The sequence below is a fragment of the Leptodactylus fuscus genome, chromosome 5 (assembly GCF_031893055.1).
Source record: "Leptodactylus fuscus isolate aLepFus1 chromosome 5, aLepFus1.hap2, whole genome shotgun sequence".
NCBI classification, from domain to species: Eukaryota; Metazoa; Chordata; class Amphibia; order Anura; family Leptodactylidae; genus Leptodactylus; species Leptodactylus fuscus.
Genome location: NC_134269.1, coordinates 94,932,443 through 95,053,253, shown reverse-complemented (window position 1 = coordinate 95,053,253; position 120,811 = coordinate 94,932,443). Strand labels below are relative to the sequence as shown.

Sequence of the window (120,811 nt, the reverse complement as noted above, 5' to 3'; positions counted from 1 at the left end):
AGGTTTTTCACTGATATCCAAAATGAGATACACATAATCACATGACGCTTATGGACATACACACAAACCACATACAAAATACATCAGTGCAAAATTGGACATTTCTTATGGGGCCACTACACAAACATAAAATGTAATATACCCGTGCGAAGCCGGGTCCTCCCTCTAGTGTATATATATACAGTATAGTGGTTCTGATGCATTGGAGCTGCCAGCCCTGTAAATAACAGCAAAAGAAGCTGGAGAACTTTTGTATATTATACATCTGCAAACGACCTAAAGCTACGGTCACACTTGCCTTGCGTAACCGTTTGGGGACTCTGTATAATGAGGCTATAATGAGCTGTGTGCCTGTGTGTACATCACATGACCATGGACTACTTTTTATCCACAGGGAGAAAACAGAATGAATGACAGCAAGCGGAGATCTAAAAAAATGTGAGGAATTGATATAAAAAGTATATTCGAAAATTGTGCAACTTTTTATTATACAAACAATAAAATTTGTCTCTCAATATTGGTCTGAAAGTGGCCAACCCATTGTTAAATGGGAAGCCGCAGAGAAAGATATTGGAAAATTCTAGACGGGAGATGATTCAATAAATGTATTTGGGTTGGAGGAGATACGAAGTGTTTTGGGCTGGAATAGGTGAAGAACAAGGAAGAATCAACGATTATTCAAATGCAATGGGTTTGTAAGACTGATGTAAATGTAGAGCCATTAACTTTGATAGGTAAGTCAAGTAGGGAGGTTGAGTAAGATGGTGAAAAGATGAGTTCTAAGGCTGAGGCCACATGGGACAGGCATGCTACTGAATTCTCAGTCATTCCCCTGGAAGCCAACACAGCAAAATCCACATGAAATATGCAGAAACCAATGCAAGCTTCCTGCAATGTTCAACCTTTGCATTGCAGTACTTGAAATCGATAGCTGAAAGCCACAGCAATAATTTTCATAGCATGGGTTTCAAAACCATGGCACAGGTCACTTTGCACCTCAAGGTTTTAGTTGCAGCATATGGATAAGATCTTTAGAAATGGTATTTATGTACATTACTGTGTCTTATCTACTGGCAGGTTCATGGCAGCTAACTCATTCTAAGTACTTCTCATGGTTGATGTATAAGAAAATGTTGGCTAATAACTCCTTCTTTTTAGCTATAAAATTCTGTCTATATTTTATTATATGTACAATCAATAGAATGTACTTATAACATTTTTACTTTGTTATATACTTTACTTTTCCGTTTGTTTTTTTGTCCATTGCTGGAGATCATGGGCCCTGTGGCTTGTTCTTAAATAGATTCGTTATCCGTGGGGCTGAACTAACTAATTCTGGAGATATTCAAGTTGATTTATAGATGAATACTATATTTTAAGAGGACTGAGGAATAAAACACTCTACCTGACACAGCAAGATTCTGCCTGACATAGTAAGACATAGTTAGGGGGATATCGTCACTCCTTGGGGAGAGACCACCATTTAGGTGTGTGGAGACTTATTAAGTCTTTAGCACTCCACTGTGCAAGGGACCATGGGAAGAATATGCAAATCTGTCTTCCATGATGTAATTAGGAAGTCAGCTGCTGCCTCAGTGTTGCAAACCAATAGAGGGTGCTCACTGGAATGTGCAAGCCTGTCTTCCCTGATGTAATTAGGAAGACAGAATCTCAGTGATATAGCCCAATAGAGGCTGCTCCCTTTAACATCATGCTCGACCTTCCAAGAGGCCTTTGTTTTGAAACGATGCTGGGATTATTACCAGGTATAGTCTCTCAACCGAGGATGGCCGTTTCGATGTTATTGCATCTCGTCTATATCACTGAGATTCTGTCTTCCTAATTACATCAGGGAAGACAGACTTGCACATTCCAGTGAGTGCCCTCTATTGGTTTGCAACACTGAGGCACCTGACTTCCTAATTACATCATGGAAGACAGATTTGCATATTCTTCTCATAGTAAGACTCTTACATTGCACAAGAAATAGAAATACTGCATAAATCTAAACTAAAGAGCTTTAGGTTTCCTAATACTCTTTACAGAATGGGTATGTTCACACAGCAGAATTTGCCACAGATTTGGGGGTAGATTTTGCCCCCGAATCCATGGCAGATTCTGCCCAGAATCCGCCTCTCGTCGCAGCAAAGATCGTAGCAGGGCACGGAAAAAAGAAGTGTTCTGCTTGATCTTGCTGTGGATTCCAAGGCTTGAGACTCATTGCTGATTAGAGCCATTCTTCTGGGCCCATTTGGCAGCAGGAAGATACGATAGAATGCCGATGCCCTGCACCAGCATCTTGTCACAACTGACCATGGTCAAAAATGTTGGTGGCGGAAAATAAAGAGGAATTCCTCTTCATTGCTAGCACTGTGAACATACCCTAAATGATAAAGGTTACTTATCATGATCACATCTCTAGTGGAAATAAAAATTTCTACAGAGGTGTTCACATCACAAAAGCTTCTCCTTGTGAGACGAAAGTAACAAAACGTGATACAATATTTCTCTTTCTACTGTAAAAAAAATTAAATTAAAAATCACACCCATGGCAGTACTCCTCTTTTAATAGTCACAGTTGCTGGTTGAGAACTATTGGCTGCTTTTCAGGGAAGGGCATTGGGGAAAGATTGTAAGCCCCAAAGTCTCACAAAGATCTGCTTGTTCAGCGCTCTAAATCTCATCCTAATTCCACTGTGTCTCTTTTATCCTTCCACACAATGACTTATAGAGAGGCACTGATTTCCACAACTTGGAAAATATCACTGATTGGCCAATGTGCACAGAAAGGTCGGATTTGCATGTAAAAGAGCTTAATTCTCATTGAAATTCCTCACATGTCCAAAACAGGGAGAGAGCAAGAACTTTGAAGGAATCAAAACGTATGCCAGACAAGTTCAACAAACTTCCCATGGGAGAAGCGCACTTGGCATCTAATCCAGGGTCTTGCATCTTATGGGATAAAATATAAGTATCAATGTGTTTATAGTTTGCCCACTGAGGATCATCTTACAAGTTCTAAAGTTCAATTGTCTTACAGGTAAATATTGCATTTTATGTCCATTGCTGTATGTATAGGAATTGATGTGAAGTATTATGTATCAAGCATTATACAGTGTATGTACGCTATACAGGCTTTGAATTCCATATAACAGTACACATATATATAAAGGCTATATTAAGCCGATCAATGTCCTTGGATTTGTGAATTCACATCCAAAGGAAAATCTGCACTAGAATGGGAAGAAACGTAAAAAAAATTAAAATAGGGACTTGTTCCTTTTTAGGTCCATACAGTATATATACCATAATAACACCATACTTGTTATGATTTAGCATATCAGTTAGTATTAGAAACTGAGATATGTTATAATATTGCATACTTTATAAAAGTCTTTGTTAAACCAGGCATGTAATGATTCATCACTTTTGTTTTCTGACTATAAGAGGAACATAATGACTTAGTCTGTATATGTCATTTTGTCATCTATGGGGTGTTGCAGTGATGTACAGTATGTTGGCATTATATTTGGACTCATATCTCACAAGTACTCCTCTCCTTTCTGGGGCCTCTTTATCAGCACAGCCAGATTAATTGCCAAAACTCACAGTTGTATGCAAATGACCTGAATATTTCATCAGTCACCAATGTCTGATCTTTAGAGAATGGTTTCTAATACAGTATACGTAAAATTTGCTGCAGAGAAAGTGACTAAGGAATGTAACAAGAGGTATAGAATACCTGTACAAAAAAGTGACACAGGCAAAAATGAATGCACTGTATGGAAGTTGTAGTTTTCTTATAGATAGATAGATAGATAGATAGATAGATAGATAGATAGATAGATAGATAGATAGATAGATAGATAGATAGATATGTGTACTGCATAATGTAAAGAAATAATAGTATATCACCTGCCATATACATTAGTATTTTATTCAATATAATGGGACACCTGCCATACAGTTTATGTATTGTATAAAGAAATAATAGTCCATGCCATTCTATTCTGTATAGTAAGTGTGTAATGTAATCGGATGATAAAGTAGCACCCTCCATATTATAGGTGTTTAATGTAACATGATAGTACTATATCAAATACGTTAGAGTATTACAGTATACAGTATGAATTAAGATAGTAATGTAGTACCTGCCAAATTTTTGTTAATATTATGGAATACTAATTAAAAAAAACCTGCCATAGAGTCAATAAATAGTAACGAATCACCTGCCATACAGTACAGCATGTGCATAGTGTAATGGGATTCCATTGTAGCATCTGTTATATAGGTGTATTATGTAATATGATAATGTATTACTGTGTCACTAATGTGCCATATAATATTGCTATATTTTTCATAATGTGGCACCTGCCATATTAAATGCATATAATGAAATAGGTTACTAATGTATACTAGTGATATAGTTTGTGTGTAATATATGGGGATAGTAATAGCACATACCAAATGTGCAACCTAGGCATTATAGCTTTCTACTATTTATTACATAACCTGTATGCATTTGTGATCATTTATTGTGTATTTCATTGCCTACATTATTACAGGTGGTTTGTAAGAGAGATATAAAGTAATAACAAGTAATGAACTACTTGGGCTTGAAGTGACCCAGAAGAGCGCAGGTAAATGCCCTGCTGGGTCTTTAAGCTACGAGTCGACCCCTAGCCAGTCAGCCACCTTATAAGAGCCAAATAGCACAGTATACTCACTGCTTTACATATACTGTAGATAGGCTGCATAGAACATCTCAGGCAGCCTAGGCACCCATATAATACATTGAGTAAGAAGCCTGGTGGCGCACACCTCAAGGAACAAACTTGGACGTGGAACAGGAAGAAGCTTTATTCGATGAGATTCCGGCCGTGTGCGCTTCCTTTTGGTATCAGCTGCATGCCATCCTAGAGATCTGACGAATGGGTGCGCTCTCTGCTCTCTCTGCGCGAAACCCCGAAATGTGTTATCTCATCAAATAAAGCTTCTTCCTGTTCCACGTCCAAGTTTGTTCCTTGAGGTGTGCGCCACCAGGCTTCTTGCTCACTGTCATCAGTGTATACGTACCAGTTTCGATACCGACTCCTGCCGGGTAGCCAGAGTGATTGCGATTCTCACATGACCATTGTGTTGCTATATCCTACAACTCATCCAGGAACTTGGGAGTGGTCTGTTTTTTCAGCTCAGATTGGAGGTTCGAGTTGGTTTACCGCATTGTTCATCAAGGATCCTCAAGGAGAGCGCAGTTATCTGTGTTTTTTCCTCCCACCTGTTCATTTAATACATTGGATAGTTTATTTACTAAACAACCCAGGTTTTTATTATATAGATACATAGGCTAGCACAGTAGCAGGCCATCCAGTATCCCCACAATATTAAAAGTGGCAGTGGCTTCATAGGTTGACTACCCAAGGTTAGTATATCAAAAACTACCAACCTTGTGGGGTATTATCAGGAAACTATCATGTGGAGAGCGTAGAGAGGATGGTGTGATTGAAGAAAAACATCCAGAGAAAGGGCATCCTGTGGATGTACACAACAAACAGGTGGTACACAGTGACGCAAACATACAGCCAGTTATAACACTGGTCCTCTGACTATTGTGCCCAAATGCATGTTGTTCCTTATCACAGATGGGTTATATCAGCACATGACTGGTTGGAGTGCCATTCCTACTATGGTAAACAAAAAGACAAGTCTGCAGTGGACAAAAGAGCGCAAAAAATCAATGGATAGTGGAAAACTTGGCTAGATGAATCCAGATTTCTGTTGCACGTACATTTGAGGGGTCACAATTTGGCACAAGCAGCATCAATCAATGAACTCCTCTGTCAAGTGTCAACAGTTTTGGTAGAGGTTTAAGGCTAGTTGCAGACAACCGTGATTTAAAAGCACGGGCGGGACATGGTGGACACAAGAATGTGTATGAGTTGCATAGTATCAATGTAGTTTTATATGTATTCTAGGGAAAGGCGGATAATTGGAATTTTTAATTTTTTTATTTATTTATTTTTTTTATTTCACTTATTAGAACTCCTAATGGTCTTGGACCCCAGGGGGTCTGATCATTAATGCAGTATATTACAATGCTACACATTCTGTTGCGTCTGCATCGGCATCCTGCTGTGGCATTCCGCAATGGATTAGGCCCAAATGAATGGGCCAGAGCCTCGCACTGCGGCTGATTCAGCAGCAGAATCCACGGCAAGATAGGGCAGCTCACATCTTTTTTCCTCTACTGGCTAGCGGAAAAAAGAAGCGAGTGGCTCCCTTTGAAGTCAATGGGAACCAGCGGATTTTGAGGCAGATTCCTCGTCAAAATCCGCTGCCAACTTGCCCAGTGTGAACTAGCCCTTATGCATTACAAAATATCGGTACTTGTATTGCAGGCTGCATAGAGCAGCCTGCAATACAAAGTAAGGACAGACAGGCCTGGGAGTCTTCATATGGCTCCCAGTTGTCATGGTAAGGGAACGCCGGCCCTGGAGCTTGTTTCTACTGCTCTGAAGCCAAGATGGGGTGATTGGTAAAGCAGAGAGTAAACAGTGGGCAGCCTGGACCCACTGCCTGGAACAGCGGGACAAAAATGCAGGACTGTTCCGCTGTCCCAAGGGGCCCCAGCTACCATAGGGTCTGATGCAAGTACACCATTGGCCCTATGGTTAAAGCATTGTCCCTGCATATAATGGAACATCTCTTCTCCTGCAACATATACTGCTTCCATAAGAGGACATAATTTCCTGATGTTTTAGTGGACAGGCTCAGCATTGATGGCAGCCTTGATGAAATGTGATATTACAGGACTCATTGTGGCGAATCTTTACGTTGCCAGGCACTCACGGAAAATATGCAAGGAAGTACATAATGATGAGCTGAGAAGCCATTTCTTTCTATAAGATGATTATAGCTGTGACAATTTCCTCTATCAAATCTTTCTGGGAACATTTTAATTGTATCAATGGATGAACAATCAGAAATGCAATACACCTACATACCTCCTGCTGGTTCACACAGGGCATTTATATAGCATGACTGACAAATACTACATAAGTATTGCTCATGCAATGGGATTTCTTTTACAGTATGATGCTACAAGGTATGTATTTGACCACTGTCATGCTTTATCCCTGATGTTTTTCTGGTTCTATTCCTCTCTCGGATTGTCCAGAAACCAAAATTATCTTTTATTATCAATCTCTTCCTGAATATTTTTTTCCATTCCTATAGTAGCTTGATGGCTTTTTCATGTGAAACAAGTTGTATTTCTATTGGCACTATTTAAAGGGATTGTCCTTTCACAAGTTCCTAACAAGTTAACCCCCTATACACAGTATCGCACCCAGCTCCCAACAGCAGTTCCACTGAAATAAATGGAGAAATAGCACCCATCTCCGACTAGTCACTCCATTCAAATTGGGTGCAAAGCAATGCATTTTTTGTGATTACATGGACCCCCAGCAATTACCAAGTTATCTTCTATCCTGTGAATGGGAAGTAACATGTTGTGACTAGACAATTCTATACTGTGTACTGGGAATCTGTAAAATCATTATTTGTGGGGTGAAATGGAAAGAAAACACAATTCCATCATTGTTTTTTGGATCTCATTTACAGCATACAGAGTTGACTGTCTGGTAAAAATGATCTGGTTTTATGCTACAGTGCAGTAGAGTTACAGTAATACCAAATTCTAGAGGTTTTAGTATGTTTTACTACTTGTAAAAAAAAATTAAAAACCAAACACTTTCTGCTAGTTATCACCATTTTGTGTGTATTTCATTTACATTTACAAAGGGAAAGGTGTAGGTATTCCAATACTTTTGTCCGTATTGTGTGTGTGAATATATCCTGCTTTGTCTGCACGCCTGGCACTTGAGTGACTGAGTACAAGACTGCCCATGCACTTTTAAGGTAACGTACAATAGGATATATAAAAATATTTAATATAATATCCAGGTACAAAAACTGCAGCCGCTCTCTGCACAGCACCAGGGCATATGGAAATAAAAATCCAAAAGGCATGACTGCTATTGTTTAAATCAATTAATCTGATCTATAAACCACTCTTAGAAATTAGAGGTTTTTCATTATACATATTTGATCAAACAGTACAAAGCCCACCTACCACAAAAAGATGGGATCCTACACTAAATAAACATACCACTGTTGGATTTCTATTTCCATAAGCCCTGGTGCTGTGTGCATGATACTGCTGCAGTTTTTGTACCTGTATATTGCCATAGTTGTTGCACCTGTTCACACTGGAGTACGCTGTATAAATTCTCTTTTGTATATTATAAAGAGGGGGGTGGTTCCATCGATAGTTAGACTGGCACTCCCTTTCAATTGCACAGGTTTATTCAATTGGAATAGAGTGCATATACTTCACTCCCCCATCAGCTTTAGGCTGTTTAAAATAGAGTTTGTTCTGGATCCAACTTGCCTTTTGTTCACACTGTAGACCATTCCTAGGTTCAAGAGAGGTATGTTTATTTTATGTAGGGTCCCATCTGAATGAGGTTGCCTTGTTGTGGCAGGTGGGCTTTGTACTGTTTGATCAAATATGTATAATGAAGAACCTCTATTTTTTTAAGAGTAGTAGGCCCTGCAAAACATCTCCTCACAACCGGCAGCCATGTCCCATCTGTACATTTTAGCAGCATTTGTATTTCGCTTTTTTTTTTTTTTTTTCTCTGTCTGGGCCTAGACCACCTTGAAGACTTGTTTACAACACAAGCTTGCTATAATTTCCATCTCCCATATTTTGTTGCCCCCCAAATAATAATCAGACCCTTCTTTGTCCAACAGACTCCCCTCCCGGGAAATTAGAAAGGAGATCAAAAAAAATTTGAGACCTATGGGGCCATCAGGCTTCTGGGCCCAGTCACAGCTGCAACCACTTCAACCCCTAGAGTTCTGCCAGTGTGCCTCATGTTAGCACTTCTTCTTTACAAATATTTCTTGATTAGAATTTTATAGTTATTACTTGTATACTATTAAAAAAAGAAGAAAAAATCTGTGGTATAAGCACATTTTGTGGCTAATCACACTTGACTACAACTCTTATTGGTCATAGTTCAGCCATAGTTGGGTATGGTTTTGGATGTGTCAGGTTAACAACGTGTTTTTGTATCTTTATCATATTTAATGAAGCTAATATGTTAATGAATGTATTTATACCACTTATGGACACTTTTTTTTTTTTTTCTTGAATTTTTGTATCTCCTATCAGGGTTTTCCATGAGAACTTTTAGGTACAGGGTACAACTCTCTACTGTATAATTAAAATCTGTTAAACTCATGGTTATAAGATGATTTATAATATATATATATATATATATATATATATATATATATATATATATATGTGTATATGTATGTGTGTGAATGACTTGCTGCCATGTAAAGGAATGTGTCCCTGGAAAATGAAAGTTGTACTTGTTTTTGTGTTATCTGCAGATTGGATTGTAAAGTCCATGGACTCTTCTACTGTTGAACCGATTCTGGAAGTTCCCAGTACTCATCCTAAAGGTAAACTATTAATAAAAGTAGTAATGAGAGATATGACATCTATATGTTAAAAAAGGACTTTTCATCACCTCCAACAAGTCTAGGTCTTTCCATCATTGATAGGAACTGCTCCATTGATTCTGGCACAGTTGGAATTTTGTTCTCTCTGCTCCAGTATTCCTGACCAATTAATGCATTTAAATTTGGTGTCTGATTTGGTGGAGTTATGTAAAAGCCGGCAATTCCGGTGATTCTGAGCTTTGATAATTGCTCCCTCTGATTAGAGCTGTGGTTCATGCCCCCTGCCTGACACTGCCCTTCTGACATTACAGAACATATATGGCGCATCAGACTCCAAAATTACCGTAACTGCACTTGTTGCTCAGAACAATGGAGGCTAGAGTGAAAATTCCAACTGTACTAGAATCAGTGGAGTGGCAGCTATTAACAGATGCTAAGAACTTGAATCAGTGAAGGTAGTGAAATTCGGTCTTTGTCTTTCATATCTCTGTATTTAAAATTACACAGATACATTGTAATGTAACTTTCACTGATAGAATCAGCAGAACATGCAAATTATGCTAAGTTCACATTGCATTGGTTGTCTATTAAAGGACCAGAACAACAGACAGGTTGACTGCTAAAGTAGCTGTGACCTATAAAGCATTGTCGACCATGTCAGATCACGGAATCGCCCCCTTTGTCGGATCCTGCCTCCCACCACCCAACTCGAGCCGTATGATTATGTCTGAAATCTGCCTCTGGTCAGCGATGTATTTTTAACAAAGGCAAATTTTTCAGTGCACTGGGAGTGTGGGAAATCTGTGCTGGCTGAGGCTCAACTTATTAACAGTATTGCAGCACAGTTCCAAGTATAAATTGCTAAATGGCAAAGCTCATATGATGATGATTAAGAATAAAATAAAAATAAAAAAACTCTAAAATAGTAAATATAATTCTAGAATAAAATAACTAATTGTACAAATATTATTTTGTTTTTTTGTTTGTTTTTGGTTTTTTTTTTGGGGGGGGAGAGTTGTGTTAAATCCATCAACTCATTGAAAATATGTGGTATCTGCTATGAGGTGACCTGAGATGACAGCCTCAGGTGGCATCTCCTGGCTTCTTTTTTTTTTTTTTTCAAATGGCCACTATCTTTTGGATTGTTTTAATAGCTAATGCTAGGTTCACACCTGTGTTCGGCACTCTGTTGTGTGGTTTCCATCTTCTGCATGCAAGAAGACAGAAACCACAGACCGGGTCTGGCCGTGAGCGGCGGTGAGCATTTTATGCTCTCTGCCGCAAAACAGTTTTTTTTTTTTTTTAAACCGGACACAGAGTACTGCATGTACGACTCTGTGTCCGGATTAAAAAACCCGGTTTTGCGGCGGAGAGCATAAAACGCTCATCGCCGCTCACGGCCGGACAGCTTTCTCACCCATTGAAATGAACGGGTATGAAAGACTTGCAGGTTTCCGTCTCCTGCCTTTGTTTTGTGCAGGAAACGGAAACCTGCAGAATGGAGACCGGGCGCAGATGTGAACGAGCCCTAACACTGTATTTTACATACCAATCCTGCTCCTGTCCAGTCTAGCCACTGCTTTTTCCTCCAGGGAGCTGTGCAGCATTCTTCAGTGTTTCTGCCTCTAGGGCAGAAGCAAATGCTGGATAGGACAGGAACTGGGATCAGTGGCTAAAACTTAACCAGCTACCTGGTTGACTAATTCAATAGGTAGCGGCCAAACATGTGCGGGACCAGGGGAGGTGTATGTAGAAACAACAGTTATACTCTACTAAGCATCCAGTGCTCCTTGGGCATCTTCTGCAGGTCTCTTCCAGACTCTAGCTGACCTCACCTGTGATTGGCATTCAGCGGTCATGTGGGGGTCTCCGCTGTAATGACACTAGGTTAAAGAGTCATGACATTGACACCCCCCACTTGACTGCTGAGGTTCTATCACAGGCCTTAGGTATTTGATGTTAACCAGAGGCCAAAAGAGGTCTGAATCGGATGCCTGCAGACCGCTGTACACAACGAGGATGCCTAAGGGAGGTGAGGCAATGTGAGTATAACTGTTTATTGTTTTTACTCGCCTACACCAGCCCTCCCCTTTTTATACTCTTTGGTAAAATCTGATTCAATACTTGTGCATGCTGAGTCAACTGTCTTACCCAATACAATCTTGATGCCAAGTACCCAGGCAACATCCAAACCTAAGACATTATCAACGTTTAGGTACAATGATCGTTACCCAACTTCACTCTATACACTGCCCCACTGTAAGTCAGGGAGTGTCACCTAAAGTGGTGCATACTTTGTGCCAGAGTGGGTATCCTGATGCCACAGGCATGACCCAAAGTCAAACCCCCCCCCCCCACCCCCATATCTGATCAGGGACTTGTTCTTTGAAGCAGAGAATCCAATCAGCCATTAGTAACGCTCATGGGATACTATCCCCTAGGCACTATCTATCCAACTCTGCAGCTTTCTCCAGTCTGTGGCTGGCAAGTAATGTCCTCACTCATAGCCATCTCCTTGTGTGCCAGTCACATAGTCAGATTTTGCAATCATTTTGAGCTGTTATTTCCTGGGTGTAAAAATTACATCTTTGGCTAGGCCAGCTCATTCCAGATACAACATGGCATTCACCTATATAGCTGGACAGGGTTACAAGCAAATAAGTTTTATAACTATACATTCACTGTACAAAACTGTTGCTTCTATTATATATGTGTGAGCATATTTTGTGTTTATACAATGTATCTTATTTTTCACTTTTAACCATGCCTATATAATGGTGGCTCCCTCAATGTAATATGGGGTTTCATTTTGCAGAAGAGAAATTATGGACCACACTTGCCGATGGGTTAGTTCAACTACGGATTGACTCTTCCTGTCCTCAGAGACCGATGACTGTGCATGAAATGTTCTTGGAATGTGTGGATAAATATGGCTCTCTAAATGCACTCTCAAGTAAAAAGGATGGTCAGTGGGAACATATTACATTCAAGGAGTATTATCAACTGTGTCGTCAATCTGCCAAGGCCTTCTTGAAGGTAAAGTAATTCTTAAATATATTCTTTAACATATATATATCAGTATCGGACTGGGCTGCCTAGGGGGTCACTGAAAAAATTAATTCATACAGCTACATGCAAATATTATCTGACAAATTCCTAAAATGTTGACAACTCAATATTCTCAGTATTAGCTTGCTGCTTTTCCTTTGAATCTAACGGTTTCTGTACTAAGGGCCTGTCGGTAGTGAGCTGCCTGGCTCTTGCTTTGAACTACTGCCATCTTGGCTCTAGTCAGATACTGTATGTGCCCAAATCGCAGCAGACCTCAGGCAGTAGCACAATGCTGTAGGAAAATTCAGTGATCCTGTAGTGATACTGGGAAGATGGTGCCCAAGGAAGAAAGATGCTGGTAGTCTGCTGTGCACTTAGATGTCATATAAGCCACCCAGTGTGTTCACAGTATATAAAATATAGTGGGTAGCTTCTCAAAAAGATCTGCCCAGTATATTATACTGAGGCATAGCATGGTTGGGATGCTGTATGATCAGCATCTGTATGAAGCGCAATAAGTGTACAGTCATACCAGGGTGAGCTAGTGGCCCTTCAGGGGATTCACTTGTTCACCTATGGGCCAGTCTGTTTCCTGTTTCTCCATCCAGCACCTCCCTAAGGGAGATGCCTCCCTAAGTACTGTACAATTAGAAGAGACCAGTTAATAAACAGTAATTAAGAACAATAAATCAACTGTGGATTGCCTAAAAGACTGGAGAGACTACTCTTGTGGGGGTTGTTTTGTTTTGATATGTATAAGAGTACAGGTTGAACTCCCATGAGTTCTTAATTTCCTTTTCCATTTTGTTTAAAAACGATTTCTGTATTCGTGTCTGTAAAGTTTCAATCCCTTGTCCGAACGACCCTACACATGAGCTCTTAGGCTGTATTCACACAGAGTAACGCCAGGCGTTTTTTGTGTGCTTTTTGCACATAGCGCCGCGTTAACGCGGCACGATGTGCAAAAAACACACAAAAAACACCTGGCGTTACTGTGTGAATACAGCCTTATGGTGTTTATAGGTTAGTGTATGGCTATGTACCATTATTTGGTGTTCCCTGTGCTTGCTGAGACTGTGGGCATCTCCAAGCCATTCCGTGAGCATCTGGGAACGTGGTGTGTCATGGCATCTCCCGGACTAGTATTCTATACTATTATTGGTTAACATTCACACCACTAAAACAGTCAGGGTTCAGGTGTCTTCCTGCGTGCTGCTCAATTGCCTTCTCACTCCTCATTCTTGGAAGGGTGTTTAAATGTTTGAAGTGTCACAGCAATGCATTTAAAGCAGACCATTTATTGGCACTTCTGGGGCAACACGGTGGCTCAGTGGTTAGCACTGCAGCCTTGCATCGCTGGAGTCCTGGGTTTGAATCCTGCTAGGAACAACATCTGCAAGGAGTTTATATGTTCTTCCTGTGTTTGTGTGGATTTTCCTCCCATACTACAAAGACATACTGATAGGAAAAAAAAAAGTACATTGTGAGCCCTTATGGGGCTCACAATCTACATTTAAAAAATAAATGTAATTAATTGGCACTTCTTCCAGTTAAGGTAAGCTGCCTTATGTCCATACTTACCTGCTGCATAATACTTTCTCTGCTCTCAAATTTTGCAGCAGTATATTTAAACAGGACCTTTCACCACCTCCAGCAACTCCAATTCTTTGCATCCCTCAGTAGGTGCAGCTCCACTTATTCCGAAGTAATTGGAATATTTTCTCTATCCCACATGGTTCGCAAGAAATTATTCCTGTTATTTTTTGCACAATCATGCTCACTGTCAGGAGAGTGGTCTCTGTCTGTGCCAGCCCAGAACCACCCACCTGACAGTAAACATAATGAGCATATTGGAAACTCAAAATAACTGCACTGTTTGCCCAGGAATGGTGGGGGTTAGAGAAAATATTCCAACTGCTTCAGAATCTGTGTAGTGGCACCTATTGAAATAAATAGTGTGTTGGATGAAAGGCCCTTTTAATAAGCACCTTTGCCAGATAAGGTAACCTGTCTAATAGTCATATTTACCTTCTGGATGCTGCGTATACTTTTGCTCAGATTGTGTTTTTGCTTGCCTTTTGTGTAATCCTACAGCATGGCCTATGCTGTGCTAGTGTTAGCTGCTTTGCTCTTTGGTGTTGGGTATTATAGAGCACGTAATCTGGTTCATATATTATGTCATGTATCTTTGTGATGATGCCTGCTGTTCCCTGATAGCCGGTTACCGCCACTCTCAGGTGACAGTTCATTGCTAATGGTCTTCTCAGATCTTTCCCAAATTCAGTGCTTTGCCACTCACATTGGTGTGCTGTCAACAGACAAGCAGGAAAAACACTATTTGTTTACCAACATTTTAACTTCCGTGAGTGTACAGGCAGCACAACTTCCCATCTATAACTATATATTCATTGCAACACGTGTGGTATGGTTTTTATGGGCAATCCAGTTAATCAATTTATTGTTCTTAATTACTGCTTATTAATCGGTCTTCTAATTGTACTCAGGGAGATATTAACCCATTGATGTGTTACCTCCACACTTAAAGATTTCAGTAAGCAAATTTTATCTAGTCCTCTTAGAAATTAGGGGAAAAATATATGTGTAAAAAGAGAGATTAATTTTCCGCCATCTTGGTCTACGTACTCCATTTTGTTTTTGTATATTCTTCATTATATAACAAGCTGTCTCTCATGTAGCTTGCTTAAACCTTCAGATTTGCAATTCTGCTCTTCTTATTTTGGTTAGAAAAGGTTAAAATGTCCATAAGTATATCATGTTCCATAACAAGATGGAGAATGTTCACAAGTTATGAAACCAGTTCTAATCTGTGTAGCATCGTCTAACTATGAAGGTCACGGCATCCATTTTAGCAGTCTATGCAAATACTTACATAGGACTAAAATGGTGGACACTGACAATCATGTGTTAACTCATGAATTGCTCATGCACGTATTTATCAGTTGTAAACGCCCACTCTGTAATCTGATCAATGATGATTCATATTTCTATGTGATGTGGTTTGTTACACTCAAATTGGCATGAAGCCGTTATTCCTCTATATAAGCTAATGACATGTAATAAATTTTAGAACATTTTGATATACAGCATCTGAGTGTGTATCTTTGTGTTCCCCGAGCTTGGCAGCCATTTTGTTTTAAAAAAAACTTTTAATTTGGAACCGATGACATCCACTCCCTGGAGTGTTCCCCCAACAGTAAAGTATAAACGCAATGAAAACTGAGATTTACCAATTTCCTTAACAGAGTTAGACTGTGTAGGGACACAACTAGAGATGAGCGAACACTAAAATGTTCGAGGTTCGAAATTCGATTCGAACAGCCGCTCACTGTTCGTGTGTTCGAATGGGTTTCGAACCCCATTATAGTCTATGGGGAACATAAACTCGTTAAGGGGGAAACCCAAATTCGTGTCTGGAGGGTCACCAAGTCCACTATGACACCCCAGGAAATGATACCAACACCCTGGAATGACACTGGGACAGCAGGGGAAGCATGTCTGGGGGCATAAAAGTCTCACTTTATTTAATGGAAATCCCTGTCAGTTTGCGATTTTCGCAAGCTAACTTTTCCCCATAGAAATGCATTGGCCAGTGCTGATTGGCCAGAGTACGGAACTCGACCAATCAGCGCTGGCTCTGCTGGAGGAGGCGGAGTCTAAGATCGCTCCACACCAGTCTCCATTCAGGTCCGACCTTAGACTCCGCCTCCTCCGGCAGAGCCAGCGCTGATTGGCCGAAGGCTGGCCAATGCATTCCTATGCGAATGCAGAGACTTAGCAGTGCTGAGTCAGTTTTGCTCAACTACACATCTGATGCACACTCGGCACTGCTACATCAGATGTAGCAATCTGATGTAGCAGAGCCGAGGGTGCACTAGAACCCCTGTGCAAACTCAGTTCACGCTAATAGAATGCATTGGCCAGCGCTGATTGGCCAATGCATTCTATTAGCCCGATGAAGTAGAGCTGAATGTGTGTGCTAAGCACACACATTCAGCACTGCTTCATCACGCCAATACAATGCATTAGCCAGTGCTGATTGGCCAGAGTACGGAATTCGGCCAATCAGCGCTGGCTCTGCTGGAGGAGGCGGAGTCTAAGATCGCTCCACACCAGTCTCCATTCAGGTCCGACCTTAGACTCCGCCTCCTCCAGCAGAGCCAGCGCTGATTGGCCGAATTCCGTACTCTGGCTAATGCATTGTATTGGCGTGATGAAGCAGTGCTGAATGTGTGTGCTTAGCACACACATTCAGCTCTACTTCATCGGGCTAATAGAATGCATTGGGCAATCAGCGCTGGCCAATGCATTCTATTAGCTTGATGAAGCAGAGTGTGCACAAGGGTTCAAGCGCACCCTCGGCTCTGATGTAGCAGAGCCGAGGGTGCGCTTGAACCCTTGTGCACACTCTGCTTCATCAAGCTAATAGAATGCATTGGCCAGCACTGATTGGCCAGAGTACGGAATTCGGCCAATCAGCGCTGGCCAATGCATCCCTATGGGAAAAAGTTTATCTCACAAAAATCACAATTACACACCCGATAGAGCCCCAAAAAGTTATTTTTAATAACATTCCCCCCTAAATAAAGGTTATCCCTAGCTATCCCTGCCTGTACAGCTATCCCTGTCTCATAGTCACAAAGTTCACATTCTCATATGACCCGGATTTGAAATCCACTATTCGTCTAAAATGGAGGTCACCTGATTTCGGCAGCCAATGACTTTTTCCAATTTTTTTCAATGCCCCCGGTGTCGTAGTTCCTGTCCCACCTCCCCTGCGCTGTTATTGGTGCAAAAAAGGCGCCAGGGAAGGTGGGAGGGGAATCGAATTTTGGCGCACTTTACCACGCGGTGTTCGATTCGATTCGAACATGGCGAACACCCTGATATCCGATCGAACATGTGTTCGATAGAACACTGTTCGCTCATCTCTAGACACAACCCGACTGGCAACACCCAGCTGTCAATATATCAAGAAATGGCTGGAGGGAATAATAGAGGAATTGGAAGAGTGCTAAGAAAAGATGGTGCAGAAAGACTTTGCACAAAACTCATAATTTTGCATTTCTGAGCTGTGGAAGGATGGTTGACAATAAATTTGTGCAAAATATTTAATCACTAAAATACTGTAACATGACATACAGCTGATAAATTCCATAACGTTTGAAAATAAGCTAGGAATATATATCCTTCCATGAGATCCCATGCCATACAGTATTTTGTCTTACAAATGAGTTTGATCTTTGTTTCTTATTTTTTTGCAGTTGGGATTGCAGCGATTTTATAGTGTTGGCATTCTTGGTTTTAATTCACCAGAATGGTTTGTTTCAGCTGTGGGAACTGTGTTTGCGGGGTAAGTACAATTCTTGACTTTCATTGTGTTTTGGCACAGGCATACTGTTGGTGCCGATGATGTGGTGTCATGTTGCATAACAATGAGGGCAGTAGGCTCAAAATGTAATGGCAGTAATAAATCTATTGAGGGTAGCAACAGGTGCTGTATTCAGGCATGCAGCAGGGGCAGTAATTAGGGTTGGGTTGTGCTGCAAATGCAATTAGACAGATCTGGTTGGCAAACCCTGCAAAGGTAAGCACTGCTGGAAGGAGATGTGACCTGAAAGAAATGGTGGAGAGTTTTCAATACCCATTTGATGGTGCTGCTTGATCTTAAAGGGGCTCTATCAGCAAAATCATGCTGATGGAGCCCCACATATGCATGAATAGCCTTTAAAAAGGCTATTCAGGCACCGCTAAAGTTATATTAAACTACCCCCCCCCCCCCCCCCCCCCCCGGTTTTAAAATAAAACCCTTAAACAGAATATGATCAACTTACTCATCGTGCATGGTGGGTGGGCGTTCAGGGTCCGCTGTCTTCTTCAGCCATGCCTCCTCTTCCAGCGATGTCCTTGGGTCCCATCTAACCAGATAACTGACATTGTTAAAAAATGGCCCGGGTGCATGTGCAGTAGCCGTAGTAGAAGCAGCATGCTACTGCGCATGCACCCGCGCCATTTTTTATCAATGTCAGTTAACTAGTTAGACGGGACCTGAGGACATCGCTGGAAGAGTAGGCGTGGCTGAAGAAGACGGCGGACACTAAATGCCCGCCCACCGTGCACGATGGGTAAGTTGATCATATTCTGTTTTAGGGTTTTACTTTAAAACGTCGGGGGTGGGGGGGTTGTTTAATATAACTTTAGCGGTGCCTGAATAGCCTTTTTAAAGGCTATTCACACATATGTGGGGCTCTATCGGCATGATTTTGCTGATAGAGCCCCTTTAAAATAAAAGAATTACTTTCCTGTGAAAGTATAAATGTGACTTGTTGTGTACAGTGTCCCTGTGATATAGAATAAATAAGCAGAACATCTAGATCAGAGGTACTCCATACTTAGTGAAGGTGACCACTGACCAGTATGTCATCTGGTGTAGGTCTGAGCTGAACAGTAGCCAGACACATCCAGTATTTACAGTAGTTTTATTTTGGATCATAAGATGTTGGACGATAAGATTAGGAAATTAATTTAACATACTCTGGTGGCCAAATGGAGTAGGGGTGCAAATCTCACTAACTAGTGGGCACTAAGGAGCTTTAAACTGCGTGGGAGTACTACTGTAGCAATATGCAGTGTGGGGGCACTAATGGGGCATTATACTGTGTGGGGGGCACTATGAGTTAAATGGTCCTTAATTACTTACACACACGCACGCACGCACTCTCTATATTGCTAAGTTAGTGCCCCTCACACAGTCATATTCTTTCCTCCCATATTTAAATGCTCCTTAATCCCCCCCCCCTTCCCCCAACACAGTATATTGCTGTTGGAGGAAGGAATATGACATTAAACTGTGTGAGGGTGCAGTAAAGAGCATTATACTTGGGGGGGGGGGGGGGGGGGCAATAACTTGGTATTACATTGTGGAGAAACACTAAAGAGCATTATACTGTGTGTGTGTGTGGGGCATTAAGGAGCTTTATACTGTGGGAGGATTAAGCGGTATTAAACTGTGGTTGGGGGCACTGACATAACATTGACAATCCCACTAAAACTTGCAGTGAACCAACCAGACATGACTGGGCTATCAGATTATTTCTGCTTTTAACATCTTGAATATTTTGGTGTTTTAGTGTAGCTGCTCTCAAGATTTTAGACTTCTGGTTGTTAGAAATTGCTATTTAGTCTATCTATAGCACTTCCTTGTCAGATGTGACCTTAGACATTATTTTCCTCCTTGCCTTGCAAACCAGGAAGATCAGGTTGATAAACTAATTTGTAATCTTCTAGGGTCCCAGGCAAAAACTCCCACATTAGTAGACATTTATTTTTATTCACTTAAAGGGATCCTATCATTCAAACGCCTTTTTTTTTTTTTTTTTCCTCAGTAACACATCGGAATAGCCTTAAAAACTATTCTTCTCTCACCTTTCGTTGTCTTCTGCGCGCCGCTGTTTGTTTGAAATCCCGTTTTTTGTCAGTATGCAAATGAGTTCTCTTGCAGCACTGAAGGCGGTCCTCAGCGTTCAAACAGCACCAGGGGCATCCCCAATACTGCCAGAGAGCTCTCTCCAGTGCCACCTCAATCTTCGTCAATAACGACCTCTTCACCCGTTGTCTTCCGGCGCGCAGGAAGTCAAAATTCAACGCATGTGCAAGTCGGCTCTGCCAGCGGGCCTCGGGCAGAGCCGACTTCACATGCGGGTGGCCATTTTTTTGTGGTCGCTTATACGAGCATGCGCAGTACGCTCATGTAGTTCTATGGCTGCCCACATGTGAAGTCTGCTCTGCCCGAGGCCTGCTGGCAGAGCAGACTTGTGCAGGCGTTGAATTTAGGATCCCTTTAACATGGACAAAGTGGGGTTGCCATATTTTTGAGAACAAGTGGGAGGGTTGTACCAGAAGTTGCTCAAATAGACCTGAAAGTTAGCATTACAGACATATCACAATAGTGCTAAAGGGGAATTCTTGGGACAATGTATTTTTGAGAACGCTACTTTCCTTCTTGACATGCAAATCAGGGAGACTAGGTTGGTAAAGTAAAGTAGTCATGTCTACTCCTCTTGTCCTCTTTTCTCTTTTTGGTAGAGTTGGAAGGGACCTCAAGGGCCATCGGGTCCAACCCCCTGCGAGTGCAGGTTTTCCTAAATCATCCCAGCTATATGTTTATCCAGATTCCGCTTGAAGATTTCCATTGATGGAGCGCCCACCACCTCCCGTGGCAGCCTATTCCACTCTCTCACTCCTCTCACTGTCAGAAAGTTTTTCCTAATGTCTAATCTGTATCTCTTTCCCTTTAGTTTCATCCCATTGCTTCTTGTACTTCCTTGTGCTAATGAGAATAGGGTAGATCCCTCTGCACTGTGACTACCTTTCAGATATTTGTAGACTGCTATTAAATCTCCCCTCAGCCTTCTCTTCTGCAAACTAAACAATCCCAGTTCTTTTAGCTGCTCCTCATAGGACATGGTTTGCAGACCTTCCACCATTTTGGTTGCTCTTCTCTGGACTTGCTCCAATATATCGATGTCTTTCTTGAATTGAGGTGCCCAGAACTGTACACAGTATTCCAGGTGTGGTCTGACCAGGGAAGAGTACAGCGGAATAATGACTTCTCTTGATCTAGATTCAATGCTTGTCTTAATACATCCCAGAATTTTATTAGCCTTTTTTGCAGCAGCACCGCACTGTTGGCTCATGTTGAATTTGTGATCTACTATTATGCCCAAGTCCTTTTCCCCTATGCTATCACTTAGTTCTATTCCTCCCATACTATATATGTTTTTTACATTTCTGTTACCCAGATGTAGAACTTTGCATTTGTCCCTGTTAAATACCATTTTGTTCGCCTCAGCCCATTGTTCCAGTGTGTCTAAGTCCTTTTGAATACACTCTCTCTCCTCTCTAGTGTTGGCTATTCCTCCTATCTTCGTATCATCTGCAAATTTTATGAGTTCCCCAATAATTCCATCGTCCAGATCATTTATAAAGATATTAAAAAGTACTGGGCCCAGAACAGAGCCCTGCGGCACCCCGCTTTTGACTTTCTTCCAGTTTGATGTGTAGCTATTTAGTATTACTCGTTGTGCCCGATCATTAAGCCAGTTGTGAATCCACCTAACTGATTTTTTTGTCAAAGCCATACTTAATCATTTTTTCAATAAGAAGGTTATGTGATACTTTATCAAATGCCTTACTGAAGTCAAGATATACTATGTCCACGGCATTCCCTTGGTCCAACCATTCAGTGATTTTGTTGTAGAAGGAAATCAGGTTAGTCTGACAAGATTTATTGGTCATAAAGCCGTGCTGGCTCTGGTTAATTAATGCCTTCCCATCCAGGTACCGAAGTAAATGTTCCTTGACAATTTGCTCAAAGATTTTTTTTCCTGCTATCGAGGTCAGACTTACCGGCCTGTAATTTCCTGGATCGTCCCTTTTCCCCTTTTTGTAGATGGGAACAACATTTGCCCTTTTCCAATCTAAAGGGACCACTCCTGTTTCCCATGACTTACCGAAGATTATAGCAAGGGGTTCTGTTATTTCCTCTGCTATCTCTTTCAGGACTCTAGGGTGTAAATCATCTGGTCCTGGGGACTTGGTTTCCTGTAACTTGGCCAAGTGCTCTCTTACCAGACCTTCGCTTATAGTCAGCTTGGAGTCCTCCTTCCCCTCATCTCCATCACCATTAATGTCGATATTTCCATTAGTTTCTTGGGAGAAGACGGATACAAAATATGAATTTAGTAGCTCCACCTGCTGTTCCACCATGTTAACTGTTTCTCCTTTGTCATTCTTCAGAACTCCTAAGTAAAACGTACACCTCAGGGCTCGTTCACATTAGCGTTCATCTGTCCTTATTGCAGGTTTCCGTTTCCTGCATAAAACAGATGCAGGAGACGGAAGCCTGCAGGAGACTTTCTCACCCATTCATTTGAATGGGTGAGAAAGCTGTCCGGCCGTGAGCGTTTTGCGCTCTCCGCAACCGAAACCGGGTTTTATAATCCGGACACAGTCTCACATGCACTACTCTGTGTCCGGATTAAAAAATCCGGTTTCGCGGCGGAGAGCCTAAAACGCTCACCGCCGCTCACTGCCGGACCCGGTCTATGGTTTCCATCTTCTGACATGCAGAAGACGGAAACCATAGAACGGAGACATGAACGCAGGTGTGAACCTAGCGTCAGTAGGCATTTATTCTTCACAAAGTGGGGGTGCCATGTTTCATGGAACTGGGAGGATAGTAATAGAAGTTACTCAAATCTACCCAAATGTTAACATTACCAACATATTACAATAGTGCGAAAGGGCAGGGGTTTTTTTTACCTAGTTTTAATTAAAGAATTACGGAAATTGCAGGTCAGCTATATTTTCATAGTTGCGAAACAGATTTTCATATACACATCTAGATCTTGGATAACTTGTGAACTAAATTTTTAAACAAACTCTTTGCATGTCCATGGCACATATTACTTAGAAACACATCTCAGCGCACATTATATACAAGCATATGCTCTACATAAACAATAGTGTCATTTCCATAATTATTTTGGGTTACATATGACTCTTAGGGTGCATTCACACTGAGTAAACGCTAGCTTATTTTGTAGAGTAAAATTACATTTGTAAATTTTGCTATCCCATTGACTTCAATGATATTTTTTTACAAGTGTAAAAATACGCCTGTAAAATATCATTGAAGTCAATGGGATAGCAAAATTTACAAGTGTAATTTTACTCTACAAAATAAGCTAGCGTTTACTCAGTGTGAATGCACCCTTACTAGCCCAGATTTCATGGAATTGTGCTCAGTGAATGACGTTTATTAGGTTGTGCAATAAACCTCTTGAATACCTTGACTATCAATGATTTTCTATATTTGCCTTTTAAATATATAGAGTAGGAGGGGGGGGTTCACTTTATTTTCTGGTTGTCCTTCATACGATTGCTGGTTGACTAATGATGAATAAGTTATGACATGGAATGCTGCATGTCTGGTTATTTGATGCTTTTACAACAACAGGTATAACTACTTTGCACAACATACCTAACCATGCATGTGACATTAGTATGATAAATATGAAGTTTTTCCAGTGCTTTGACTTTATACTAGAGAAAAATGTCACAAATCAAAATCAACAGATGCTTAGGAAGAATACAGTGATTAGTAATAAGAGGAATAGGGAGGTACAGTAGGACCCCACAGTAGTTCTTTTATTAGTATGTAGGGGCACAGCCGGTGAGGTTGTCCTAATGTGTTATGTAGGCCTGAGCAAGAGGATCTGCTGGAGCTGTCAAGGCTGTGTGATCAATGAAAGACTGACACTAATGTGAACAGAGCCTAAGGTAGTCTCAAAACTATAAGAGGCATTTAAGACTCATGCACACAGCAAAGCTCTATATACAACACAAAGGATCTAACATATGTCTCTGTAGGTGAGGTCCTAATCATTTCAGAAAAGCAATAAGCAGGTCACTACATCTTGAAGTGGTCCTGTATAGTTGGCAGCTGACCAGTGGCGTAACTACTGGGGTAGCAGCTGCCACAGGGCCCTACCACTGCGTAAAGAGCCCTATTTACTTACCAATCCTGGCAGGGGCCATCCTGCCCAGCTCATGTGACATCCTGACATCATTGAAGATTAGAAATGAGCGAACACTGTTCGGATCAGCCGATCCGAACAGCACGCTCCCATAGAAATGAATGGAAGCACCTGTGACGCTGACTTGGCCGGCGTCACAGGTGCTTCCATTCATTTCTATGGGAGCGTGCTGTTCGGAGCGGCTGATCCGAACAGTGTGCGCTCATCTCTATTGAACATGGCTGACACCACCAAGGACTGCAGCTGAGCTGGGGATAGGTAAGGGACTTGTTTTTTTTGTTTGTTTGTATCCCCCCAAAAGTATAATAATTGTTCATTATGGGGCATAATACCGTGTGCAGGGACCACTATGGAGCATAATAGAGTGTGCAGGAATGCGGGGGGGGGGGGGGGAGGTCGGTTGAAGCCGTCGGTGTTGGGAAAGGGGGGCCCCCGCCATTCCTAGTTACGCTTCTAAAGCTGAGCATAGGCCAGAAAAATGCTGATGCGAAGCACCAGAGCCTTAGGCGAATGAATGAAATAATTGAATAAAAGTTTTTTTTGATGGGAAAAGGTCAGAAACAGGCAGAGATAGTACACAGACAGTCAGCAAACAGGAGTAAAGTCAGAATACAGACCAAGGTAATCAGAGAATCAGACAAGAATGCACATGAAGACTCCCTCCCAGGAAGCAGATCAGGAATAGTCCTGAGGGCTGAGAAAATATAGATGGGCTAGGGCTGCTTACACAATGGGCTAAGAAGTGCTTACAGGTGGACATATTAGCCCTACAAGTTGCAGGAAGGATGGCTGCTCCCACCTTAGAGGCAAGCCCAGTTGTATTAACAGCAGAGTTACATACTAATGATGTGCACTGTTGTTTGGGTCTTCTGGTGGATCCGAACAATGGAAAACTGTTTGTGATTATACATGGAGACTGGTGGACCCCACAGACTATGGGGTGCAGATGTGAACCCAGCCTTACACAGAAGGATGGAGACACGGGAACCACAGTGTCAAGCAGTGGTAAGATAGTAGCTGTGTGTGATTCTGTAATAAAGACTTGTGCAGAGCATATGATTTCTCAGCAAACTGGTATAAATTAACATGCATATTTATTTATTTATTTTCTCTCCACTGTATGCCTTAGGGGAATTGCAACTGGAATATATGCAACCAACTCCCCTGAAGCATGCCATTATGTTGCAAGTGACTGCAGAGCAAACATTATTGTAGTTGAAAATCACAAACAGTTGGAGAAGATTTTAAAGGTAAATATTTTTTCCCCATTTCTTCCTCTGATCTAGATCAGCAGATTCAGTCAGAACCATCTCGTGTACACCAATAGTTTTCAGAAAGGTAAGAGCCTTAAAGGAGCTTTTCCACAAAAAAACGCCTAGGGCTCGTTCACATCTGCGCCCCGGTCTCCGTTATGCAGGTTTCCGCTTCCTGCCCGAAACTGGACAGGAGACAGAAAACTGCAGTCATTTTTCAAACGACTGTGAGCACCGGTGAGCGTTTTGTGCTCTCTGTGACAAAACTTTTTTTTTTTTATCTGGACAGAGAGTCAGACATGCAGGACTGTGTCTGGTTAGAAAAAAAAACAAACAAAAAAAAACAAACAGTTTTGCCGCAGAGAGCACAAAACGCTCACTGGCCATACATGGTCTGACAGGTTTCCGTCTTCTGTTTGCAGAAGACGGAAACCTGAAAATGGAAATTGAGCGCTGGTGTGAACTCAGCGCATCTCTTATGCATAGATGCTAAGCATCCAATTCCTGACACCCCCAGGAATCAGGATAACTTGGGACCATTCATATTGAACATACAAGGGAACTTTTGGTACCCTATTCTCTTGATCGCTGGGGGTCGATTACTGCACACCCCTAATGATCTGATACTCGTCCCATATCCTGTGGAGATTTCATTCAGCCCAGTGACGCAATGTAAAATCTATTTTTTTCCCAAAAGTGGCAACCATTACTGGCAGTTATTGCCCTGTGATAAGTTTTTCACTACTTCTCTAGCTAGTTCTGGCTTAAGGCCGGGGCCCTGCATGGGGGTGTTTTATAGTCCCTATAAAGCAGATGGGATTCTAGAGAATCCCATCCACACATTGCAGAAAAAGCACAAAGCAGAAATGCTGTGACTTCTAAAAAAAAAATCGCATTTTTGGAGATTGCAGCATGCCAGCTATAACTATGGAAACGTCTGTGGTGTCCCCATAAGTATAATTGAAGCAGAAAAAGTGGTCTTTGGTTAGATAAGGGGGTGGTCTGCTTAGGCAACTTCTATAGAGTATGAGGGGAAAATCTGTCTTCTGGGAAGTGTCACTGTATATGTATGAATCTTGTTCATGGTTAGGTCAGATGTTTCAGTCTATTATTTGGCTGGTTAGATTGAGTTTGTGAGTACATATTTAATATCATTCATTTGACATAAAATTTTGAATATATTTTGACTCTTTCGTTTTGGCCAGTTAATAAAATATATTAAATTTTTTTTATTTGCAGATATGGGAAAATTTGCCGCATCTCAAAGCTGTTGTACAATATAAAGGCGATTTACAAGTCAATCGTTCAGATCTATACACGGTAGGTGGCTAATGTATGTTCTGAGGGCACTGAGATCATATAGTTGGCAGAAAACAATGACATACAAGCACAACCCTCTCCTATCTCTCGCCAATTTTTCTCATTTCTTGTCGGACAGTGAAATACGAACATTAGACTGTGTATAGACACATCCAATTCAAGTAAGGCTGGATTCACACCAGTGCTCACTCTAAGTTCGGGGATTCTGTCTCCGAATTCGCTTGAAAGATTGCAAGCAGGACTTCTCTCCACATTTTTTGGGGTTGGAAACCTGGCTGACTCAAACCCCCCCCCCCCCGCACCCCATTCCCCCCCCATTATAGCCTGAGGTCCATGGGTAACCACTCTTTGAGCAGATTGGGTTTGTTATTCGGGTCCCCAAAGTGGACCTGAAAAACGGAAACCCCAGCACAAGTGTGAACCATGGTAAGACATAATGGATTGTAATGTATGTGCAAGATTGTTCATATGCAAATATATAATTCTTGCAATATTTTGGGCTTTCTACATGTAAGCAATACCACAGAGTAGAAGAGTGCAGGGTCACCACGCTTCTCCAAGTTTTTAGATCTGTTTGGGTATAGATGTTAGGTGATCGTCACATATGCACGTAGTGTGCCTTTTGGGTGACTGTGGATGGCAGCGTATAACCAATATGCGACACAAGATTGAATTAATAGATAGCAGGTAAGTAATGGGTTATACCTAGAGATGAGCGAGTACTGTTCAGATCAGCCGATCCGAACAGCACGCTCGCATAGAAATGAATGGACGTAGCCGGCATGCGGGGGGTTAAGCGGCCGGCCGACGTCAAAGCGGAAGTACCAGGTGCATCCATTCATTTCTATGGAGCGTGCTGTTCGGATCGGCTGATCCGAACAGTACTCGCTCATCTCTATACCCAATTAACTATATCAGTTCCACACTCACTCAGAAGGGAATGAAATAGAAAATTGATTCAAACAGTGAGTATTTTATTTGATAACGCATTTCAGGGCAGATGTTTTAGTGCAATTTCTCTTTTTAGATCTGATGAAGGGGTTAAGCCACTTGTGTGACTTTATTGCCCCGAAATATGTTATCAAATAAAATACTCAGAAGAGAATGAAACAATAAGTTGATTCAAACTGAGTGAACACTGAACTGATATAGTTAATTGGGTATAACCCATTACTTACCTGCTAACATAAGAAATAAGACTAGTATTTATGGGAAATACAATAGATGGGCAATTGGTTAAACTGTTATATTTTTCAATGGCTTTTCATTGGTTTTTGTTATCTTCTGTAATAAGATATCACACTATAGCAATTTAACTAACTTCAGAAGTTCAGGTTAACTCTGCTACATCTGTATATGTAGCACAATATGATACGTAAAATGGTGTATAGTCTGTAGATTCACATACAACTAACAGTAATTCCGCTTTTTGTTTTATAACTTTCTAGTGGAAAGCGTTCATGGAACTAGGAAATGACCTCAGCGATGAGCACCTGGATGACATCATACAATCTCAGAAACCAAACCAATGCTGTGTCCTTATCTATACCTCTGGGACCACTGGAAACCCAAAAGGGGTGATGCTAAGTCATGATAATGTATGTAGAAGATAAACGTATCCCTGACATCAGAACCTAACTTGCTGTACTGTTTGACTAAGCTCTAGAATGTACTTAGGAAGATATCAGGCCCTTCTTCAGAATTACTTCATTCTACATAATGAGGATTCTACTAAAGTCTCATTGATAGAAAAAGGAAAGAACTGGGTTTTTACAAACTGTGCTGTTGGTTCTACAGAGAGGAAAGGAGTACGATTATATAGGTGTCAGAGATGTTATATTGTTTAAGTCTGATTAAGATTTGGTATCTCCTCATATTTTAATGAATGATCTCTCTCTTTAAGAGCTTAATACATACCTCCCAACCGTCCCGATTTCCACGGGACATTCACGATTTCGGTGTCCTGTCCCGGTCGGCGGGAGGTTTGTCCCGATCTGAGTTGAATACATACGCAACTAAAGTAAGGCGCTGTCACAGCTCAGGTCCTTGCTTTGTCGCAGCAGGGATGTGTAAGCGTGATGTGATGACATCACATCGCGCCAACAACTCTGTTAGTTAAACTGCAGAGAGAGCGGCGGGGGAGTTTGAGGGGTTTTTGTGTTAAACATTGATGTGGAACATAATGAAGGGGGTCCATGAAACTGGGGGCAGAGATGGGGACCTTAAACTGGGGGCAGAGATGGAGGGTGGACATGAAACTGGGGACAGAGATGGGGGAGGGGGGGTCATATAATTTACAGGTGACTGTAGGAGGATTATACTGTGTGGTGGCACATGAAAATGAGAATGGGCGGAGTCAACATAAGTGGGTGGAGCTAAATTTGCTATACACGCTGCACGCTTTGTCCCTCTTTCAGCTCTTCAAAAGTTGTGAGGTATGTTAATATGGAATGCTAGCTAGCCTCTCAACTGTTCTTCATCCATAGACCTAATACTGTATATACATTTCAGGGGGCTCAACATGCTTATTCAGGGGATCTACAGGAAGATTACACACATATTTATCAGAAAATCGCACATGTAGGTTTTATCCTTTCACTTGTATAAACAGACAACCCCCCCACGCACGCACGCACGCACGGACGGCATTAACACATCACACATGCTACAAATGTCATTCCATCTAGTACTGTATCTCTTTGTGAACGGGGTTCTGCAATGTACCCGATCCCACAGCACCTATGAAAGTGCACAGAAGCTGTATGATTCCTTAGAGCAGCTACCTCACTGCACTGCTGTTACAGGTTCTATTGGACACAATGCATATGGAGAAATTCTCTCCCAGAGGCAATGTTTGGAGGTGAAGTAGAATCCATTGTATTCTATACCAGAGCAGAGTGATGCAAAAGCACAGTCACTTGAGTATTCAAGTTGTCTCGAGTAGTGGTTCCCAACCTGCAGCACATGTGAATATGTACCAGTAATGAAAACCACTGTAACCAAGGATTAGGCCATGATACTACATATGGAGGCACTGTGTGGGAGGCCACGATATTACACATAGGGGGGCATTACAGTTGAACAAAGCTTCAAACAAAGCCTTATGTTATCATTTATAAGTGATTGCTAACTTGGTTACTCGGTTGGGACTTTTGTTAGTAGGGAGTAGTTGAAAATGTTGAGAAATAGACTGAGAAATAACTAATTCTATAACTATTGCTCTAGAATTGAGTCAAGACCCCAACTGATCATTAAAACAAAAGGCCTCTGGTTAATACCATATCCTTCCAGCTCATACCACTCTTGCTCAGCTATTTCTTGAATCGAGCTGAAAGGGCACTACAGTTCAGTTTTGTCTTAGTGGACATCAATACCAATGCATTTACACTCCAGAGGATTAAATAATCAAATTGCTATATTACTTTAATGTGTCATTGCTCTTGCACACAGATCACCTGGACAGCTGCTCATGCCAGCCGCGCTGGAGACATGCAGCCTGCAGAAATCCAGCAAGAGTCTATTGTCAGTTACTTACCACTTAGTCATATCGCTGCTCAAATATATGACCTGTGGACAGGAATCAAGTGGGGAGAACATGTCTACTTTGCAAATCCAGATGCTCTAAAGGTATTCTCTATATGTATTACCAACTGTTTCAGTAGTCATTTCTAGGCATTGGACAATTGTTGTTAGGCTTTCCTTCACCAATCACCTACATCAGGGGTCAGCAACCTTCAGCACTCCAGCTGCTGTAAAACTACAACTCCCAACATGCTCCATTCACTTCCATGGGAGCTCCAAGAACAGCAGAGCAAGTGCGTATGCTGGGAGTTGTAGTTTTACAACAGCTGGAGTGTCGAAGGTTGACCGCCCTGACCTTGAATTTTGTTTAGAAAGTTGAGGTATCAGTGCTAACTGCCATCTTGTGATAACAGGGGACCCTGATAGATACGCTAAAGGAGGCACTACCCACATCTCACATGGGAGTCCCAAGAGTCTGGGAGAAGATCATGGAACGTATTAAAGAGGTGTCAACACAAGCTGGAGTATTCAGGAGAAAGATGCTGTCCTGGGCAATGTCTGTCAGCCTGGAAAGAAATTTAAGTCCATCAAGGAAGTATGATATCTTTGAAAAAAAAAAAAAAAAATATATATATATTTTAAAAAATAAATATATATATATATATATATATATATATATATATATATATATATATATATATATATATATTTTATAAAAAGTTTTGCCTGAAGTTTATGTGGCTTTTTGTTTTGTGTGTTTTTTTTCGTTTTTTTTTTTTTTTTCTTCTTCCTCCCCTACATTGCTTTTCACAGGAAGTCCAGAGTTTTCCTCTGCAGACTGCCTGCTTCGATTGTATACCTATAGGGCAGTGGTTCTTAACCAGGGTTCGGTCGAACCCTAGGACCTATGCACGGTTCATTTTGTGTACCAGTAAAAAAAAAACCCAAAACAAAACATATACCCATGTCTTGAATTTGGAAATTAATATTAATCTCCAGAATATGATCCTACATTCCGTGAATGATAGTAAATGGATAATATGAGTTTCACCTCTACAAATCTTTGACACCGCCCATATTATATCTAGCGATAAATACAGCAGTCGTTTCATAGTTTTCCTTTGTCGGCTTCAGTGGCCTCTACACTAGACTAGAAATCCCATTCATCATCCTGAATTTATTTGTATATTACTGTATCTACAAGGAAATATACAAGGTTTTAACTGCTGGGTTGTCATGTGTTCTTAGTGGTGAATTGAAGCCGTTTCTCCCAGCTATGGCTGATTTCTTGGTCTTGTCCAAAATTCGCAAGATGTTGGGTTTTTCCCACTGCCAGAAACATTTCTCAGGTGCAGCTCCAATCTCTGCAGAAACACTGGAATTTTTCCTGGGACTCAATATAACGTTATATGAAGCTTACGGCATGAGTGAGACTTCAGGACCCCATGTAATGTCTAGCCCTCACACCCATCGCTTCCAGTGGTAAGTGTTTTCTACAATTCTGCAACTTCTCTTCTAAGAGCTTTTATTGTTAACATAACCTGATATTGAAGGCTGACCTTTAGTCCTTTAGATATGTTGTAATTATAACATTTTGCTACAGTACTTTCCAAGCAATAAAAAGTGCTGCTAAGCAATCTTATCCATATGCCAACCCTTCAGAGGGGCAAACTGCTATTGCTTAACTGTATTGTATAAACAGATTAAAGAGTAACTACATCGTCCTATACAAGAAAGGTTCCATATTTAAGATCTGCCTGTATAGATGTCAGATATATTCTTGTGGATAGATAATTTAGTTACCTGAATGAAAGATTGTTGTTTTGTTTTTTTTGTTGTTTTTGTTTTTTCCCCCTTGTGAATTGGTGCATCCATTGATATTCTGTGGATTAAAAGTTTGCCTAATGACAAAAATAAGACTTGAATTACATATCTGGACAAGCTTTAGTGCTCACTTGCCATATTTGTAATGGCAACCATAGTGAGTGTTGTAAGTACTCGAATGGAAGAACTTCTGCAGAACTCGCAACTGCCATTATTAAATGTAAGCTGAGTGAAGACTGGATCAGACATTTTTCCAGCACACCCAACAGATGCTTGATCAGACTGAGATCTGAGGAATTTGGAGGCCAAGCCAAGAGTCTTTGTAGTGTGGTAGATCACATTATCCCACTGCCTTACGTAACGCCAGCGTGTATCACAGCCGTACACGCCGGCGCTACAGCAGGGCTGCCGAACACTTCCCATTCATTTCTATGGGAGCCGGCATGCGAGCGCTCCCCATAGAAATGAATGGACTGCTTTTTTCCATTCATTTCTATGGGGAGCGCTCGCATGCCGGCTCCCATAGAAATGAATGGGAAGTGTCCGGCAGCCCTGCTGTAGCGCCGGCGTGTACAGCTGTGATACACGCTGGCGTTACGTAGTGTGAATAAGGAGAGTCCCACAGGAAAAAATCACTGTGGGAACACCAGAGGTGACAACTCATCATTGTTTTTCCGTAGAACTTTTAACAGAAAGTCCGCCGAGGTTTCCACTGTGGACGCTTTCCTTCCATTATACCTATTGGGAAACCGCCGTTGTTTCCATAGGTATAATTGACCTGCTGCGGTTTCCAAATCGGACTGTTTTGGAAATCGCAGCAAATCTGCTGTGTGTATTTTTCTGCAAAGTTTATGCTACGTGGGGTCCCAGCCAAAGAGTGTACTTCTGCAAAACCTTTTAAGTGGAGATAGGAGTCTAACATTCACATGAATGCCCAATATTGACTAGAAAAGGTTTTCTATCAGAACATTGGCACAAAAAGTTAGAAAAGAAAAAAAAAAAAAGATTCAGATCAGACCAGGTTCATCCAATGAACAAACTGTGGGGAATTTGTCACTTCCTCTATACCAGAAAACTGGTGTACAGGAATGATATTTAGGTACACATCTGCCACAAGGACCTTTTGTGCACTTTCGATGCTGATTTAATGAAACTTGCACCACTTTACTAGTGTTAGAATGGAATCTGGTGTAAATTTCCATTCTGGTGCTGGGATCTGCAATAGATTTAGAAGATGCAGCTTCATAAATCTCAGTCTCTGAACCAGTCAGGATGTTTATGAAGACTGGCATACAAAATACTAGGCTTAATAAATTTGCCCCACTAACTTGGTGCATAAGTTAGCTTTGTAGCCTGTGTTCTCACACCTTGTTATCTTGGCATCAACTTTCTTAGCTGTTTGCCTTACAGTAACCGAAACGGTGTACAGTTTCCTTCCTTTTCACTGCTAGAATGTCATGCAAATAAACATTCCACACCCTTGGCTGCTGTTATCACAGGCAGAGAATCTCAGATTTAGAGAGAAAGATTCCAGATGAAATCTAAAAGTTCTTAGAATTGTCCTAAGAGCAGAGGGGTGGTGCATAACAGAGGTTCACATGAGGTGGTACATAAGTTTCCTCTGGGTGTTACTTTATCAAGTATGTAGAGGAATTAATGGGTTTTAAGTGTCATGTACAGCCAGCATTATTCCTATGTCTATTTCACCCAAGAAACTCGGTCCTTCTAGTAGCCAGATTTACCGGCTTGAACTACATGCTGGGTGCAGGACTCCTAGCATTCTAGTTATCTTTAATGGTAGGGGTCCCTACTTCCCAGCAACATACTGTCCCATACCAATTACAGTACTGTACATTGCTGGGAGACAAGGACTTCTTGCCTGCTTTAACTGCCCCTTCTGACAGTGCATAAACCTCAAGAACAGTCAAGATGCCTCGCAGGCTGATGTGGAACTACTTCAAACTGAGTTGTTTCTGCACACCAAGATGGTCCTCACTCCCTGTGCTGGTGGTAACCCCTTGTGAAGTGCTGTGTCCTTCTACCAGTGAAAGTGAGTGACCTTGCAGGTCACAGAAAATGACTGAGTCATATTTAGCCCACAGGTCTTGAGTTTGATACAGTTAAAAGAAAAAATAAAATTGCTAACAAACGTTTTTCTGGCCAATTTAAGACTGAGCACTTGTCTTTATAGACTACCAGTGATTCTTCCACCTCCCAACATCTCTTAAATCTGCAAATAAACTTACAAGTACCTACAGCAATACTTAGCTAACAGATTAGATAGTTGATTTCTTCCATGTTTTAATTTTGCTTGTACAATGCTATCATTACAGCTGTGGCAAGGCTGTCCCTGGCTGCCAAATGAAGCTGGTAAACAAGGACTCAAATGGAAATGGAGAAATCTGTTTCTGGGGGCGGACAGTCTTCATGGGCTACTTAAATATGGAGGATAAAACTAGAGAAGTTTTTGATGAGGATGGCTGGTTACACTCAGGAGACCTTGGGAAGATAGATTCTGAAGGCTTTCTGCAAGTGACGGGCAGAATTAAAGGTACCATGTAAATGCACAGTATGAGGAAATCCAAGTAATGAAGTGTGTGGAGTTTTATATATGCAAAATACTGTATACTAGGGTAAATTCTTACTCGTTGATCCATAAGGTATTATTGGGTTATGAAAAATATGGAAATTAAAATATTCATGGAAAAATAGATGCAGAAAAACCTTCCAGAATAATCAAATATCAGTCAATGTTTTATTGGCTTACATCATGGGAGAAGCTCATAGTTAGGTTTAAGCTGGATCTCTTGCAGTTCCATCTTAGCTAAGTGTGGTTCATCTGTGCGTTGGCCTCTGAGGGATGGCCCTGACATCTCTTCAGGTGTCTAAGAAATAGTCCGACCCAGACTTGTCTGACAATCCTTTATATTCATGAGAAGGGGTGTTCCCCAACATCCTTAAACCCTTTCTAGCTGTATTTGAAAAACGCTAAAATAAGTGTACCCTTACCACACCCATGTATTCTAGGATAGTGTTGTCAGCAGCCCATAATTACCCTTGAATGCCATGAATATTGTAATCTAATATTTAACCGTATAAAATCTTTAACCATTCTTACCTCTTGCTATTAGTCTTTCATTATAAGTGATGAGGTTTGTTTGGTGCTCGCTTTGAAAACGCTAAACAAATCCTGTACCTATAAAAGTAAAATTTACACAGGCATTGACTTTTTTTTTTAAATTCTAGAATATAAAATACTGTTTGTTTTTTTTCTGTATAAACAGAGCTGATCATTACTGCTGGTGGTGAGAACATTCCTCCCATCCCAATTGAAGATGCTGTAAAACGATATTTACCAATTGTTAGTAATGCAGTGCTTATAGGTGATCGAAGAAAGTTTCTGTCCATACTTCTCACCCTCAAGGTAGTGTACACACAGATAGCAGCTAGATACTGATATGGACAGCATATAATACAAATGATTGTATTTCTCACCAGAGCTCTGTGGACTCAGATACTTTGGAACCACTGGATAAGCTTACCCCAGAAGCAATACATTTTTGTCATGAGGTTGGCAGTAAGGCAACAACAGTGTCTGAGATTGTGGAACAGAAAGATAAGGCTGTGTACAAAGCTATTCAAGAAGGCATAGACAAGGTCAATTGTGAAGCTGTGTCAAATGCTCAGCGTATCCAGAAATGGATTCTTCTCTCCAGGGACTTCTCAATAGCTGGTGGTGAAATGGGTAAGACGCCAGTATCCTATTTATTACATTATCCTGCAATGCTCTGAACTAGGCTTATGATTGGTCTTCGTCATATTATACACAGGCTGGCACTGGACTAAAAGGATTGCCTATGAAAAAAAAAAAACTTATCACCTATCCACAAGATAAGTGATACATGTATGATCGAGGGGGAATCCACTCAATAATAGACTGCATGAGGTCAGAAATGCACTGTGCATCCTCAATGCAAGATCACAGTGACTGAAATGGTGCATATGCATGCACCCTATTGCTCCATTCAGTTTCAAGAGTACGGTTCTTGCATGTCTCCATTTGCCCTTTACACAGTGAACATGCATGACCACCACTCTATACAAATCTACTCACTGCAGAGACGTGAGACTGGAGGAATCCCACTGTTCTAGTGGCCTCAATGCCTCTCTCTAGGCTAGGTATTGAATATATGTTAAGTGTATAATCATGAATTAACACTTTCATTTAATCTTTATGGCCACATTTCATTTTATACTATTATGTTTCCCAATGCTTTAGGACCAACAATGAAGATAAAGCGCCATGCCATCTTAGACAAGTACAGTAAAGAGGTAGACTCTTTCTATTCAGCAGAACATTAGAAATGTTGTATCAAAACAAAGCCAAAATGCTGTCATATCACTGAATCTTCCCAAGGAGGACATAATGAAACTACTCCATTAATAACAATTAACCTTCTTCAGATCTATGAAACAGTAGTATTCTTTGTGGGACTTGTCCAAGGATAGGATAACACGTTTTCTATAAATGGTAAATGTTACAAACTGTACACTATTGTAAAATGTAGCTGTAATAATGTAAAGTAGATGTCTGTTAAATATTATAAATTTAAGTCTGCCCTATGTGCTCAGTTACCTTGGATAGAAAAAAATACATTCCTTCTATGAATAAATATTTACTTGGTTATAACTTTATTTTATTTTCTTAGTTATGGAAAGTAGTGGACAAGAAGTACTTGACATTTCCAGTAAGTGTAGAATGATCTGGGTCAAAGTCATACATGCATCAACCATACCTGGGTCAAAACCCTATCTAAACATCTGTGCTTTTGTCTTGGTCCTCATGTAAAACAAAAAAACTCACCTAGTCAGAAATGACTATAAAATGATTTTTTGAAACGTTTTGCACATTTAATGAAATTGCATAAAAAAAAAAGTTCAATACAAACACAGAGCAGCATACAGTTCACAAATACAGGGTGAGCTCCCCCAAAACATAATAAATACAGCTTTAATAAAAGAAAAGTTTAAGGCAAGACCAGACATTCATAAAGGTGGGCTCTGATTTGGACTGTGCTTTATCCCACAACTGAACAATGTGCTGCAGCACCCTCTAGTGGTTGATTGAACCATTGTTCCTGAATAAAGAATGTAATTTGAGATGGGCGATTCTTACAAAATAGAATCACCTCTTAGGGTCCATTTACACTACGGAAAATGGTGAGGAATTTTCTGCTAGCAGAAAAAGGAACCCATTGAAGTCAATGGGAGGCTTTTTTTTTTTTTTTTTTTCTTCACCATTTTCCTCCGTGTGAATGGATCCTTAAAGAGCTATGCAGACTAAAACAATCCAGTTGCTTGCTTCCAGATGTAGACAAACACTAATATGCCCTTCCTCATTCTACCTTTTTTTTTTTTTTTTTTTTTTTTTTTTTTTTTTTTTTTTTTGGTGCTGGTCAGAAGGAAAGATTAAAATATTTGGTGTGCATAATGCAATGTTATACAACTTTGGAGTGATCTTTTAAAATAAGTTAAATCTATATGATGGATCAATGCCTGATATGCAGTGTAGGAGTTTTGAGATATTGCAGCAGAAATGAACTGTTGGCCTCACCCAACAAGTTACATATGTATTTTATACCAGGCAAAGGGTGAAGATATTTAGACCACCACAGTGTCAAAAACAAGTATAGACTCTTCTTGCCATAGATGTAACTAACTCTTACAGCATTTCATGCCAATTGGGAGGAGGAGGAGGAGAGGATTTTGCCCTTCACTATCAGAGATTTCCAGCACATTGAATGACCCACATCTTTGTATTTTCTGTTGCTCATTCTCAATGAAGGTAAAAGGAGTTGATGACAGAAATAGAGATCAGCAGAACATGTGCGTGACGTCATAAGGACAAGCTGCGTACAGCAGCCTGCAGAGACTTATTCGCTATCTCGTATTCTGCGACAGATATCGTCTGTAAAATCTGAGCACTTAGCGTTTCCACCCAAGTCTTTAGTTAGGGCCTAGGAAAACAAGAAATGCATCAATTAAAATAAAAAAAAAAAACTATTAAAAGTTTAAGCAGAAGAAGCTGAAAACATCCCCCTACTCAAATCAAACTCATGGTATGTAGCCCCTTGATGCCTTTACTCAACCCCTTCCTGCCAGTAACATCTTATGACTTTCCCCAAATTCCAAACACCATAGTCTTTGTGATGCTACTATTCTGTACAATGTCCTGGGAGGGGGGGGGGGGATTCAGAATGGAGAATCTTAGTACATTTGTGTGATTTTTCTTACAGGCTTCATTTTTGCAGCCTTCACTCTGCAGCCAAAATAAGTCATCTGTATTTGCTTTGGTACAATTCTGGGGATACCAAATGTATATGGTTTCTTTTACTTTTTAACCCTATAAGGGATGGGGGGGAATTATTTGGGGTTAAAAGCTGCCATGTTCTGACACCTGTAACTTTTTAATATTTCCATGTCACTTTTGGGTTTATGTATACCAGCAGCCATCATTTTCTCTTACCTTGCCAGATTTTATGGTCTCAAAGCAGGCATTCTCTATCTTGCGTGCATGTTCCTGCAGCCCCATGTGCCGGAGCATCATGACTGCACTTAGTAGCAGAGCAGTAGGGTTGGCCAAATCTTTACCTGCAATATCTGGGGCAGTACCATGGACCTGCATAAAAAGAATAGTCATAAATCAAGGCCAGTGAGTTATGTATATAGCTGTGACAATTTGTATTTTACAGACGCATATATATATATATATATATATATATATGATGGTAAAGCCAATAACACTAAATCATACAAAGAACCCTATAGCACTTAGGTTATACTATATTCCTTGTGGGCAGAGGTTGTATGGAAATATCATTTATTCTTAACTGGAGCCTATCAATACTGCTACTATCAACTCATTAACCACACAGATACAGAAAATAAAGTTATTGATATGAAGAAACTTTATACAATAACCCCAGATGCGTAAGAGAAAATATATTAAAATATTTTTGATTTATTTACCGACTCAAATATTGCCACTCCATTAGCACCAATGTTTCCACTTGGTGTAACTCCAAGACCACCGATCAGTCCGGCACATAAATCACTGCACGGGAAAAGAGACTTAAATTTAAAAAAAAACAAAAACTGCTGACAAGTCAAAGCTAATACAGTGTATATGTCCAAAGAGTCTGGAGTACCTGAAATATCACACACAATCCCATCCCTACAAGCAAGTTACAGAAAACAGGACCTAGCATAACACCAGATCAGCAGGTCTGAACAAGTGAATACTTGTGCTGTGTTCTACATGAAATGGAATATATGTATAGTGTGCCATCATGTAAAAGATTTTCTTTATAGAAAGTCGGCCACTACCAAAATTTCTTTTAACCCTATAGAGACACAGCTCAAAAGTGACTTGAGGACCAGGCCTCTTTTTTCAAAACTGACATGTGTCACTTTAAATGGCAATAACTTTGAGACGCTTTAACTTACACAAGTGATTCTGAGATTGTTTTTTCGTAACACATTGTACTTCATGTCAGTAGTAAATTTGTCAATATGTTTTGTCTTTTATTATGAAAAAATAGGAAATTTGGTGAAAATTTTGAAAAAAATGCAGTTTTCAAACTTTGAAATTGCAAGCCTTTCAAATAGAAATCCATACTACCCAAATTTTTTCATAAATATAATTAACCATGTCTCTGATTTATGTAGCAATCAAATTTTAATCACCCTTTCATTTTTTTCAGATATTATAAGGCTTACAAGTCAAGCAGTAATTTTCCAAATTTTCAAGAAAATTTCCAAAACACATTTTTCAAGGGACCAGTTCAGTTCTGAAGGGTACTTGAAAGGCCTCTCTAATAAAACCCCCCGAAAATCACTCCATTCTAAAAACTGCACTCTTGAAAGAATCCAAAACAGCAGTTAGAAAGTTTCTTAACCCTTTCAGCATTTCACAACAATTACAACAAAATGGAGGTCAAATTTACATTTTTCAATTTCTGTCACTAATATATTCATTTAGCCCTAGAATTTACACATTTACTAAGGGTTAAAGGAGAAACTGCACCCCACATTTTGTTACACAATTTCTCCCGAACACGATAATACCCCATATGTGCTGGTACCCTAATGTACGGGCACACGATCGCTCTCAGAACGGATGGAGCGCTAATTGGATTTTGTAGGCCAGATTTTGCTACAATACTTTTCAGGCGCCATGTCCCGTTTGCAAAGCCCGCAAGGTGCCAAAACAGTGGAAACCCCCAAAATGTCACCCCATTTTGGAAACTAGACCCCTCAAGGAATTTATCAAGGGGTATAGTGAGCCCTTGGACCCTAACAGGTGTTTCACAGATTTTTTTACCATTGAGATGTGAAAATGAAAAATTACTTTTTTTTATAATAAAATGTCACTGTAGCCCCAAATTTTTCATCTTCACAAGGGGTTAAAGGAAAAATTGCACCCACATTTTGTTACAAAATTTCTCCCGAACACGACAATACCCAATATGTGCTGGTACCCTAATGTACGGGCACACGGTCGCTCTCAGAGCGGATGGAGCGCTAATTGGATTTCGTAGGCCAGATTTTGGAACAATACTTTTCAGGCACCATGTCCCGTTTGCAGAGCTCCCAAGGTGCCAAAACAGTGGAAACCCCCAAATGTGACCCCATTTTGGAAACTATACCCCTCAAAGAATTTACTAAGGGGTATAGTGAGCACTTTGACCCTACAGGAGTGTAACAGAATTGGCCCAACAAAAGGAAAAGTGACATTTTTTGCTATAAAATGTTGCTTTAACCCCAAATTTTGCATTTCCACAAGGGGTTAAAAGAGAAAATGCACCCCAAAAATTGTCAAGCATTTTCTCCCAACTACAGAAATGCCCCTTATGTGGATGTAAAGTGATGTATGGGCACACTGTAAGGTCCAGAGCTGAAGGATCGCTATTGGGATTTTAGAGGGCAAATTTAGCTGAAATCTGTTTCAGGCACCATGTTGCATTTGGAGAGCCCCTGAAGTGCTAGAACAGTGGAACCCCCCTCCCCAAATGACCCCATTTTGAAAACTAGACCCCTCAAGGAATTTATCAAGGGGTTTAGTGAGCACTTGGACCCTACAGGTGTTTCACAGATTTTTTTTTACCATTGAGATGTGAAAATGAAAAATTACTTTTTTCCAATAAATCGTCCATTTAGCGCCATATTTTTAATTTTTACAAGTAGTTAGAGAATTAAAAGCCCCCCAGTTTGTCACACAATGTCTCCTGAACACGGCAATACCCCATATGTGGCCATAATCTGCTGTATGGGAACATGGCGGGGCTCAGAATGGAAAGAGGGCTATTTGGCTTTTGAGGGCAGTTTTCTGGTGCCATGTCGCATTTGCAGAGCCCCTAAAGTACCAATACAATGGAAACCCCTCAAAAGTGACCCCATTTTAGAAACTACACCTGTCAAGGAATGAATAAAGGGGTATTATCATTTTGAGCCTAAAAATGCTTCCCAAAAATTAATGTACAAAATGAAAATTTTAATTTTTAAAGAAATCTGCCATTTCGGTGCCCAATACGTTGCACCCACTTCGTGTTGTCAGAGACCTGCACTCCTAAAACTATTAAGTGGGCCATCCTGAGGGGCAAAAAATTATATATGTAGGTATAAACTGCTGCTTGGGCACATAGCAGGGCTCAGAAGGGAAGGAGCACTGCGCTTTTTAGCTTTTGGGGTACAGATTTAGAGGGACTTTCTGGGTGCCATGATGTTTTTGCAGAGCCCTGGAGGTGCCAGTGAACTGGAATTCCCCAAGAAGTGACCCCATTCTGTAAGGGCAATTTTAGGGTCTCTGCAAAAGTGTCATGGCATCAAAAAAAAAACAAACAAACCGTCTAAGTCTGTGCTACAAAAACCCAATAACCCTTCTTCCCTTCTGTGTCTGGCTGTGCCCTAATATCAATTTATACCCACATATGACATTACGTGCATTATCCGGGGTACACCAGTATCATACATGTGTCATAAAATGCAGTTTGGGCACACAGCAGGGCGCAGAAGGGAAGGAGCGCGATGCGGCTTTTGGAGCGCAGATTCAGATGTTTGGTATCTGGATGCCATGTCATGTTTGTAGAGCCTGTAGGGTACCAGAAAAGTGGATTCCCCAAAGGTGTGACCCCAGTTTGAAAACTGCACCCCTCAAAGAATTTATCAGGGGGTGTAGTGAGTATTAGTATCCCAGACGTGACTGCACAGCGGATGGCGAAGAGTGAATATATAAGCTGTGCGGAGGACATTGCAAACACCGAATTTCCTACTAGGTCCCAGTAGCTCCTATAATTGGGGGAGTCACTCTGGGGGTCACTTCTGGTATATTTTCCCTCGTAAGCTCTAAATCTGGGGTGTCCCCTGATATTCGCTCGCACAGCTTATATATTCCCTTCCTGACGCCGCCAGTTGTATTCTAATGATTTGGCGATTTTTGCGGGTTTTTATTCTTGCATTACTAGATGCTATATTTTCTTTACTTTTCTGGTGACGCAGCCATATAAGGGCTTGTTGTTTGCGGGATGAGATGTATTTTGTAATGACACCATTTTTGGGTGCCTACAACTTACTGAATACATTTTATTAACTCTTTTTTTGCTGGATTTAAATAAAAAAAATCAATTCCGGTATTGCGTTTTACCTTGTAAATTTTTCGCCATGCAGCGTACAGTATAAGTAACATATTATCTTTATTCTGTGGGTCGGTACGGTTACGGCGATACCTCATTTATATTTTTTTATGCGTAACTAATTCTGCAGAACAAAAACACATTTGGAGACATAAATCAATGTTTTTTGCATCGCCATCTTCTGAGAGGCGTAACATTTTTATTTTTTGGTTGACAGTGTTGGTTGGGGGCTTATTTTTTGCGGGACAATGTGTGCTTTTTATTGGTACTGTTGTGAGGTGCATTTGACTTTTTGATCACTTTTTATAGCACATTCTGTAAGGTGAGATGGCGAAAAATCACTACTTCCGGCGGGTTTTTTCCGGTTTTTTTTTCCGTCATTCACCGTGTACATTAAATATTGTTTCAGTTTTATTGTACAGATTGTTACGGACACGGCGATACCAAATATGTATTGTTTTTATTAATTTTTAGTTGTTTTTTTTTATAATTCATTTTCTATAGAAAAAAAGGGTTTTTGGGGCTTGATAACTTTATTAATTGTTTCAAAACACTTTTTTTTTTTCCCCACTTTTTTTTTTCCCACTTTTTTTTTTTTTTTTAACTTTTTCATGTGTTTTTCATGAGTGAAGCTTGCATCACTGATCCTGTTTACAGAGTGAGTCACAGGCTTCAGTAAGAGCCTGCACGTTATCACTCTGTAAACAGGAAGTGAAGCTCGGCTCGTGCAGACGGACGGGACAGCTTATCTTCAGGAGATCCCGCACAGGATAAGAAAGGTAAGTGGGACTCAGGACTGCCAGGGGTGACTAATCAGACCCCTGGCTACATGGTAGGGATACCAGCACCCCCCGATCTCGCAGCGGGGGGTGCCGGGGATCCCTACAAGATCGGGCAACCCGTTGTTTGCCGTGATCATGTTTGATCACGGCAATCAACGGGTTAAAACCCAAAATCAGCACTCATGTCTGATGGAGGGGGATGGAGCAGGATGTTAGGTGTCAGATACAACTAACACCTGCTCCAAGAACACCAGCACTGCGCTGCGGGGATTGTTTACATCCATGTGGTACTATTACCACATCGGTCGTGAAGCACTAGACATCCATGTGGTAATAGTACCACATGGGTCGGGAAGGGGTTAAACCGCTTATATGCTATTACAGAGCTAGTCAATAGCACAGTGAATTTTTTTTTTTGTTTAATTTCTTAGCAATATTGCACTTTGGCACAAGTAAGGTTTGTGCAGTATGCGAGTAACCACCCATACAACAGAATATAAGTGGCTTAGGATAATGTTCACATCTATGCCAGAGTCTCTGCTGGGCACTCAGTTACAAAGAAAAGGTCCTGAAAGACTTTTGCCTACACCTATTTTTAAAATGACAGACCATATTACAGTCAAAGGAGTCCACTTGCCTTTGTGTGTAACTGCTGTTTTAGCAGTCTGTCTCTCAGTTGTTTGGGTCCCTGACAGACCTGAACAGAGAGCCAATGCTAGTGTGAACTTAGTATAACAAGCAGTTGTCTGACCTATGGTGTGAGAAAAGGTCTGATACACTCACAGTACTGTATTTATTTTTATTCGCCAAAACTGGAAATGGATACAAGTTTGTAGTTTACTATTTTGGCTGAAGAGAACATAAACCTAGATTTTATTTACACAGTGCTGTTTATGTTCACACACCTGAATTTGCAGCAATGGACACTTATTTTTGAGGATGCTGGAAAGGAGTCCTGCTTGATCTTGTGGCTGATTCCATACCACAAACCTACAAGTGATTAGCCCCATTGCCTATGAGGATAATCATCAAGTAAACCGGCACGAGAAACCGAAGCTGTGCTTCAGTGCTCCTTTGTAAGATACACAGGGCAGGAAAGTGCCTCATATACTTCTTCACGTTCTAAGGGTACAATGAAATTTGGAAACAAGCCACATCTGAGCTTTACTGTAACTGCAGTTTTATAAAACAGCAAAACTGTGTTTACACGCCTTCTACATTATTACTGCTATATGTCAATGTACCCAGACTATACCATTATGAGGTAATGGGGTCAGCAGTTTTCAAACTCTATGCAGGACTTTTTTTTTTTTTTCCCCTCCAACAACTTTCAGCAGTTTCTACGACAGGGACTCTAGTGTAGACGTGAACTCAGAATTAGCTAAGTCTTAAGATGTACATGGGCAGAGATATTGATAATCTAAGTACATGCAATAACATGTATCATGCCATATTTAGAAGCATTACACATTAAAAGACAAACCTCAAGATGTCTCCATATAAGTTTGGCATTACAAGAACATCAAACTGTGTAGGATCCTGGACCATCTGAAGAGTAAGACGAGAAATGGAGAGAACAGTTACAACTGCAATACATACTGTGATTTACAACTCATCACTGAATAAGAAGATATATGGGTATAGCAATAACCAAAAGTAAGTGTCAGCTCACTTGACTACAGGTGCTGGATAATTGCTAAGGATGAAATATGTAGCTGCCTAGGCTGATATTGCTGTTTGGTCATTTTATCATTCTCAAATAAAGCCGAAATGTTTTATTGATCCTTGGCTTGGTGGTTAACAATGACTTATAATATGGTACAGCTTGAGAACTTACATTGAGACACACTGTATCCAAGTACATTTCATTAAACTTAATGTCTTTGTAGTTTTCAGCAACTTCTCTGCATTTCTTCAAGAAAAGGCCATCAGACATCCTCCTAAGAAGAATAACAGAAAATATACCAAACACTGCAAAGGCAAATATAACAAAAGATCCAAATAAACTTCCAAGATGAATATACTACAAGTTGTGTAAACAAGAACAGATTCCTGACAGACCACTTAAAGGGGTTATGTCACCAAACATGTTTAACCATAGAATAGAGGATAAATTGGTGATGAGTCTGACCACTGAGACCCCATTGATTCTGTAAATGCAGCTGCAGAAAAGTGGTTGAACCCCCTGGTGGACAAAGAGACATCACCATTCCCAATTCAATAAGAGCGCTACAAATAGCCCAATTACAGCAACTGGCACTCCCAGTGTAGTGAATGGGAGCTGGGACACGTATCTGTCCACCAGAGGGTTCGGGCCACTATTTCCCCTTGTTGCATTCACAGGATCAGTAGGGGTCTCAGTGGTTAGAGCCCCAACAATCAGTATATTTATCCTATGAACAGAGGATAAATATGTTTGGCGGTATAGCTCCTTTTTAAATGAATTGGAAGCCATGACACCAGAGCATGTGAACAGAATATAAACAATAATTGACCATTATCACCTCTTATTTACATGAACAAGAAAAAACCTCATCATTATAGACATATGCACGTAGCCAAACAAGGCAAGGGTTCATTAAAGAAATGTTCCTGCTTTATGTAAATAAAGCTTAAAGGTAACCCATCAGCCATGAAGTACAGTAGTGACAAGTGACAATTTCAGTAGTGGTGCTGATAAGTGGCTCTATAATGTAATATATTTACAAGTTGTGGCCTGCCACTTATTTTTAAATGTACAGATCACAAAATGTAAATCCAGCCTAAGGCCAGGGACCCACGGGTCAGAAATGTGGCGATTTGCCTGCGATGAGAAAAAACACTGCGTTTTACAGTAACAGCAAAGTGGATGGGAGTTATGCGAATCCCATGCCCACTTTGTGGTAAAATCCGCAGCGCAGACATGCTGTGATTTCCAAAACCGGCGCGGTTTAAAAAAAAAAAAAAAGGCACACAAGTCAAACTCCAGACTAAAGAGTACATCTATTGTCAGAGCACAAATCAAGAAATCGCTGTTATGTCAAACAGATATATAAAGAAATATAGCACTTTTCTACCCCTTTGCATAACCAGAAACTCACATGATATTGGCTTTGTGCACAGCCGTCACTGTGCTTCTTTGGTTGTTCCTCGCATATTCAAAGGCAAACTCTGCAATTCTGTGGCTGGCTTCCTCTGTGATCAGCTTAATACTCTGAACTACTCCATCCACAATCTAAAAGAAACCAAAAAGCATTAGGTAAAAAAATAAATAAATTACTTAATAGGTGTAGAAAGAAATGCACATGCTACACCAGTTACTGAAAAATATAATTTGCACATACTTAGGGTATGCTGGCTGATGATTGGGTGGTTGCTAGAAACACCAAAATACCCCATAAAGAGAAATAGGCCATGGTAATTCTTACAGGCGCCAAAACAGCAGATAAACAGGACTCTGAAGGACAGTATTATATACTTAACTCAGTAAAGCTACTAGACTAATACAGAGATAATTAGTGCTAACTTTGGCGCTCCAAATAGAGTACAGTACTGTCACATACCACATGCTCAATTCCACTGTATTCTCCTTCAGTGTTCTCCCGGATAGTAACCAAGTCCACATCAGTGTAAGGAGTTTTGTAACCCTCAATGGAGACACATGGACGCACATTAGCGTAAAGATCAAATGTTTTCCGAAGTAAAAGGTTCATGGATGGATGTCCAGCAGCAATTGGTGTCTTCAAAGGTCCTGATGAACAGGTGATGAGAGTCATTAAATCATAGTGTTATTTAATGCAGAGATTTGTCACTACAATTATTAGATAAGAACCAGAAGCTACCTTTAAGTCCCATCTTATTCTTATCCATGGACTCTTTGGCTTCAGGAGGGATCATCCACTTGCCACCAGGTCCCTTAATAGCGGTAACATTCCTTTCTTCCCACTGGATAGGTGCCTGGAATAAAAGCAATACAGTTAAAATATTCCTACGCAAAAGTATAATGCATGTCCAACAAGCTACAAGTATACACAAAAGCAAAAATGTTTACGTGGCACTGTAAAAATAGAGATAAAAAGAAGCTTAGCCCTAAATCAGTAATTGTGTTATAAAAATAAAGAAAAATGCTGGAATACCAGTAAAGAGGAAAAAGCATATTTAATGGGGTGTTCACACTACTAAACCACAACAAAGATTGAGGAACACAAAAAAATAAAAAATATATCTATTGAAAAATAGTAATAAAACACATACAAAACATATAACATACAATGGAGGGCAACACAGAGGGGTCCAACAGTATAAAAACAGTCCGACAGAACCGTACCCCTCTCACTACTGATGAACTGGCGAAAATATCCCCATATATGGCATCTAATCCTTATTAGTCCAATCCTCATAAAAAGAGGTAAGTATATACACTGCATTAACAAAGTACACACTTGTGAAATAATCAAGGTGCGAAGTATTGACCCCCCAAAAGATTTTATCACATGTAACAAGGTCCCTAAATCTAAGGTATGATAAACCTATAATGAAGAGTATCCTGATTAGAAATAGATAGGAAGTACAACAATAAATGTCATAGATCTAATATCAATACATACGCATAGACATGTTGGCAGTGTAAATAGACCATAAGGAGTTAACCCCGGAACATCAACAGTGGGGGAACCAAAACACCCCGATGTGCGTTTCGCCTTAGCGTGGGTTCACACTACTGTTGGGTGTCTGTTCTGATAAGGTCCGTTAAAAACACTAACTGATGTTAATGTGTCCTGATCTATTAAAGGATCCATTAAAAAAACAGACACTAACATCAGTTAGTGTTCATTTTTTTGTTCAGCTTTCTGAGCATGTTTAGAAATAAACAGACAGCAATAATGGTGATTATAATGGATGACAATCCAATAGCCATAGAGAATAATGTTAAAAATATAGTACTGTATATTCATCATAAGGCCACATAATCCCTTTAAAATCAGCTTGGCGACTTATCAAGTTTCTAATACTGATGGCCTATCTTGCTGGGGTCTAGAGTGCCGGACCCCCACAGGTTTAATATTGATGGCCTATCCCAAGAATAGCCCAGCAATACTAGAAACCAGATAATTCATTTAGTAAAAATAGTCACTAGCTTGATAAAGTGAATTAAAAGTTGAACAAGAATGGACATATACATATTACACCATCGTTTTTTTTACAATGCCATTTCTAGCATTAAACTCACCTTGGCTGCCTCAAAAATCTTCATTACTGCAGAGGAAATCTCAGGTCCTATTCCATCACCTGGTATGAGTGTGACAGTCTGCATCTGTGAAGAAGATACACACTTTCAAGTATATCCTTTCATCTGCTACAATGCTAACAGATTACATTTGAAGTCAGAACCTAAACTTCAAGGCTTCCATCTTGGAAAACAAAATCCCTTTCCATATTTAAATTAAATCTGTCTGCAGTTTTAACCCCTCAAAACTGTTGACAGCTCTAGATTGGCGATGTCTAATGGAGTTTAAGCATACCTAGGAGACTGATCATTGCTAAAAAAAAATCCTCTCTGCTCAAGGGGCAGCCATAGCAGTCTCTTGAACGGAGACATGGAGGTTAGACATCAGAAGTCAGGACACTGACAAGTAAGGGACCAACCAGGGCATTTATCACTGCACACACTGAGAGAACAAGAGTGTGCACAAACTAGTCCAAACTAATAAGATTTAAAAATTATAATCAAATAAAATAAAGTATAGTAATATCTAAAAAGGTCCATACTAAGGCCTGGTTCACATCTGCGTTCAGTATTCTGCTTGGGGACCCCCGAATGCATTAAAAAGCGGTGAGCAATGAAAGCACACGGACGCCATAAACTATAATTAGGTCCATGTGTTTTCCGCACGAGAGAAAAGTACTTCAAGAACTATTTTTCGCTCCATATGATTCGTACGGACACCGCATGGAAAACACACAGACCCCATTATACTCTATGGGGTCCATGTGCTTTCACTGCTTATCGCTTTTTAATGCGTTCAGTATTCTGTTCAGGGGGCCCCCAAGTGGATTCCCCAAACTGGATACCAAACGAAGATGTGAACCAGGACTAATAAGATAAAAATGTTTGCTCCTATCTATTCAACCCTTAGCCTGTCCAAAACATTTAACAAAAAGATCAAAACATCACACATTGTGCAAAAAGGCATAATTAAAAACTAGAACATGTCCATACTCTGTATGGATTATTTGTGAATTTACAAGGTATAATTAAATCACTTCTTCAAGATTCATCTTTGGAGTGCTTAAATTCTTTGATACTACTTGTCCAACAAATATAAATCTATCTATCTATCTATCTATCTATCTATCTATCTATCTATCTATCTATCAGAATACCGTGATGCAGATTTTTTTTTTAACAAAAATGTAATAAAAACTATATAAATTAGATGAATCAAAAGAAAATGAAGCAACTGTTTTTTTTTTTCTAATTTCACCCCATTCATTGTATTTTCCATAATATACAGTTATGGAGGAAATTTTATCATATCCCTGTGTACTGAAGTACCTCTGTTATAGCTGTAAGAAGTTTAAAGGCATTGTTCTCCAGATGGGCCAATATAGGTGAATTGGGATTCTATACCCAGGACCCTCAATGATGACTTTTAAGAAAGGGCCGCTGTAATTACAGCCTCTTCCTATAGAGGTAAATTGGACTAAACTGTAATGACATCACACAGCTACTATAAATCAGATGGCTTGTGGTGTAAGCATTGGAAAGGTCATGGCACTTAAACAGAACCGCTCCAGTTTTGGAAATCGCGAGATGTTTGAAGTGTGGTTTTTAAAACAAAGTAGGCATGGGATTCGCTTTGACTGTAAAATGGTGCAATTTTTTTTCTGCAGCGTTTCCGCCACGTTAGGCCCCAACCTAATAATGTGAAACTTTGGGTATCTGACCATAGTTTACAGTATAAAATTATAGGTCAAAATGATGTAGACACCTCACCATTTTACTCATATGTCGTTGCTTTCCATAAACAAACATCTGAAGGCATTAAATAAAATAGGATTTCCTTGCTAGAATGCCATTTGTATACTCACATGACTAGAGAATGGCCTGGCTCCATGCTGGGGAGTACTGATGGCTCCTGCCAAGCGACTGATCTATAAGAATAAACAAACAATCCAAAGAGTTAGCAATTAGTTCTTTTTATTGAAAAATATTTCCTGGGCAAAGCCATTTTGGAGGAACAAACCTTCATGGCTCTGCGCATGCTCACCCAGTCTACATAGCAAAGTGACAAGTGAGCTACAGAAAACAAGAAACATCAGTGTGCAGCAAAGGCACCAGTAAAGAACAGTACCAGAAAATTGTATAAGGTTGTATTGTCTATATATTTATGTAAAGACAAAATTATATCCCACTAGATTTCCAATAATTTCCACTTTAAGATTAGTGAATGGATGTTTACTATGCTACAGACTTTACAAGCCCAACTAGGATCCATGGACATCAATGCTGTTCTCTCTGAGTGTCAGCAGCTGCTAATGTGGTAAGCCACTAAGTAATATGTTATTTGTAAATACAGGGCTGGCTGTAGCCTTTAGTAGCTGGACTGGCATTCGTTTTCGGAAGCTGCTGTCACAACAAGAGAAACTCCTTCAAAGAAGCCCTCGGGTATTTATTTATTTTTTTCAATATGTACTGCATATATATATATATATATATATATATATATATATATATTTCAGCTAGTATTACCTCATTTACTTATCACTTTCTATCTGAGATTTCATGTGATATCACGGTGACCCCTTCACAATAACATGCAAGGGCTTCACTGCGCTATCTGTAGTAATAAAAGGCAACAACATAGCACTCAAAGGAGGATAGTAGCTCATATATACCAATTAGGAGATCCCCCATATATTCATTATATGCCCCTCTTAGTTTCGTGCTTTATTTAACCTCTGATATAATCCACAGCAGAAAGGGCCCGAACAGGGCAGGTGATTTATGCTCATGATGACGTGTAGAACCTGTTAATTCTGCCCAAATTTAGATGTAGGATCATCTATATTATATAAAACAAACTCTTTTGTAACCAGCTAGAATAGCTTAGCAAAAATATTTGCAGTAAAATTGGTCAGTTGACAAGTAATTTTCTAAACTAAAGCATTTTTGCTGTGTTACTATGTACCTCTCAATGTAATTTGGCTAATAGTAGCCGCTCCATACAACAACCCTCTTGATTTTTCCAGTCGTTGCAAACCATACCCATGTATGTTCAATACTATTTCACCAATTGGGGTTCTGCAACCAACTGCAGTGCTGACCTCTATTGGGAAATTCCCTGTATTTGTTTTTTTTTTTTGTCTATCCTTGTTTGTATGTATATGATTATTAATAAACATTGTTTGTATTTTTCCTCATGCTGAGTCTTTTTTAGGGGGCGTTCACACTACCGTCGGTGTCCGACATGTAGTGTCCGCTCCTAGTGTCAGCTCAAAATCTGTCACGGACACTAGGAGCGGACACTAGATGTGTCCGTGACACCTGTCATTCAAATGAATGGGCATCGGGTGCGTTCTTTTGCACTCCGTGCCCGTCCTTCCCTGTCCGCGAGAGAAGATGTCCGACTTCTCAAGCGGACAGAAAAGCCCTGCATGCAGGGTTCCTCTGTCCGCTTGAGAAGTCGGACATCTTCTCTTGCGGACAGGGAAGGACGGGCACGGAGTGCAAAAGAACGCACCCGATGCCCATTCATTTGAATGACAGGTGTCACGGACACATCTAGTGTCCGCTCCTAGTGTCCGTGACAGATTTTGAGCGGACACTAGGAGCGGACACTACATGTCGGACACCGACGGTAGTGTGAACGCTCCCTAACCTCATGTTTTGTTCTTTATCTGTAGTAATACCCTGGATAATATGCTGTATTTCTTTTAAAATCCATCCACCGATTCACAAGATGAGGCCTCTGGAAGATTATATGTAAACTAGCTCTGATTCTCTATGTGGACGGGAACATTTTACATTCTCTGAGAAAGACAAGGTTCCCACCCACTTGGAGAATCAGAGACAGTTTACATGTAATCTTACAGGAGTCATGTCTTTGGAATGTGCGGCCAGATTTTAAAAAGAAAAACACCAAACTTATCAAGGGCGCAGCAAGAATCAAAAAAATTATTTTTATTTAGCATGTTCTATTTGGTGACAGGCCCTCTTTAAAAAGCTGTCTGACTAGAATGGTGAGCAACATGAATGAGAGAAATATATAGAAGAAAGAAGCTACTTTATTAGAAAGCAAGGTAGGAAGTAGATTAAAGGGGCTGTCCCTTTCACAACAAAAAAAAAATAATCCTACAAACAAAAACCCCATACTCACCTGTCTCCAGTGCTCTGGTGTCTCCCAGTCTACTATTGCAGTATTTTCTTCCAGCAGAAGTACCTGCTGCACCGTGGCGAGCGGTGTCCCTTTCCTCAGTGCTCTCAGCAAAGGACATGGGACGTCCCATATCTTTTCTTTAGACACGGGGCATCACTGTGCGACAAGGACTGACACCGCAAGAAAATATCAGAGCAGCAGGACCAAACTGCACTAGGACTGGGGACTAGCGAGTATGGGTTTTTGGTCTTTTTCACCTACACCAGCCTAATCAAAAAAAATAAAAAATCTGGACAACCTCAAAGTCATATCCATGAAAAGTCACTAAAAAGAAGCAGCCCAAATTGAAAATTAGCATGTCAAGGTCACATTGCAGTCCTCATTACTCACTGCCCATAGCATAAACTGCTTTCACAATACACACAGTGGCTCACACCCGAGTGGTATGGACTAATGCCAACTACACAGCCTTCATCAGTAGAACAGTGTTGTCTCAGAGTTCGTTCACACATTATACTGGGGCAAATTCATCGTTCCCTCTATGCCAGAAAACGGACGTAGAGGGATGATGTTGAGGCCACAACCTCTTCGTGTATCGTAGTCCCTGCGCTAGTTGTTCCTTTTATTTACACTGGCATACAATTTTTCCCCAGTGTGGTATTTGCAACAGCTCCAAAACTGCAGCAACAAAATGAGAAAAATAAAAAAAACTAAGAAAAAAACTGACATTTCTGCTGAAGATACTTAAAAAAAAAGTGATATACAGTAATAATTTAAAGTGAAAATGGGGCTTTAATAGATCATTTTTACTTAAGACTCTTTATAGAACAAGGATCTTTCACTTCTGGATTTCCCCCATAATTACAGATTTGTTGTACTGTAGACATTTTGGCAAGGCTAAGGCTTCATGTTGAGAAAACACAGCTTTTTTTGTTGTAGATTGTGCTGCAAAAAAAAAAAAAAAAAAAGAGCCTGAGCCCAAATCTGCTTATCATAGCGGATGACCCGAATCCGTCTGTTTAAAAAAAAAAAACAACGAATGTCTGAATACATCCATAAGCTGTCATTGTTTTTAAACACAATCGGGTGACCACCATTTTTCGCTTTTGTGAGTAAACCCTTATTCTTGTGAAACAGTCTTTTAGAAATCCATGCAACTGTTGCAGAGACCATCCCATAAATATGCGTAAAAATAATTTCCAGCCACATGAATGTCCAGCATTTCGACATACCTTTTAGGACCCTTTCACAGGAACACGATCAGGCCAAAAAATATGTTCTGTTGTCAGCAGCACCATGGCTCATGATTCACTATGATGATGTGAGCTTCCAAATTACCACGGTATTGACAGCCATGATCAGGCCAGAAAATACAGGAGTCAAGTGAACCAGTATTCCTTGGCCCGATTACATTTGTGCGATATTTCTCTTAGTGAGTTCACCAGGCTAGGGCTACATGGTAAATTTGGCTTTACTCCTTTAGTACAACCAAACAATGGTGCATCGCTCTAACTACTTCATTATTTTAAGTTATTGTGATCCCATAGGTGCTGTGTCTTTGACTTCTAGCCAAGAAACTATTGAGCAGTGCTGTTTCTTTTTGCAACTAGAATTCACAATATACAGTATCTATCTGGTTGCAATGAAAATCCATTCACTTAAATTAGTTAAGGAGTTGCAGAGCAATAGTGATCTTTGGTTGCACAACCTGAGTCATAGCCAAAGTCTGCATCTTGCCCTACCATAAAGGAGCATTACACCATAGTCCACAGATTACAAAGGTGCATCTTATAGCTTATATATACAGTCATGTTATACCTCTGTATGGAACTAATTTCATATGAAGGAATTTTCTGCCAAAGCTCATACAGTACATTTTAAAAGAAATAATCCACAGAAATCAAACAAACATTGGGATCTATGAGGCAATGAGTTTGGGTGAGAACACTTGTCTGTAATATGTAAATAAGAAAAAATCCAACACTTGTGGGATCTTCTGAGCTTTTAAGAGTGCATCTACAGTACACTGGCTGCAATGTGTCAGGTGGCTATGTACTACTGGTTTTATAATGCTCAGTTTTATGAAGAACCCATTTATTTGTCAGCAGTGTCCCGGGAACTTACATGTAACAGGTGGATCACACCAGGTCTTACAAGTTACTGCCTGTGGTGAGCTGGATGTGGCTTCATCCAAGGATGGGCTGTTTCTCTGTGGCTATTTACACTATATATCGGCTGGAGTGAGTTCTGTAGGAGTTGCCCATCAGGCTTGAATGGATTTGTTGCAGCACTCACTATGGCTAATATTACAAACTAGCTGGTACCCGCGACTTCGTCTGCGGTGATTGTAGAAGTGGATATATACAGGCGGGGGTAAGGTTTTCGTACTGTGTATATGGTATGGGATATGAAATGTAAGTTTGTATCTTGTTTTTGCTGTAATTCTGAGAATACGTGAGACTTTTGTGTTGAAGCTAATTTGTATTTGAGCTGCTATATATACGGTGTTGTGAGAAACTTTACATAGTGACTTTGGGACAGAAGTATTTGAAGTGAACCCTTTCCCGCCGATGGCATTTTTTGATTTTCGTTTTTGACTCCCCTCCTTCTAAACCCCATAACTTTTTTATTTCTCCGCTCCCAGAGCCATATGAGGTCTTAATTTTTCCTGGGACAAATTTTTCTTCATGATGCCACCATTATTTATTCTATATAATGTACTGGGAAGCAGGGAAAAAATTCAGAATGGGGTGGATTTGAAGAAAAAATGCATTTCTGCGACTTTCTTACGGGCTTTGGTTTTACGGCGTTCACTGTGCAGCCAAAATGACATGTCCCCTGTATTCTGTGTTTCCTTAGGATTCTGGGGATACCAAATTTATATGGTTTTATTTACATTTTGACCCCTTAAAAAAAATCCAAAACTGTGTTAAAAAATTATTTTTTGAAAAGTCGCCATATTCCGACAGCCGTAACTTTTTTATACGTGCATGTACGGGAGATGTATAGGGCGTCTTTTTTTGCGGGGCTGGGTGTACTTTTTGGTTCTACCATTTTCGGGAAATGTTATTGCTTTGATCACTTTTTATTCAAATTTTTAGCAGAATCAAAACAGTGAAAAAATGTCAGTTTGGCACTTTTGACCATTTTTCCCGCTACGGCGTTTACCGAACAGGAAAAATATTTGTATAACTTTGTAGAGCGGGCGATTTAGGACGCGCGGATACCTAACGTATGTATTTCACAGTTTTTAACTACTTTTATGTGTTCTAGGGAAAGGGGGGTGATTTGAATTTTTAATCCTTTTTATTTATTTTTTTTATATTTTTTTTTACTTTTTTTAAACTTTTTTTTTTTGCATTTATTAGACCGCCTAGGGGTATTGACATGGGTGGGCGGTGTCGCGGATTGTCAGAGTGGTGGGGGCAAACATGGCTGCTCCGGAGCGTTAAAGAGTGCCTCCTAGAGAATCGTTAAGGTGAGGGGCAAAGTGGTAAAGTATATGTATATGAGATTGTGTGGGGTTAGGGGCGAGGCTGTAGAGGGCAATAGGAATTTTGTGGCTTGCTATGGTCCAAAGTGTGTGAGAGTGCAGAGATGGTGGTGTGAGTTTGGGTTTTGTGGGGGTCCTGGCAGAAACGTATGTGTGCTATTGTGACGAAAAGTAGCCTATTGTTTAATCGAGTGTAATAACTATGTTTGTGGAAAATTTCAGCCAAATCGGTGGAGCGGTTTTTGCGTGATTGACCGCCAAACATCCGAACATCCAAAGGGTCCTGGGAAAAACGTATGTGCGCTATTGTGACGAAAAGTAGCCTATTGCGCAATCGATTGTAGGGACTATGTTTGTGGAAAATTTCAGACAAATCGGTGGAGCGGTTTTTGCGTGATTGACCGCCAAACATCCGAAAATCCAAAGGGTCCTGGGAAAAATGTATGTGAGCTATTGTGACGAAAAGTAGCCTATTGCGCCATCGAGTGTAGGGACTATGTTTGTGGAAAATTTCAGCCAAATCGGGGTCCAAAGTGTGTGAGATTGCAGAGATAGTGGTGTGAGTTTGGGTTTTGTGGGGGTCCTGGGAAAAACGTATGTGCGCTATTGTGACAAAAAGTAGCCTATTGTTTAATCGGGTGTATTAACTATGTTTGTGGAAAATTTCAGCCAAATCGGTGGAGCGGTTTTTCCATGATTGAGGAACAAACATCCGAACATGCAAACATCCAAACACACAAACCCACAAACTTTCACATTTATAATATTAATAGGATACAATAGGTGAGCACTGCAGCTCCCGCGGTCACAAGGCAACAGCTAATCTAAAAGAGTCCCATCAGTCGGACCCCTACCCATCTAAAACCAAATGTGAATCCTATGAATAAGATATCAATTTTAAAAATGGATAACCCCCTCTTTAAGCTGATGACGAAGTTCTGCCAATTTGGAAAGGTTCAACCAAACATGCACCATGTCCTCCAGACACTCCTCAACAGCAGTGATGGGAGAGATAAGGCTGTCTCTCCTATTCAATACACAGGTACAGCCAGGCATGCATGTGGAAAGGAGAGTTGGGCAACATAGTCATTGGCCATATACCAGCTAACTGATGAGAATGGTGGTTTAATGTGTAAGGGCAGGAAGCATCATTACTAGCATCCATAGGTTATGTACAGGGGGTAGGGCTGGTTATCTCTCTCTGACAAGGCTACAGAGACATGAAGAGCTGCCACTGCCCCCCTCACCATCTGTAGTACTGGAGCTCCCAGAGGGGGCAGTAGTACTGTGACATTCCTCCAGGGCATACACACTGCAATGTGCAAGTAGTAGGAGCTGGAGTCTCGTCACTACTGGCCGCCCACACGTGTACTGTACACAGCCTGCCCACACTGTGCCCTCAGAGCATGCCTAGATGGGTACTATACACAGCCTGCCCACACTGTGCCCTTAGAGCATGCCTAGATGGGTACTATACACAGCCTGCCCACACTGTGCCCTCAGAGCATGCCTAGATGGGTACTATACACAGCCTGCCCACACTGTGCCCTCAGAGCATGCCTAGATGGGTACTATACACAGCCTGCCCACACTGTGCCCTCAGAGCATGCCTAGATGGGTACTATACACAGCCTGCCCACACTGTGCCCTCAGAGCATGCCTACATGGGTACTATACACAGCCTGCCCACACTGTGCCCTCAGAGCATGCCTACATGGGTACTATACACAGCCTGCCCACACTGTGCCCTCAGAGCATGCCTACATGGGTACTATACACAGCCTGCCCACACTGTGCCCTCAGAGCATGCCTACATGGGTACTATACACAGCCTGCCCACACTGTGCCCTCAGAGCATGCCTACATGGGTACTATACACAGCCTGCCCACACTGTGCCCTCAGAGCATGCTTAATTGGGTACTATACACAGCCTGCCCACACTGTGCCCTCAGAGCATGCTTACATGGGTACTATACACAGCCTGCCCACACTGTGCCCTCAGAGCATGCCTACATGGGTACTATACACAGCCTGCCCACACTGTGCCCTCAGAGCATGCCTAGATGGGTACTATACACAGCCTGCCCACACTGTGCCCTCAGAGCATGCCTAGATGGGTACTATACACAGCCTGCCCACACTGTGCCCTCAGAGCATGCCTACATGGGTACTATACACAGCCTGCCCACACTGTGCCCTCAGAGCATGCCTAGATGGGTACTATACACAGCCTGCCCACACTGTGCCCTCAGAGCATGCCTAGATGGGTACTATACACAGCCTGCCCACACTGTGCCCTCAGAGCATGCCTAGATGGGTACTATACACAGCCTGCCCACACTGTGCCCTCAGAGCATGCCTAGATGGGTACTATACACAGCCTGCCCACACTGTGCCCTCAGAGCATGCCTAGATGGGTACTATACACAGCCTGCCCACACTGTGCCCTCAGAGCATGCCTAGATGGGTACTATACACAGCCTGCCCACACTGTGCCCTCAGAGCATGCCTACATGGGTACTATACACAGCCTGCCCACACTGTGCCCTCAGAGCATGCCTACATGGGTACTATACACAGCCTGCCCACACTGTGCCCTCAGAGCATGCCTACATGGGTACTATACACAGCCTGCCCACACTGTGCCCTCAGAGCATGCTTAATTGGGTACTATACACAGCCTGCCCACACTGTGCCCTCAGAGCATGCTTACATGGGTACTATACACAGCCTGCCCACACTGTGCCCTCAGAGCATGCCTACATGGGTACTATACACAGCCTGCCCACACTGTGCCCTCAGAGCATGCCTAGATGGGTACTATACACAGCCTGCCCACACTGTGCCCTCAGAGCATGCCTAGATGGGTACTATACACAGCCTGCCCACACTGTGCCCTCAGAGCATGCCTACATGGGTACTATACACAGCCTGCCCACACTGTGCCCTCAGAGCATGCCTAGATGGGTACTATACACAGCCTGCCCACACTGTGCCCTCAGAGCATGCCTACATGGGTACTATACACAGCCTGCCCACACTGTGCCCTCAGAGCATGCCTACATGGGTACTATACACAGCCTGCCCACACTGTGCCCTCAGAGCATGCCTACATGGGTACTATACACAGCCTGCCCACACTGTGCCCTCAGAGCATGCCTACATGGGTACTATACACAGCCTGCCCACACTGTGCCCTCAGAGCATGCTTAATTGGGTACTATACACAGCCTGCCCACACTGTGCCCTCAGAGCATGCTTACATGGGTACTATACACAGCCTGCCCACACTGTGCCCTCAGAGCATGCCTACATGGGTACTATACACAGCCTGCCCACACTGTGCCCTCAGAGCATGCCTAGATGGGTACTATACACAGCCTGCCCACACTGTGCCCTCAGAGCATGCCTAGATGGGTACTATACACAGCCTGCCCACACTGTGCCCTCAGAGCATGCCTACATGGGTACTATACACAGCCTGCCCACACTGTGCCCTCAGAGCATGCCTAGATGGGTACTATACACAGCCTGCCCACACTGTGCCCTCAGAGCATGCCTAGATGGGTACTATACACAGCCTGCCCACACTGTGCCCTCAGAGCATGCCTAGATGGGTACTATACACAGCCTGCACACACTGTGCCCTCAGAGCATGCCTAGATGGGTACTATACACAGCCTGCCCACACTGTGCCCTCAGAGCATGCCTAGATGGGTACTATACACAGCCTGCCCACACTGTGCCCTCAGAGCATGCCTACATGGGTACTATACACAGCCTGCCCACACTGTGCCCTCAGAGCATGCCTACATGGGTACTATACACAGCCTGCCCACACTGTGCCCTCAGAGCATGCCTACATGGGTACTATACACAGCCTGCCCACACTGTGCCCTCAGAGCATGCCTACATGGGTACTATACACAGCCTGCCCACACTGTGCCCTCAGAGCATGCCTTCATGGGTACTATACACAGCCTGCCCACACTGTGCCCTCAGAGCATGCCTTCATGGGTACTATACACAGCCTGCCCACACTGTGCCCTCAGAGCATGCCTACATGGGTACTATACACAGCCTGCCCACACTGTGCCCTCAGAGCATGCCTACATGGGTACTATACACAGCCTGCCCACACTGTGCCCTCAGAGCATGCCTAGATGGGTACTATACACAGCCTGCCCACACTGTGCCCTCAGAGCATGCCTACATGGGTACTATACACAGCCTGCCCACACTGTGCCCTCAGAGCATGCCTACATGGGTACTATACACAGCCTGCCCACACTGTGCCCTCAGAGCATGCCTACATGGGTACTATACACAGCCTGCCCACACTGTGCCCTCAGAGCATGCCTACATGGGTACTATACACAGCCTGCCCTCAGAGCCTGGCAATAACCTTGTACCCCGCGCTCTAGACTCCCCCGGCCGTGCACATCCCTTCTAGTGTCCTCCCGCGGGCACACGTCACCTTCATCAGACCTATTGTCACTCATAAGAGCTAGAAGAATCCCAGCCTGCCCGCACACCTGTGTCCATGCCCACTGCCTTCTTCCATTACCACTGGGTCTTCTGAAAACTATTGCTTACCAGTGACCTCCAGGCGCTACCAGCCATGTTCATGCGAGACCGTGTGGGGAGGAGGAAAACAGTGACGTCTCTAAGACACGCCCATGCATTACCGGAAGATGCTTCAACGGGCCGGACGTAGATGTTGCCTAGTTACTGAGGTGGAGACAAGAGCGCGCTGGTGGCTGCTGGCAGTGCTTTCCTAGTCTCCTATGGTCGGACGATGAGGAGGCCCATCATATGCAGTGATACACTCAATGCAATGCTAAACATGGTCGCACAAATTTCGCCGTGCACTAGCAGTCTCATTGCCCTTGGAGCAGTCACTTACATTAGTGAAGGAGTGGCATGGCAGTCTTCGGATGTGCCACAGATGCTGCACCCATGTGGGACAGGGGCTAAATAAATGGAGCTTTAATAGTGGATAGGTCATCGTTATGTGATGTGTCGGGCTCCGAATGTGCCGGAAGCTGGTGCAGGGAGGCTGCTCTTATTCTAGTATGCTGCGATTCCCTAGTACCACCACTATGCAGTGGACGGCGCTGCTGCACTACTATCATTAGAATGGAGGCTGTAGGTGCAGCTGGTCTGTGCGGGATTGGTCCTGTCACCAGCATGAATTCCTCTTTATCAGCACCATTACTGTGCTATGTTGGTGATCTGGCCCAATGCTTTGGATAGGTTGAAAACCAACAGTATAAACTGGAAGGCTGCAGTTTAAAATTCCTGGAGATTTAGTTAGGCTGTGATCTGTGTCAATCAGAAAATAGCGATGTATGATAGGATAGTTCTGGTCAGCTGATCTGGGAAATGTAACCAAAAAACTGGCAAAAATGACTCCATATTGCACTTTTCTTTAAATAAAAAAAATTAGGAATTTCCCTGTAATCTCTTTTTAATGCTCCTCACCACTTGCTCCTCTAGGGATGGACAGAAAGAGGAACACAGATATTCCCAAATTAGTACTAACATTGAGCCATGTCCAAAACGGGAAACAACAGTCCTAGTGAATGAATGATTATCCTTGGATCTGGGAAGGAAAACAAGCTCTGGCATACTGTGACGATTGGCACACATATTATGTAGCTATGGAATTACACAGAACTTAGTGATAAGGACGGTGTCAAAGTCCGATCACATGATGATGACCTGTGGTATGACATATCTGTGGTTACATCATACCTGGCATATGTAACAGTATCTGATGCAGAAGAGTACAGGTATACACATGTAATGTAAGCATCTGTCTGCAGGTAACATTTCATGTACAGATGATATAGTTTCATACAATATCTGCAGATTTATTCACAGATCAGGTTTTTTTTATTGTGCATACAACTTTTAATTGATCACCATTGTGAATAAAATAATGTACTGTTGCACAGACTTTTTTAAGTGGTGCAGAGCAGTAGGACTCTTATTTTGGTATCTATGTCCCTAAAGGAGTTGCCCAGGCAAAAAATTTATATTTTAAATTGGCCGGCGGAGGTGAAAACCCCCCAACATACCTGTTCCCAATGCCGCCTGGCCCAGCCCTGCTGGTCTATTGTTGTCTTCCAATGCAAGTCCCCACCAGACGTGACCACTGAGGTCAATCAACAGAAGGGACCCGGGATGTCACAGCCCGTGTCTAGAAGACGCTGGGGCACCAGGGCAGGACCGCGATGGAAGGACCTCAGAGCATTGGGGACAAGTGAGTATGATTTTTTTTTTTTTTTAACCTACCTCAGCCTATTTTAAAAATAATTTTTTGTCTGAACAACCTCCTTAAGGCTGAGTTCACACGGAGTTTTTTGATCAGGAATCAGCCTCCAAAAAAAGCCTCCCCAATATTATTTAAAGGAGTTGTCCAGGACAATTTACTTTTTATTTTAATCTGGGAAAGGTGAGAAAAAACCAAACATACAAAAAAAAATACATACTCGCCTGTCCCCAGTGCCTCCCAGTGTGGTCCTGCCACGCCACCGTTTCTTCCGGCAGAAGTCTCATGCCGCACAAGACTGATGAGGCCAAGCAGCAGCCTCAGAGAAGGACATGGGACGTCTACCTATGATGTTACTACCTGGGATGTTTCATGTCCTTTCTCATCAGTCAGCTAACTCTAGTATATTGCTCCCCTTTGCCTGATACCAACAAATTGCCAGGGTCCAGCTAGCACCACCATTTTGTGTGTGTGTGTGTGTGTGTGTTGTTTTTTTTTCTGTGAACTTCCGCTAAGTTCACACCTGCGAGTTCACACCTGCGTTCGGGTTTCTGTTCAGTGGGTCCACTTGGGGACCCCCCAGTGGAAACCTAATCTGTTTAAAAAACAGTTACCTTGTAAATCCGTGGACCCCATAGACTATAATGGGGTCCGCCATGTTTCCGCCCAAAAAGAGTGGAAAATTCTGCTTGCAGGACTTTACTCTCCACATTTCAAAGCAGAATGTGGAAAGGAATCCCCAGGCAGAGTGCGGGTGCAGGTATGAACCTAGCCTAACTTGCATCACTGCATCTGTTGAGGTGCTCCACCATTTTACAGATTGTCAGAGTCACCTATGAAGTGATCTGGCAGCGATTGAGACCAACAATGATTTCAGTGCTCATGAAAGAAGAATGGTTTTGGATTGCTAAGGGATTGTGCATAGTTTCCTAACTGTGTAGGTGTGTTTGATGGAAGCAATGTCGGGTTGGAGCTGACCAGTAGAATTTGTTCTGGGGGCCCACGATACAGCCAAATGCAAATTTTAGCTGGCTCATATTTGTTAGGCTTGCTACTTACCGTTTGCCTTAGATTACTACCCTTTTACCTCTATGAGTAAGATGATTGGTGATGAGGGTTGCACAGTGACATTAACACCTTCACACAAAATCATGTACATGATTAGAAATGAGGGGCTGTATGGAGAGGGCTCAGGAGCTGTCCGCTCCATACTCTGGGAAGTTGGCTTTATAATACAGCCAGCAGCCACCGCTAACAGCCACGATCGATGCTGGAACTTATCACAGCTGCTAACACTAGATCCACAGCATCAAAAATATTAGTTAAATTGTAATAATAAAATAACATTGCTGGGACCCCCCAGTGGAAACCTAATCTGTTTAAAAAGCAGTTACCTTGTAAATCCGTGGACCCCATAGACTATAATGGGGTCCGCCATGTTTCCGCCCAAAAAGAGTGGAAAATTCTGCTTGCAGGACTGGAAAGGGATCAGAGGACTATGGTATCTATTGTAAAGGGACTTAGGCGAGTAAGCTACCAAGCTTGGTCTGCTGTGCAGTCTTACTTCACTCACACTTACCAGGACGCATCTCCTGGGCCAGCTCATCTCATGCCCAGTCCTTGCAGAAGCAGTTGTAGTACACTCCATAGACAGCACATGGTTAATAGCCTTTTATCATTCATTATTTAGACTTCTGTGGACTACATCATGTTGTAAAATTCGACAGGAAAGTTTACAGGCCATGCCCCCTTTAACACAAAGCCACATCCCCCTTTTAGAAACCCCACACCTCCTGTCACCCAGAGTGTTTCCTGTGCCCCTTAGGATAGGACATTAATATTACATCTGCAGGGTTGGACAGCTAGGACTCCTGCAGATCAGCTATTCAGTAACAGAATGGCTACTTGTTAACATGCTTGAAGCTTTGCTTCTCACCTACTGTACAATGTACCATGCTGCAATAGATAAACCAACCTAACGGGTGTAACTACTGTGGTAGCTGCAGTAGCGGCAGCCACAGGGCCTGGGATGTTAGGGGGCCCAGTGGCAGCTGCTACCGCTGCAGAATTTTTATTTATTTTTTTTTTATAAATAAGCCGCTACCAGCTGGAGTAACCCCAGCCGTTAATGGGCCCTATTTACTTACCGATCCAGGCTCCTGATCACGGCCGCCGGTGCTTCTCCATCTGCGTAGGCTGTGAGCAAGAGTCAGGATCAGTAAGTGAGGCCATAGGCTTGCGAACCCCACAAACACTGCTATCATTATACTCGGGGGGTGGGGGGGTCTTTTCAGACCCCTCCGAGTATAATTATCAGAGGGCTAGGAGAGGTGAGGGAAAATAAAAAACACTATTACTTACCTCTCCTGGACACCAGAAGGCTTCAGGCCTACTTGGTGATGTCACGTAGGCCGGACTTGCGTCCTTATTAGTGTTGAGTGAGTAGTATTGGATTGAATACCTCGCCGCCATAGGAATGCGTATAAGCGGCCAAACATCAAGGGGTTAAACGCCCATCACTGTCCCCAAACAGTAAAATAGTCCCACACAATGTTGAATATTAGTACGGTACTAAGGATTGTGAGGGACTGGAGAATAGAGATATAAGTACTGCACTCACACTTACCTCTCACTGCCTGAAACTTACCACCTGCAACAAGAAAGAGGTTGTGCAGTTTTAAAACCGGGTCAGAGCTCCTGAGAGCTGGGGAGACCCGGCTGCATTTGTGCCTGTTCTGTGTACATTAGGTTCCTCTCCTGGTTTTGGCTTACAAACGCTGATGTAGATTGACCAAATACTGACCTGTGCCTAATCCTACATGCATGCAAATGTGATAACGGCACTCATAGCTCATGGATGATATCAACAGACAAAAATAAAAGATCAGGAATATCATAGTGTTTGGTTGTGGTAATTTCTTGATTCATGAAGTACATCATGCATTGTCAACCAGCAATATGTGTGAAAGCCCGCTTCAGGACCACTGCAGTATACTATTTCCAGATACTATGCTGCTGGCTTACAATAGATATAGGATTTTATTGCATTGAAAACCCTGGAAAGTTAGCTCTACTGTTTCACTTCCAGGTATTGTACTTTAGGGGTATCATTTATTCATGAGTCCTGCCCCTTGTGATCACCCCTATGCTTGTGTGATATAAGAGACCTGTTTACATAGAATATATTGTAGAAGAATCGAGTTACATGGCAGATGACACACCACAAATACACAATTCTATTGTAGTTAATGTTATGTAACACAGGCATGACATAACATACTACTCCTGAGCCTTTTGTCATGAATGTTGCATATATGAACAGACCGTGCACCAAGCATATGTGCCTTATCAAATATTTCTAGAACGTGTCAAAATGAATGTGGCAGGAGTCTATGTGTTTATGGCAAGACTGTTAGGGCCCCTTCACACGGCGTAAGCGCGCCGTTCATTTAGACACGTATACACGTGTCAGAGTGAGCGCTGTAAAACAGAATCCCATTGATTTCAATGGGTGCCGTCTTATGCGCACTACACATTGAAATCAATGGGATTCTGTTTTACAGCGCTCCGTTTACGTGCAGAATGAGCGGGGCATTACTCAGTGAGAACGGAGCCTAAAGGCTCGTTCACATCTGCGCCCGGTCTCCGTTCTGCAAGTTTCCGTTTCCTGCACAAAACAAAGGCAGGAGACGGAAACCTGCAGAACTCTTTCAGACCCATTCATTTGAATGGGTTTGAAAGATGTCCAGCCGTGAGCGGCGGTGAGCGTTTTATGCTCTCCGCCACAAAACCGTTTTTTTTTAAATCGGACACAGAGTCGGACATGCAGTACTCTGTGTCTGGTTTAAAAAAACCGGTTTCGCGGCGGAGAGCGTAAAACGCTCACCACCGCTCACGGCTGGACTCGGCATGACAGATTTCCGTCCTCTGCATGCAGAAGACGGAAACCACAGAACGGACTGCCGAACGCTAGTGTGAACCTAGCGTCAAGTAGGTTTTGTTTTGAGGGTTTTAGTCACAGCATGTAGATGAGATCTGTTTAAAGGCTGCAGTGAAAAAGCGCTGCAGGAAAAACTGCGGCAGAAACGCATTGCAGTTTTTCCCGCAGAGCTTTTCACAGAAAGTCTGCACAGGTTTTCTCTGTGGACTTTTTGCTTCAATTATACCTACAGGGAAACTGCCGGCGTTTCCGTAGGTATAATTGATATGCTGCGATTTCCCAAAAAAGTGTGTATGGGATTCGCTAGACTGTAAAACTTGCAGTTTTTGCCGTGACATTCACGCCACATGGGGCGCCGGCCTAAATCTCTTCCAGGCCGAGGCCCCATGTTGCAGAAAAGTTGCTTTTTTTTGCTGCAGATTTTTCTGCTTTTTTTGAGGAATGGCCACATAAAGAATGGGATACACATATAGGAAGCTCTTATACTTTTTCCTACTGCTCATCCCACTCCTGACTTTGGTACAAAAAACTGCAGCAAAATCTGAAGCAAAAAAAGTTGCAGATACCTGGTACAGTTGTGAATATACAATCAGTTTATTGTTGAGGGCTGTGGCATAACTAGGAATGGCGGAGCCCTGTGGCAAACTTTTCACATGGAGCCTCCCCTACCAATGCCGAAGACACCGACCGACCCCCCATCCTTCCCGCATTTCTGCACACAGTATGATGCCCCATAGCAGCCCCTGCCCACAGTATTATGACCCATTGTGGACACTATGAACAATTATTATACTCTGGGTTGTTTTCTGAAACCCAGGGGGGGATACAAACATAAAAAACACTGTTATTTACCTCTCCCTGGCTCCGGTGCAGTCCCTGCTGATGTCAGCCATCTTCAATGATGTATGGGACGTCACGTGACCCGGGGCCTGCGTCGCAACGCATAAGAACACAGGTCCCGATCATGTGACATCATGGACATCACACCTACAGGGAAACTGCCGGCGTTTCCGTAGGTATAATTGATATGCTGCGATTTCCCAAAACTATTGGCCATACACAGTAATAAGGTGTATGGCCAATAGTTGTCCTTATCTTCCCCCCTCTAAGGAATGCCTAGTACATTCCTATACATTTGTATAATTTCACTGGGGAACTGCATTGATCTAATAATAGCAATGTATAATAAGTAATTTTACCTTAATTTTTCCAAGGGGAGGGGTATCTGGGACCCATAGGCATAGTGCTGGATAGAATAACTCTCATCCTGTTACAATCCACAGCCAGTCTCCTTTTTCCATCTCTGTATTGTAATGGTGGAGACCATACTGCTGTGTACATAACAAAGGTCCCTCTCTGTAATATTATTGATTCTGGAGTCAAGGGACCTGATGAATGAAGTCATTCCTAAAATGCATTGCTTGAGAAAGCAGTACTAGTGTGGATTACCTCTATTCATTCCTTTATAGACTGCAACAAAATATTTACCACACACCTACAATACCACTTATGTAATACCACATATAGCTTTTCTTTATATTTTTATAGCTATATTGATGTTGTCTATTACATTTATAGACAAGCTTGAGATGAAATTGCAACTCTGCATGTACAGTAGGATCTGCTTTCCTAGCGCCCCTTGTGGCTGCTTGTAGATTTGCTGATAAGTGTCAATTCAGAGGGAGTGTCTTGTTCTTATTGATGCACAGGGAGGCACATAAACCATGCACAGATGATCTGAAGGCAAGGAGCTGCGAGCATTCAATGTAACCCGCTTTAACCCTTGAGCACCTGAGCCAGGACGTCTTCTATAGCTGATGGATGTTTCCTAAGGTTTTGCATTGCTGAAGAAGCTTATGCAGCTGATGCCCCTTATTACCCTTGCTGCCTCCGTTAATGCCAATGCCTGCACTAGGTAGCCCTCCTACTCCTCCCTGTGTGATGCATTTCAGGAGACTAAGGATCCCTCATCTATCATGGGAAATAAGCAAACTATATTTACTGATGAACAGTTAGATGCCTACCAGGTAAGATTCACCAAACTGTATAGAACATGGGTGTATGGTATGGAAAGATCTAGCTGTGCTCATAAAACATCCTTTCAGAAATTTCATGAACAGTAATTTACTATGTGTGAAAATATATATATATATTTTTTTTTTTTTTATTTTAATTTTTTTTTTTCTGTATGTTTGTTGCAGATATATAGCATGCATTTTATGTAATGTTCATATGCTTATTGAACTTTAGTATATAGCAAAGTGTAGTGGGGTGTGTTCTATTTCTTGTATATTTTATATCCATTAATAAATCTTTATTGGCAACATGTATTACCATATTGTGTATGAACTATGTCCAAACTTCATTAACTTGTTGTGATGCGCAACCATACAGTTTAGACAGGAAATGATATGTTACTGTAGTGTGAGTCACATAGAAGAATCACTAAGGAGATGGCCGGATAACATCAGAGAAAGGCAGTGTCCAGCGAAATTGTGTGAAGGCCATGGTGAGTGGATCACATTGTGTCAGCTGCAGAGGTGGAGTACAGAGATTGTATAGCATAAAGGAAGACTTGGGGATTGGCTTAGGGTAGCAGTTTGGATAAAGTTGTACGTGCAAGATTTATGTTGATTTGAGACAATTTGCTGGGAAGGATATTTTATATAATATAATGTTTAGTTAATATCTATGTCATTGTGCACTTAAGCTAACTGGCCTTGTCCTCAATGAGGATATAATATGATCAGGATTGCCCTCCACCATCCAGAGTAGAAACTGCTCTTGGAGGACTGCTAGCATCTACCAAAATCTATGGATACTTACTGATTTCAATGGGCACAGCATGCAAAGCTTTAAGATATTGCAGCTTTATTGGCCTCTAATCTTATATAGAGGATCGACACATCACCTGCTATCAGTTTATGAGAGGAGGAGCTCAATTCAACACTTTTATTATACTTAGCATGTAGCAAAACTCTTCTAGGCATCGCAAAGCCGACAAGGCCATACAACATGTATTTTAACCTAGCACAGGACTGCAGTCCTTGAAAAATAGGAAATAGATTACATAGCCTGCCTTTTATTATGTGTTTTCATTTTTCCTATTACCGGCATATTATATTACATGAATAATTCCCACACATGTAAAGGTTATAAAATAAAATTTATAAAACTTTGTATTGGAATACAAAAATAAAATTATTGACATAGACCATAAATGGAAAGGGGAAACATAGTAGCCACATAAAGTATTAGCAAGTCATGGCAATAGTTAAATGTTTCAATCATGAATAAAGGTACAGAGGTTTGAAATGTGCAAATATATTAGAGTACAAAGACATGTCAGATAGGGAAGAAAAATGACCAAACACTTAAACTGATACCCAAAGGTCTGGGAAGAACAGTATAAAAATGTCAAAGAAATTGTAACCTACCAATCATTGCACTAACCATACGACATAAGAAACCTCATGTACTGAAATAACATCCCACAAAGTAACCTACATAACACAACGCAAATGTACCCGGATGTGTGATTCTCCCTAAACAGGCTTTGTCAGGGGCTTTAATTTTAGGAAACTGTTTATGACTAGTAGAAGGTTGATTGACATCTGTTACCAGACTTGGCTAAATATCAGAAGATGGATAACATTACAACATCCAATCTGAGTTAGTCAAAATTATTTAATTGATGCTTTTATTGTAATGTTTGTTATTGAGTTGTCTAATTTATTGGCGATTATCTCAAGTAGTTTATATTATATAACCTGTTCTTTTCTATATTTTTACTATATGTGTATCTTAGCTTACACCAAGACAGTATGATTCGGTGAGGTGACATTAAATGATAGCTTTCTTTGTGAAGGGAAAGGATGCCTGATAACAGATAAGAGAATGTAATATATTTAGAGAGCCACAATGCTTTGCCATATATGCACAGTGCCATCTTATCCTTAGTACAGGCCTGAATTATTCATCCCAGAGACTCTAGAGAACAAACCTGGAACTCTAGACAATGATAACATATCCTCCAGAACATTCTGACAGCTTCTGTCCCCATCCCCCTCCAGTCATTAACCCAGTGACTGCTAGTGATGTACGTTAAATTACAATATACATAGCACAGTATTATCTGTCGTAGTAATGATACCATTTAGACATGCGCTGCTGCAAAGGAGTGTTAGGCCGCTATCAGCCGAGTTCCAGGCATGTGAATGTGGCCTTGCTCAGATCCTAGGAAGCACTTTGTATCTTGCGGTTATGATGTGATGCACTGTACTACGTGGAATTATTTTAACCCCAGTCTATTTCATGCACTGCTGTACACAGAGTGCACGTGTATTTGTCCCTATTAATTTACCCCACATAAACAGTCTAGGACCAGTTTTATAGGAAACCAATTAACCTTTGAGGTACAGCCGTGTCCAGCACTCTGAGATAATATCTTGTGATGTTATCTTGTACTTGACTCTTTCATTTTTTCAACTGTTCCTGTAAGTGTTTGATGAAGTGGAGGTTGGGCAGCTGTGGAAGAATGTCCATGACAGCAAATCCAGCTCTTCTCTGGTCTTCAAGTAAATCATGTCATTCTTTGCTGTAGGTTTTGAGTCACTGCAGTGACTCAAACCTACTGTAGTGTTAACCCTTCTCCATAAAAAGTAGACAAACACCCCCAGACTTGAACATTCCCAGCACCAGATGTTAGTATAGTTGGCCAGTTTTGATCTGTTTGCATTACAGTGTATGGAGGGAAGGAGCCCAAAAGGTGGAAGGTCATCCTTGTCCTAGCTGTCAATTCCAGCATATCCAATAGGTAAACCCTAATTTAGTGTAATTTAGTGTTTTTTGAATTTTTAGCTATCTCTATAGCAATTATCTCATTATGTCCATGTAAAGCACCATTCATTATATGTGCGAACAAGGCCTTCGCTGAATAAAATACAGTACTTAGTTAGATACACTGACAAAACATAATGCACCAAGAAGGAGTTGTTGGAATTAAATGAAGCTTTATATGTGTGAATGTATTGATCATTGTTGGACAGAAGGGCCTAGCGCCCACCAGAAGAACTTGTTCTGCAGGCCCATCCCACAGCTTTCTGCTAATATCCTACACCATGGCCGCTTCACTGAAATGTTGCATATGTGCTGACAATCTGGCATCCAGCAATGTGCATTACTAAGTATTGTATTGTCATTCCCTGTAGTACTGTGCATATCCCAATAACTCCATGGCCAGTTCATGCACAATACTTTATGCCTAATGACACAGTCATGGAGCACCCCGCGCATGCACAAGATTTTATTGAGAAAGCTGTGATGCATGCACAGCACACAGGGCCGCCATCAAGAATTTTGGGCCGATACTGGCAAAATTTGTGGTTCCCCTCCTCTCCGATGTATCTTATGGTTTCCTGTCCTGTGGCCCACATACAGTAAATATAATGCTCCCTACACAGTATAATGCTCTCCAGTTTACCCCACAGTATAGTCCTCCACATGGTATATAATGCTCCACAATGCCCCACACAGTATAAAGTGTTCTCTTGAGCCCCTCACAGTGGCCCTAAATGGGACAATGGTCCCACACAATATAATATGCTCACCAGAGGCCCACACAGTATAATATACTCTCCAGAGCCCCCAGAGTATAATGCTCCACAGTGGCCACACATAGTGTAATATACTCCCCAGAACTCCCATAGTATAATGCTCTACAGTGGTCCCACACAGTATAATATGCTCCCAAGAAAGCCCCACCTGCAATTCAATGCTCCCCAGAGCCCCCAACAATATGAAGCTCCATAGTGGCCACACACACTATAATATGCTCCCTAGAGCTCCCACACAGTATAATGCACCACAATGGTCTAACACAGTATAATATGCTCCTCACAGTGCCACCCAGTGTAATTCTCCACAGTAGCGCCACCCAGTAAAATATGCCCCCCAGAGTCTGCCCTCCACCACAGTATAATACTCCACAGTGTCCCCACACAGTATAATATACTCCCCAGAATCCCCACTGTATAATGCTCCTCAGTGGCCACAAATGGTAATACACTACCCAAAGCCCCCAGTATAATGCTCCACAGTGGGCCTACACAATCTAATATGCTTCCCAGAGCCCTCACACAGTATGATGCTCCAATAGCCTTACACAGTATAATACAGTCATGGCCAAAAGTTTTGAGAATGATACAAATATTATTTTTTACAAAGTCTACTGCTTCAGTTTTTCTAATGGCAATTTGCATATATTCCAGAATGTTATAAAGAGTGATCAGCTTAACAGCAATTACTTGCAAAGTCAATATTTGCCTAGACAATGAGCTTTATCTCCCAAAACACATTTCAACATCATTGCAGCCCTGCCTTAAAAGGACCAGCTAACATCGTTTCAGTGATTGCTCCATTAACACAGGTGTGGGTATTGATGAGGACAGGGCTGGAGATCAATCTGTCATGATTAAGTAAGAATGACACCACTGGACACTTTAAAAGGAGGCTGATGCTTGGCATCATTGTTTCTCTTCTGTTAACCATGGTTATCTCTAAAGAAACACGTGCAGTCATCATTGCACTGCACAAAAATGGCTTAACAGGGAAGAGTATCGCAGCTAGAAAGATTGCACCTCAGTCAACAATCTATCGCATCATCAAGAACTTCAAGGAGAGAAGTTCCATTGTTGGCAAAAAGGCTCCACGGCGCTCAAGAAAGACCAGCAAGCACCAGGACCGTCTCTTAAAAGTGTTTCAGCTGCGGGATCGGGCTACCAGCAGTGCAGAGCTTGCTCAGGAATGGCAGCAGGCAGGAGTGAGTGCATCTGCACACACTGTGAGGCGGAGACTCTTGGAGCAAGGCCTGGTCTCAAGGAGGGCAGCGAAGAAGCCACTTCTCTCCAGAAAAAAACATCAGGGACAGACTGATATTCTGCAAAAGGTACAGGGATTGGACTGCTGAGGACTGGGGTAAAGTCATTTTCTCTGATGAATCCCCTTTTTGATTGTTTGGGACATCTGGAAAACAGCTTATTTGGAGAAGACGAGGTGAGCACTACCACCAGTCTTGTCTCATGCCAACTGTAAAGCATCCTGAAACCATTCATGTGTGGGGTTGCTTCTCAGCCAAGGGAATCGGCTCTCTAACAGTCTTGCCTAAAAACACAGCCATGAATAAAGAATGGTACCAGAATGTCCTCCAAGATCAACTTCTTCAAACCGTTCAGCAGCAGTTTGGCGATCAACAATGCCTTTTCCAGCATGATGGAGCACCTTGCCATAAAGCAAAGGTGATAACTAAATGGCTCAGGGAACAAAACATAGAGATTTTGGGTCCATGGCCTGGAAACTCCCCAGATCTTAATCCCATTGAGAACTTGTGGTCAATCATCAAGAGACGAGTGGACAAACAAAAACCTACAAATTCTGACAAAATGCAAGCATTGATTGTGCAAGAATGGACTGCTATCAGTCAGGATTTGGTCCAGAAGTTGATTGAGAGCATGCCAGGGAGAATTGCAGAGGTCCTGAAGAAGAAGGGTCAACACTGCAAATATTGACTTGCTGCATTAACTCATTCTAACTGTCAATATAAGCTTTTGTTACTCATAATATGATTGCAATTATATTTCTGTATGTGATAAAAACATCTGACAAACACACATAAAAACCAGAGGGCAGCAGATCATGTGAAAATATAAGATTTGTGTCATTCTCAAAACTTTTGGCCATGACTGTAGGCTCCCTGCACTGCCTCCCCAACTATAAAGCTCCACAGGACCCAGGCCCCGGTCATGTGACGTCAGAGACGTCACACAAGTAGGCACCGAAGCCTTCGCGGAGTGTGGAGAGGTAAGTAACACTGTTATGTTCGCTTACCTCTCCCGGGCCTTCCATCATTATACTCGGGGGTCTGAAAAGACCCCTGAGTATAATAATGATGTGTTGCAGGTCCTGTGGTGTCACTTACCAATCCCGGCCCCTGCCAGGATCGGTGTCACGGGATGGTTAGAGTCTATACTATAAGCAATGTGTAATATATATTTCATGTGGAATGTATTCTCTAACCTGTTATATACATCAATGTGTAGTTGGCTGATTAGGGTCTAGTGTGTTAGCACATTGTATGCAAATACCTCTAACTAGTGAGGACAATGGGTGGAGATAATCTGATCAGTGTCTCCAAGAAGATGTTGGATGGTGCATTGTCCATAGTAGACAGGGAGTCTGCTCTCCTTGGTATAGGTGAGGGGGGAAGGATCTGTGACTCAGCCCTTCCCACCCACAGATATAGGTGTAACAGTTTTAGTATATAGTTGTAGCTGGAGTTAGTATGTGTTAGGCGGCCTGTGCACAGCTCTGCAGAGAGCCAGGATATAGTTACAGGACCAAGGAACCAACGCTATCATTGGATTGTGACTTCTGTGGACTTATTGTTATTACGGTTGATGTGACCGCCGCCGGCTACTAACTTTGTGGATTACAATAAATTGCTGTTGTCTCCCGACCTCTTGCGTCCGTGTTGATTCAAAAGACCATCCGGAGGAAGACGTATACCTTTGCTCCGTGACAACTGGTTGGCAGCGGTGGGATCAACAGCGGACAGCGAGATGGACTACAACAGCTCAGTGATTAATGGAGCCACAACTTCAGAATACAGGAACTGGACTATGGCAAGTCTACAAGTAAGGGCCCAGGAACTAAACCTGAGTTACCAGGGAAGAACGAAAGAGCAACTGATCGAGGCACTGGAGGAGATGACCCTGCAAAGCGACCATGAGGAGGGCTGCCCCCAGGAGACTGGAGAGATACGGGAGTGGCAGGTACAGACCCAAAAGAGCAGATGGGTTGTTTTGTATGAGGAGGAATTGGCAGTGCTGGGGCTAGAAGCAACTGCAGAGCAAAGGAGTAGAGCGTTACAGAGGGCTCAGGAAACGGAGAAGGAGGAACAGAGAATGGCGCATGAAAAGGAAAGAATGGCGCATGAAATGCGAATGGCTGAGATAACTACGCGGAATTATAATCAAACGTCGACCCCCAGCCCAACAGTGAGAGAACCACCATATGTGTCCCATAAACACTTCAAGACCTTTGATGAAGCGGCTGGGGATGTTGATGGATATTTTCAGGACTTCGAACACCAGTGCCACCTGATGGAAGTCCCAGAGAAGGATTGGGTCCGGTATCTGGTGGGGCACCTACGAGATGGGGCTGCGGAAGCTCTCAGAGCCATGGAACCTAGTGATCAGCGGGACTATGAGGCCATTAAAAGAGCGGTGCAGAAGTATTATGCAGTCACTCCAGAGACCTACCGAGTTCAGTTCCGCTCTTTGTCTTACAATGGGGGAAGCTCCTTCCACATGTTCGCCCAAAAGTTGAAGCAAGCATGCAAGCGCTGGCTAGAAGGAGAGGAGGCTGTCACAGTTGATAAGGTCCTCCAAGTCATACTTAAGGAACAGTTCTTTTCCCAGTGCCCCGCTGAGATTCGTGAGTGGGTGCTGGAACGGAACCCAGCCACAGTGGAGCAAGCTGCTTCCCTTGCAGATGAGGGCCTGACCATCAAGCCGCAGTGGAAGAGGTTGTTTGCAGAGAAGCGGAAAACTACCACAGTCCGCCAGACACCCTTCATCCAGCCACCCACCTTTCGTGCCCGGCCTCAGGATTACAATTCCCCCTCTACCCCTGCCCCAGCCCATCGGCCTCCAGCTATGAACAACCCTGTCCCTAGACAACGACCTACTGGAAGAATGCTAGAGCGCAGATGTTTTGGGTGCGGGCGGCCTGGACATTTGCAAGCTAGCTGCCCTGTTAACATGGGGGCACGGGCCACCGTGGCATCCCGGCCTATTCACTACCTGGGAACCACCCCTAGGACTGAAAGTTTGGCCCCATTTCTAGATGACTCCATGAATGACCCATCTGTTCCACCTCCAGGGGTCTATGGGATTCAGCCTTCCGCCACACATCCCGCAAACCTTCAGCGGAAGCACTTGCAGGAGGTCTTACTGGATGGCCGAACAGTTGTTGGATTCCGGGACTCGGGAGCTTTCCTAACGGTAGCGGACCCCCGAGTAGTTCGACCCGAGGCCCTAGAGGAGGGCCCTGGCCTTTCTATCGAGTTGGCAGGAGGTACTCGGAAACGTATTCCTAAAGCTACCGTGGAACTCGACTATGGTTATGGACCAAAACGATGCACAATTGGTGTGATGAGCGGGCTGCCGGCCGATGTTCTGTTAGGCAATGATGTTGGAAATCTACAGTGTCACTTTGTGGGAGCAGTGACCCGAAGCCAAGCTCAGAGAGACGCCAACATGGATCCACCGGATTTTCTGCCAGATGCCAGCCCTTCAACCCTACAACTTTACCATTCAGTACCGCCGAGGGAACCAACACCAGAACGCGGATGGGTTATCCCGGCAGGAGGACATATGAGCTATAGAGACTGATGTGCATTCCCCAATTTACCTGTGTAGGCCAATTGTGTCATGCACATGTTTTGAGAGGGGGAGGGGTTGTCACGGGATGGTTAGAGTCTATACTATAAGCAATGTGTAATATATATTTCATGTGGAATGTATTCTCTAACCTGTTATATACATCAATGTGTAGTTGGCTGATTAGGGTCTAGTGTGTTAGCACATTGTATGCAAATACCTCTAACTAGTGAGGACAATGGGTGGAGATAATCTGATCAGTGTCTCCAAGAAGATGTTGGATGGTGCATTGTCCATAGTAGACAGGGAGTCTGCTCTCCTTGGTATAGGTGAGGGGGGAAGGATCTGTGACTCAGCCCTTCCCACCCACAGATATAGGTGTAACAGTTTTAGTATATAGTTGTAGCTGGAGTTAGTATGTGTTAGGCGGCCTGTGCACAGCTCTGCAGAGAGCCAGGATATAGTTACAGGACCAAGGAACCAACGCTATCATTGGATTGTGACTTCTGTGGACTTATTGTTATTACGGTTGATGTGACCGCCGCCGGCTACTAACTTTGTGGATTACAATAAATTGCTGTTGTCTCCCGACCTCTTGCGTCCGTGTTGATTCAAAAGACCATCCGGAGGAAGACGTATACCTTTGCTCCGTGACAATCGGTAAGTAAGTAGGGCCCGTTACCGGCTGGAGTTACTCCAGCCGGTAACGGCCTATTAATTAAAAAAAAAAAAACCCACAGCGGTAGCGGCTGTCTCTGAGCCCCTTAATGTCCCGGACCCTTTGGCAGCTGCCTCCGCTGCTTCCCCATAGTTACGCCACTGCATGGAGGCCTATAGGTTCCACATAGATGATTTGTCCACAAATATTGCTGCTGGGTCTGTAGATCTTTCACTCTTGTAGCTTGCCAAAGCTGGCATGCCAGCTGGTTCCATAAATAAAGCAGAGGCCAAGGATGTGTTGGAATCTAGCAGAGACATTCCTAGTAAACTTGTTGATCAGGCAATTCTCTCTACTGGCGGGCTGCCTGATCTGTCCCCTGTGTGTGAATGCCATCACATAAACAACACCTCCTAAGAGATGTGTTTTTAGGTGGCTTCAACCTGCTTGAACTGTCTTCATTGAAAAATCATGATAGTGGTATCTCATTCCACCTGTTGTAGACTTTGGGATAAAGTAGAATTAAGATTATCTGTTCATAAAACACAATATCCATCAGCAATATAATCTGGGGATGAGGAAATTACTGCTGTAATACTGCATGCCCTGGACTCAGAAGTGTCTATCTTGAGCTTCTATATCAGTTCCTGGTGATGGATCAATGGGTGGGGTAGTTATTGAGTTTAATGTGCAACTAAACTTTCAAACAACTTTTGATTTTATGGCAGTATTTGTGTCAATGTCAATATCACTGTCACCCATTAAAAGCAAATAGCAGAAGTGTACATGTCACTAGAAAAAGCCCAATATAATCCCACTACCAATGTTTAAGCACTGTTGCCAATAGATACGACCTGTAGTCCATCTTCGTGAACGGGTACTCACCTTGTCTCAGTTTTCTTTGAATTCCCTATAACTGCTTATTAGATCAGGACTACGTAACCATGCATCTGCTGTCCTAAGAGAACATGTGCACTGCATGAATGATTTCTGTTAAGAAGAATAGACAGAAGGCACAAAGAGCAAGGTGCACCTGGGAAATGTAGGCCAAGGCCCCACATTGCGGAAATGCAGCTTTTTTGTTTTTGGGTTTCTCAGCTAAAGCCAAGAATGGCTACAAAAGAAATTAAAAATACATAGGAAATACTTATAGTTCTACCTTCTGCTCAGTCTGTTCCTGGCTTTTGTTGAAAGAATCAAAGCAAAATCTGTAACAAAAAAAGCTGCATTTACACAACATGGGGCCTCAGCCTAAGGGGGAGTTCACACGGAGTTACGTGCCGCGAGATTTGGCACGTGTACGCCGCGTGACCCTTTGCGTGCCGCACACGCTCCCATTCATTTCAATGGGAGCGGGGAGCGTATGCGCCGTGCTAGTTTGCGGCCGTGAATAAATGCACGGCCGCAAACTAGCGCGGCGCATACGATCCCCGCTCCCATTGAACTCAATGGGAGCGTGTATGGCACGCAAAGGGTCACGCGGCGTCTACGTGCCAAATCTCGCGGCACGTAACTCCGTGTGAACCCGGCCTTAGGGTGCATTCACACTACGTAACGCCAGCGTGTGTCACAGCTGTACACGTACACGCTCGCATGCCGGCTCCCATAGAAATGAATGGGAAGTGTTCGGCAGCCCTGCTGTAACGCCGGCGTGTACGGCTGTGACACACGCTGGCGTTACGTAGTGTGAATGCCCCCTAAGAGATGAAACCTGTGCACTTCCTTTCACTACGTTGGTGAAGGGCGAGGATGCAGGAAGCTGAGGATAGAAAAGGAATCACATGGGGGCCACAAGGTGGCTCAGTGGTTAGCACTGTAGCCTTGCAGTGCTGGAGTCCTGGTGTTCAAATCCTGCCAAGGGCAAAAAAACCATCTGTGAGGAGTTTGTATGTTTTCCCCATGTTTGCATGGATTTCCATCCCATATTCTAAAAACATACTGATAGGGAAAAATGTACATTGTGTACAGTGTCCATATTAGGACATCCTCAGATATCAGAGTCAAACATCAGATTAATACTAGTTTACAGCTCTGATACCTGACTTCTGACATCTGATTTGTCTGACACCTGACTCTGACACCTGACTCTGACATCTAATACCTGACCCTGATACCTGACTCTGACACCTGACCCTGATACCTGACCCTGATACCTGACTCTGATACCTGACTTTGACACCTGACCCTGATACCTGACCCCTGACTCTGATACCTGACTTTGACACCTGACTCTGACAACTGACACCTGACTCTGATACCTGACTCTGATACCTGACTCTGACACCTGACAACTGACTCTGATACCTGACTCTGACTTCTGACTCCGTCAGAGATCAGACTCAGGCATCACATACAAGCCAGCACATACACTATGCCTCCCAATGATTGGCCAGGATTAGAGATGAGCGAACACTAAAATGTTCGAGGTTCGAAATTCGATTCGAACAGCCGCTCACTGTTCGAGTGTTCGAATGGGTTTCGAACCCCATTATAGTCTATGGGGAACATAAACTCGTTAAGGGGGAAACCCAAATTCGTGTCTGGAGGGTCACCAAGTCCACTATGACACCCCAGGAAATGATACCAACACCCTGGAATGACACTGGGACAGCAGGGGAAGCATGTCTGGGGGCATAAAAGTCACTTTATTTCATGGAAATCCCTGTCAGTTTGCGATTTTCGCAAGCTAACTTTTCCCCATAGAAATGCATTGGCCAGTGCTGATTGGCCAGAGTACGGAACTCGACCAATCAGCGCTGGCTCTGCTGGAGGAGGCGGAGTCTAAGATAGCTCCACACCAGTCTCCATTCAGGTCCGACCTTAGACTCCGCCTCCTCCGGCAGAGCCAGCGCTGATTGGCCGAAGGCTGGCCAATGCATTCCTATGCGAATGCAGACTTAGCAGTGCTGAGTCAGTTTTGCTCAACTACACATCTGATGCACACTCGGCACTGCTACATCAGATGTAGCAATCTGATGTAGCAGAGCCGAGGGTGCACTAGAACCCCTGTGCAAACTCAGTTCACGCTAATAGAATGCATTGGCCAGCGCTGATTGGCCAATGCATTCTATTAGCCCGATGAAGTAGAGCTGAATGTGTGTGCTAAGCACACACATTCAGCACTGCTTCATCAAGCCAATACAATGCATTAGCCAGTGCTGATTGGCCAGAGTACGGAATTCGGCCAATCAGCGCTGGCTCTGCTGGAGGAGGCGGAGTCTAAGGTCGCTCCACACCAGTCTCTATTCAGGTCCGACCTTAGACTCCGCCTCCTCCGGCAGAGCCAGCGCTGATTGGCCGAAGGCTGGCCAATGCATTCCTATGCGAATGCAGACTTAGCAGTGCTGAGTCAGTTTTGCTCAACTACACATCTGATGCACACTCGGCACTGCTACATCAGATGTAGCAATCTGATGTAGCAGAGCCGAGGGTGCACTAGAACCCCTGTGCAAACTCAGTTCACGCTAATAGAATGCATTGGCCAGCGCTGATTGGCCAATGCATTCTATTAGCCCGATGAAGTAGAGCTGAATGTGTGTGCTAAGCACACACATTCAGCACTGCTTCATCAAGCCAATACAATGCATTAGCCAGTGCTGATTGGCCAGAGTACGGAATTCGGCCAATCAGCGCTGGCCAATGCATTCTATTAGCCCGATGAAGTAGAGCTGAATGTGTGTGCTAAGCACACACATTCAGCACTGCTTCATCAAGCCAATACAATGCATTAGCCAGTGCTGATTGGCCAGAGTACGGAATTCGGCCAATCAGCGCTGGCTCTGCTGGAGGAGGCGGAGTCTAAGGTCGGACCTGAATGGAGACTGGTGTGGAGCGATCTTAGACTCCGCCTCCTCCAGCAGAGCCAGCGCTGATTGGCCGAATTCCGTACTCTGGCCAATCAGCACTGGCTAATGCATTGTATTGGCGTGATGAAGCAGTGCTGAATGTGTGTGCTTAGCACACACATTCAGCTCTACTTCATCGGGCTAATAGAATGCATTGGCCAGCGCTGATTGGCCGAATTCCGTACTCTGGCCAATCAGTGCTGGCCAATGCATTCTATTAGCTTGATGAAGCAGAGTGTGCACAAGGGTTCAAGCGCACCCTCGGCTCTGATGTAGCAGAGCCGAGGCTGCACAAGGGTTCAAGCGCACCCTCGGCTCTGATGTAGGAGAGCCGAGGGTGCACTTGAACCCTTGTGCAGCCTCGGCTCTGCTACATCAGAGCCGAGGGTGCGCTTGAACCCTTGTGCACACTCTGCTTCATCAAGCTAATAGAATGCATTGGCCAGCGCTGATTGGCCAATGTATTCTATTAGCCTGATGAAGTAGAGCTGAATGTGTGTGCTAAGCACACACATTCAGCTCTACTTCATCGGGCTAATAGAATGCATTGGCCAGCGCTGATTGGCCAGAGTACGGAACTCGACCAATCAGCGCTGGCTCTGCTGGAGGAGGCGGAGTCTAAGATCGCTCCACACCAGTCTCCATTCAGGTCCGACCTTAGACTCCGCCTCCTCCAGCAGAGCCAGCGCTGATTGGCCGAATTCCGTACTCTGGCCAATCAGCACTGGCTAATGCATTGTATTGGCGTGATGAAGCAGTGCTGAATGTGTGTGCTTAGCACACACATTCAGCTCTACTTCATCGGGCTAATAGAATGCATTGGCCAATCAGCGCTGGCCAATGCATTCTATTAGCGTGAACTGAGTTTGCACAGGGGTTCTAGTGCACCCTCGGCTCTGCTACATCAGATTGCTACATCTGATGTAGCAGTGCCGAGTGTGCATCAGATGTGTAGTTGAGCAAAACTGACTCAGCACTGCTAAGTCTCTGCATTCGCATAGGAATGCATTGGCCAGCCTTCGGCCAATCAGCGCTGGCTCTGCCGGAGGAGGCGGAGTCTAAGGTCGGACCTGAATGGAGACTGGTGTGGAGCGATCTTAGACTCCGCCTCCTCCAGCAGAGCCAGCGCTGATTGGTCGAGTTCCGTACTCTGGCCAATCAGCGCTGGCCAATGCATTCTATTAGCCCGATGAAGTAGAGCTGAATGTGTGTGCTTAGCACACACATTCAGCTCTACTTCATAAGGCTAATAGAATACATTGGCCAATCAGCGCTGGCCAATGCATTCTATTAGCTTGATGAAGCAGAGTGTGCACAAGGGTTCAAGCGCACCCTCGGCTCTGATGTAGCAGAGCTGAGGGTGCACAAGGGTTCAAGTGCACCCTCGGCTCTCCTACATCAGAGCCGAGGGTGCGCTTGAACCCTTGTGCAGCCTCGGCTCTGCTACATCAGAGCCGAGGGTGCGCTTGAACCCTTGTGCACACTCTGCTTCATCAAGCTAATAGAATGCATTGGCCAGCACTGATTGGCCAGAGTACGGAATTCGGCCAATCAGCGCTGGCCAATGCATCCCTATGGGAAAAAGTTTATCTCACAAAAATCACAATTACACACCCGATAGAGCCCCAAAAAGTTATTTTTAATAACATTCCCCCCTAAATAAAGGTTATCCCTAGCTATCCCTGCCTGTACAGCTATCCCTGTCTCATAGTCACAAAGTTCACATTCTCATATGACCCGGATTTGAAATCCACTATTCGTCTAAAATGGAGGTCACCTGATTTCGGCAGCCAATGACTTTTTCCAATTTTTTTCAATGCCCCCAGTGTCGTAGTTCCTGTCCCACCTCCCCTGCGCTGTTATTGGTGCAAAAAAGGCGCCAGGGAAGGTGGGAGGGGAATCGAATTTTGGCGCACTTTACCACGTGGTGTTCGATTCGATTCGAACATGGCGAACACCCTGATATCCGATCGAACATGTGTTCGATAGAACACTGTTCGCTCATCTCTAGCCAGGATTACAGAGCCCCCTGCTGACACTCAGGAGTAGAAGATACAGTGTATATAGGAGCTGCAGGCTGAGAATCTCAGATGAGACCTGATACCTGACTTGTGACTCCTTCATAGATCAGACTCAGACATCACATACAAGCCAGCACATACACTATACCTGCTAATGATTGGCCAGGATTACAGAGCCCCCTGCAGGAGTAGAAGGTACAGTGTATATAGCAGCTGCAGGCTGAGAAACTCAGATGAGACCTGATACCTGACTTGTGACTCTTTCAGAGGTCAGACTCAGACATCACATACAAGCCAGCACATACAATGGTGGAAACTTATCAAGTGAAATGTTCCAGAATTCTAGTATCATTTTCACCAAATACACCCTGTAACATGTTGGGCACCACATTTATCAAGTGTTTTAAATACTTTTAAAACTTGTGAAAAAAGGGGCGTAGACTCACAGTAAAGGGGCGGGACCTACAACATTGTGCTACAAAAATTCACCAATAAGCTCCAAAGAACCTCAACTAATCTTCCATAGGAGACCCTGCTGCAGATTTTACCAAAAAATCATCAGAGAGAAAAGTCCTGCACAAAGTAGAGGAGGAGTAGAGCTGATTGGATGAGACTCTTGCAGTAATTGTCGTTGACAGCATCTCCACCAATCAGAGCTTCTGAGGGAGGAACGTTCCAGACTTCAGCAGCTTTATGAAGTTCCCTCCCTCAGAAGCTCTGATTGGTGGAGATGCTGTCAATGACAATTACTGCAAGAGTCTCATCCAATCAGCTCTACTGTGATGTGATGTCTGAGTCTGACCTCTGAAAGAGTCACAAGTCAGGTATCAGGTCTCATCTGAGTTTCTCAGCCTGCAGCTCCTATATACACTGTATCTTCTACTCCTGCAGGGGGCTCTGTAATCCTGGCCAATCATTAGCAGGTATAGTGTATGTGCTGGCTTGTATGTGATGTCTGAGTCTGATCTATGAAGGAGTCACAAGTCAGGTATCAGGTCTCATCTGAGATTCTCAGCCTGCAGCTCCTATATACACTGTATCTTCTACTCCTGAGTGTCAGCAGGGGGCTCTGTAATCCTGGCCAATCATTGGGAGGCATAGTGTATGTGCTGGCTTGTATGTGATGCCTGAGTCTGATCTCTGACGGAGTCAGAAGTCAGGTGTCAGAGTCAGGTATCAGAGTCAGGTATCAGAGTCAGGTGTCAGTTGTCAGAGTCAGGTATCAGAGTCAGGTGTCAGAGTCAGGTATCAGAGTCAGTTGTCAGAGTCAGGTATCAGAGTCAGGTATCAGAGTCAGGTGTCAGAGTCAGGTATCAGGGTCAGGTGTCAGAGTCAGGTATCAGAGTCAGGTATTAGATGTCACTAGTCAGAGTCAGGTGTCAGACAAATCAGAAGTCAGGTATCAGAGCTGTAAACTAGCATTAATCTGATGTTTGACTCTGATATCTGAGGATGTCCTAATATGGACACTGTAATTGTGAGCTCTATGTGGGCCTCACAATCTACATAAAAAAAGAAAAGGAATCACATTAAGTTGAAGCCCCAAGTTGAGAAAACGCAGCATTCTGGCTACAAAATAAAAAGCTGTGTTTTCAAAAAAAATTTAAAATTGCAGCATGTCAATTATACCTGCAGAAACGCTGGCAGTTAATGTATAACAGGGGTAGAAAGCCCGCAGCAGAAATCTCAGCGAAAATGCAATGAAAAGCTCTGTGGAAAAAAAAAACAACATGATTTTCTGCAGCGCTTTTTTTGCTATGTGGGGCCTTAGTCTTAAATAGTTATAGCTCAGTAATTATAGCTAGAACATTGCGCTGGTGTGAAATGAAAGATAAGATTCTTAGTTTGTAGTATATTTTTTTCATAGTTTTTATTTTAAATTTTAGTTTCTGCACATGATTATGAGGCATTCATAGCTGGCCTAGACTTCAGACATCATTTCCTCCACTTTTTTTGGCATAAATTATAATAAATCTGACAGGACTACATCCCTTCACCACACCCCCTTTTAGGAAATATAACTTAAAAATTTGATATAAACCATAGGTCACCTTTTGATGACACATTACTTATTTTCTATGCCTCATATGGGACATGTACAAAATCATGTAAATCTAAAATCCTGTACAAAATCAGAATACAGAATATCATTCTTTACGTGCACAGAATTGTTGTTCACAGTGTGTACACTTGTTAAAGACTTAAAGGCAGGGTCGTAACTACCGTAGAGGCAGCGGAGGCGGCTGCCACAGGGCCCGGGCCATTAGGGGGCCCGGTGACAGCTGCTACCGCTGCGTTTTTTTTTAAATAGGCTGTTACGGGCCCTATTCACTTGCCGATCCTGGCTGGGCCGGGATCGGCAAGTGACACCACGGGCCCCACAAACACTATCATTATACTCGGGGGTCTTTGCAGACCCCTAAGTATAATGATCGGCGGACCGGGAGAGGTAAGAAACATAACAAACAGTGTTACTTACCTCTCCGCGATCCTGCCAGGCCTCCGTCATACTTTGTCTGACGTCTCTGACGTCACATGAACCCGGCCTGCTTCCCGGGTCATGTGACGTCCGACGTCATTAACGAAGGACGCGAGCGGTGGTCAGCACAGGAGGACAGCACAGCACAGGAGCCGGGGAACAGGTAAGAAGCAACAGTGTTTTGTTTTTTTTTAATGTTTTTATTCCCCGGGTCTCCGATTATTATACTCTGGGGTCTGAAAAGACCTCAGAGTATAATAATTGTTTATGGGTGTCCACAGAGGGACATAATACTGTGTGCAGGGGCCACTATTGGGGTTAATACTGTGTGAAGGGGCCACTATTGGGGTTAATACTGTGTGCAGGGGACACTATTGGGGTTAATACTGTGTGCAGGGGCCACTATTGGGGTTAATACTGTGTGCAGGGGCCACTATTGGGGTTAATACTGTGTGCAGGGGACACTATTGGGGTTAATACTGTGTGCAGGGGCCACTATTGGGGTTAATACTGTGTGCAGGGGCCACTATTGGGGTTAATACTGTGTGCAGGGGACACTATTGGGGTTAATACTGTGTGCAGGGAACACTATTGGGGTTACTACTGTGTGTAGGGGACACTAATGGGGATAATACTGTGTGCAGGGGTCACTATGGGGGATAATACTGTGTGCAGGGGCCACTATGTGGGATAATACTGTGTGCAGGGGCCAGTATGGGCCATAATACTGTGTGCAGGGCTTACTAAGGGACATAATAGAGTGCGGAGGAGGGGGTCGGTCGAGGTCTTCGGCGTCAGTTGTGATGGGGGGGCCCCATGTCAGAAGTTCGCCACGGGGCCCCGCCATTCCTAGTTACGCCACTGCTTAAAGGGCTATTCCCATGAACTTAATCATCTCTATATTTGTAGAGAATTAAAAGTTAAACATTTTTGCATATATAAGTAATTAAAAATTCTTCAGAGTTTTAAAGATTTTCTCTAGCTTTCTTAGTGGTGATGTCTGTTCTCTTGATCAGATGCCAATGGATATGACCACAAATGCAGAAACTTTCTATGGTCTAGGACTTGTCAGGAGCCCAGCTATGATTTTCTTATTATAGCTGGGTCATCAGGCAGGGGCACTACTTGTATCAGAAGATATCTCGGCCACAATAAGGATATCATGGCTGATTTTCTGACCTTAGAAAGGTCCTGCATTCATGATCATATCCACTAGATCAAGATAACAGACTGTGACCACAAGATATTTAGAGAAAATCTTTAAAACTCTGCAAAATGTTTAATTACTTATATTTGTTAAAATGTTTAACTTTTAATTATCTACAAATTATTATTTTTTTTTATCATCATGGGAATACCCCTTTAAAGTTACCTTTTTGTGTTTCATTTTATTGGTTCTCTACATGTTCTGCCCAGCCAAACCAAACATGCGTTGGTATTGGCCAAGATGGTTGTCGGTCAATCATTTGGCCATGAGCTATCAGATATATACACCCAGCCTAACATGCACTAAAACAACTAAACTGTGTCTGATCCTGAGACACAAAATAGCTTGTACCTCCTGGCCCACATCTTGGCTAGTTACAGAATACATTGTCATATGAAAGAATACAAAGGACCAAAATCTGCCTTTCCAGGTTCTCAGACCTGACAGTTCTGATCTATGAATACGCTGCAGCTTTGATAAGAATGCAGAGTATAGCTGAACTGTTGCTGTATGCAATTTTCTTTTATCCTGAGGCCACTCCCACATTTATCCATAAACCATGTATGCCCCATTACCGCTATCCAGAAAGCTGCTGTAATATGATGATCTTTTTTGACCAGCTCATTTACCTCAGATTTTGCCGCTGCAGCACATTCAGCGCGGTCTGAGCATGGGAGCATCTCAGTAGGATTGTACTGGGAGTAACGCACCGCTGCCTCTAAGGTCACTGCGAGTTCTTGTTGCACTGCACTGCATTTAATTTCTTGGTTTTTGGAAAGGGTCATTAAAAAGAGAAGGGAATTTGGAAGGAAATTGACAATAAATCTATATTTTCGTCATTCACAAATTCGTTCTTCCTGTCTGACTCAGATTCAGTGCAGTGAGCCATAGCTCTTGTCCCCAAATGCACTTTACTCTGTATGTGTCATAAACCTTTTTATGTTCAATTTTTAATCATGAAACCTTAGGGGTTTTTTTTTATAACAGGACACTATAGCATGTAGAGCATTGTATTATAAGCAAAAAAAAAAGAATTCATATTTATCTGGTAACACACTAGGCTGCACAGTTCTCCCCTTCGCAAGGCCATCACCAACTTCTGCCCACCTGTTGCAGGTTGGAGACTGTGTTATTATTATTAGCCCAGTCTCATGCCTAATATTTCATGTTAGTCTGAAGTTAAAATTGATCTAATCCCATCATGATAAATTTTATTAACAAGCTACATTCAAATATAGATCAAGTGGCTTAACCAGTTTTCCCAATAGTCATCCATTCTTTAGACCCTTTTTACCAACATGTCAGATTGTTGTATGCTGTTTTCATTATTCTGTATACATACATGTCTTGATGTCATCTATTATTATTACTAGCCTCTGCCCGCAACTTCGTCTGCGGGTTGTTGGAGTGGATGATCCACCTATATTCAGCAAATTACTGCCGTCGATGGTTCGCCTGCTCTGGAGTCGCCTGCTCTGGAGTTTTGGCTGAACGTGTTCCTCGCAACATGCCTGTGAATGTTCAGGCATCTCAGCAGCTCGCTGGGAAGCCATATAATGAGCGTGTTGCTGGTGTTGATGATCTGCATGCTCCAGCGTCTCGGTAACTCTCGATCTAGGCTGCTGCTGAACTCGTTCCTCGCACTGTGCCTGCGATTGTTGTGGCATCTCAGCAGCTCGCTAGGACGCCATATAATGAGTGTGTTGTTGGCTTCGATGAGCTGCCTACTCCGGCATTTCAGCAGCTCTCTTCAGTGCTGCCTGGCACTGAAGTTGTTCTTTGCACTGTGCCTGTAATTGTTCCGGCATCTCAGCAGCTCGCTAGGATGCCATATAATGAGCATTTTGTTGGCATCGATGATCCCCCTCAGCTCCGCTTGAGGAGAGCTCTGTGACTTCTGGCTACCTTCATAGCTCTCTTTGTTTGGGACAAATTAGATTCTCTTTTTCCTGGGATGTTTAAAATTGACAAACTGACAATTTGGATTAAAGGTGTTTGCCCATGTCATTGTGTCAGCAGCGCCTGGAGCAGATCAGATAATATGCAAATGCGTGAACACTGAGGGTTAGCGTGCGTTTACACATAGAGATAACAGCCCTGGCTTTCTCAGAAGCTGAGATAAGAGCAGTGTAATATAGTATTTGAAAATAATTTCATAGCAATCGCGAAGCAATGTCATTTACCGGGATAAAAAGTAGCCTATATTTTAATCGAGGTTACAATCTATCTATGTGCCAAATTTAATTCTATGTGCCAAATTTCATTCAAATCCGTTCAGCCATTTTTGCATGATTGAGGAACAAACACACAAACATCCAAACTTTTACATTTATAATATTAGTACAATTAGTACGATAGGATTATTATTATTATTAGAACAATGTGTATATTGGGACAGTGAATAATAATAGTAGGTGTATTTATTTGTTGATTTTTTTTTTGCAGCCTTTTATGACACCATTATTTTTGTATGTTATAACAATATTTGGCTAGTGCAGTAGTCTGCTGCTAAGCCACGATCACATTTTGATGTGTTCTACTAATATTTATTTGTTAGTCCATAGGTAGCCGCCAGATGGCATGCTTCATTCTAAAATTATATGGCAAAATTATTTCATCTGTACTGCTAAAATGTATAATATCAAAAATTGTGCTCTTTCCTCCTCTAAAAGGAGCACCAGTGTTTCCACAGGTATAATTGGCTTGCTGCGATTTTCAAAAAAGTGGGCGTTTTTGAAAATGCAACTTTTCCGCTGTAAATTTTTGCAATGTGTGTATATCATTAGCCAGAATCCCATCCACATTGCAGGTACTATAAAACACTGCATTTTTGTAATGTACGTGTTAGAATAGCAGATGCATTTCTGAGCCAGCAGTGAGAACCAGCGCTAGACACACTGACTAAAATGGTAAACACTGAGCTGAATGTGCAGCACCCCCCAGGCCACACCAACTCCAACCTCACAGTGGTGTTCACCAGAGCCCCAGATGGTGGGGATGTACTAGCAGCACTGCCAGGCAGAGCAATACGGCTTGAGAAAGGCCAGATGCACAATGCCCAACAAATCACAGAAAAAACAGAAACTGGGAATACTTACCAGGAGATCCTCAAGGTAACGGTGCAGGTCCAGAAACCAGAAGGCAGTGGTGGGTGGTGTTCAGCAGGTGGCAGCAGAGAGCCAAAGCGTAGTCATTCAGTCCGAGTCGTCAACAAGAGGGCAGCACAGTACAGTGGGTAATCCAGAAGCAAGGCTGGCAGGCCGGGTCAGTAACAGGAGAAGCAGAGTAGTATAAAAATGGGTTCAAGAAGCAGAAGTCTAAAGGCAAGTTGGGGTAATAAACAGGAGCACAAATCAGGAGGCAAAGGCAGAATCAGAGGTCAAAGACGAGGAAGTCAGTTACAGGAGAGAAGATGCTTACTATCAGGAACACTGGAGGAAACACTGAATAGCCAGCGGCGATCTGGAGCGAGAGCTCATCCTTAAAGAGGTTGTCCTGTCTCAAGGATCCTATCTATACTGGTAGCTTATGTAAATTGAAGCCATTTCCTAAATATATTGCTTTAGAAATTCTGCTTTGTTTGCCTGCTGTGTGACCCTATTCCTCCCATTGTTTACACTGCATTGCTATAACCAGGGACCTGGGAGATAGGACAAATGATGTCACTTACTCAGTGTTCTGCAGGACAATTCGTTCAGATAATTGCACTTTGGTGGTAAAGCTGAGTCTGTTATCTCTCTAAGTAAACACACAGATAACACAGAGTCTGTTCTGTACAAGAATCTGCAGATTATCTGATCTTCAGAACTGTTGTGTGTCTGGTTCAGCATTAGGGAGGGGGAGGGAAAGAAATACAGGAAGTGAGAAGCAGACACTGCATACAGCCTGCCTGATGGGAGAACCCCTTTAAATAGGCTCCGGCCCGCTGCTAATCCTGAAAAAAACAGAAGTCCCCTTTTTAGCTCAGGAGGAGACCAGCAACCCCTGCACATCACTGCAGAGGTTCCAGCCTGCCTCCCAAGACCCAGAAGTAGGGGACTCAGGCCGGCAACCTCCGCACAGCGTTGCAGAGGCTTCGGCCCTACTCCTAACAGTGGGGCTTCAGTCTTACCCTGCATTCACACGACCAAGTTTCATTCATGAAACTTAGTCATGTAAATGTAGGGTTATTCTGACTTAACACATGTATTTAGTCTCTGATCAGGATATTGACTATATTTCGCAGTCCGAACACAGACTCCAGGCATCATAGCCATCTATGATGCTAAGAATCCTTACCTACCTGTGGAACTACTATCCTGTACTGAAAACATTATTACAGTATAGGACAGTAGTCCCACAGGATGGCAGGGACACTATGATCATAGATGATACTTGGAGTCCAGGTCACGACTCAGTATTTTATAAACCATAGCTTTATCACTTGGAATTGTTTATAATCCATAGATTTCATCCATTGCTTTCATGTTAAACCCATTTCACAACACAGCTTCTAGGGACACTCCAAGTATAAGAAACTATTTGTATAGTATATCACTGCATTTTTTAGAAATTAATACAAAACTTTTTCATTTTCTCTTTTAGGACTGCACTTTTTTCACACGCAAAGAAATCCTCCGGTAAGTAGTAACAAGGCACATACAAAAATCATAGAAAAAGTCAGAATGGACTTCACAGAATGGCCACAGGTTTTTTATAGGGTTAGAACTCTGACTGTCCCTGGACGAAGCCCGGTAATAAGGGCGCATCGGACAGTGTTCTCTTATGCAGGGGTAAGGTGTTAATATACGGTTATGAATTTACGTCACTATCTGGACGGTTGTTTATACTGTTGGGTTGTTTTGTGATTGATGGAACTATGATGGTGGCTTTCATGTTATCACCTTAAAGGGGTTGTCCCACGTCGCATACTCACCAGTCTTTGTTGCTCTAAAATCTTCTGTCTTCCGGCTTTGTTGCGTCATTGGTGGGCGGGGTTCACATATGCAAAGCCAAGTGGCGAGATGCCGCTGGCCCTACGTGCGCGCTCATAGACCAGTCTAGCCTTCACAATGCGAATACAGACCCGACATCCGCCTGTCTCTATTACAGCGGATGTCGGGTCTGTATTGGCATTGTGAAGGCTAGACTGGTCTATGAGCGCGCACGCAGGGCCAGCGGCATCTCGCCGCTTGGCTTTGCATATGTGAATACAAACCCGGCATCCGCTGTAATAGAGAGGCGGATGCCGGGGAGTGTAGACACCGGCACAGATGCCAGCAACATCGCTATGCTTCTGCCCTGCATGAAGCCAGCAGCGGCAGAAGCGATTCTGTTATTCTGCTCCTCCGCCCCCCCCCCCCCCCGGAATAGCAGCATCGCTCCTGCCGCTGCTGGCTTCATGCAGGGCAGAAGCATAGCGCTGTTGCTGGCATCTGTGCTGGCGTCTAACCGTCCCCGGCATCCGCCTCTCTATTATGGCAGATGCCGGGTTTGTATTGGCGGCCCCTTCCCCCCAAAGGGTAAACTACCCCCCCCCCCTCCAGGCTCGCTCCCGTGCACATAACCCCTCCTCCCTCCCCCCTCAGAGCAGGCAGATACATCACTTGACTTATGACCAGATAAGTCAAGGGATGTGTCCCAACAAAATGAATAAAGTAACATAGTGGACAAACAAAGCAGTTTTGCTGAAGCAGTGTATTTAGGAAAAGTCTTACATTCACATTATCAAGCAGTATAGATAGGATACTTGTGATGGGACAACCCCTTTAACATTTACATTCATCTACTCTTAAATGCAACTCATGATGCACTAGATGTGTAAACATACGCATATTGAGCTTATTGTGATGTTGATGCCAATATTTATTATTGCATCTTTGATGCAGCATTATAACCTTACGGTTTCCCTTATATATACTGTATGTGTGGTAGTTTGTGTATATGTGTCCTACATGTTATTTTAGTTTTTGGATACAAATAAAATTAAACTTTTTAATGAATTAAGGGTGTGGTTGCTGTTTCTGATTTTTTTCATTCATGTCCCATACCTAGCTATGTTGTATTGGCCTCTATATGTATTGATGCATATACGATTATGTAGCTAGTATGCAACTCAGTAGGAGCTGTATAAATTGTACCCTATGAGCTGTCCCTAGTAATGGCTACAGATGGCTGTAGTATTACCAAAAGCAGGTAAAGTAGTTTAGCACTACAAGAGATAAAATCGATGGAAAATAGCTATTTCTTACCTATTGTATTATTATGCTTATTGGTTATTCGTTTATTGCTGTTACCTATTGTATTTTTGAAAAACTAATAAAACGTTTAATTAAAAAAAAATCGATGGAAAATCCATGTGGAGTTGGCAAAAACCGTGTGGAAAAACCGATAGCGGTTTTTTCAAGGTCCATACTCTGTGCTGGAGGTAAAAACCATTTCCTAATTCCTGAAGTGGATTTTTCCTCGCCAAAAAACTCCATGTGAATGGACCATAAGCCTGTAGCCACTGATGTCTTTATGTTGGGATTGTTCTATCCGTGCATTCATGAGAATCCCATACATATAACATTCTGCTTTCTTCATTTCAATCGCTGTGGCTTGACCTGTGACAGCATTGATGTAAACTTGTTTATATCTTCCCTCTTCTACTCTTATAGCTTTCTTGTTATTAAATCTCAGGAAATGTTTCTTTCCTGGTGTACAGTATAATTTTATACTTTTTATGTCATAGTTCTTATTATGTATTATTTCTAATTCTGTCCTTTTTCTATCTGTGTATGTTGCTGCATTATTATATGGTTTCATACTATAGTAATGAGGATTCATACAACATAGAAAATACCTTAGCCATCTAAAAATATTACTCATTGCTAGCTTGTCAAGATATACTATCTATTCAAGGATATATTCTGAAACCTGAAAGTGGATGACGAGAAGATAGCAATTCATTGTTGTAGACATGTCCAAGATGACAGACTGGTTAAGAAAACTGGTTCTATTATGTAAGATAAATAGTCCTGTTAGGGTGACACATAGGAACATAGTTTATGGCATATAAACCACATCAAGCTATAAGACTGATTCGTAATTACCAGTTATAACTGTTTGTAAATGACATAAGTATTGAAGTCGAAAATGGTTAATATGTTTTCATAGCATGTTTATGGGCTTCTTGCAGGTTACACGGAATTTTCTATGAACTGGCTCCTAATATAGTTCCAATGGATTATACAGATGACCCTGATGTCAAAGTTCCCATGCAACTTATCATTAATATGCCTGAACTGATGGTGAGATGTAGCTGCTGAAACATGATTGAATGTTATAGATGTCAGTGAAATATGTAATTTGTGGGACTTAATAGAACAGACTCATTAGAAAGTTTAAAGAGGTTGTCCAAGATTTTTACAGGTAGACAAAAAATGTGCTGAAATGAATTTTTGTAATTGAGACCACATGAACTGTGCACATGACTTCAGTTGTAAACCACACTCACCATGAACTTGATGTCATTACTGATGAAGGCAGCATTTGTCTAAACTTTATTGACTGCCAGAGCAGCCCAGGAGAAGATGTGGTCTGGTCCTGATCACCTGAGAAAGCAGCACTTCACATATCTGTATGATCACAGCAGTGATTAGAGACAACAGCAGCAAGGACAAGTAGACAAACACATCTTAATGTATTTATTTAAAATTTTCAAGCCTCTCCCCGCTCAGTCAGACAGTATTCTTCCTTGAGTGGGTTGGGGGGGAGGGCAATTGCCACTGATGAGCTGACAGCATGGTAGAGACCTACCCCTCGTTCACATGTGCATTTGGTACTCCATTCGGGGAGTCCGCAAGAAGACCCCTCCTCCAAACGGAATACCAAAAGTAAGTGCAAGCACTGGTGCAGTAAAAGCACACAGACCCCATAGACTATAATGGGGTCTGTGTGCTTACCACCAGATCTCCGCAGGGATCTTCTGGACAGGAAAGTAGTTCACCATCTACTTTCCTGTCTGCATGATTCGTGCGGGCCACGCGTGGCAAGCACACGCACCCCATTATAGCCTATGGGGTCCGTGTGCTTTTACTGCACAGCACTTGCAATTGCATTTGTATTCCATTCGGGGAGTCCCCATGCGGACTCCCCTGGACGGAATCCAAACACTGATGTGAACATGGGCTTAGGGAGAGTGAAGGAGACTTGCAGCTTGTGCAGTAGATGGAATGGTTCATCATCAGCATCATGCTGGATCCTGCTCAGGCACAATGCAACATATACACATATATAAGTAAATATAGATATGTACACACACCCAAAAGTAATTAAATAAAATATATATATAGATATATACAGTTGTGCTCAAAAGTTTACATAGCCTGGCAATTTGGGGAGGGGGGGGGGTTTGGCCTTTTTCAGAGAATATGAATGATAACACAAAAACTTTTTCTCCACTCATGGTTAGTGGTTGGTTGAAGCCATTTATTGTCAATCTTCTGTGTTTTCTCTTTTTAAATCATAATGACCCTGTTCAAAAGTTCACATACCCCAGTTCTTCATACCGTGTATTGTCATTGATTGTAACATCAATGACAGCTAGAAGTTTTTTTGTGGTAGTTGTGGCTGAGGCTCTTTATTTTCTGACTCAGTAAAGCTGCCAATTCTTCTTGGCAAAAAGTCTCCAGTTCCTGTAAATTCCTGGGCTTTCTTACATGTACTGCACACTTGAGATCTCCCCAGAGAGGCTCAATGATATTGAGGTCAGGAGACTGAGTTGGCCACTCCAGAACCTTCACTTCCTTCTGCTGTAGCCAATGACAGGTCGACTTGGCCTTGTGTTTTGGATCGTTGTCATGTTGGCACATCCAACTACGTCCCATGTGCAGCTTCCTGGCTGATCAGTGCAAATCCGCCTCCAGTATTTGCTGAAAACGTGCTGAATTAATCTTTCCTTCAACTTTGACCAAGTTTCCTGTGCCTTTTGAAGCTCACATATCCCCACATCATCAGTGATCCACCTCCGTACTTTACAGTAGGAATGGTGTTCCTTTCATCATAGGCCTTGTGACAACTCTCCAAATTTTATGGTTTATGGTTGTGGCCAAAAAGTTTGATTTTTATGTCATCACTCCAAATTACCTTGTGCCAGAAGTTTTAAGGCTTGTCTCTGTGCTATTTGGCGTATTGAAGGTGAGATTCTTTGTGGAATTTGCGCAGTAATGGCTTTCTTCTGGCTAATCGACCATGCAGCTCATTTTTATTCAAGTGACTTCTTATTGTGTATCTTGTAACAGCCACACCGATAGTTTTCAGAGTCCTTTATTTCAGCTGATGTTATATGTGATTTTTTTTCTTTGCATCCTGAACTATTTTCTGGGCAGTTGTGGCCTAAATTTTGGTTGATCTACCTGACCATGGTTTGGGTTTTACAGATCCCCTGAGTTTCCAAAGAAGATAAGAGAAGAGGTATTTGGTATACTCCAATTACTCTCTACATTAAAGGGATTATCTAGCTTCCAAAAATTATCTGTAAATACATCCACAGCAGTGCTAAATACTCACTGTTTTCTTGTGCAGTCTTTTCTTGGCTTTATTTTACTTGAGACTCCTTGTATCACTGTTATTTACATGCTGTGACTCTATGAAGAAACTACAGTTCCCATGATTCTTCTCCCTGCTGTCACTCCCTTTTTTTGCTGCTAACAGGATGGAGGGAGAAGTGAGCTTGAATGAAACATCACAGGACATGAGACCTCAGATGTGGGAGTGATTTATTACCTGCTTATTATGATTTTATTGGAAGGGCGAGTGGAGAAGGGAGAGGAATCATGGGAAATATAGTTTATTCACAGGCTCACTGCATATTAATAACAGTGATACAAGAAGTCTTTAGAAAAATAAAGCCAAGAAGGCTACAAGGAAACAGTGAGTATTTAACAATGCTATGGAGGTTTTTGCAGATCATTTTTTAAGCTGGATAACCCCTTTTTAAATTCAAAGCACCATGCAAAAACCAAACCTTGTCTCATATATGGTATTTGACTAGACTTGTGTGTAGATGATTTAGCATAGAGTATACCTACCCATGGAAAGGCTCAGAGAAAACAGGGCCAGTATTGGGGTTGCTGTTTAGGTGTTAACTCTGTATTAACCCAGTTGAATCACTCCACTAAATGACAAATCACAACCTCTGTAATATATAGCCCTATTGGTAGATTGTGGTTATAAGACTAATTACATAGGGGTTGATGGTTTGTAGGTCAACAAAGCCATAACACAAAACATAAGAAACTACTGTTTCTTACCTGTCCCCCGGCTCCTACGCTGTCGGCCTCCGCTGCCGTCCTTGTTCAATGACGTCGGACGTCACATGACCCGGGACGCAGGCCGGGTTCATGTGACGTCAGAGACGTCAGGAAGGAGGCCTGGCAGGATCGTGGAGAGGTAAGTAACAGTATTTTTTATGTTTCTTACCTCTCCCGGTCTGCCAATCATTATACTCCGGGGTCCGAAAAGACCCCCGAGTATAATGATAGCAGCGGTAGCGGCTGTCACCGGGCCCCTAATGTCCCGGGCCCTGTGGCAGCTGACTCTGCTGCTATGGGGGTAGTTACGCCACTGTGCACAAACACATAGATAGATAGATAGATAGATAGATAGATAGATAGATAGATAGATAGGGGAGTATTCGAGGGTGTACTGGGTATTAATGAAAACTGTTAGGAGTTGCAGTGAGTGGATGCTGGGAAGGACTGTATGGAAAACCACTGACACTCACACAACAATGAAGGAAGTATTGCATGAACCTGAAAATATGAGAAATGGTAAAAATGGTCCAAACACACGTACAAGTCCTCAGTAGAGATGAGCGAACACTAAAATGTTCGAGGTTCGAAATTCGATTCGAACAGCCGCTCACTGTTCGAGTGTTCGAATGGGTTTCGAACCCCATTATAGTCTATGGGGAACATAAACTCGTTAAGGGGGAAACCCAAATTCGTGTCTGGAGGGTCACCAAGTCCACTATGACACCCCAGGAAATGATACCAACACCCTGGAATGACACTGGGACAGCAGGGGAAGCATGTCTGGGGGCATAAAAGTCACTTTATTTCATGGAAATCCCTGTCAGTTTGCGATTTTCGCAAGCTAACTTTTCCCCATAGAAATGCATTGGCCAGTGCTGATTGGCCAGAGTACGGAACTCGACCAATCAGCGCTGGCTCTGCTGGAGGAGGCGGAGTCTAAGATAGCTCCACACCAGTCTCCATTCAGGTCCGACCTTAGACTCCGCCTCCTCCGGCAGAGCCAGCGCTGATTGGCCGAAGGCTGGCCAATGCATTCCTATGCGAATGCAGACTTAGCAGTGCTGAGTCAGTTTTGCTCAACTACACATCTGATGCACACTCGGCACTGCTACATCAGATGTAGCAATCTGATGTAGCAGAGCCGAGGGTGCACTAGAACCCCTGTGCAAACTCAGTTCACGCTAATAGAATGCATTGGCCAGCGCTGATTGGCCAATGCATTCTATTAGCCCGATGAAGTAGAGCTGAATGTGTGTGCTAAGCACACACATTCAGCACTGCTTCATCAAGCCAATACAATGCATTAGCCAGTGCTGATTGGCCAGAGTACGGAATTCGGCCAATCAGCGCTGGCCAATGCATTCTATTAGCCCGATGAAGTAGAGCTGAATGTGTGTGCTAAGCACACACATTCAGCACTGCTTCATCAAGCCAATACAATGCATTAGCCAGTGCTGATTGGCCAGAGTACGGAATTCGGCCAATCAGCGCTGGCTCTGCTGGAGGAGGCGGAGTCTAAGATCACTCCACACCAGTCTCCATTCAGGTCCGACCTTAGACTCCGCCTCCTCCGGCAGAGCCAGCGCTGATTGGCCGAAGGCTGGCCAATGCATTCCTATGCGAATGCAGACTTAGCAGTGCTGAGTCAGTTTTGCTCAACTACACATCTGATGCACACTCGGCACTGCTACATCAGATGTAGCAATCTGATGTAGCAGAGCCGAGGGTGCACTAGAACCCCTGTGCAAACTCAGTTCACGCTAATAGAATGCATTGGCCAGCGCTGATTGGCCAATGCATTCTATTAGCCCGATGAAGTAGAGCTGAATGTGTGTGCTAAGCACACACATTCAGCACTGCTTCATCAAGCCAATACAATGCATTAGCCAGTGCTGATTGGCCAGAGTACGGAATTCGGCCAATCAGCGCTGGCCAATGCATTCTATTAGCCCGATGAAGTAGAGCTGAATGTGTGTGCTAAGCACACACATTCAGCACTGCTTCATCAAGCCAATACAATGCATTAGCCAGTGCTGATTGGCCAGAGTACGGAATTCGGCCAATCAGCGCTGGCTCTGCTGGAGGAGGCGGAGTCTAAGGTCGGACCTGAATGGAGACTGGTGTGGAGCGATCTTAGACTCCGCCTCCTCCAGCAGAGCCAGCGCTGATTGGCCGAATTCCGTACTCTGGCCAATCAGCACTGGCTAAAGCATTGTATTGGCGTGATGAAGCAGTGCTGAATGTGTGTGCTTAGCACACACATTCAGCTCTACTTCATCGGGCTAATAGAATGCATTGGCCAATCAGCGCTGGCCAATGCATTCTATTAGCGTGAACTGAGTTTGCACAGGGGTTCTAGTGCACCCTCGGCTCTGCTACATCAGATTGCTACATCTGATGTAGCAGTGCCGAGTGTGCATCAGATGTGTAGTTGAGCAAAACTGACTCAGCACTGCTAAGTCTCTGCATTCGCATAGGAATGCATTGGCCAGCCTTCGGCCAATCAGCGCTGGCTCTGCCGGAGGAGGCGGAGTCTAAGGTCGGACCTGAATGGAGACTGGTGTGGAGCGATCTTAGACTCCGCCTCCTCCAGCAGAGCCAGCGCTGATTGGTCGAGTTCCGTACTCTGGCCAATCAGCGCTGGCCAATGCATTCTATTAGCCCGATGAAGTAGAGCTGAATGTGTGTGCTTAGCACACACATTCAGCTCTACTTCATCAGGCTAATAGAATACATTGGCCAATCAGCGCTGGCCAATGCATTCTATTAGCTTGATGAAGCAGAGTGTGCACAAGGGTTCAAGCGCACCCTCGGCTCTGATGTAGCAGAGCTGAGGGTGCACAAGGGTTCAAGTGCACCCTCGGCTCTCCTACATCAGAGCCGAGGGTGCGCTTGAACCCTTGTGCAGCCTCGGCTCTGCTACATCAGAGCCGAGGGTGCGCTTGAACCCTTGTGCACACTCTGCTTCATCAAGCTAATAGAATGCATTGGCCAGCACTGATTGGCCAGAGTACGGAATTCGGCCAATCAGCGCTGGCCAATGCATCCCTATGGGAAAAAGTTTATCTCACAAAAATCACAATTACACACCCGATAGAGCCCCAAAAAGTTATTTTTAATAACATTCCCCCCTAAATAAAGGTTATCCCTAGCTATCCCTGCCTGTACAGCTATCCCTGTCTCATAGTCACAAAGTTCACATTCTCATATGACCCGGATTTGAAATCCACTATTCGTCTAAAATGGAGGTCACCTGATTTCGGCAGCCAATGACTTTTTCCAATTTTTTTCAATGCCCCCAGTGTCGTAGTTCCTGTCCCACCTCCCCTGCGCTGTTATTGGTGCAAAAAAGGCGCCAGGGAAGGTGGGAGGGGAATCGAATTTTGGCGCACTTTACCACGTGGTGTTCGATTCGATTCGAACATGGCGAACACCCTGATATCCGATCGAACATGTGTTCGATAGAACACTGTTCGCTCATCTCTAGTCCTCAGCTATGTTTGTTCATTCATGTTACACGCATTTCCTCCCTTTAGTCACATTTTCTTTCCCCCAAACCCCTTTTAAGGAACTATAGAAAAAAACCATAGCATTAACCATGACTGTGGCTGCACGCCATAGATTTGTCAGGATTTTTTACATGCTTAACCATGACTGTGACTACACATCATAAATTTGTCAAGCTTTTTTACATACCTTTACCACAAAGGGTCTTCTTACCATGTGTTTGATATGCTAAGTATATTATTACGTATGGACAATTGGCGATTCAGCTTAAGACAATAAATATTGACTGGGGGAAGGCCAGGCTGTAACATATGGAATGTCCACCATGACAAAGATCAGCTAAGAATCCAAAGCTTAATGAAGCAGAAAATGTAGAGAGAGGAAAGAAAAATAAAGGTTATGGGATATTGACCGAATACTTGTATCCTGTGTTTGATCAGTCATGAAAGTAACGGAAAGGCAAATGTCACATATTGAAATATATATATGCATTTTAAGCACTGGTGTACTTTCACATGGAAAGCAGCCCATAGTAATATACATGCCAGTGCTCTACCTATTTGTCTCTATGCTGGAAAACCAATAATGGTTCCTGGAAGGGATTCATGGACCACTGCAAAGTAAATCAGAAAACGTTGAAAACATAGCAGAAACGTTTACTTTTTTCTTCATCTTAGAAAAACATGTCCTTTGTATAATATCTGATATATTTGTGGCTTCACCTCCAGTGTTATAATTTATGCTTTTTTGTTTTGAATTTCATATGAATTTGCCAAAAGAATATTTACAAAATGCTCTGTCAGATGTCTTATGTATAAAGCTAGAATCTTGTACAAATGGTACCTGACATATCACATAGAGACAGTGTGCTATGTCAGCATGAGGCCTTAAAGCGGACAAAAATCTGAGGCCTATAATTGAATCAGACAGTTCACCATTGTATATCAGAGTGACACCTAAATTACCTTTTCTTTTCTTTCCAGGAAAATCCTTTCAAGGAAAGAATTGTGCAGGCTTTTTCTGAAGATGGGGAAGGGAACCTTAGCTTCAATGACTTTGTGGATATGTTCTCTGTGATGAGCGAGATGGCTCCTCGTGAACTGAAAGCAATCTATGCTTTTAAGATCTATGGTAATTGCTAATCATTACATAATACAGAAACAAAATAAAGACAAAATAGAAAGATATGTACAGACAGTAACATGACAAGGCATACAATGAAGTCAATGAGTGGAAACGACAATGACTTCATATATATGGGGCAATGACATTGCTAGGAATGCACAAGGACAAAGCAAGTATAAAATGTACTTGTGGATTGTCATTGATCTCTCTAAATCCATGACTTGCACTGACTATAGTTTTAGTTATCCCAAATGACCACGACTGCTGGTTTGCTACATCCTAGCAAATGAAGACACAGCCATGAAAAACAATATACAGTGGGGCAAAAAAGTATTTAGTCAGTCACCAATAGTGCAAGTTCCACCACTTAAAAAGATGAGAGGCATCTGTAATTTACATCATAGGTAGACCTCAACTATGAGAGACAAAATGAGAAAACAAATCCAGAAAATCACATTGTCTGATTTTGAAAGAATTTATTTGCAAATTGTGGTGGAAAATAAGTATTTGGTCAGTAACAAAATTTCATCTCAATACTTTGTTATATATCCTTTGTTGGCAATGACAGAGCTCAAACGTTTTCTGTAAGTCTTCACAAGGTTGGCACACACTGTTGTTGGTATGTTGGCCCATTCCTCCATGCAGATCTCCTCTAGAGCAGGGATGTTTTGGGGCTGTCGCTTGGCAACACGGACTTTCAACTCCCTCCAAAGGTTTTCTATAGGGTTGAGATCTGGAGACTGGCTAGGCCACTCCAGGACCTTGAAATGCTTCTTACAAAGCCACTCCTTCGTTGCCCTGGTGGTGTGTTTTGGATCATTGTCATGTTGAAAGACCCAGCCACGTTTAATCTTCAATGCCCTTGCTGATGGAAGGAGGTTTGCACTCAAAATCTCACGATACATGGCCCCATTCATTCTTTCATGTACCCGGATCAGTCGTCCTGGCCCCTTTGCAGAGAAACAGCCCCAAAGCATGATGTTTCCACCCCCATGCTTTACAGTAGGTATGGTGTTTGATGGATGCAACTCAGTATTCTTTTTCCTCCAAACACGAAAAGTTGTGTTTCTACCAAACAGTTCCAGTTTGGTTTCATCAGACTATAGGACATTCTCCCAAAACTCTTCTGGATCATCCAAATGCTCTCTAGCAAACTTCAGACGGGCCCGGAAATGTACTGGCTTAAGCAGTGGGACACGTCTGGCACTGCAGGATCTGAGTCCCTGGCGGCGTAGTGTGTTACTGATGGTAGGCTGTGTTACATTGGTCCCAGCTCTCTGCAGTTCATTCACTAGGTCCCCCCGCGTGGTTCTGGGATTTTTGCTCACCGTTCTTGTGATCATTTTGACCCCACGGGGTGAGATTTTGCGTGGAGCCCCATATCGAGGGAGATTATTAGTGGTCTTGTATGTCTTCCATTTTCTAATTATTGCTCCCACAGTTGATTTCTTCAATCCAAGCTGGTTGCCTATTGCAGATTCAGTCTTCCCAGCCTGGTGCAGGGCTACAATTTTGTTTCTGGTGTCCTTTGACAGCTTTTTGGTCTTCACCATAGTGGAGTTTGGAGTCTGACTGTTTGAGGGTGTACACAGGTGTCTTTTTATACTGATAACAAGTTTAAACAGGTGCCATTACTACAGGTAATGAGTGGAGGAAAGAGGAGACTCTTAAAGAAGAAGTTACAGGTCTGTGAGAGCCAGAAATCTTGATTGTTTGTAGGTGACCAAATACTTATTTTCCACCATAATTTGAAAAAAAATTCTTACAAAATCAGACAATGTGATTTTCTGGATTTGTTTTCTCATTTTGTCTCTCATAGTTGAGGTGTATCTATGATGTAAATTACAGACGCCTCTCTTCTTTTTAAGTGGTGGAACTTGCACTATTGGTGACTGACTAAATACTTTTTTGCCCCACTGTAGCTGGCTAAGGTTGTATACTACAATGAACTTCTTTCTGGCAGGGTCAAAATGGCCCACAGGCGAGAGCAAATGAATCCCCCAGGAAGCCCCCAAGCCACGATGGGCCCCAGATTCCACCTCCTATATAAGCAATGCAGGAACAGTAAACTCACTATACTACCTACAGAAAGGCAGAGTATAGCATCTGGGAGTATTATTTCAGAAAAGTACCAGTTTATTATATAGATACATCTGGTGACTGAGATGACATGTAGGTGAATAGTCAGCCTGGTCAGTATCATCACTTCCTGGGCCTGACACTTTATGAGCATGCATCAGGCTACCAGCATGGCTCCAGGACAGAAACAATTTAGGCAAGGAGTATTAGGCAGCAAGTTACTACTGAAAAAAATGTGTCTGCATAGTTTGAGGAATTTGCAAATGGGGATTCAGATAATATTTGCATGTAGCAGTACAGTGGGCCCCCAGAATAAATTTTACAGGTGGGCTTTTGGAACCCCAGCTCCTGGAATTAAGTTTCTGTACAGTTGATCATGGCGTTGCCTAAATGTTGAAGGTGTGTTTTCCTTCTCATGTCATACTTAGATTTCAACGTAGATAACTTCATTTGTAAATCTGATCTGGAAAAAACTCTCAATAAGCTGACACGAGAAGAACTTGAGGAAGAAGAGGTAACACTGGTTTGTGAGAAGGTAATCGAGGAGGCAGATATGGATGGTGATGGAAAATTGAATTATGCGGACTTTGAGAACATGATTTCTAAAGCACCAGATTTTCTCAGGTAATTCGGTTTTTGTTCAGAAGAACGGTACACATGTTTTATAATATGAATTGAAGCTCCAAAAGAATATGTCTTTGTGGAGCCCACCACTAGAGATGAGCGAACAGTGTTCTATCGAACTCATGTTCGATCGGATATTAGGCTGTTCGGCATGTTCGAATCGAATCGAACACCGCGTGGTAAAGTGCGCCATTACTCGATTCCCCTCCCACCTTCCCTGGCGCCTTTTTTGCTCCAATAACAGCGCAGGGTAGGTGGGACAGGAACTACGACACCGGTGACGTTGAAAAAAGTAGGCAAAACCCATTGGCTGCCGAAAACATGTGACCTCTAATTTAAAAGAACAGCGACGCCCAGCTTCGCGTCATTCTGAGCTTGCAATTCACCGAGGACGGAGGTTTCCGTCCAGCTAGCTAGGGCTTAGATTCTGGGTAGGCAGGGACAGGCTAGGATAGGAAGGAGAAGACAACCAACAGCTCTTGTAAGAGCTAAATTCCAGGGAGAAGCTTGTCAGTGTAACGTGGCACTGACGGGCTCAATCGCCGCAACCCAGCTTTCCCAGGATCCTGAATGGAATACACTGTCAGTGTATTCCCGTATACCCGATATATACCCCGATACCCGTTCCAACGGTGTGCCCCCCCACCTTCACCCCAGAAATACCCTGCAAGTCCCCTAGCAATAGAATTGGGGCTATATACACCCACAATTTTTACTACTGGTATACAGTGCCATTGTCTGACTGGGAATTCAAAGAATATATTGGGAATACAAATACCCTCATTTCTTGCTACTGCCATATAGTGCCAGTTTCTGACTGGTAATTCAAAGAATATATTGGGGTTACGTGCACCCACAATTTTTACTACTGGTATACAGTGCCATTGTCTGACTGGGAATTCAAAGAATATATTGGGAATACAAATACCCTCATTTCTTGCTACTGCCATATAGTGCCAGTGTCTGACTGGGAATTCAAAGAATATATTGGGGTTACGTGCACCCACAATTTTTACTACTGGTATACAGTGCCATTGTCTGACTGGGAATTCAAAGAATATATTGGGAATACAAATACCCTCATTTCTTGCTACTGCCATATAGTGCCAGTGTCTGACTGGGAATTCAAAGAATATATTGGGGTTACGTGCACCCACAATTTTTACTACTGGTATACAGTGCCATTGTCTGACTGGGAATTCAAAGAATATATTGGGAATACAAATACCCTCATTTCTTGCTACTGCCATATAGTGCCAGTGTCTGACTGGGAATTCAAAGAATATATTGGGGTTACGTGCACCCACAATTTTTACTACTGGTATACAGTGCCATTGTCTGACTGGGAATTCAAAGAATATATTTGGAATACAAATACCCTCATTTCTTGCTACTGCCATATAGTGCCAGTGTCTGACTGGTAATTCAAAGAATATATTGGGGTTACGTGCACCCACAATTTTTACTACTGGTATACAGTGCCATTGTCTGACTGGGAATTCAAAGAATATATTGGGAATACAAATACCCTCATTTCTTGCTACTGCCATATAGTGCCAGTGTCTGACTGGGAATTCAAAGAATATATTGGGGTTACGTGCACCCACAATTTTTACTACTGGTATACAGTGCCATTGTCTGACTGGGAATTCAAAGAATATATTGGGAATACAAATACCCTCATTTCTTGCTACTGCCATATAGTGCCAGTGTCTGACTGGGAATTCAAAGAATATATTGGGGTTACGTGCACCCACAATTTTTACTACTGGTATACAGTGCCATTGTCTGACTGGGAATTCAAAGAATATATTGGGAATACAAATACCCTCATTTCTTGCTACTGCCATATAGTGCCAGTGTCTGACTGGGAATTCAAAGAATATATTGGGGTTACGTGCACCCACAATTTTTACTACTGGTATACAGTGCCATTGTCTGACTGGGAATTCAAAGAATATATTGGGAATACAAATACCCTCATTTCTTGCTACTGCCATATAGTGCCAGTGTCTGACTGGGAATTCAAAGAATATATTGGGGTTACGTGCACCCACAATTTTTACTACTGGTATACAGTGCCATTGTCTGACTGGGAATTCAAAGAATATATTGGGAATACAAATACCCTCATTTCTTGCTACTGCCATATAGTGCCAGTGTCTGACTGGGAATTCAAAGAATATATTGGGGTTACGTGCACCCACAATTTTTACTACTGGTATACAGTGCCATTGTCTGACTGGGAATTCAAAGAATATATTGGGAATACAAATACCCTCATTTCTTGCTACTGCCATATAGTGCCAGTGTCTGACTGGGAATTCAAAGAATATATTGGGGTTACGTGCACCCACAATTTTTACTACTGGTATACAGTGCCATTGTCTGACTGGGAATTCAAAGAATATATTGGGAATACAAATACCCTCATTTCTTGCTACTGCCATATAGTGCCAGTGTCTGACTGGTAATTCAAAGAATATATTGGGGTTACGTGCACCCACAATTTTTACTACTGGTATACAGTGCCATTGTCTGACTGGGAATTCAAAGAATATATTGGGAATACAAATACCCTCATTTCTTGCTACTGCCATATAGTGCCAGTGTCTGACTGGGAATTCAAAGAATATATTGGGGTTACGTGCACCCACAATTTTTACTACTGGTATACAGTGCCATTGTCTGACTGGGAATTCAAAGAATATATTGGGAATACAAATACCCTCATTTCTTGCTACTGCCATATAGTGCCAGTGTCTGACTGGGAATTCAAAGAATATATTGGGGTTACGTGCACCCACAATTTTTACTACTGGTATACAGTGCCAATTTCTAACTAGGAATTCAAAATGCGCAAGGCTCCCGGAAAGGGACGTGGACGAGGCCGTGGGCGAGGTCGGGGGAATGGTTCTGGGGAGCAAGGTAGCAGTGAAGCCACAGGGCGTCCCGTGCCTACTCCTGTGGGGCAGCAAGCATTGCGCCACTCCACAGTGCCAGGGTTGCTTGCCACATTAACTAAACTGCAGGGTACAAACCTTAGTAGGCCCGAGAACCAGGAACAGGTCTTGCAATGGCTGTCAGAGAACGCTTACAGCACATTGTCCAGCAGCCAGTCAGACTCTGCCTCCTCTCCTCCTATTACCCAACAGTCTTGTCTTCCTTCCTCCCAAAATTCCGAAGCTTTACAGAACAATAACCCAAACTGTCCCTGCTCCCCAGAGCTGTTCTCCGCTCCTTTCATTGTCCCTCAACCTGCCTCTCCACGTCACGATTCCACGAACCTAACAGAGGAGCATCTGTGTCCAGATGCTCAAACACTAGAGTCTCCTCCATCTCCGTTCGATTTGGTGGTGGATGACCAGCAACCCACCCTCATCGACGATGATGTGACGCAGTTGCCGTCAGGGCATCCAGTTGACTGGCGCATTGTGCGGGAGGAGGAGATGAGACAGGAGTTGGAAGAGGAAGTGGTGGATGATGAGGACACTGACCCGACCTGGACAGGGGGGATGTCAAGCGGGGAAAGTAGTGTGGATGTTGAGGCAGGTGCAGCACCAAAAAGGGTAGCTAGAGGCAGAGGCAGAGGTCAGCAGCTTAGGCGAAGCCAGGCCACACCCGGAATCTCCCAAGATGTTCCAGTTCGTACCCAGCCCCGAAAAACTCCCACCTCGAGGGCACGTTTCTCGAAGGTGTGGAGTTTTTTCAAGGAATGCGCCGAGGACAGATATAGTGTTGTCTGCACAATTTGCCTCTCGAAATTGATTAGGGGCTCTGAGAAGAGCAACCTGTCCACCACTTCAATGCGCCGTCATTTGGAATCCAAGCACTGGAATCAGTGGCAGGCAGCAACGGCAGGACAAAGGCCGCCTGCCGTTCACGCCACTGCCACTGCCTCTGCCTCTGCCACTGCCACTGCTGACTGTGCTGGCGATGCACTCCAGAGGACGAGCCAGGACACCACTTTATCTGCCTCCGCCACTTTGTTGACTTCTACCTCATCCTCCCCTGGTCCTGTCTTATCTCCTTCTCCTGCACCATCAAAGGCACCATCAGGCGTTTCTTTACAACAACCCACCATCTCTCAGACATTGGAGCGGCGGCAGAAATACACTGCTAACCACCCACACGCGCAAGCCTTGAAAGCCAACATCGCTAAACTGCTGGCCCAGGAGATGTTGGCGTTCCGGCTTGTTGAAACTCCCGCCTTCCTGGACCTGATGGCAACTGCGGCACCTCGCTATGCCGTCCCTAGCCGTCACTACTTCTCCCGGTGGGCCGTCCCCGCCTTGCACCAGCACGTGTCACTCAACATCAGGCGGGCCCTTAGTTCCGCGCTTTGCACAAAGGTCCACTTGACCACCGACGCGTGGACAAGTGCATGCGGACAGGGACGCTACATTTCACTGACGGCACACTGGGTGAATGTAGTTGAGGCTGGGACTGCTTCCCAAACTGGCCCGGTGTACCTCGTCTCCCCGCCTAACATTCCTGGCAGGGACACGAGAAGAACACCCCCCTCCTCCTCCTCCTCTACCGCCTCCTCCTCCGCCACCGCCTCCTCCTCCGCCACCGCCTCCTCCTCCGCTGTTAGATTGACCCCAGCTACGAGTTGGAAACGTTGCAGCACTGGCGTTGGTAGACGTCAGCAGGCTGTGCTGAAGCTGATCAGCTTGGGGGACAGACAGCACACTGCCTCCGAGGTGAGGGATGCCCTCCTCGATGAGACGGCAATATGGTTTGAGCCGCTGCACCTGGGCCCAGGCATGGTCGTTTGTGATAACGGCCGGAACCTGGTAGCAGCTCTGGAGCTTGCCGGACTCCAACATGTTCCATGCCTGGCCCACGTCTTCAACCTAGTGGTGCAACGTTTCCTAAAGAGCTACCCCAATGTTCCAGAGCTACTGGTGAAAGTGCGGCGCATGTGCGCCCACTTTCGCAAGTCGACAGTAGCCGCTGCTAGCTTAAAATCTCTCCAGCAACGCCTGCATGTGCCACAACACCGGCTTTTGTGCGACGTCCCCACACGCTGGAACTCAACGTTTCAGATGTTGAATAGAGTGGTTGAGCAGCAGAGACCTTTGATGGAATACCAGCTACAAAACCCTAGGGTGCCACAAAGTCAGCTGCCTCAGTTTCACATCCATGAGTGGCCATGGATGAGAGACCTTTGTGACATCCTACGGGTCTTTGAGGAGTCCACAAGGAGGGTGAGCTCTGAGGATGCGATGGTGAGCCTTACAATCCCGCTCTTGTGTGTTCTGAGAGAATCCCTGATTGACATCAGGGATAACTCAGATCACACAGAGGAGTTAGGGATAGCATCCGATCCGTCACAGCTGGAGAGTAGGTCCACACATCTGTCCGCTTCACTGCGTTTAATGGAGGAGGAGGAGGAGGAGGAGGAGGAGGAGGAAGAAGAGTTGTCCGATGATGTGATGGTGATACAGGAGGCTTCCGGGCAACTTCGAATCGTCCCATTGTTGCAGCGCGGATGGGTAGACATGGAGGATGAGGAGGAAATGGAGATTGAACTTTCCGGTGGGGCCAGAGGAGTCATGCCAACTAACACTGTGGCAGACATGGCTGAGTTCATGTTGGGGTGCTTTACAACCGACAAGCGTATTGTCAAAATCATGGAGGACAACCAGTACTGGATCTTTGCTATCCTTGACCCCCGGTATAAAAACAACATCTCGTCTTTTATTCCGGTAGAGGGGAGGGCCAATCGCATCAATGCTTGCCACAGGCAATTGGTGCAGAATATGATGGAGATGTTTCCAGCATGTGACAGTGGCGGCAGGGAGGGCAGTTCCTCCAGTAGGCAACCAAGTTCTCACCGGTCCACACAAACGAGGGGCACACTGTCTAAGGTCTGGGACACCTTGATGGCACCCCCTCGCCAAAGTGCCGCCACGGAGGGTCCTAGTGTCACCAGGCGTGAGAAGTATAGGCGCATGTTGCGGGAATACCTTTCCGACCACAGCCCTGTCCTCTCCGACCCCTCTGCGCCCTACACGTATTGGGTGTCGAAGTTGGACCTGTGGCTTGAACTTGCCCTATATGCCTTGGAGGTGCTGTCCTGTCCTGCCGCCAGCGTCCTATCTGAGAGGGTGTTCAGTGCAGCCGGTGGCATCATCACTGACAAGCGCACCCGTCTGTCAGCTGAGAGTGCCGACCGGCTCACTTTGATAAAAATGAACCACCACTGGGTAGAGCCGTCATTTTTGTGCCCACCTGTGTAAAGCACCCCAACATGAAACTCCATGTCTGTACTCAACCTCTCCAATTCCTCCGCATCCTCATACTCATCCACCATAAGCGTTGCACAATTCTGCTAATACTAGGCTCCCTCCAACATGATTTCCCCCAACTCTGCTGGTTAGAGGCTCCCTCCACCCTGATTTCCACCAACTCTGCTGGTTAGAGGCTCCCTCCACCCTGCTTTCCCACAACTCTGCTGGTTAGAGGCTCCTTCCACCATGAATTTGCCCAAACTGGGCTGTTTAGAGGCTCCCTCCACCATGAATTGGTCCAAACTGGGCTGGTTAGAGGCTCCCTCCACCATTAATTGGTCCAAACTGGGCTGGTTAGAGGCTCCCTCCACCATGAATTTCCCAAAACTTGGCTGTTTAGAGGCTCCCTCCACCATTAATTGGTCCAAACTGGGCTGGTTAGAGGCTCCCTCCACCATGAATTGGTCCAAACTGGGCTGGTTAGAGGCTCCCTCCACCATTAATTGGTCCAAACTGGGCTGGTTAGAGGCTCCCTCCACCATTAATTGGTCCAAACTGGGCTGGTTAGAGGCTCCCTCCACCATGAATTTGCCCAAACTGGGCTGGTTAGAGGCTCCCTCCACCATGAATTTGCCCAAACTGGGCTGTTTAGAGGCTCCCTCCACCATGAATTGGTCCAAACTGGGTTTTTTAGAGGCTCCCTCCACCATGAATTGGTCCAAACTGGGCTGGTTAGAGGCTCCCTCCACCATGAATTTCCCAAAACTTGGCTGTTTAGAGGCTCCCTCCACCATGAATTGGTCCAAACTGGGCTGGTTAGAGGCTCCCTCCACCATTAATTGGTCCAAACTGGGCTGGTTAGAGGCTCCCTCCACCATGAATTTGCCCAAACTGGGCTGTTTAGAGGCTCCCTCCACCATGAATTTGCCCAAACTGGGCTGGTTAGAGGCTCCCTCCACCATGAATTGGTCCAAACGGGTTTTTAGAGGCTCCCTTCACCATGAATTGGTCCAAACTTGGCTGTTTAGAGGCTCCCTCCACCATGAATTGGTCCAAACTGGGGTGGTTAGAGGCTCCCTCCACCATTAATTGGTCCAAACTGGGCTGGTTAGAGGCTCCCTCCACCATTAATTGGTCCAAACTGGGCTGGTTAGAGGCTCCCTCCACCATGAATTGGTCCAAACTGGGGTTTTTAGAGGCTCCCTCCACCATGAATTGGTCCAAACTTGGCTGTTTAGAGGCTCCCTCCACCATTAATTGGTCCAAACTGGGCTGGTTAGAGGCTCCCTCCACCATGAATTGGTCCAAACTGGGTTTTTTAGAGGCTCCCTCCACCATGAATTTGCCCAAACTGGGCTGTTTAGAGGCTCCCTCCACCATGAATTGGTCCAAACTGGGTTTTTTAGAGGCTCCCTCCACCATGAATTGGTCCAAACTGGGCTGGTTAGAGGCTCCCTCCACCATGAATTGGTCCAAACTGGGGTGGTTAGAGGCTCCCTCCACCATTAATTGGTCCAAACTGGGCTGGTTAGAGGCTCCCTCCACCATTAATTGGTCCAAACTGGGCTGGTTAGAGGCTCCCTCCACCATGAATTTGCCCAAACTGGGCTGGTTAGAGGCTCCCTCCACCATGAATTGGTCCAAACTGGGGTGGTTAGAGGCTCCCTCCACCATTAATTGGTCCAAACTGGGCTGGTTAGAGGCTCCCTCCACCATTAATTGGTCCAAACTGGGCTGGTTAGAGGCTCCCTCCACCATTAATTGGTCCAAACTGGGCTGGTTAGAGGCTCCCTCCACCATGAATTTGCCCAAACTGGGCTGTTTAGAGGCTCCCTCCACCATGAATTTGCCCAAACTGGGCTGGTTAGAGGCTCCCTCCACCATGAATTGGTCCAAACTGGGGTGGTTAGAGGCTCCCTCCACCATTAATTGGTCCAAACTGGGCTGTTTAGAGGCTCCCTCCACCATGAATTGGTCCAAACTGGGTTTTTTAGAGGCTCCCTCCACCATGAATTGGTCCAAACTGGGCTGGTTAGAGGCTCCCTCCACCATGAATTGGTCCAAACTGGGGTGGTTAGAGGCTCCCTCCACCATTAATTGGTCCAAACTGGGCTGGTTAGAGGCTCCCTCCACCATTAATTGGTCCAAACTGGGCTGGTTAGAGGCTCCCTCCACCATGAATTTGCCCAAACTGGGCTGGTTAGAGGCTCCCTCCACCATGAATTGGTCCAAACTGGGGTGGTTAGAGGCTCCCTCCACCATTAATTGGTCCAAACTGGGCTGGTTAGAGGCTCCCTCCACCATTAATTGGTCCAAACTGGGCTGGTTAGAGGCTCCCTCCACCATTAATTGGTCCAAACTGGGCTGGTTAGAGGCTCCCTCCACCATGAATTTGCCCAAACTGGGCTGTTTAGAGGCTCCCTCCACCATGAATTTGCCCAAACTGGGCTGGTTAGAGGCTCCCTCCACCATGAATTGGTCCAAACTGGGGTGGTTAGAGGCTCCCTCCACCATTAATTGGTCCAAACTGGGCTGGTTAGAGGCTCCCTCCACCATTAATTGGTCCAAACTGGGCTGGTTAGAGGCTCCCTCCACCATGAATTTGCCCAAACTGGGCTGTTTAGAGGCTCCCTCCACCATGAATTTGCCCAAACTGGGCTGGTTAGAGGCTCCCTCCACCATGAATTGGTCCAAACTGGGGTTTTTAGAGGCTCCCTCCACCATGAATTGGTCCAAACTGGGGTTTTTAGAGGCTCCCTCCACCATGAATTGGTCCAAACTGGGGTGGTTAGAGGCTCCCTCCACCATTAATTGGTCCAAACTGGGCTGGTTAGAGGCTCCCTCCACCATTAATTGGTCCAAACTGGGCTGGTTAGAGGCTCCCTCCACCATGAATTTGCCCAAACTGGGCTGTTTAGAGGCTCCCTCCACCATGAATTTGCCCAAACTGGGCTGGTTAGAGGCTCCCTCCACCATGAATTGGTCCAAACTGGGGTTTTTAGAGGCTCCCTCCACCATGAATTGGTCCAAACTGGGGTGGTTAGAGGCTCCCTCCACCATTAATTGGTCCAAACTGGGCTGGTTAGAGGCTCCCTCCACCATGAATTGGTCCAAACTGGGGTTTTTAGAGGCTCCCTCCACCATGAATTGGTCCAAACTTGGCTGTTTAGAGGCTCCCTCCACCATTAATTGGTCCAAACTGGGCTGGTTAGAGGCTCCCTCCACCATGAATTGGTCCAAACTGGGTTTTTTAGAGGCTCCCTCCACCATGAATTTGCCCAAACTGGGCTGTTTAGAGGCTCCCTCCACCATGAATTGGTCCAAACTGGGTTTTTTAGAGGCTCCCTCCACCATGAATTGGTCCAAACTTGGCTGTTTAGAGGCTCCCTCCACCATTAATTGGTCCAAACTGGGCTGGTTAGAGGCTCCCTCCACCATGAATTGGTCCAAACTGGGTTTTTTAGAGGCTCCCTCCACCATGAATTTGCCCAAACTGGGCTGTTTAGAGGCTCCCTCCACCATGAATTGGTCCAAACTGGGTTTTTTAGAGGCTCCCTCCACCATGAATTGGTCCAAACTGGGCTGGTTAGAGGCTCCCTCCACCATGAATTGGTCCAAACTGGGGTGGTTAGAGGCTCCCTCCACCATTAATTGGTCCAAACTGGGCTGGTTAGAGGCTCCCTCCACCATTAATTGGTCCAAACTGGGCTGGTTAGAGGCTCCCTCCACCATGAATTGGTCCAAACTGGGTTTTTTAGAGGCTCCCTCCACCATGAATTTGCCCAAACTGGGCTGTTTAGAGGCTCCCTCCACCATGAATTGGTCCAAACTGGGTTTTTTAGAGGCTCCCTCCACCATGAATTGGTCCAAACTTGGCTGTTTAGAGGCTCCCTCCACCATTAATTGGTCCAAACTGGGCTGGTTAGAGGCTCCCTCCACCATGAATTGGTCCAAACTGGGTTTTTTAGAGGCTCCCTCCACCATGAATTTGCCCAAACTGGGCTGTTTAGAGGCTCCCTCCACCATGAATTGGTCCAAACTGGGTTTTTTAGAGGCTCCCTCCACCATGAATTGGTCCAAACTGGGCTGGTTAGAGGCTCCCTCCACCATGAATTGGTCCAAACTGGGGTGGTTAGAGGCTCCCTCCACCATTAATTGGTCCAAACTGGGCTGGTTAGAGGCTCCCTCCACCATTAATTGGTCCAAACTGGGCTGGTTAGAGGCTCCCTCCACCATGAATTTGCCCAAACTGGGCTGGTTAGAGGCTCCCTCCACCATGAATTGGTCCAAACTGGGTTTTTTAGAGGCTCCCTCCACCATGAATTTGCCCAAACTGGGCTGGTTAGAGGCTCCCTCCACCATGAATTGGTCCAAACTGGGGTTTTTAGAGGCTCCCTCCACCATGAATTTGCCCAAACTCTGCTGGTTAGAGGCTCAATCCACCCTGATTTTCAAAACAAATGTTGGTGCCAACCTCAACTTACTACAAGGGCCAAATTCACTGCTGGTGACAAGCTCTCCTCACTGCAAGTGCCAAATACACATGTTTCAAGGTGTTTTCCTACTGTCAGAGAGGTGGTATTGAGTGTGTAAAGTGTGTAGTTGTTAGGCTGTGATGTTGGGGTAATAGAGGGTCTTTGGTGTGTTAGATGCCCCCAGACATGCTTCCCCTGCTGTCCCAGTGTCATTCCAGAGGTGTTGGCATCATTTCCTGGGGTGTCATAGTGGACTTGGTGACCCTCCAGACACGGATTTGGGTTTCCCCCTTAACGAGTATCTGTTCCCCATAGACTATAATGGGGTTCGAAACCCGTTCGAACACACGAACATTGAGCGGCTGTTCGAATCGAATTTCGAACCTCGAACATTTTAGTGTTCGCTCATCTCTACCCACCACCTTATATAGACCAGATTTCCTGTGGCAGATCTTCTATTCCACCATACATACTGGCCATCATCTCTGAGAAGATTACCCAAGTAGAAGACCACTTTTATGTGAAATTTTGAGTGGTTTTCATTCTATCCAGAGCTAAATAAAGCTAACTCTGGTGTATTGAAAAGATTAATATACTGCAAACAAAGCGAAGATCCAGCATATGCCAAACGATGAATTAAAATTTTAAACTTTATTCTTCAATCCATTAAAAAGCACTTGTTACATCCATATGGATACAAAGTATATCAAACACAGCTACGCGTAGCTGTGTTTGATATACTTTGTATCTATGTCTCACTCCATATAGATGTAACGAGTGCTTTTTAATGGATTGAAGAATAAAGTTTAAAATTTTAATTCATCGTTTGGCGTATGCTTGTTTGCAGTATATTCCTCTTTACGGGTTCAAGTCCATCTGTTTCCATGCATCCCAATGATGAGACCATAATCAAATGGTGAGCTGGATACATGTTTCTTTTGCTAGTATTGAAAAAATATAAGAATGAAAAAAATGCTAAAAAAGTTTTACCAGAGCGAGCAGTTAACTTTTTATATTTTATATCAATGCACCAGCATTAGTACTGTGGTATATGAGAAGCTGTTTACACATGCCTATTACTGATACACAATGCCACGTGTGGGACACATGGCAGTGCCCCATAAGTCTATATTACAAAGCTTTAGACACTCCGAGTGTTGTCACTTTATATAGTCTGCAAGCAGTGCCTCCAATGTATCTCCATTATTTTACTGTTGTGACTTCTCCCATAGTGCATGATGCAAAAAGCGGTGTCTCTATGTAAAATCAGAGATATGTCAAGTGTATTCTGACACCATAGAATTCTATGGGCGCGCTATTACTGACCAGTATAACTCAGATGCCAGATTCATGCAAAAGGAAAATAAAGGCGCCCTCCCATTATAAACTGATGCCATACCTTATTTGTGGTAGGATTACCCCTTTAACTGTAGTGTCATTTTTTTTCTTATTGACATTATTATTATTATTTCTTATTGAAATTCTTATTTCTTATTGAAATGCCTATGTATTATGTACTATGCCTATATGTATTATGATGTCAGCTTGTAACATAATTCTATTGCTTTTTTTGATTTTCTGAACATTACCTCTGTTTGACACAATTAACTAAACTATATTAAAGTAAAAAGTTTCCAAGTTAGTTTAGATTGCTTGCCTGCACTGACCACTCATAGATTGCTTGCCTTTACTAACCACTCATAGATTGCTTGCCTGCACTGACCACTCATAGATTGCTTGCCTTTACTAACCACTCATAGATTGCTTGCCTGCACTGACCACTCATAGATTGCTTGCCTTTACTAACCACTCATAGATTGCTTGCCTGCACTGACCACTCATAGATTGCATGCCTGCACTGACCACTCATGGTTGTTCTGTGCCCAGAGATGTCTGTTTCTGTTAGATGTTTTTGCTGTACTTTTTATTATTTACTGTTACCTGGTTAACCCCTTTCTTTTTCCTTTAGTACCTTTCATATAAGAATATGAATATTTTGCGATGAAATGGAATCACTGGCTCAGAGCAATTGGATCTCAGGCATCCACAGGACCCAACCTCTCCAAACTGCAAAAAATATCATGGTCGTCTTTCCACGAAAAGCCAAACTCACAACAGGAAGTTTAGTCTTCTTAAATCGAATGACATATTTGCCTGCATTTTTGTATTGTGAAACTTTTGTTATTGTCAAAGCAAAAAAAGTGGATTTTTGTACAGAATGTCACTCCAGAAAAAGGATATAAGCTGACTATGCGGGGCCTTAACACATGGATGTTGATCTAGAACTGCACATTATATTGCTTAAACCATCCAATATTATTTTCATTACTATTTTTTTACTTTACTGTTTATTACTCCTGTTAGTCTCAATAGGTTCACCTACTCTGTATTACATGGAATACAAAGGGCTTATATCTGGTGGAAGAAAATGCCACTTTGGATTGTTATTGACCGGCATTCAAGATGTCTCAGGAATTGGATAGAGGTATACTTTTAAAGAAAGTACTGCTGGAAGAAAAGCAGCGGAAGGACTAATAGTGTAATGTAAAGACATAGTGGGGCTAAACATGCTAACATTACAGTTTGTGAATTTAGAACTGTATGCATATAGAGGCTTATTGTAGTCACTCATATGTATTGCAGACCAGTGTTGAATATCCTGCAGACTTTATTTGTATATTCAACAACAATTTAATTCTCCTGTATCTGTTAAAGAACATGAAGCGAATGGATATTTCTAGGAGGCCTCATTACTTTCTATGAATTTGCTCCCACCAGTAGTAGCATTATTCAAGGAGCTGTACTCTCATGGAAGAAAGGACAATTATAAGGGCTATTTGGAAAGCAAGGACGGTTACTCTTATCCATGCAGTCTATGAGAATGGAAGTCACAAAATGTTTAGGCCTCTACAGTGACAACTTATTGGATTTCTTATGGGCATTGCTGGATATGGGGGATGTATATAGAGGTATTCTCCCAGAGTTAACATGGTGCCTTTTATAATCATTGTAAGTTTCCGTGCATTTCAAGCAATGGATACAATTGTTTCTTTGTTCTCAAAAGAATCTTATTCACTAAAATATGTGAAATATGTCTTCTGTTATAAGTAAAAAAAAATCTGTTGCATAGTCCATGATTATTGCTTCTTTCTTAAATAATGTGTATGACTGATCCTAAAGAAATCTTCCTAAAGACAAACATTTAAGGGTGTTAAACCACCCCTCCAGTCAAAGGCATAACTTAAAGAGGACCTTTCATGTCCTTGGGCACCTGAGGTTTTATATACCACTAGAACACCGCACTATCAGCTTTCCTGTTATGTGTCCCTGCTGAAGAGCTATCGGTGCCATTACCATAGCTCTTCAGTGTCAGAAGGGCATTCCTGACAGTCTGTGAGGAACGCCCCTCCTGACAGTAGAGTCCATAGCGCTGTACTGTCAGAGGGGGTGTTCCTTACCGCCCAGCAATGACGAGCTACAGTAACAGCACTATTAGCTCTTCAGCAGGGGCACATAATGGGAAAGCAGAAGCTTTCTAGCGGTATATTATACCGGATGTGCCCAAAGACGTGAAAGGTCCTCTTTAAAGCTTGTGGGCCTCAATGCAAAATCTGTAATGTGGCCCCTACCTATCTTTTGAATAGAGGTATAGTTTATGTGGCAGATGGACCTTTGGGACGCCCATAACTACTTTCTGGCAGTTATATTAGCTCTATGAGATTAATTTTCTTGTAGCTGGTTGCCCAAACAGAGAAGTGTATTTCAGTGGAGCATCTTCTACAGCTTGGATTTCTGTAAAGACATTGATGACAACATGGACTATAACTACATGAAAATAGAAGGATAGTTTCTCTGTAAAGATGCTATAATGCTTTTTATTGCTAATGATGTTAAACATTAACAAATACATATTTTATATGTAGGAGCAATATATCTTATCACATCATTTTGACAGTTCTTTTCTGTACCTGTTTGGTATTTTGTTTTGTTTTTTACATAAAAGTACAGAATATTTATATGACCATACTGCACTATGTATGTTTACAGTTGCATATAGGTTGGAATTGCTAAGCTGTTGTCCAATAATTCGGGCAAAGCCTGAAGGGACACATACAGATGTCGGTATCATGGCTGGTTTTCTGAATCCAGTGTAAGAGAGCTGAGTCTGATGAAGCAATGCCGGTTTTAGTGATGTTGCAGTGCTAGATGTCTCTGGATGTCACAGGTTTGTAAGAAAAGGAGCTTAAGGCTGAGGCACCACATTGTGGACATGCAGCTTTTTTTGTTTCAGATTTTGCTTTGTTTTTTTTTCATCCAAAGCCAGAAGTGAATTGATCAGAAGATATAAGAATAAGCACTTCCTATATATTTCCAATTGCTCTTGGCTTCGGCTCAAAAAACCGCAGCAAAATCTGCAAGAAAAAAAGCTGTGATTCCGCAACATGAGACCTTAGCCTTAAGGCAAGGATATAGCAGAGGTGTAGTGGAGCAGGTAACAAAAATAGGGCTATGCTGAACGCTGATGTAGGAGCGCTGAAGAGAAAACTGTGGCTATGGTCGCCAATAATGTAGCAGTGCTAGAGACAGTGGGCACAATAAGAGGCAGAACTTGTATAGTCAGGTGATTTCCAACCACCTAAGCTGGGGTGAAATAACCCCAGCAGGTGACATCACTAGTGAGCTCCAGATTGTCCTGGCAGCCCAATGATCAGAGCAAAAGAAGGGGCAGAAGGAAAAGAAAGAGGCAGCAAGGCACTGGATCTGGGACACATGAGTTACTCAGGTGCTCCATTTTAAAACTCCACTGACTGCATTTCCAGTTATCTAACTATATTTCATTGTTTTCATAGAATATTCTTTGGAAAATGTAAAGCAATCTCTTCGACAAAACACATTTCTTAATATTTACCAGTTATCAGCTGTAGTTTATAGGATCAACACAACGGGTTAGGAAACAGACGATTGAATGTTGCTTGCTCTTCCAGGGCACATGGTCTTGCTGGAGCTGTTTAGTTCTATTTTAATATTGAGCCTATACATATCATAATTCTCATAGGATCTTTATACATTAGAATACTGTTAATAATACATAGGTCGGGGGGGGGGGGGTGATTAAGTCTGTGCATCCATGATATCTGGTATGTTAAATTCTAAGTAATATTTGT

General features: G+C 43.1%; 3 protein-coding genes across 4 annotated transcripts; 2 read left to right on the top strand and 1 right to left on the bottom strand.

Annotated features, from left to right (window-relative positions):
- The first annotated feature begins 2,861 nt into the window (after window positions 1–2,861).
- Window positions 2,862–36,604, top strand: ACSBG1 (acyl-CoA synthetase bubblegum family member 1). The gene is made up of 14 exons (XM_075273823.1): window positions 2,862–3,040; window positions 9,469–9,540; window positions 12,356–12,576; window positions 17,874–17,962; window positions 25,339–25,459; window positions 26,702–26,782; window positions 28,231–28,380; window positions 30,233–30,409; window positions 30,718–30,899; window positions 31,553–31,786; window positions 34,462–34,679; window positions 35,413–35,552; window positions 35,627–35,873; window positions 36,408–36,604. The coding sequence occupies exons 2-14, from the start codon at window positions 9,486–9,488 to the stop codon at window positions 36,488–36,490; spliced, it is 1,998 nt and encodes a 665-aa protein (XP_075129924.1). The 5' UTR covers window positions 2,862–3,040; window positions 9,469–9,485; the 3' UTR covers window positions 36,491–36,604.
- A 413-nt stretch (window positions 36,605–37,017) lies between these two features.
- IDH3A (isocitrate dehydrogenase (NAD(+)) 3 catalytic subunit alpha) lies at window positions 37,018–61,131 on the bottom strand. The gene is made up of 11 exons (XM_075273849.1): window positions 61,051–61,131; window positions 50,673–50,735; window positions 48,811–48,894; window positions 47,423–47,537; window positions 47,144–47,331; window positions 46,682–46,815; window positions 45,439–45,541; window positions 45,085–45,149; window positions 39,158–39,242; window positions 38,655–38,807; window positions 37,018–38,145 (listed from the first exon to the last, which is right to left on the bottom strand). Exons 1-11 carry the CDS (start codon window positions 61,081–61,083, stop codon window positions 38,062–38,064), a joined length of 1,107 nt encoding a protein of 368 aa, XP_075129950.1. The 5' UTR covers window positions 61,084–61,131; the 3' UTR covers window positions 37,018–38,061.
- On the top strand, window positions 51,238–118,679 carry CIB2 (calcium and integrin binding family member 2). Of its 2 annotated transcripts, none has more exons than XM_075273867.1 (6): window positions 51,238–51,249; window positions 91,905–91,939; window positions 94,480–94,591; window positions 102,088–102,235; window positions 104,737–104,932; window positions 117,616–118,679. In XM_075273867.1, the coding sequence occupies exons 3-6, from the start codon at window positions 94,523–94,525 to the stop codon at window positions 117,635–117,637; spliced, it is 435 nt and encodes a 144-aa protein (XP_075129968.1). In that variant the 5' UTR covers window positions 51,238–51,249; window positions 91,905–91,939; window positions 94,480–94,522; the 3' UTR covers window positions 117,638–118,679. The 2 variants fall into 2 exon arrangements, with proteins under 2 accessions (XP_075129968.1, XP_075129967.1); XM_075273866.1 differs by lacking the exon at window positions 51,238–51,249 and adding an exon at window positions 68,384–68,698.
- Window positions 118,680–120,811: the final 2,132 nt, after the last annotated feature.

Bases quoted from the DNA above. Each gene is read 5' to 3' on its own strand.
- IDH3A (XM_075273849.1), bottom strand. From the start codon at position 61,083: ATGAACATGGCTGGTAGCGCCTGGAGGTCACTG. The intron at 47,332-47,422 runs GTAGCTTCTGGT...CCTGTTCATCAG, and splicing joins GAATAAGATGGGACTTAAAG to GACCTTTGAAGACACCAATT. The intron at 38,808-39,157 runs GTAAATAAATCA...CTTTTTATGCAG, and splicing joins GAGTGGCAATATTTGAGTCG to GTCCATGGTACTGCCCCAGA.
- CIB2 (XM_075273866.1), top strand. From the start codon at position 68,648: ATGGGAAATAAGCAAACTATATTTACTGATGAACAGTTAGATGCCTAC. The intron at 91,940-94,479 runs GTAAGTAGTAAC...GGCTTCTTGCAG, and splicing joins ACACGCAAAGAAATCCTCCG to GTTACACGGAATTTTCTATG. The intron at 94,592-102,087 runs GTGAGATGTAGC...TTTTCTTTCCAG, and splicing joins TTAATATGCCTGAACTGATG to GAAAATCCTTTCAAGGAAAG.
- ACSBG1 (XM_075273823.1), top strand. From the start codon at position 9,486: ATGGACTCTTCTACTGTTGAACCGATTCTGGAAGTTCCCAGTACTCAT. The intron at 28,381-30,232 runs GTATGTAGAAGA...TCTTGCACACAG, and splicing joins TGATGCTAAGTCATGATAAT to ATCACCTGGACAGCTGCTCA. The intron at 30,410-30,717 runs GTATTCTCTATA...TTGTGATAACAG, and splicing joins CAAATCCAGATGCTCTAAAG to GGGACCCTGATAGATACGCT.